Source organism: Neopsephotus bourkii, unplaced genomic scaffold (genome assembly GCF_033783945.1).
Source record: "Neopsephotus bourkii isolate Nb327-2 ecotype Australia unplaced genomic scaffold, CSIRO-AGI_Nbou_v1 NB_1825, whole genome shotgun sequence".
Classification (NCBI taxonomy): domain Eukaryota; kingdom Metazoa; phylum Chordata; class Aves; order Psittaciformes; family Psittacidae; genus Neopsephotus; species Neopsephotus bourkii.
In genome coordinates, this window is record NW_026902298.1 from 6,926,966 (window position 1) to 7,042,023 (window position 115,058).

General features: G+C 44.4%; 3 protein-coding genes across 4 annotated transcripts; 2 read left to right on the top strand and 1 right to left on the bottom strand.

Moving 5' to 3' along the window:
- Positions 1-2,717: 2,717 nt before the first annotated feature.
- On the bottom strand, positions 2,718-18,435 carry LOC133206956 (transmembrane 4 L6 family member 1-like). Of its 2 annotated transcripts, none has more exons than XM_061343314.1 (6): positions 18,280-18,435; positions 15,142-15,321; positions 11,686-11,751; positions 6,229-6,374; positions 5,268-5,454; positions 2,718-4,763 (listed from the first exon to the last, which is right to left on the bottom strand). In XM_061343314.1, the coding sequence occupies exons 2-6, from the start codon at positions 15,310-15,312 to the stop codon at positions 4,743-4,745; spliced, it is 591 nt and encodes a 196-aa protein (XP_061199298.1). In that variant the 5' UTR covers positions 15,313-15,321; positions 18,280-18,435; the 3' UTR covers positions 2,718-4,742. The 2 variants fall into 2 exon arrangements, with proteins under 2 accessions (XP_061199298.1, XP_061199297.1); XM_061343313.1 differs by having other exon boundaries at positions 15,142-15,324.
- Positions 18,436-31,800: 13,365 nt separating this feature from the next.
- HEPHL1 (hephaestin like 1) lies at positions 31,801-65,782 on the top strand. The gene is made up of 20 exons (XM_061343826.1): positions 31,801-31,970; positions 41,991-42,235; positions 43,048-43,260; positions 45,017-45,196; positions 46,360-46,614; positions 47,668-47,836; positions 48,550-48,686; positions 48,851-48,982; positions 51,618-51,829; positions 52,261-52,411; positions 53,759-53,971; positions 55,574-55,787; positions 57,312-57,451; positions 58,313-58,453; positions 61,542-61,648; positions 62,090-62,312; positions 63,095-63,234; positions 63,880-64,039; positions 65,345-65,422; positions 65,502-65,782. Exons 1-20 carry the CDS (start codon positions 31,801-31,803, stop codon positions 65,702-65,704), a joined length of 3,483 nt encoding a protein of 1,160 aa, XP_061199810.1. The 3' UTR covers positions 65,705-65,782.
- A 2,032-nt stretch (positions 65,783-67,814) lies between these two features.
- PANX1 (pannexin 1) lies at positions 67,815-95,288 on the top strand. The gene is made up of 5 exons (XM_061343514.1): positions 67,815-68,277; positions 80,513-80,652; positions 91,145-91,368; positions 92,386-93,056; positions 95,016-95,288. Exons 1-5 carry the CDS (start codon positions 68,097-68,099, stop codon positions 95,099-95,101), a joined length of 1,302 nt encoding a protein of 433 aa, XP_061199498.1. The 5' UTR covers positions 67,815-68,096; the 3' UTR covers positions 95,102-95,288.
- Positions 95,289-115,058: the final 19,770 nt, after the last annotated feature.

Below are 115,058 nucleotides of genomic sequence, written 5' to 3' on the forward strand. Positions count from 1 at the left end.
TAGCAGCTGGGATATTCTGGTGTATCTCCATTGGCTCTGAGTATCTACTTGAGGGATACTCAGACGTGCTCTTACTCTCTCCTTATCACTTGACCTTGATGGAGCAAACTGTGAGAGGTGATTGATAAAAATAGAGGAGTGCCTGGAAGAAAGGAGGAGTGCTGTGTACTAGGGTTGTTTTCTGTCTACGGTAGGAATGATCTACACTGTAGTGAGATCGACACTTACAGCTACTCAGCTTTGAAGCTAACCCACAGGAAGAGATAAAGGTGGACAAAAGAGTGGCATCTGTGCCTAGGATAAAGCTATAGCCCTGCTTTTCTGCGTTAAATGTGCTACATTACTGATGATGAGCTTTAGCCAGTCCTCTGTGCCCCATGGGCATGAGAAGTGCCACAAGGAAGGGTCTTTCTGAAGGGTGGCTGTTTCCTGTCACTCCTCTGGAAAGGGACAAGCCCAAAGATCTGGTGCTCTGTAGGAAATAAAATACTTTGAGAATCTGTGAACTTTTGGGGTTTTATTCATTTCCTTTGCTTCTTAAGTTGTTTGCAAAGAAGTGGTTACCTGAGAGGAGCTCCCTGGGAGGAGAGATGCAGGGCTGAAGCTGGGGCAGTAGAGCAGAGGCCGTGGCACAGGGAGCTGTGTGGGGACCAACCTCTCACTGGTTTGCTTTGCTCTTTGTGCCAAGAAAAACCCAGCACTGGGCCTGAGGCATCTGAGCTATTTGCATCAAAATGATCTGACAGTTCCTCTTGAAATGAGATGGTATGAACAAGTCTGTGGTTTCCAACCCAGCTATTTGAGTCATGTCCTTGATCCTGGAAGCTGAAACACAGGGCAATTGGTCTCCAAACATTTACAGTTTCTCAGATGATGTTCTTGGCCTAAAGTTTTATTCCTATTCCAAGCTAAACCCAGGAACAATTTTTCTCTTCCAACCAACACAAATTTGCAGGTGGCTGAACTACGTGAGCTTCAAATGCGGAAGATAGAGGGATGATTTGGTCAGAAAGTAATATTTTTACTCCTTTTCTGAGAGCCTGTGTGGTGAGGCTGTAATCAGTGTAAAAATTGAACAAATACATTGTCATTATGCCTGTGTGAGTTTATGACAAGTAATTATTTAAGATTGGTAGATATAGAGAAGACAAACTGATAAGTAGATAGAAGGAAAGAGAGAGAGAAAGAGGGAGAGTGAAAGAGAGAAAGAAAGAGAGAAAGGGAAAGAAAGAAAAGAAAAGGATAGAGAAGAAGAAGAGAAGAAGAAGAGAAGAAGAAGAGAAGAGGAGAGGAGAGGAGAGGAGAGGAGAGGAGAGGAGAGGAGAGGAGAGGAGAGGAGAGGAGAGGAGAGAAGAGAAGAGAAGAGAAGAGAAGAGAAGAGAAGAGAAGAGAAGAGAAGAGAAGAGAAGAGAAGAGAAGAGAAGAGAAGAGAAGAGAAGAGAAGAGAAGAGAAGAGAAGAGAAGAGAAGAGAAGAGAAGAGAAGAGAAGAGAAAAGGAAAAAAGAAAAGAAAAGATAAAAGAAAAGATAAAAGAAAAAAGAAAAGAAAAAAGAAAAGAAAAGAAAAAGAAAAGAAAACAAAACAAAAGAAAAGAGAAAGAGAGAGGAAGGAAGGAAGGAAGGAAGGAAGGAAGGAACGGAGGGAGGGAGGGAGGGAGGGAGGGAGAAAGGGAGGGAGGGAGGGAGGGAGGAAGATGATTAGAAATTAAAGATAGATACAGAAGTATATCATGAGTTCTTTAGTTTTACTAAATTCTTCATGTGTACAATACATAAAACATTTCAGAGACAAAATGCCTCTTCCTTTCTCAGATTTCCCTGAAATAATACCATTTTGGAAAAAAATCCAAACCAAACCCAAAACTTACACCAACAACAAAACCCCTTAAAATCTGTAGCAATTGCGATTCTGAAACATGATCTCTTTATTCCACCCAGCTCTGTCCAAATTGAATTTATTAGTAGTAGTATTATGTAGCCATATTCTGAAGCCAAGCCCAGAAAAGATTGGGTTTGCAGGTCTCCCTGCAGTGCTTGATGTGAGCAGCTGCCCCCGTTGCTATGTCCTGACCAGCTCCCAGAGAAGGCTCTTGTGATACTTCTGGGAGGTCAGGCTTTGTCTCATGCAAAATGTGAATAAGGTGATCCAAAAAACCACAAAGATTTCACCAAATTTTAGCCACCTTTATGCATCCTGGCTAAGTGAATATTTAACTTCCAAGAGAGGCATTTGCCTTGGTCACCCACACCCCAGTTCCAGCTGAGATACTTGGGTCTCTAGACATCTGCGAGTGGCTCTCAGGTAGGACAGAGGACATGTACCACATTGCATCTGGAGGATGGGCAGGATGCTTTGCTGCATTTCAAATGGCACTAAATGCTCCTGTCTAGGGTAGACAGCTGGATCTTCATAAAATCATAGAATGGTAAGGGTTGGAAAGGACCTCAAGATCATCTAGTTCCAACCTGCAGAGCCCAGTTCCAATCTTGCCCTGAAAGGCAATGCCTCCCACCTGCCTTAGTCATCTCTTTCACAGCGGGCTGGGGGAAGGATGACTCGTCCATCAGCTACGTAGTTTGATGCCTGTCCCAGAAAAGACTGCTTTTTGGTGGTTCAAGCTAGACACTTTAACTCTGTTTTCTGTGTTGTTCCGTGTCTCTTCCTGCTGGAGCTAGTTTGAAGTCCTTTAGGTCACACAAAACAAGACAGAAAATCACTTCAGAATGACAGTATTTAATATTTACATATAACAGAGAGGCCAGTGATCACACAGTCGGCAGGACAGAGGTGTCCCTGTAAGCATGCAGACATGACACTGAACATCCCCAGGGCAGAAGGCTTGGAGCAAGCAGATGGCAGCAGTACAGTGCATGTACTTTTCCATGCTGGAACTGGTGTGTGCCACTGGGTACAACTCCCTCTCCCCGTGTTAGCACAGCCTAAACTGGCTCTATCATTGAGATGAGGGTCAGGGAGGCAAGACTAAAGGATGAGGGCAGGGCTGGTGTTTAGGGACCATGAAGAGCTCATAGAGCACCTCTGCTGATGAAGGAGTCTGTCTGTGCCTGAGTGCATGATGAATATCCTTGCTTCTAGCTGCCTCCTTGAGTCTTTTCCTGGTTGAATCAGTTGGCTTTATTTTGATGTCTGCTTTATATCGTAGCACTGCCCAGGCTTCACTGCTGACAATGGGCATGAGCCATTTAAGCCACTTGGCAGGTTTGGGTGCTCCTGGCTACGACTGCAAACTTTGACAAGTCTTATGCATCTTTTTCTTTTACAAAAGGTACTTTTAAGTTTTATACGTCAAATTTCCTGCTTTAGGGGTGAAGCGATACTCCAAGGCAGAATACTTGTGCTCCTCATCTAGCGCAGCTGGCGTTTTCTTCCCCATTTTGTGCAAACGGGACACTAATACAAAGCATTTTCTGTGCTGCATTAGAGGACAGCACAGCCACGTGTGTCCACATTAGCTGTGCTCAAATAATTTGCTTCTATGCTACAATGCAGAAATGTGAACAACTTTTGACTGAGAAAAAATCAGTGTTTCTCTGTGAAAAATGGACTCCAAGTGCTTAAAGTATATTCAGATTTTCATAACTGTGTACGTGCATTCAGGATGGATGAAGGTTATCTTACAGTTTGGCTGACTCAGTGGCATGTCCAGGAATCAACCTCTGAGGAAGTCGCTGAAATGATGGGGCTTCTGAAATTTGCCGGTCATGGACTTTAGTGTCAATGCCTTGATCTTGAGTAGTGATGAGGAATTACACAGTTCCCACTTGGGATTACTGTAGCTGTAACACCAAGACTGATGCAATCTGTTGCCTTTCCGATTGTATCTCTTATTTGCTACTAAGCTGCACATAATGACTACCTTTATTGATTTGATGTTTATCTTGACTAGTTAATTGCTTGTCCATGTAATCTATTCTAGAACAGCCCTACAGACCTTTGTGGAAATCAGTGAAATTCCTATGCAGTCTCCAGTGAGCAAAATTGGTGGTGAGGTTCTCGACTGTTTCATGAAACCAGACATTTCTAAACTTTTGCTGCAACCCCTATTGTCTATACAGATTCAAATGCCACATCTCTTAGATGATTCTGAAGAACTGATTTAGAAGTGCACTGGACTTCGTCAAATACTACAGCAAGCCACTGAATGGGCACAAGAGGATTTGCCTCCAGAGTGGCTGAAAACTATGCTTCGGTTGCCTGCCTCTGTGGTGTTACATATGCCTTCAATATATTCCATGCACACCCTAATTTAAATCTGGAAGTGCCCAGTTAGCAAGTTAATAGCAACAGATGGGTGAGCTCATGGGATTTTGGGAGGACAGGAGGTTATTTAAATCCAGCCAGAGAGCTTCTGCTTGGTGAAGCTGATAAATGTGTACATTAACAATGGTTCAGATTCCCATATACACAGGGGGCAAGTGGTGAGATTTATATGGGTACTGTTGTGTTTTATGTGCAAGTATAGCAGTCAGGACCAGACAGATTGGTGGTTTTGCCAATACCTACTGAGATCTAGTAGATATATTTAGAGAGATGAAAAGCTGCAGTCTCAGGTCTAAGTGATCCAGACCTTTTCCACCCTGACTCCTTTATCAAAAATTCATTTCCCTCCATGAAACTCCTGACATTTTAGGTTTTCTTTGTTGTCCCCCTCATAAATACATCACAGTGCACTATCCTTATTGTGTGTGAGTTGGCAGCTCAATGCTTGTCCTGTAGGTCACTCACATTCCAGAAATAGTTGTCTGAAAGGCAATGAATGAAAGATGGTTAATTAATATTCCAGGGGATATTAGACTTCCTGCAAGCATCTTGTATAGTGAAAATAAATAGTGAAAAGAAAGCAATGATGATAAATAAAACTTAAAAGAAGTTTCCTTCCATTTTCTAAAATGACATTTTTACTACTGTTGACCAATTATAAACCCCTCTGCTTCTCATCCCTCTCTCAGATGCCAAAAGCCATTACCCGTCATCAAAAAGGCTTCTTGAATGGGAACATAACCATGCAACCAAGCATGTCAACACATCACGCTGCTCCGCTGTTTTGAAATATCTGAGGACCAGGTTATCCCTGACTGCAGTGTGATGGAGAGACAGTGCGCAAGTGCATCTGTACTGCCTCAGCTCCCTGGAGGAGCTCATTCAGGGGCTGTGCTGATCTCTCTGCTCATGTACCCTTACCAGAGCCTGAAAAAGGAAAATGGTAAGAACGTAAAGTACTCTGAGATCTTTTCCTGCTCACCAACCTTTCTTTTCCTCATGCATGTGCCACATATGAAGCCAGTGAGTCCATTGATGACTTGAATAAAACAAAGAATAGCCTCAATCACACCAATGGCCAGGAGAATAGAGAAAAGGATGATATTCCAAAGGATGATGTTTTCAGGTTCTTTGCAAATGCTCCACGTTGTCTGATTGAACAAATAATTGCCTCTGTGATAGAGAAAAATAACTGGCAATGTATTAGAAAACACAAATTTGAGAATGCTTTCTGTGTTTTCTGGCATTACACTTTCTGAATTTGATTGAACAAAGTGAGTCTCAAATTCTACTATAATTGGTAAAAGCTGGTGATTCTCTTCAGAATTCCCTTTACAGGGGTGCAATTGATGACTAGGGAAGTGAGACACATCTGTACTTTGTTGCATGCACAAGAATCTCCCTTTTGATTCATGGCAGTGTCAGTAACTAAAGGGAAAGGATCATGAGGATTTTAAAACATGTCTCCATATTCTCCATTTCCTGCTCTGCTATCTCAGCCCAGTCTATTCATCACCTCTACTGCTGGCTTGAAGAGCATGGTTGCCAAGGTTAACTGAATGATTCAGAGAAGAGTTTCATTCTGCTATTCAGAAGTTGTTAAAATAGACTCAATTCATGATGATTTAACAGATATCACAGTTATCAAACATTTCCCTTTGACTCCAGTGGGAGTCACAGCTCAGCAGCCTTTTGAAAGCCTGGTGCAACTTGCACAAGGGGCTGATGATGAGCACAACAGAAGAAACTCAGGCAGTTTTCCCAAAGGTGATTCCTTGGTCAAAGAACTGACCAGCTGGAACATGGCACTCAGAGGAATGTGAATTTAGGTGTAGACAGGGGAGACGATCAGTTCATGTTGGGAAAATCCTGATTTTATATAGAAAGATGTAGAGAGATTTAGGGAAGGCAAAGTTGGAGGAATTAAGGTTAGGGAGTCATACTCACTCCAGAGTGTCATTCCTGAAAGGATAGAGGTATTCTCCATCACCTGTGTCACACAGAGGGCCCCCAATCAGCCCCAGTGAGGAGATGACCACACAGTATGCTCCTCCGGCAAATCCCAGCACAGCCAGGACCACTGACAGCAGCATCTGAAAGGGAAAAGACCATCAGCATTGCATGCACAGAGGCTTGAGTAGCATGGAAAGCTTACACCGAACAGGAAGGAATTATCTTTGTCTGTTTCTTATTGTATGCTGAAACCCATAGTAACAGCATGATATCTGTGGGAATAAAAATCAGTTGACTTTATCGGACTGTGCAGCTGTCCTAGATGTGAAAGGATTTCAGACTGTATTTGCTTTGCTCTGAAAAGTGGGTAAGCCCAGAGCTTTACTTGTCCAGAGATCTATATTTGACCCATCAGTTATGAAAAATATGGTGGGACATCTTTCAAAAAGCCAGTAATAAGCCAGTACTGGCTTGATGTCATCCATATCATGTGCCTTGACACTTCCATCTCTTGACCAAGAGCACCTTTCTCATCTCTTGTACCAACAGAAACTGGCAAGCAGCTACTGAACCAGGTATGAAAGCGACAGAAGGTACATTAGTGCTTTGGCTAATTGATGAGGAATGCAAAAAAAAGCCTTTTTTTATTGCTGCTTTTTTAAATTTTGCAACAGCCTGATGTGGCTGCCACTGCTTGTGTTGAGAAACCTGATTTTGCTGCATGTGGCAACCATCAGTGACTTCGAATTACATGTAATGCACTTACACTTTTTACATTGGCCACTCCCAAGGAAATGTTACCTTTACTCAGTTTTGGGGCAGTTTTCTGTTAATGGATAGATTGTACCTCATTGATGTTTGTAATATAGCAACAAGAATATCAGGAGGGTGCTACTGGTGGTGTATCTGGGACAGGCTTCCCACTAGGCTTGTTGAGAGTCACTGCTTGTGGTTGTTCACAACTCTGCCAAGAAGGAAAAAAGAGGGAAAACTCTGGAGGAGACTGACAGAGCCAAAGGAAGGCTTGGACTGGGGTAAGGAGGTGAGACTGCCTCGGAGTCAGGGCAGAGGCACAGCTGAGGAAGCACACTGGAAACACTCCCATCCATGACTTGGGTTTGAAGCCAAATACCGCAGGCCTCATATTTCCCTACTGCCAGCAAATACCAGTGGAATTTAACAGCCCACAAGGAAGATAGAAACCTTCTCCTACTGACAGCAGCCCCACAGAGCTCTGCAATAGAGAGTCAAATGGAAATATCCACCATCCATGTTATACATTTGTGGCACAGTCTTGAATTCACTGCCTAAACACGTTCAAACTAGTGCACGCAGTTTCCAACTTGTGAGCTGATGACTGCTTTCTGTAAAGCTTTGTGTGCTGCTGGTGTGTGAATTGACTCATTTTTGAGTGTTGTTTGTGTGTTGTTTTGCCTTTAAAGCAATGCCTGAGTTAGAAGCTGCTGTGATTTCTCATGAGATTTATTTAATCATTACTGATTAATAACTCAGTCTGTTTTTTTGCAAAGGTGGGTGCTCTTTTTGTCTTTATCAGTATGCTGGCTGGGTTGCCTCTTAGCAAGGCTTCAGTGTCAGCAAATGTAGGTAATTTAGTATGTCTTGGACCAGAGCAGTGCCTGGGTTATAGCTGATGCACTGTCTCTCATAATAAGATCACCAGCCATCCCTTGCAGTGAAGGTGAGTGACTGATACTCTGTCTGAAACTGCTACCTGTGCTGAACCCCTCCTCATCTGTTTTCTTGTTTATTTCAACCATGCATTCTGCATCTTGGTTGAACGATCTTAATTATGCTAAAGCCTAGTTTTAGCACAGCATAGCAGTATGGGGCATCCCAAACGTAATTATGATAGCAAAAGTCAAACGGTCATTTGCTATTACTATGTTTTATGACAGTGATTAGTGCTAGTAGCACTTGTCAGTGTTATCTTTGATGACTGTTCTCTGACACACAATCCTCTCATCTGAAATCTGTTGGCTGTATGACTAACTTCATGTCATCTATTTCCCTTACTGTGCATACAGTCACATAGACAAGGACTCTACTGTCTGAAGCTGCTGCAGCTGTTAGATTGCCTCAGCATTTTCTACATGTGCAGTTGTATTTCCCCATTATATCTACCATTCTGTAGACTTTTCTGAAGGCTTGCCCCATAATCTGTGGAAATACAAGAATTTTGTTAACTGTTTCCTCATCTCACCCTTTCAGCATTTTCCTGGTGAGCTGAGGAAGACTTTTAGCATTTATTCTTTGAGCATTTGCATCAGCTGCATTGGTGAAGTTACCAAGCTCATCCTGTCCCAGCTTAGGCTGCTCTTTATTGCTTATTATATTTCTTGTTTCATGCACATTTCTTCTCTATTTCTTTCTCTCTTCTTGTTTGGGTTTTTTTTTTTTTTTGGTGGAATTAGCATTCTGTCTGGTTATGCAGATATCTTTATTTAAGTTTCTTTGTCTGCAAAGCTGCTATGGCTATCTTGTTCTACCAATAACTCTAAAGGAAGGCTTAAAGTCAAATATCAGAGTATGTTTGCAGATGCAATGGCAGAAGCTGCATTTTGTGGGGCCTTTTTTCCATATTGTGCCAGCGCAGTGGATGCTTTCAGATATGCTCATGCTAAGACATGGACGTTTTGTAAATCTGTTAACTTTCCAAACTCATTACTTCCATTATGCAAGGACAAGAAGCCATCTAGGTATGCTTGAAGGCAACAATTTGAAATGAATTAATGAAAAAACTTACTCAATGCAGCACATAATCACTGGGAACTGTAGAATTCAATAAAGAGAATAAAAAGGATGAGAAATATAACAATTATTACTCCTATTGTTGATACTTCAGCAGAAGGTAAAGGTCTTGATGAAGTCTGAAGCTATTAAGCCAGGAATTGTTCAAAATATAATAGGATTGAGTCCCTACCCTGAGGAAAATGGTAATGTTCTGATTGAATAATAATTCTGACCGGTATTAGTTCTTTAGAGTGTATTTTTTTTGTTGCTCCTACAAAAAAACAATGCTGAGTATTCAGTATAAATAGTCATTTTATACCTAAGGTTCCAAAAGCAGAACAGTGGCCAAACAGACCTTTGGATTACAGAGGCTCCCGGGTAGCTCCAGTATGGGTTAGTTCCCTGACAATAGCTGGAAGCTGATGGACACACCACCAAGAGCCTGGTGACTCACACCGTACAAACCCTGCCTTGGGTATGCAGCCTATAGTCAGGGTATGTGAGCAACCCTGCTGTGGGTGTCTACATTTCTTCCCACTATCCTCAAAGCAACATTTCCTGAGGTTTCTCCTCCTGAAGAAGCACATCCTTGGCCTTCAGATTTCCCTGCAATGCTCACCCCTTTTTGCATGCCTGGAAATCACCCTTCCCCAGGAGCCATGCAGGGGAAACTATTGTTTTTAATACCATTCATAACCACTAGCTCTTTGCTCATGTCCCCATCTCATCTCTACCTTGAGCCACGTTCTGTTTAAAACAGTGTGACTTGTAAAGCTTCACCCCTTTCCACCTCAAAGAAGTGGGCAATTCCCACAGTCCCAGAAGACAGCATTTTCAAAGATACACTGTCCCCCGCTAAGCCTGTTCTCTAGTAGTACTACCCTATTATTGAATAGTAGTAGAGACTTGGCTCTTGAGTATCTTCATCACCTGGCCATCAGCTAACTATCTTTATACAAATATCATAGCACATAGTCATAGAATCACAGAATAATAGAATGATATAATCATAGAATCACAGAATGGTTTGGGTTGGAAAGGACCTTACAGCTCATCTCGTTACGACCCCCCTTCCATGGGTAGGGACACCTTGCACTAGACCAGGTTGCTCAAAGCCCCATCTAATAATCAAACTACCTTCTCAACAATGTCTATTGCATTCCTCTATAACAGCAAACAAAGAAGAGCTAATAAGTAACCCATCAGTGATGAGAAGGTGCAGACACGATCCTTGGTACCTGTGTGCTGCTTCCAGGAATGGCTTAGACAGTCAAAGGCTGGTGGATGTGAATGAGGGAGAGTGGGGGTTCTGTGGATGCGGGCTGCTGGACAGCATGGTGCTACCACCTGCATTAGTAGGCTGGGGGAGTGAACCCAGCCAGTCTGGGGACATTTGACTCTTGGCTCTGTAATATTTAGTGCTAGGATGAAAGACAGAGAAGGGAGAACTGAGATGCCGTACAGACTGAGCCCAGTTCAGCTGGATTCCCCCTCTTGACTTACCACATTCAGCAGTATGGGAACACCCACATTATGGCTGTTTTCACCATAGTATGGCTGTTTTCACCACCACTTTCTACCTCACTCAGAATGAGATGCAGCTGGCTCAGGCACTGGGTTCAGGGTGCCTAGATTCAACCCCAGCTCTGCAACTGCCGACTTGGGCATTGTCAGCATCATTTTTGTGCATGTGACATTGGGTAAAATCAATGCAATGGCATGTCCCTTGGGATGTACTTGTTGACATTAATGAAAGATGTTATTCTGGCATTATGAATAATGAATTACTTAAGTAAAACATCTTGAAGAGGTAAAGGCCTTCTTATGGATGAAACTAAATATTAATTGAAGAGTACAGAAGAGACACGATTTGTCGTCTGGAATCTCTCATTCCAGGCTGCTTCTGGGAAGGATGCAGACTAAAAATGGCATTTCTAAATCAAATTATTTTGCTAATAATGATAACCACACAGAAATCTATGCCCAGGGCATGAGGATTAATGGAGATGCCTGTGTATGTCATGTTGCTTTATAATAATTATCAAGTGGAAAATTCTCTCTGTCTTTTCTCTGGATGGCAAAGAGCCCAAATTGCATTTGCACCTTTCATGTGCATAATGCTTGGAAAGATGTGTGCTACAGGTCAGAGCTGCAGGAAGCAGCGCTGGCTTCTTGGTGCCATCCACAACAGCTCAGGCTTTAAGCATGGGCCTGCAAAGCAGGGGACCTATCTGCCCCTACAGAGGCAAATACGGATGCACCTGTGGAAAAACAAATTGCCATGGAAGGGTACTGTGAAATAGAATCAATTGGAAGGAGAAAGAACAGGCAGCTGTCTCAATCTTTAGGGTTGCCTCAAGCAGGAGGAAGCTGGAGCCAGATTTTACTTGATGTAGGGCGAAGTAGAGAAGCTTTGTACCCCTCTGCCCTCAGCACTGTGCATAAATGCTCCAGGACTTGCCCCAGCTGAGTACGCTACCCTTCCTATCAGTGGCTATCATAACATTCTTGTTGGCTAACTGAGCTCTCAGCCCCAGCCCAGGGACGCTGTAGATCAAGCTCCTCTTCTGCATTTCCCTGACATGGCTGTTGATAGTGGTGCCATGGTTTGTCATTGTACATTTCCACCTGCTGAGCAGCCACTTAAGAGCTGTTGCACAAACCCCATAGTGCCATTTCAACACTTAAATATCCACTTACCCCACATCTGTTAGCGCAACATCCTGCTCCGCCTGCTCCTAGCATCATGAATGCTGGTAAAATAACCTGTGAGAAAAGAACAAGCTGAATCGGCGTGCAGTATTTCTGCTGGGATGCGTTTTAAAGTCTAGGAGCTGGGGCATCATGTTCCTCAAATGCAAACCTCCTTCTGCCTCTTCTCTGTGAGTTACACTTGCTTAGACGTTGGTGCTTGCTGAAGAGAAACTAACTTACATCTAGAGCTGGCTGTCAAGTTTCTGGTACAGTGATTCTGATCGCTGAAGCTATACTTTTTTTCAGCAGGGTTTTGTTGTTTCTTTTTCAGGAATAAATGTGTTAGTTTTGAGAAAATGGAATTTCTGTTCAGAAAAGATGCATCGGTGAAGTAAGAACTATGTCAATTTAAGTCTTCTGAGCACCCTGCTCTGCATTGCCATTGAGAAATCAGTCTTAAACTTCCTAAAACACATCTGGCTTTGGGTCTTTATGCTAAGCTTCTGGAAAACCTACAGAATGGACTTCTCTAAACAGGGAACTCCCAGTTAACATCAGCTTTCTCCATGGTAATTATCAGGTTGAGCTGGACTGATATAATGAAGTCAGTAACCATCTGTGTCTCAGGATATAATGTCACCTTACAGAAGCATTCTGGAGATAGGAAAAGCTGCATTTAGTTTGGTAGCTAGAGGGCAAGAAAGCTTTTGTGGGTTTAGCTGTGCTGTGCAACCAGACCATTCCTGCTGCCTTGCCTCTGCCCACCACTGCTTGTGTAGGCATTTCAAAGAGCAACGCAAGACAAATGTGTATTTGAGAAAGTAGGACACGGTCCCTACAAAATTAATGAAAGAAGAAGCAACCAAACAAATGAACAAATAAGTTAAAAGCTGTACAAGCAGCCTGACTAGATGCTGGACAGATGTTGTTGCATGTAGGGCAGGGAGAGCACAGTGTCCATGGTGAATGAAGCCGAGGGAATTTATACATGTAGTGACTATCACCTTTAGACTGTGTAGGATAGTGCCATGAAATCTGCTTAGATTTGCAGACCCCATGGTATGTTTCAAAGGATGTACTCTCTGTTGCCTTTTATACACACCCCAGGGGCAGCCGCCGGCACCTGCAGTGGCCGCTGGACCACAGATGGAGACCTGCAGATGTAGATCATGGAGGTTAAAAAGACATTCCTCTTCCTGGAAAGAAATGAGCTCCAGAATAACCAGAGGTGGTCCCCAAGGCAGCCTCAGCCCCAGCATGCTGCTGTCTGACATTCAGGAGAGCTAATACCTCTGCTTATCAAACCAACACTCCCTGTCCTCCAGGGCTATCTTTCTTCTTTGGAGGTTTCCCATCTAGGCTGTGAACAGCTTTGTATCATCCGTTAGCCTGGCTCAGGATGAAGGGTTTTCTTAGCAGCCTGATTCTAAATACCCGCCTTTTGACATGGGAATGAGAATTTGCTAGATTTGGCTGGGAGTAAAATGAGGGCTATGCATGAGCTGTTGCTCAGTCAGGCATTTTCCAGTGTTGCGCTTTGGATTCCATTAGGAAAAGTGTTCCTATGACACACAGAGCGAGTCTTTACACCCTAAGCTTTTGAAATAAGGAAACGGAAAGGTTTTCACGTCATACAAAGTTCCATTAGGGAAGCAGCAGAGGAGGAGGAAAGGGTGGGGCTGGCTGCTCAGCCAAAAGTGAGCTGATCATCCAGGCTTTATCTGTCTTGAGATGAACTCCCATGTGGAGGCAGCTTTGCTCACTCATAGAGCAGGTCAGGCTGTTATGAAGTTTCCTCCACAGCCCTGTGTCCTGGTTACAGGGAGATCCTCCAAGGTTGGGCAACCTTTTCATGACTTCCTGAGTTTCCTTTGGGGAGAAGCTGAGTGCATGGGGGAACACACTGCAGCCTGCTCTGTTCAGACTGTGGAGTCAGGATACAGATCAAGCTCCAGTCATGGAGCCTGGCTTAGCTCCCTAGGAGGCCTGAAAGCCAACATTCATTTTCTCATGCTTCCAGCACCTGAAAATGGAGCTGACGGTAATGCTTTCTTTTGCATTCTCTTCACCTGTGGGCATTTGTCATGCTGTTTTCTGGGAAACACGCACACTCAACAGCATTGTTTGTGGATCAATAATTACTCCTCGTGCTGTGTTTTGAAGATCAATGCAAATGCAAATTTTGCCTCCTCCCCTCTCACTTGCTGTTCTCATTTTTGATGTATGCAGTGGTGGCCACAGGCAAGTCTGTGAGAAAGCCTTAAAAGAAGGCATGTTTTCAATGAGCCTGTGATGCTGTCATGCCTAACATCTGCCTTTCCTTTCATTGAACGCCAATGACTCCTGGGCTTGCAGTGATATGAATTTTCCACAGGTCTCTCCTGTAGTTCCACTTGTTGCTTTAGGCTTCCTTCACAAACTGATGCTTACGTTCAAGCTCAGAATGAGTAATAGGCCTAAGTGGTAGCTGGAAGATGAAGTAGGCAAGCTGCTGGTGAAGAAGGATTTATACCATGTTTCTGCTTTGGGAAATAAGACTCTGAACCACAACCACTGTACCTTTTACATAGACTTAAGAGGCAGCTGCATCATAGCCTGGTTGTGAATGAGATTTCCTTTTTTCTAAGCTAATTATTCTGAAACACTCTGTGCAGGTAGCCAGCTCTGTGCTGGTGTACCATCTGCCTGGGTGCGGAACAGCCAGTACTTGTCATAGGCATGTTACTCACTCAGCTTCTTGTCTGACTTGGGTGGGTAATTGGAAGAGCATAAGGGGAGCAGGCTTTCTAATGAACTGGAAAGGTCAGTATTCCCAAACATGTTCCATTCTAGTTATGGATATTCACATAAAAGCCATCTTTCCTAAGCAGTGGGATGGAGAACTGGTTGCAGAAGACCACAAATAAACCAGATCAAACCCAAAAGGAGTTGAGTGGGTGTGTGGGAACATGGGAGGCATTTGGGATTTAGGACATTTGCAGCTCCACATTTGTTGTGTTGACTAGGTCTCTAACAAACACCTACTGAAACATGCTTCAGTTTTGCCCTTAGTGGTTTTCTTGTGATTTAAGTGAGCATAGAATCAGTTAGAGGAGTAATGTGAGGTGCAGGCAACAGTTAACATTCCCCACATCCAGCTGAGTTTAGGACCTCAGTTTTGCTTTGACTCATGGAGGATGAACACCCATGTCACCCTTCTCCACAGTGGGAAGTAAGTCTGATTGCTTCCTCCTGACTTCGAGTCTTCGTATTTATTTCAGGAATACCTCAGATCCCTGTAATTAGAGACTTTTTCAGTCTTGAATGAACTTTATGAGTCCTGTACACAACTTCCCAGTTAAGATGGCCACATGTTTATGCAAAACAGGTTTCTATGACTTTTTTTTTTTGTTATACTTACCCTTGAATTTAAACAAAACCCAACCAAACCCATAAGAAACAGTAGCAACAATTCTCTCTTACCAGTATCCCAGCTCCCAGAATGCCATGGAAAAACCAGACCAGATCAGTTATCTCACTGAGCTGCAGAACTTGTCCATTGGGGAAATACAGGAGGATGTTGCAGACTATGGCACAGGCTGCCAGTGGGAACAGGGTGATCCCAATGCACTTCGAACACTTCCCTGTGCACATGGTAGCTCTCTGCTGAGGAAAGATGCAGAGAGGTTTGGGTTACTGCATCACAGAGAACACGGGGTTTCAGCAGTTTTCTTCTTTCATGAAAGAAGGATCAGTTTTGAAGCAAGAAATGTTCCAGTTAAGGCACAGATAACCCTGTTCTACAGAGCCTGTTCCCTTCAGAGATGTTATTTAAAATGGAATTATTAAAAACTGGAATGTTTAATTGAATTTATTCAAATTTGCCAGGACTAAACACATGTTGGCATGAAATGGAGTTTTGTTTTAATTGTTAATGGACAACTGGGAGACTCAGTAACAAAACCATGGCTGCACAAACTGACACCCTGGCTAGCAGACTTCATGGTGGGGCTAAGAATGGAAGGGGAGGTGGATGCACCAAGTTATCTAGGACCACTGCCTTAGGAACCTGATTTGATATCATCTCTTGCACTGAAGGTCTAGAAAAGCAGGAGATGACTGCCAGGAATGCCATAAAAATGTTCAAACTTGCCTTGCTACTGGAGCAGCATGAGGAGCCTTACCAGGGCCCCACCAGCTGCATTTTCTCTATTTCAGTCAAAAATACACTGTCAGCAAGACCTGGAGAAACTTCCATTACTGTTTCCTATGACATGCTAACTCTGCACATAAGGGTAGATAAGACTGTTGGTTATGTGACTGTTTGGCACCCACCCTCAAATATCTGAAAAACTGGAAACATGTCCAATCCTATTTGCTAAGGGCAGGTCACGAAGCCATCCAAACCCATTTTCAGAGATCTGCCATAATGTATAGAACAGCAGGTTGTTATTTAACAGCAGTAAGGTTCTTTTAAAATCAAGGAATCAACATAAATAATCGATCATTGGAAGAGATCTCCAGTCCTATCTCCTGCTGAAAGCAGGACTACTGCCAACACTAGGTCACTGTGCCAGCCATGGCTTTGCGTAGCTGAGCTTTGAAACCCCCCAAGGATGGAGCTAATAACACCCCTCTGGGTGATCTGTTGCAGAGCCACCTCAGCCTCCTGGTGAAAAAGTCTTTCCTCATGTCCAATCTGAATCTTCCAAGCTGTAAACATGGCTGTTGCTCCCATGCTCTTCCACCACTCCATCACCTCTGTCACTCCCTTACAAGTTTGTTGCAGGCTGCTATTAGAACCCTCTTCACCAAAGTGAGCAACCTCAGCTCATACTGCACCTACACTGTGACCTATAGCCAAAGAGAAAAGGCTGATGTGTACAAAAGTGGATCCACAGCTATTTCTTCATGTCAGGATGGAAACTGCAGACTACTAGGTCAGAGATCATTGAACTTTAGACTGTCACTGACTTTATAGCACAAACTGATCACAACTTCTTCATGATGTTTTATCATAGTAAAAACCTCACTCCAGCTCAAGGCTTTCAAATGCATAAAAATACCAAATATCAATCTGTGCATTTCTGTTCTCATAGAAAGCTGACAGTTTATGACATAGAGGCTTTGCTTTCCTGTGAGCAAGATAGAAAATATAAGAGAAGGAAGATGATCTGGACACACACCATTTCAGAACACACATACACATGCAGCCATGCACGCACAAATACCTACTCTTGCTACATGGAAGCACGTTTTGTAATAACCAAGGCAGTAGAGAGCAAAATGTCCCTCAATTTAGTCATGTGCATTGGCTAATCCTGGAAGTTTTGTGGCAGAAGTTGGTGTTGAAAAGGTATTAAGCAGGCTGGGAGTATAGGAATCAATCAAGGCTGGGTTCCCAAGCAGAATAGCCCAGGTGAAAGACAGCATGAAGACATTTGAGAAAGTCAGAGGCAGGCTGAAACCAGCTTCATTGACAGAACAAAGACAGCAAGAGGTGTGGTAAGTCATGAAGACAGACCATTGTCCTCAGACCTCTGTAACTCAGAGGGAAAGCAGAAGGACTTTATGGGATGCAGTATATTGTTGTAAGGTAGCTGAGACTGCCAAAGACTTCTGAGTTTGCTCTTCTATAGCAAAAAGTTTGCATTGTTCTCTGCTGCTGCAGGTTTAATAACAGCACTGTGCTTAGATGGCTATTTTTTTTTTTCCTGAGCACTTTACAATCACATCATGCTTTTTAATCCAGCTTTAAAGCAAGTTAGCTGGCATGAAACTATTCCAGAAGGGAACATTTTTAACAGAGATGCTTCTTGGTTTATGGTCATTACCTATTGTTTATAGTGCTCAAAACTGGGTAGGGCATTTTGCAAGGCACTGGAAAAAGCCCCAGTTCAAACAGATAATAATCTAAGCAGATCAACAATGTGCAATGGAAAGATGAAGCAGGGAAGGAGTGCAGAAGTGGAAAGAATATTGGATCTTTCACCCATCTTCCTCTCAGGTACCCAATGCATTTGTTAATGTTTTACACTGACTTTTGCCTGTTTGCTTTCCTGTCTCATTCCAGCTTTTGCTTTTCCGTGTGCTTGCCCAATCTCACCTACTTCCCCTCCCCAGAGAGAAGCAAACAAGCACAGGCACAGCCTGGCCTCCTTCTGTAAAAGCTGTCTTGTAGGCGAGTTATAAACTCTCCTCTGCATCTTTCATACATAGCCAGAGGGCTTGGTTCTTGCCTGGTGCAAAGCAACGTGACACAGCTTAGGCTGGAAGAACAGGGGTTTACAGCCCATTCTCTCTGACCTATCTCAATGCCACTTCAAACTGCAAGGAGAACTTAACTAAACATCAATCACCAGACTCAGTGAGAGCCTCGACCAGCACAATCAATGCTGCTTTGCTACCTGTGTACATCAGAGGATCCGACTGTTATTACAACTTAGGAAAACACTCTGGGTTGCCACAAGCACTCAATGCACTTTATTAATTCAGCAAACAAAAGCACCTTGTACAGCTTCGCTAAGCAAGGTGTTCAGAGAAAGCTTCTAACTTTTAACTAGAGTTTTAGAAATATTTGCTTTTTAATGCTTAGGGAAGTATATAAATATCTTTGCTTACCTTCTACACGGGTCTAAGTTGGCCTCGAAGCTCCAGTTCCCAGCAGCTGGCTTCAGGCTTTCCAGCTCTTCTCTCCTGAAGCACAGCAGTCTGAGGGAGGCACAGAGATGTTTTCGAGCGATGGCCTCTTTTAAACAAATAGCTGTTGCTCTTCAGAGAATTAGGAAATACCCCACGTTATCCCTGGTTGGCCAGCGGGAGGTTGGCGTGCCACCCAGTGCTATCGATTACTTTCAGGCAGTGTTCCAGTGGTCAATGCCTCGGCCCCCCAGGACACACAGCTCGGAGCAGTGGAGACCTTTTTACTGCTGCAATCATTTCAGCTGTGCAGCTTGGCAGAAGAGGAAGGGCAGGAGATGGCAGTGGTGCAAGGGGTTGAAACATGAGGTGGTGGCATGGCAAAGCCATTGGTGTGGCATCATCTGCACAATGGGGTTGTGGCTGTTAAAGTTCAAAAAGCATGGGAGCACTGAGTGAGGTGAGTGGGGAGGAAGGGAGGGAAAGAAAATTCTTAGTAAGACAGTGGTAAAAGAGAGAGAAGGGCAGAATGGCTGGAGAGAAGGGAGAGGTGTGACCAAGGGAGGAAGCATGGAAAGAAAAACACAGCTCCAAGGAGGAGAGAGTAGGAAGACGGAAGGGAAATGAAGACTCGCTCTAGCAGAGAAGAAGAGAGATAGAAGAGGCACTAAGGATGGGCCAAGAAATTAAAAATACAATGAAGTGTATGAAGAAACATTAAAATTAAACTGAGAGTTGACTCCTACTGAGGAAAAAGGGACTTTCTTTTGTAGAAAATGTGATAGTAATAACCATAGAAATATGTTCAAACACAAAACCATATAAACGTATCTAGGTTAGATTTGTCCCAAATCATGCTGGGAATATGCTCAGATCCTTGCCAGATCAACTGAAAACTTAACCCCCTCTGGAAGGCTCCTTCTGTTGCCTTGTTCTAAACATCCAGAAGGAAGGATGACTTGACCACAAAAACATTAATGAAAGGGACATGTGAGTGAATGCGAAGATGTAAAATATTCCACTCTCCACCTTGCCATGTCACATTTTCAGTCTTTAATGTCACTACAAAAGATTGGTTGTATAGCCATGGGTACATGACTTCGGATGTCCATGAGGTAGATATAAGCCTAGGTTTCATTTGTTTCTAGTGAGTGAAATGAACAGTTTATTAGTGTTAGTATTAGTGTTAAACACAATTTTCTTAATGCTTCAAGAATATCTTTAGAATTGCTCATTACTGAGTAGGATCTATATCCAGTCTTCGATGAGGTCTGAATTAAAAGCTGCTTATTGTGAGGTACAGAAGGAATGCCAGAAAGAAGAGCAAAATGAAAGTCTGTATTAACACCCCAGGGCCTGACAAACACTTGTTTTCCTGATGTGATAGATAAATCCTAAAGAAATGGGAAAAAAACCCAGAACACCCCAAACCAAAACCAAAAACCTTAGCTCCAAACCACTTAGAAACCCTGAATTTTGTCTGTGAAGTGTTCAGTAGCTAAGCTGAGTTTATGTGATTGTGTACATCTATTTTTCCCTCTGCAATATTGACTTTGAAGGCAATGCAAGCATTTTGTGTTCCACTCGTCAATGCCTCCTGATTATATTGACTTACTGTACATCAGTTCTTGTCCTCCTTTTATCTCTATCCTTGTAGCCATAAACTCTTTATTAATTTTCTAGTTGCACATAGTAGCAGGGGTACTGAGAATAGAAATACAAATATGTGAAAAATCCTGTTCATCGTGCTAGAAATGAAAACTATTCCAGCCCTACAACTTCCCCTGGTAGTGCAATATGTGAGTTAGAGGCTGAAGAATTAGAGCACCGTGCAGGTTTCTGAAGGGCATATCTGACTGCCCACTTACTCTATTAATAGATCTGCCCCATTTGGAGGGCAACTGCAGTGTACTAAGAAGAAAATGCCCTTTTTGCTGTTGATACACTGTGTAAAAGGAGCCAGGCAGCTCTGCTCTCATTTATTCTAGTATAAATCTTACGTTGTTCCTCTGAAGTCAAAACTTTACTCAAATACACAGTGACACTCCATCCAATTTAATGTATTCCATGTTGGCACCATGACACGAATTACCTCTTGCTGCTGTTTCCTGTGACTGTTTGCTATTAATGTTTTCTTCAGCTGAGAGAAAGGGAGGGCAATTCTCTTAAGAAAGAATCATGAAGCAGTCTGCTGTTATGAGCCTTTTTCTGAGATGTGCTGCCTCTGGGAAGGCTCATGAGCTTGGGCATTGCAGACAACCTGCCTTGGAGCCCCAGCTGGCTCTCCCTGCAACAGGTACCCAGGTTAACATGCCTACCTGTATCCAGGAGTGAGCAGATGCCCTGTTAAGGTATAAACATCAAGGTGGAAATGGTAGTATCAGTGTTATTTAGGTTTTCCTTTATCCAGAGTATCGCAGACCCTTACAATGCCAGCCAACAGAAAGCTGGTTGCAAGGCAAGAGCTCCCAGGAAGATGAGGAGCAGATTTAGGCAAATCAGACTTGACTCAGATCAGAGATAGCCATAAAAAGCAACACTGAATAGTTGAGTGGTGCAGGTTATGGTACTTGTATTAAGACCATATATGAGTCTGAAGAGTTGGAATGGAAGTTGTACTGGACTTCATTTGGGAGTATATTCACTGCATGGTACTATCTCATGTGGATGGCCCTAGCACACAGAATATGCTGACATGCACTTCACAGCTTAAATGTCACATACATGGATCTTTCCTTCCTTCAATTTTACCTATTTTCCCAATTATTTTTCCTCTCCCTTTTCCCTTGTCTCTCCTTTTGGTGCATAACCCTCTTTCCTAGATACATAGACTGTCTCCTCTCTGAGATGGCATCCTGCTGAGAACAGGTTTCGCCCTCTATGGCAGCACACACATCATTGTCTCTGGGGACACTAGTGCCACTAACCAGGAGACATCCCTTGGGGGATAACCCCCTTGGTTATCAGTGACTCTGTGAACCTGGGGCATCCTGGTTTAGTGCAAGGTGTCCCTGTCCGTGGCAAGGGGGTTGGAACTAGATGATCTTAGGGCCCTTTCCAACACTAACTATTCTATGATTCTATCCCAAGGCTCACAGCCAATGCTCTGCAGAATCACCTTCTGAGATGAGGGGGAATGGTGCTGAAATAACACCCAGTGAGCTCTGCCCATCCAGCAAAGTATTTTCCATTGCTTGTGTGTATGTACATCCACCTGATGTATTGCAAAGCTCATTTTATTTCATTAACTGAGTGTTTTGTCCAGGGACAGCACTGTGCCAGCCCCACTGTTTTCTAAGATGTCAGTGAACCATGACCTGTGGCCAAAGGTTGTTTGTGTTCCCAACACAGAACACTGTCACTATCCAATATTAAAATAATTAGAGGTTTGTGTTTCATTTTGCTGGTTTCGTGCAACACTTCTGTCTGGTTTTGGCTGAAAGGCATTTCCCATCCCTGTGTTTTGTCACTGGGGTTTGTCCAAGTATGTGCTCGGGGTGCAGGTGAATTAGGAGCTAACAACAATACCCAGTGGAAAATGTCCCTGCTTACCTGACCAAAAGGGAGAACTGTTATTTCTTCTGGTGCTCCTTATTATCCTGTCCTAACCTGCCCTGAACTGCCCTGGGTCTCTCAGGAAGCCAGGAAGAGAGTAATGAAGAACGAATGCTGGAAATATACTGAAAACCAGAGATTTCATAAAAAATGGTTCATTGCATTTTTTAGAGCTGTTTGACACTGCCAGAAGGGAAGGTTTCTGTGGTCCAGGGTGGTGGTTTTGGTCAGACTGGGGGATGTGTGGCTGCGTCAGATACCCTGTGAGAGACTGAAAACTATGCAAGGCTGAGGCACATGGAGCAGCAGCTCCCACTAGAATGAGAGAGGAGGGCAAGAGCTAAGAGGTTAGAAGCAATCACTGTGCTTTGTTATTGCAGAGCACGCTGTCCTTTCATTAACCAGCCCTGGATGGATTTGTGCCAGAAGAAGAACAAAAGGAACATCAATACTGGTTGTATGTGCGTAGCTGTTGTGTTCCAAACATGTACATGAGGCAAGGTTTTTAGTCAGGATTATTGCTTGCTACTAAAAGTACTTCCTCCTTACTTTGCCTGTATCAGAGAAACTGATACATGGGAAAAACTGAATAAGCCTTTGAAAATACATCCAGTCCTCAGGTCCTAAGGTTTATTACCAGCTAATGATGGCTGGTTGAAGAAAGGACAATCCATCCCCTGGCTGACCCCGAAGTTGTTAGTTTGGGCCCACTATGGGACAGAATAGATTTTAAATCTCCATGTGTTATGTAGCAGAAGGACCCAAGGCAATTAGGACAATATTTCCCAGTGTGGGAAGTGCCTTTGGAAATGTTTTAGCACTGCCTGGGTTTCTGAAAAGGATTGTCCATGCAATTTCACTGACAAGCACACAACCAAATTTTCCCAGAAATGAAGCAATCTCCGTCTTCAAACTGCTCATACTTTTCTGATCTTATGTCCACTGGGAGGCACCGTCAAGGCTTTTTTTGAGTGTGAGAGGATGTTGAGGAGGGTGGACTGCAGGAATCTTTGTTTGTTGCCTAAAATAAGATACCAGAAGGTCCTTTCTGAAAAGGTGTGAACTGCCTGTCTCCATCATTGGAGATATAGCATGTCCATTCTTGCAAACACTCAAAAGCTGTAAAGGGAATGGTTCTGGGCAAGTGGCCTTGCTAGAGAAGGGTCATTGGACCAGATGACCTCCAGAAGTTGTGTGGCACTGTGAACTGTGGTCCATTAGAAAGGACAGCAACACAGCACTGATGGGTTCAGACCTTTGCATTGAGCACTGTCATCACATTTGCGGCAGGGTTCCTGTAGCAGAGCTGGCTTGAGTCCACAGCTCCTCCACATCTAGTACGAGGAAGACATCAAGAAACTATACTTAAAAAGACAACAAACAGTCCAGCACACACTGCTGCCATTCCTCGGTGGTGTAATCCATTCTTTATGTCAGGGTGTGGGCATAAACTGAACTAAGGGCATGGCAGGACGTGCATTACCTACAATGACAACAGGTCTCCAGAGGCTGGAAAGGAAAACAAGAACCCAGGGAAGTGTTAGGAGGGAAGATACTGGGTGGAGACAGGATTATAAAAGAGCGAGGTGAGATGAGCCCACACACTTCAAATAAATAACAACCTGGAGGGCCTCCTCTGGTAGGCACATCTCATCCTGTGCAACGCTGGGGCATTGTGCCTGTCTTGTGCCCTGTCGACAGCACACAGAAGCAATGAAACACCATGTCTGTGGCCATTAGAGGGAGCAAGGATGAAAGACTTGTGTCTGGTGACAGCTTGCATCAGGCACCCTCATCCCACGGTAAGCTCACCCACAAAAATACAGTTGATGCTCACTAGATGATATTAAAGGAACTGCATGCTTTTCCTTGGGAAAAAGCAAACAAGCAAGTCAAGGTTTCATACATCAGTCAGAGGAGGTGTCAGTGGTTGCTGGATTCACCCAGGACATTGCAGACCCAGCTACAACTTCCTTCCACTGATGGGCTGAATCTGTCCCTGGAGGAGGTGAGGGATGCAGATGCCTGACTGTTTGCTATCCTGGCACTCCCTGGCCCTGGATCAGCCTCTGTGAAGCTTCACGCTCTGAAGATGTGAGTTGTGGTGAAGATGTGCTCAGGTTGGCACATCTCACCCTGGAGCACCCTAGTCCTGTTACACTGCTGGCCATGGTTATGCTTCCCACCCCTTCCACTGAGCCAGCACCAACCCTTCTGCAGCCACACATGAGACGCTTCAGCATCTGGCTGGGAGCCACTTGGTTTTCTTACTCCTCTATCCATCCGCCTGTCTAGCCATGCACTAGATAAAGGAACAAATTACTGCGGAGCATCTCATCGCTGCATGTAAACTCCTGCGGTGTGCACCCAGCCCCTGGCACCCTGGAGAGAATGAGAACTAATTGTGAGTTGCTCACTGGGTGCCTGGGAGCGAAGAGGGATGAGCTGCCACCAAGCCCATGCTCATCTTCCTGTTGAGCAGCTGATTGACAGCAACCTGTTACTGCTGGGGATTTGCCTCATGTACCCAAACACTTCAACTTGTTCTTTGAGAATTTTGACTTTTTATCAATGAGTGAAATATTTTCAGTCCTTGTGGTCGTAGAGAAAAATCTTGATCTGTTCAAAAATCGGGATAAATAAGGAGAATCAATATTTACTATCTTTGGTAAAAAACTGCTTCTCTTTTTGAGAGCCTGCCTTGTGATTTTTAAACACCCCAGAACAGTGATATTGTGGGTTTTGTCTACCAGGGCGCTTTTAAAAAGCAGCTGATGCAAAAATAAACCCAAACCTGTGTGTGGGAAGTGACTGCATGCTTGGCTTTTCTCTGGGTTTGTGCTCCTTTCCTCACTCTTTGTCTGGTTTATCTGGCTGGAAAGATTAGGATCACTGCAGGGCAGGGTGGGTCCCTGTCTGTGTATTTCACTGTGTCTTGCCACTTGTAAAGGAAGGGAGTAATCATCGCCCTTGCTGCTTTCATGTCTACTTGCACAATAGAAATAATTCAGTAATAGCAATGCTTTGCCTATCTGCGGCTCCTTTCATCTGAAGACGTGGAAGTGCTTGACAAGCATTAGCTAAATGAGCTTCCAAATACCTGGAGAGGGAGTCAGATATAATGATGCCCACTTTGCAGATGAGCACACATGAGGCGAAGCAAGGCTAACTGAGTGCTTACAGTTAGTCAGCTGAAATCATGTTTCTTCCAATGGAGATTGCTCAGCACTTCTGAGGCTCAGGCTGTTTCCCGAGGTGCCCAGGTGATGTCCACTTTTTAATTCCAAAACATGCAGACTGTGGGCCTGTGTGATCTGCCCCAAATCCTGCAAGAGTTGGAGGAAGCATTTCAGGCACTGTGATTCATTTCAAACTACTAACCTGGCCTGGGGAGTTCTGCTGATCCCGTGTTGGCATCACTGTGATGAGGCAAAGTCAGGATGACTGTCCTGGGTTCAGAAATGTAAGTGGGCTCCAGTGCAGGAACACTCCAGCTCAGACCCAAGAGTGGTGCAGCCACATTTGCGTTGCCTTTCACTTCATAACCCTTTTGAGGGGGAATCTGTGTCTGAGTGTTGTTATGATGGTGTGGCTTTACCAAGCTGGATCCCTGCCACAGTGTTCACAAGCCATTACTTGTAAAGAAAGTTGCTAAGAGCCCTGACCCATCCCTGGGGTCTTACAGTTATCTTGTCTCCTGCATGTCCCTGTTAAGCCAAAGATGCTTGTACCTCCCAGGATGGTACCTAGGAGGGGAAAGGAGAGACTGGACAAAAGCTGGGCTAGAGACTAAATGACTCACTACTAACCCAGAATGATAAAACAAAGTCAAATTCTGTTTTGGAAGACCACAGCAAGCTCTTAAAACGATAGATGGGTTGGTAGAAGGGAGAGAGTTTATTCCATAGGCTATGGAATTTCTAACTGTAGAAATTATTTTCCTTCTTAATACCAGACCTGAAACGTTTCCATTCCAGGAATGGCACCCTGGCTATAACATAAGCTTTCTCAACTAGGAAGCAACAGAGTCACTTAAGAGCTGTAGGGCTGCTCTTTATTGCAAAGCTTCATAGACGCAGATGAAAGACACTGGAAGTGTTGGCAGTCATCTGCAGATCCTATAAATCACACCATTTCACTGTAGGCAATCATCCAGGCTCCACAAGGTCATGACATTTTCCCCACTTTCTGCTTTTCAGGCAGAGAAACTGGACAGAAGTGGTCTGGGCAGCAGGTAACTTCTGTTATCTCCTGCGCTGCAAAGAGCACCCATTTAATCAGCAGACCCCAAGCAAAGTGCCACATGCCTGCTGGGAATTTGCAAGTTTATAACTCTCTTGGGGATGGCCTGCCTGGCAGAGGTGACTTTGCAGCGCTCTGAAAGCCACTTGTGGAGATGCAATCACATCACTTCTTTCTTATCTTCCTGCAATGCTCTATACCTTCCCTTCTTTATACAGTCCTGATTAGTTTTCCACTGCTGAGATTTCTTAGCACAACTCCCCTGTTGACCCGTAGAGAAAATGGGGCAATGATCTCATAGGAGGAAAGCAAAAAGGCCACATTTCCTCTAGAGTAAGTAGGTCAGTGCCACAAAACACGAGGGAAGAGGATCCCATTACGTCCATAGGATGGCTGGAGGAGGCTGGGCAGGCAGTGGAGCCGCTCAGAGTAGAGCTGAGGTGGACCTTAACACTGGCCTTCCAGCTAGAAGGCATCAAAAGAGGATGTAAAAGGGTTTTGCCATGCAACAAGGTCACAGCATCCCTCCCACAAAGTGAAAGTCCAATGAGACCCTGGTCTCCACCACCTTCATGCTCAGAAGGGAGGTGGTGGGGTAGGAGGGCTGTCACCTTGCTTCCAGTGCTGGATGAGGAGCCAGGAGACCAGGGCTGCCTTACTGTGAGAGCATTTGGACATTACCTAACCTTCCTCTTTCCTTATTTGCATAATAGGGTTAATGAACACATTCTGCCCCATAGAGATGATGTAATGTTAAGCTCTTTCATGTTTGTTAGGTACTACAATGGGCAGCAACACTGAAACCCACAAATAATGTACCTTGAAGTTCTGTTGAGGTATTAGCCTTGTTTTAACAGTGCACATATTACATGAGTTACCACACGCAAGAAGCTTCTCTTAATTAGGATCAAAACTTCCCTTTTTTTAGCTTTGCTTTAATGGCTTTTGTGGCAGAACACATTTCACTTGCCCAGCCTATTCGGCAATTTAGTATAATCTCTTCAAACTTGCAGCTCCTTTCAGTATGCTGTTAAATGCCTTCCTTCTCATTATTTACAATCTTTGAATTTAAGTGTCTTTATTTTCCAATATATAATTAGTTTCTCTGAAGTCCGAATTCAGCTACAGTATTGTCCTTTGTGTTGGTGTGGCATACAGGATTTTGGCTCAAACCAGTGAAGGAAAAGAAAGGATCTGTGGGCTGCTTCTGTTATAGCAGGACCTCTCTTTTCCATTTCCCACCTTGACTTAAGGCTTGTCCACAACGGGTCATGAATCAAAGTAGCTGTTCTGCAAGGAGAGTGACTGCACAGAGATGTGCAGAGAAAATTATTCTCCTCTAATGATCTCCAGACAACCACTGTGGTAAATGCCCAATTGTGACCCTGAGCTGGGCGCATGTATTGAGCCCAAATGGCTGGAAGGCAGTGGTGGGGAGCCATCTGGGCTCTGACGTGGGAATCTGGAAGGCTGGGTTTGGTCTCCATCCTGCCACAAAGACTTCTGGGCAGATGTGAGTCAGTTCCATACTGGGCAACCTTTAATATGGGCTATAGTTGCCCTTCAGTATCCTCACCGACTGCAGATCCTTGTTATTCTTGGAATTCAGCAGCTTTTTTGTCTTTCCATCTCCAACAGTTTCAGTGCTCAGACTTGGACTGCTCCTGGGAAGTGCTGTGTGTGCCGAGGAAGCCTTTCTCAACAAAGTCCTATCCAGAATTGCAAATAGAAGTGGTGGATGCCTTGGAGAACACCAGTTTTTTGAGATTTCCAACCTACCAGTGTGAACTCAAAAGACCTAAGTAGTTCAGGTACACTTTGTGTGACTGTCCAAGACTGTAACAGGAGGTTTACTTTCTGCTCACTACTGCTGCAACTCAGAAAATTATTAGAAAGTGTAATAGAAATTGTTTTCCACAGATGGACTATGAGGCTTTTGTCTTTAATATGTGTTTGTGGCTGAAGAATGTGGGGAAACTGATGAATGAAGAGCATGGCTTGGTTAAAAGACTGGTGTGAAACTTATGAGGGTGTAACTCAGTTCCAGGTTTACCACACTTTTTGTCACCTTAGGTTGGTCACTACAGACAGAGCTCCATACTGGTGGCAATACCTGCTAAGGGTAACCTTATGCTGGAAACAGACAAACTAATTGCCCAACCTGGATTGCAGTGAACACACAAACCAACATAGCAGAGACCAGGAAGGAGTGTCTATGAATGGGAACACTGCTGCTATCAAGAAGAAGCAGAGGGAACAGTGTAGTCAGTCTCGAACATCAACTCATGGCCTGCTCAATGGAGAACACCAGCTGGGTTTCAGTAGTAGGCAGCCTGAATAAAGTGCTTATCTGTGAACTCATGCGACCTAATTTCAAGGAACTGCAGAAGATCAGCACATCCAACGTCTCTTTTAACTGACCTTATGATCAACACAAGGTTAACTCAGGTATTCTAGTTAACTGACTAACATTAGTTGGCCCAAGCCAGGGTTTAGTGGAGTAATTTAAGATAAGTATTGCCACAATTTCTGATGTGCTTAAAAAGAAAGCTCCACTGGTGATGTTTCAGGGCTCATTCACAAACTGGTACTCAAGATGTTCACCCTTCAGACCTATGAACGTTGCTCCTCATTACACAACTTCAAAACCCAACCATGTACTAATTTTAGCCTTCAGAGGGACAGAAGCCTCAGAGGAGCCAGTATGTAACCTTTTTTCTGACAGGATCCTGAACAAAGTGACAGACTTAATCCCATTACCTCACTGCTGGACGGGAGCTTCCCAGAAATTTTCCTGATGCAAGGGCAAAATAGCTGTTCTTTCATCTTTTTCTGAGTCATGCCCACAGCACCTCTCGGGAATGTAAATGTGCCTAGGTTTAATGATGTGACAAGGTAATTAAGTGTTAATGTGTGGGTGCAAAGGGTATATAAGTTGCCAGATCTAGTAAATGCTGAAGCCAAGCTAAGGCGTTTACCAGACTTACAACACGTTGCTGATATAGGGTGCTAGGGCGCTAATGCCCACACATTATTCCTGTTACACAGATAATTTTTACAGTCATAGACAAAGAAATTAACTTCATATTTGAATCTGGAATTGTTATTCCAGCAGGAAAGCAACCAGGATCCAATCCTGGGCACAAAAGAAGCAATAGAAAAACTGGGACATAACACTATTATTGTTTAAGTGACTATATTGTAGTCAGGTGTCAGCTCAGAACTGGACACTCCTCCTTCCTATTCCCCGTCAGCTTGATGCACTTAAGTTGTATGAGTCCACATATATATCTATTTATATTTAACATATAGCAGAATTCTTTAGTTACAAAAAAGCAAACAGGCAGAAGGTCAAAGAAAAACTGTCTGAATGAAACGGGCCCTGTACCTGGACTTTAAATATAAATAGTGGTATGCAAATGGCTGATTTAAGTAACTGAACTCTATACAATTTCATTCAAAGTGCATTTTACCCTCTAAGTAAGCATATTTCCTATTCAAATGCAAAATCCTTACTACTTTATGACAATGAATATTTGCATAACAGGCACCAAGTTCTGTAAACTCGGGTGTTTGATTGACAGGTGATAGAGTCTGTAGCTCACCTGGGCTCAGGACAGAAGGCTGCAGGAGACTGCAGGGTCCCAGGCCCTGTGCAAAGATCATAGTGAGGTCCTGTTAACCTCCAAGTGTCACCTTGGCCTTTCCACAGCTTCATAGCCCACCAGCTGGTCCATTGGTTCCACCACAGTTTCATGTTCAATAGCTGTGCCAGTGGCTGGCAGAGCCTCTGCCTGTCCTGTAGTCATAGTCTTTCCTTTTGCTTTCTAATTATGCCCTTTAGAATCACAGTATTTTTAGTATTGGCATCGTTTGAGTAACCAAATGGCAAGACAAAGCAATGGAAAAGAAAGATGGTACTGAAATATCAGTATTTTGGAAGAAAGTATAAATAGACATGAGAGGCTGAGATGCTGGGCAGTATGTGGTTTGCAGCAGAAATACGAAGAGATAAGCAAGGTCTTCAAGATTATCGGGAAGTCTGCGGTGCTGATTCTTAGGATCAGGATCTCTGTACATCTGTATTGTCCTATCACTTCTCCTTCTTAATGTTCATCAATTATCTGGCTTGAGATAATGAACAATGGTATGTACAGATAGAAGCTTACAGCTGAGGGACTCTTGCTTTGCAGCTATGTTAAGCTGTTTGCAACTGTCTGACTGTATCCTTACCCATGTGTACTGAGCTTTCAGTCCTCATAGCTAAAGACATGCAAAGCATAGCCTAAAGAAACCAAAAGCTTCTTTGCGTCTGTGTGCCTTGTCCCTTAATTTAGATGAGATCTACCATAGTCCAGGTAACTAGAAGTTGGGCTCCTGTGAACCTCACCTGCTTTCTGAGTTACTTGCTGTGTGACTTCAGAAACACCCGCACACAGTGATGGAAAGAGGCATTCAGCACACCTGATTGTACATACAGTTGTTGCCATCATTTGTTGGAGGTTGAACCTCATGCAACTGCTACATAAAACCACATTCACATCACTGAGGTCTTCACTGACGACATTAAAACCATGGCTACCAAATTCATTTGTGAAGCCTCTTACATCCCTAGCCATGAGTAACTATTAGTTTCAACAGGAAGAGGTCAGACTCTTCTGGAGCTGAAAGGGGAATTTCACAACTGTCGAAGCTCGCAACGAGTCTCAAGAGCAATGCTATATTCCAGAACTGCAACTTCTTATGTCTTCAGTCAGTTAAAAATCAGTAAGAGTGCAGTATGATTTTGCAAAGTGCCTTGCCATCTGGGTGATTTCTTTGGGGATGTTTCCTAAGTGGTTTAGAATACCCTATCAGGTCATACTCTTACAGGTATACACTTAGCTTTGCCAAAATAGTAATAGAGATGTCGCCTTTGAGGCAGTTAAGCCATAAAGGGAGGGACTGATTTTCTAGAGAGCTACGTAGGGACACTAATTACCAAGGTTAATAAAAGGGTGATCTTTGTGTGCCTCAGTTCTTAAGTGTCCAAATGGGAAGACTTTACAAGGGCTCTAATTTCCAGAGATGTTTGTAAAAAGGGGCCTCATTTTGGGCATTTGAAAACTGAATATGTTCAGATCACTTATGATGTTAATAAATGGGTCAGAAAAATCTTCCTTGGAGAGGTACTGGCAAATTCTTTCTCTCTGATAATGCTCGATTATAAGCTAATGTTATGTCATTGAAAAAAGCCCAGTGAAGGCAGCAAGATGCTAGCTTTAGAAATATCAGACATAGTGAAAGTTACATAAAAATTAAAAAAAAAAGGATCTGATATGAATGGCAAAAACACACACAAAAAATCCCCAAACCAAACCCACCCCCTGCCATAGTGTGCCACATCACCTGGTCTGAGGAAAGAATGACAAAAAAGCAACCAAACTTCCAAAAAACACCAACTGGCTCTAGCCTGACAGATGAGTGAGCAATTTATGTATTCACCGAAGGATTGGCAGAGGTCCTGCCATGACAGCAACCTCCTCCCTAGCCCTGCTCTGCATAGCTGGGCTCTCTACCTATCCCAGTCCTAAGCTCCTGAAAAGGAGGAGCTTTGCTCTGTCCATTCCTTATTTATAACTTGTTGAGAGCCGGGAGGGAGGGGTGAGCTCTCTGGTGCATCCTGCTGCTGCCTGCCCGCTGCCAGCCTTGCAATCACAACTACAAATGCCTCCCGCCCAGCGTGGTGGCTGCCTTCGTGCTCTGGGGTTCCTCTGCCTGTTTGCAGTGGTAGAAGCAAAGACCAGAACTTATTACCTTGGGATTGTTGAAGAGTACTGGGACTATGCACCATCCGGGAAAAATCTGATCACTGGAGAAAGCCTCTTACAGGACAAGTAAGTCACTGGGGCTCTGATAAATTGAAGATGCATTGACAGCTCCAAAGAGAATTGATCAATGTGGTTCATGTTGCTGTAAAGGTCTAAATATGGTGTTTCCCTTGGTTTTCTTCAGATGATTTTGTCATAGGTGAGATGTCAGCTTCCAGGCCAGGGTAGACTGGTTGACTTCTCTTCCATCATGGTAGATTAAACAAGGTGATCCTGTATTTGAAAGTGGTGTTAAGGAACGGATATTTGTCAAAAAAGTGTTAGATAGTGGGCTCTGCGTGCTTTATGGAGATGCAGTGGTTTTTGGGACTTGCTGTCCACTGGCAAATTGCAACTTTGCCGTAATCAAGCACAGCTCTTTGCAATAAGGCATAGAAGTCTGTTCAAGTGGCAAAACATTTTAGGTTTTCTCCCTGCAAGATGATACAAGCTGTGGGACTTGGTATTAACATTGTAAAATTCAGATAAGTATGGTACCTGTGAGTGAGATACAAGTAGATGTCCATATACGTATGGAGACCTCCATTTAGGGAATCTGTTTAACTAGGTGCTTAAACGTACAAGGGTAAATGGTCATACCGAAGTCACAGCAATCAGCTGTGCTGAAACTGGAGTCTATAGGTAATCACAGTGATAAATTATGCCTTGGCCAGTGGAAAACAGGCGTCTGTTCTTGTGCTTTCACTGCTGGGGTTGGCAACGTGTCCCTCACACACCAGGAGAGGTGGCCTGGACATTGAATGGGGACGACACAGACCCTTGGTGCTGTTCCACAGCACGGGCTTTAAATGTGCATGGGAGTATTTTTAATTCATTGAAACTTTGACATGCAAGAGATAGTTTGGGGGTCCTTCCTCTGTGCCTAGGCTTCAGGTTGGGGTGGGAGCTGTGAGCAAGTGTGGGGATCCTGGTGTCCATACCAGGTCTGGAGCCACACTGGGAGCTGAATGCTTTGAACCGCGAGTTAGAAGTGGGAATGTCCTTTCTCATTTTCAGGAAATCCCAGGCAATGCCAGACTTTTCCCTAGTTAACAGTAATTACAGAATCCTTCCCAGTTGGACTTCATAAGGGAGATTATTTTGCCACAAGTGGGAGGCAAGAAAGAGTTTTATTTTTCAACACATTTATGCTTATGGTTTTAACAAGTAGATGTCCCAGATAGCATCCAAGTCAATAAGTGCTACATTTATAGGTACAATTCAGTCTAATAATGGTTCCCAGCCTATGAAAACAAGCTGGAAAGGTTGTTCTTCAGTTGTGTTAAACACCTGAATTTATCGCTTCCCTTCTCTTTTTAGCAGAGGACTAATTTTGCTGTTCCCTAAACAGAGAGGGAAGTTTAGGGAAGTTTCTCACTGAACTAGTGAGAGGGAAGACCTCTCACTAGACATAACTCAGCTTTAAGGGAAGAGCAGTAAACTCACCCCAATACCATAGAGAAATTGGAATCTGTTCTGTAAATTGTACTTTAAAGCTTGTTTGCCCTCTGTGCCCCCTGAACATCAAGTGGCACATTTACTTTAAAGTCTGTGACATAAATGTAGTGCCCTTTGCATGGCATGACAGGGAGGGAAGATAGTTTATGTCTTCAGTCATCATTGTAATGTAGTAATTACAGAATGTTAATTCCAAAGGGTTTACCCACAGAGGATTTTAATGTAGACTCTATACCCAAAGCTGGGGAGCTGTTTGCGATGAGCTCCTTAAGTGCTGAACAATAAAGTGATTCTTTTAACTAGTGTAGTCCATTTCCAAAGTGTATCGAGCTGAGCCAGAATAAAGCGCTATATTCTGGTATAATAATGTGTCTGAATAAACATGTGGACTAAATAGTGGACTGGTAATAGCTGTTTTGACTATTTAGCTCTTTAGGATAACCTCTAAAATAAATTTTAAGCATTATACTAATGGGTTACTTTTCAGCAAATTAATTGGTTCCTATGGATATTATATAAAACGTAGTTCCATAAATAAATTGAAGGATCCTAGGGTAGAATCCTGTACCTGGGTATGGACAGAAATGCATTGCGAGCCAGCTATGTTCTGCAAGGAGCCACGCTCATATTCGCTGAACTTAGCACTTCTCACCTTGTGATGCATCCTCACAGCACCCATCTGATGGGGCACTATCCCAGTTTTATTGATAGGGAAGTGAAGATAAAGAGGTTGCAGACAAACTGTTTATCTTTAAAAGAGTCTGTTCATACACATAAAGGAATGCTCCCTTTGATTCCAGCTAGTCCACAGAGATATAATCAAAACCACTTATTCTTCACTACTTAATAAAAATGCTGAATTATCAAGTGTGTAATGGAAAGTGTTACGTTACCTGGATCAGATAGTGAGGTTTAAGAGGTGATTTTCAATGTTGCTGTGCCAAAGTCAATAGTATCTTCCTCAGCTTGTTTGCTGTTAGCAGAAAGGAGATTTCAGTAACTGAGGTAGGGGGTTGGAAATCAGGTGAGCTGATTTTGGTACCAGGCACAGCTACACACTCCCCTGTTCCCGCTGTGCTGGTGCTGAGTGAGCTGCCTCCAGAGCCAGGAGCCCTAGAGCTGCATCAGCACCTCCCTGGGTGTGAGCTGAAAAGGCTTCCTCTCATCAGAGCTGATTAATGCAGCCCTTTGTTAGCACAAGTATTCTGCTTGGATGCTAATTTTTATTAGGCCTGGTGTTGCTGCTGTGCTCAAGGGCCAGCCTATTGCTTGCACAGAGTTAGTATCTTGCTGGGCATCAGTGTCTCTTATGTAAAGAGAGTAATGAGTCTGTTCACCTCTGCCAATTGTCTTGTCTACTGGAAGCCTCAAGCTGTTCCACTACTGCTTGTAATTTGGAGTGTTATGAATGAAACCAGAGCATTTCAGTCTTAGTTCTTCCTTCAAAAATTAAGCCAACATTTTCTGAAGCACACAGGACTTTGGAAATCACAGATCTAAATTATGGCCACTGAGTCGGGGTGAACTGGGAAGGTGCTCAGCATGCCCTCCCACCTGATAGAACTGGTGAAAGAGCTGCCATCATTAAAGCATGGTGGACTGAACACACAGGGTGCAAGGTGCTGTCAATGCTGCTGGACCTGCTGCAGATCCCAGTGAGATTTGGTAGTCTGGGACATGAATATTACTGCAGTAGGAGGGTGAGCTCGGACATTACCTGCTCCCTTTAATGGCCACATAGGCAATGGCCTTTCAAGAGAAAAATACACTTGGGTGTTGTGGTTTGACATATGGCAGTTTTTCCCTCCCTGCTGTGGCTCAGCCCTCAGGATTAGAGTTTGACTGATAATCCCTTTAATCAATTTGGTACTAGCTTATATGACAGATATTTAAATCTTACTCTGCTGGTGGTAGATTTTTACTTGATATAACAGCTCATCCCTTTTCTTTAGGCCACCGATGCTGCATTTATCCAGGCCAAGTCTTGCACCCACCAACAGTAACGGGTGATTTTTGTTATCACAGCATCAAACACACTTTATGCAATTTGCCTACGAGGAGATCCCGCCCAGATAAATGACAGTAAAACTGTCATCACAGGTGCTAAACTAATGGCCAAGTCATCATGCAGCCAAACGACCCAATTGCATCAGCAGAGATGAGCACTGTGGGAAGGGTCAACATCAAAAGGAAATTCAAGGTAAAATCCCTGCTCTAATGAAGCCTGAGTTTTGTTATTGACTTCAGGGGAAGCAGAAGTTTATTCTGGGAGAGAAACCATTATAGCCACACTTAACTGGTGAGACCTCAGAGCTTTGTCTATGGTTTTATGGGTTTGATTGGCATCCTCCATGGTTCATGTTGGTCAGAAAAGGCCTAAAACACCCTTTGAGGATATCGTGTCTCTTTTTTTCAAGGACAGACAACTTTGTTGTTTGATGATCTGTGGTCAGGGCAACATCTACAAATATGAGTTGACACCACCGGTTCCCCTCCACTGGCCATTCCTCTAGCATGGACATTGTCCATCACAGGAGTCATCTTTTGGTGAACAGGTTACCTGAACAGGTTACATGACCCAGGGTTAAAGTGACTGGGGCATCCTGGAGCCATGGGCACTGTCCTGGCTTACTCCAACCACTGGAAAAATGGGGAGATTTCAGGATAAAACCCTGATATAAACTCAGCCATAAAGCATGGTTGGGTGGGAGATGTGCCTGCCCATGGCAGGGGCTTTGGAACTAGATGACCTTAAGGTCCTTTCCAAACCAAATTATGATTCTCTGTGAAGCAGACAGAGAGTAAGGAAGGTTTTGCCACTAGGGAACAAACCCATAAAGATAGTTCTTTATATGGCTGTCTGTGTAAAATCTATGGCACGTTAGTGGAACAATGGTAATAAAAGAGAGTTTGCACCCAGGAGTGTACAGTGACTATTGGGCACGTTAACTGCAGGAGAAAATTTGGGACTCCACATCTGGTAGCTATTTGAAGTACTTTTCATGGTGATACAGAGGCAAACAAATTCAGCAGGCTTCAAAATGATACTAGTGAGAGATCTCGCTCCAGTCTACTGAGGAGTTCGGCCATGCATAACATGTAGCTCTCCATTCCTTACTGCATGCTACTACAGCAGTTACTACAACTACACAGGTAGTTACTACACAGTACTCATGTAAGCACCTCTTGCAAAAGTAACCTCTGTTAGGTTGCAGCTGTGTTTAAGATCAAAAGTAGCATAAACATGCTTAAAATGTTGGCAAAATACTTCTCTTGTGTGATAAAAGAAATACATGTAGAAATTACTCTTAGCTCATGGTCCTACCCCGAGATGGCAGATTATCTGCATGTCCAGTCTTGATGTGAAGTAGAATCTGCATGACACTCTTGTTTTATTCTTTCTCTTATTTGGAAGGGTTGTACGCTCATCGTTGCAGGGACATGAATGTCTGTAATTATTTATTATTTATGTCTGTAATTATTTATTATTTATGTTCATACTTATTTTAAGGAATTAAAGTTAATTCCCTATTAATAAACCTTTGTCCCACTCGTGTATTGCCAGCTTTCCTTGGAGTTTAAGAACTGATGAGAGTGGTCAACTGGAAAAATGAGATCAGGTGCACAAATAAAAGGCAGGATTTGCATGGCTTTCTTAGTCTGAACAAGATTTTTTATGCCCTGATTCACAGCCTGCATAACTCTATATGCAACCTCAATACTGGCTTGACTGGAGGAGATGGACTGAACTTAGGAAGGTTGCATGGGTCCACCTCCAGATGATGGAGTATTCCCTTTTCCTATGAGAAGTACAACTGGCTGACCATTGCAACTTTCTGTACATGAAGTGCAGGCTGACAACTGAGTTGGAGGGAGATAGTCAAGATTTATGAAAGCAGCTCTTACAACTGCACAAGACCAAAAAGATGGAAGAGGTTCAGGCAGAAATATCACAAAGCCACCAGGAGGATGAAGCAGTTTGAAGGGAGCAGGGGAGCATGGAGAAGCAGAGGGAAGGCTTGTCTTCTTGTACAAGACAAGAGAGAAATGACAGATAAAAGATGTTTTGGCAAGGGGTGACCAGTAGGATAGGTGCATTGTGACCACTGGAAGAAAGAGACAAAGGCAGACTCAGAGAACTGGATGTGTTTAACCTTTACAGCACTTTGAGAAACCACTACTGCAGTAACATACTGGGAAATCATTAGTGGGAAAGAATGAAACAAGGGGTGCAGCTGAAGGGGATGTTGAACTCAGTGACTGAGCATGTGAAGTGTTTCCCAGTGAAGCAGACATCATCAAAAGAAGACAGGGAATGGTGCTTGAGAGCTGTTGTCAAAGACAGGAGAGGAAAGGTCAGTAGGACACTATCCTGAAGCCGAGAAAATCTCCAGGGGATTGTGGAGATGGTCTAAGGGATCCATCTCCAGGGTTTGGATGATGCACAGATATGAATAGCACTGGCATCAGAAACTTTATGGAGCAATGAGAAGCTCTTAAAGACAGAAGGATGGGGAGAATAGCTCTGTGATTCACTGATGGAGCAACAGGGACCGTAGCACTGAGCCCGTGCCAGCTCCCTTGAACACATCTCTGGTTGTACTGTGATGCTGGGGAGACATAACATCCCCACAGTGTGGCCCCATGCTCATGATTCAGGCATCTGGGAGTGCAGAGGAGAATTCACTCTTACTCATGCAGCCTTTCAACTGTGCTCTGGTGAGACCCCATCTGGAGTGTTGTGTCCAGCTCGAGTCCTCAACAGAGAAAAGACATGGACCTGTTGGACAGGGTCCAGAGGAGAGTCACAGAGATGACCACGGGGCAGGAGCACCTCTGTTACAAGGAAAGGTGAGACAGTTGGTGTTGTTCAGCCTGAAGAAGAATCTGGGGAGACCTTATTGCAGTCTTTCAGTTCTCAAAGGGGCCTATAAGGAAAATAGGGAGAGACTTTTTATCAGGGTCTGTTGTGACAGGACAAGGGGTCATGGTTTTAAACTGAAAGAGGGGAGACTCAGGTTGGATGTGAGGAAGAAATTCTTTGCAATGAGGGTGATAAAACAGTGGAATAGGTTGCCCAGAGAGGTGGTGGATGTTCCATCCCTGGAGACATTCAAGGCCAGGCTGGACATGGTTCTGGGCAACCTGATCTGTCTGAAGATGTCCTTCCTCATTGCAAGGCATGAGCTTAGAAGGTCCCTTCCAACCCAAACTATTTTATGATTCTAGGGCTGATACCATTAGCTCCAATATGGGGAGTCTTTCTGCAAAGGACTTTAAGCACTGCAATGTGCAGCACAACAACATTTGTAAAGAGACAAAGAATTACCAGCTACTTGCAAGGCTACAGTGGGCACCCAAAAGTCCTCCTGGATGAAACTGGGCAGTCTGGACACCCAGAGTAGGACTCACAACAACCAGTCTGCTCTGTTATTGGGTACTGATGGCAACCAAAAGGACGTGCCGAAAATACATGTCCATATAGATAGAACTGGGGTCCACCCCTCCTAGACAGAAAGAGGAGTGAGACTGAAGTGTCTGCACCCCAAGAAACTACCAAACAGAAGGGCATTTTGAGTAGGAAGCTCTTCTGTCCTTTGGAGAGTGTGGATCTAGAAGGAATGGAATTTATGAAAGATACCAGGTCTGTAATACAACAGAAAAGGCATCAGTGGCATGTATGATTTCTCTCTCAGAGTTCATTGGTTGAATTCTTTCAAACAATGATGAAACAAACCCTATAATTAACCAGGGCCAAGAGGCCAGGTTGCTCCTTTCATGCTGTGACCCATTTCTGGTTCCACGACTCTTGCATTGCTTGATGCCCTGCACAGAAGAGCATCACTTACATTGAGACTGACTGCAGCTGATACCCATTGCTCGGACAGTGGATGCTGCAGCTCTGAGTGGGTGGAGGGTTTGAACAGGCTTCCTTTCAGAAACCTGGCACTCAAAAGACTTCTTTTCCTGGCTCCTAGCTGGCTTTAAGTAGGAGACAGGCACAGATCTAGACAACAAAGACGCTACGGCATGGCTTTAGGCAATGAGAAAGTCCCCAGAGCACTGGAACAGGTTGCCCAGGGGTGTTGTGGAGCCTCCTACGTTGGAGATATTCAAGGTCCGCCTGGACAAGTTCCTGTGTGATGTACTCTGGGTTACCCTGATCTTGCAGGGGGGTTGGACTAGATGATCTCTTGAGGTCCCTTCCAACCCTTGGGATTCTGTGATTCTGTGGTGCCTACAACTACATTTTTTTTCCAGGGTGATTTCTTGAACCTCAAAACCCAACTGGAGTTTGGAATCCCAAATCAATGCCTTTAAAGGCGCTAGGCTCATGTCAAGCATTTGACAAAGCTTGATCAAGAAGTGCATTTTTTTGGGGTACATCTCTCCTGCAGGAGAGGTTGTATCCCAGGGGTGTGAAGTTGTGGGAGAGTATGCAATGTTGTCTGGCCAGAAAGCCAAGGGCATAAGGGCATTGTCATCATGGGGAAAGCATGCCACTGCATGGGGAAAGGTGCCACTGCAGCACCTCATTTACAGTACTTGGTGGCTGATGAAATGGGAAAAATTCTGCTGAAAAATATCTCCTGAAAATCAGTACTTTCTGGGAAAAAAAGTATTCTTTTTTTTTCTAGAGAAAATTTCTTTTAAAACATTTTAAAAATTAACTTCTAATTTGAATTAAGGCATAGCCACGTGAATACATTGCCATGAGGTAAGGAAGCATGTGCATTTACACTGCACTACCACTGACTCCACCTACTACTCTGTGGTAGTACTCTTGTAGCAGCTCTTTCCCCTAGGCATTGGAAGGTATCTTCTCTCGGTGAGCATGGTGTGACTTGCCAGGCCTTGGTATGCGTGCAGACAGTTACCACAAACCTGCTACTTCACTGAAAATCCAGATTTCTTGGTAACATTCTTTAACCACACTTTTCAGGTATATTTATCTGACATACATTATTCTGTGAAGAAGCAGACTGAGAAACTTCTGTTCCTTGCCCTCCATTCTAGCCAACTTATTCTGCCACAGCAGTATCATTGGCAGTGTTTTCATTTGTGCCAAAATGGGTCTTGTTTTGCTACAAAGCACATTTTTCAATGAAAAAACATTCTTTTCTGAGGCTTTTCTATCTGGATCACTACAGGGACTATTTTCAACAGTGATCACAGAGGTGTAGTGACCACAGATGGGGAATGCTGTGAGTTGTGGTGTCACACAGAGATGGCTTGAAAAGAGGGAGTAGTGGATCTTATGGGGAACAAATTACAGTAAATCACACCTTTCAACTCATGTGACATCCAACACCTAGGTTGCTGGCGCTGCACAAAAGCACCTAAATAAAATGGGTTCAAGCAGGTGAATTGGCCAGTCAGAACAAAATTGCTATATTTCTGACAGTGATACTTCAGGAAAATTTAGCTCAGGTTTTTTTATAAGCTTATTTGGAAGCATGAAAGGCCAAACAGCCTTCAGAGGATTTAGAAACTCACAGAGCAGTCAACTATGGTGAAATTTGTCATACAGTCCATGGCTGGCTGTGTATCAAAGGGGTTCATTTCCACGTTCTTTGTGTGCAATATTTAGGGACGAAGAACGTGTATCATACTTGTCAGCTGTTACGTGGAGAGAAGATTTTCTAACGTAACAGAAGGGATGAGCACGGCTTTCCAGTAAGGTGTTATTATAGATAAAAGGGAAAAACTAATTTCCATCTGTGTAAGAAATATTTACTGGGAGCACCTCTGCCTTTAGTTGGAATATTGGCCTATTGTGTGAAGTTCTTGTGTTCAGACTTCAAAAGGTACAGAGAAATAATGGAAGAAACTCAGAAAAGAGCTTCAGGAAAGATTTGTGGCATGAAGAATGTCAGTGTACTTGGTTTGTGCTGAGGAAGGGTAGAAAGCAATTTAGTCAATTAATTGAAACTTATGCAAGTGCCTGCATAGAAAAGAAGTTCCTGATGGTATGTGGTTTCTTTGATCCGAGAGAGGGCTTGGTGGGAACCAGAGGGTGAAGTGTGGAGCTAGATGATATTAGACTACAAATGCAATTCAGGATTTGAAGGGAGCTGGTATTTAGTAGCCATAATATGTCAACCACTGACCTTATGGTGGGTTCTACATCACTTGGAGTTGCTATAAACAGACTCTGGAATGTAGAGATGATGTATTTAATGCAAAATATTTCTTGCCACTCCTCTGGGGTGTCAAACTACTTGATTAGGATTGATCTCATTTGGGTTTCTTCTCCTTCTGAACAGTCATGCTTTCAGATGTGAGGTTTCAAACCTTCAAAAGAGGGAGAATCTGCTAAAACTGTATTGAAAGGCTTGAGTGGCTGGTCCTCAAGTAAGGACTTGTAGTAACCATTCTGAAGACCAGACCTGCAAGTAAGATGACCGTTACTGCACAGAAAGGGGTTTGGACCCTGCTAACACTGTCCAGGTTTATGCCTCCGCTTCTATTCCACCAGCAATGTTATACACCCCAGAGAACTACTTATGTGCACTGCAAGCACCAGTTATTTGATCAGCTCTTAAAGGAGTTTTTTGGTCTTTAAATTATTTTCCCTTCCTACACTAGGTTTGCAAGTGTGTATGCGACAAGAGGAGCCAACCGGATAGGACGTGTGTACAAAAAGGCTATTTTTAGGCAATTCACAGATGACACTTACTCCCAGGAGATCCCCAAAGCAGCATGGCTGGGGTTCCTTGGGCCAGTCCTGAAGGCAGAAGAAGAGGATGTTTTTATCATCCATCTAAAAAACTTTGGCTCCCGCCCATACTCTGTGCATCCGCATGGAGTCTTCTATGACAAGGACTCTGAAGGTAAAAGCTGGTTTGCCTTTTTCTCTCCTTTTCCCCTGGAGTAGCTAATATCACAGCTAAAAGTCTGTCCAAGTGTTTATTGTTCTGCCCATTGACATCAGAGGACTTTAGATCACCCTCTCATAAACACACCAGTAATTGCAGCTGATGACTAAAACCAGGAACAGCCTCGTCCCTTAAAACTTTTTGCCACAAACCCTCAATGCCTGGGATAAACCCAGTACAGAACAGGTTAGGTGGGTCTTTTTTCTTGAATTATAAGTCACCAAACCACCTTTCGTCATTCCTTCTACTTTTAGCCTGTTTGAATAGATGGAGTTCTTGTACGTGAATGTTTTCCTCGGAGTAGGGCTACAACAGGCATGTTTTCATTTTCAGATTCTCAAACCTATGCATGTCTATTTTGGTTAGAGGACTGTATGGATTTGCTTACATTCATTACTCTCATCAGTTTTCTGTGTGTCCAGCCTTGGGGAAGATCCCTTGGTGGTCCTCTCAGATCGTCGTTTAACCTTAGACACTGTGAGAAGATACAGTGTTAGCTGACAAAAGGTGTAGATGACTGATGGGAGTAAAGAACCAAATCAGAAAAAAAGTTTTGTCTACTGATAAATAATAAATTTGAATTCTCATCATTTTTCTAATGGTATTGCCAGAACTTCTGACTTTTTCACAAGTTCTCAGTGTTTCTGTTTGTGTGTGTTGTTATTATTTTATAAATCTGTGATAAAATAGATTAAATTACACATCTATTTAAGGAAAACAGTTAAAGGGGGACCTAAAAGTTTCCTTTTTTCCTTTTAATATATTAGGAGCACTTTACCCTGATGGAACCGGTGGTAAAAGCAAAGAGGACGACTTTGTTGTTCCTGGTGGAAATTACACGTACACATGGCCAGTAAGGAAAGATTATTCCCCAACTTTGGCAGACTCAAACTGCTTGACTTGGATTTACCATTCTCACATTGACACACCAAGAGATATTGCATCTGGTTTAATTGGGCCACTGCTGGTTTGTAAAAAAGGTACTGAGCTAGAAACAGTGACAAAGCAAGCCCCTCTGCCAAGCTTGGCATCTTAACAGTCATTTTTGCTTACAGGTATAAACCTGATGGTCTAGAGTCTATCCCTACATAGCCCATAAAAAGGGGCAAGGAATAGCTGGGCCATTCCAGGAGCATCCCAGGGTAGGTATTGTAGCTCTGGGACAACCCCCTTCCTGCTCCCCTTAGGCTTCACAAGAGGTTTGCCTTGGCTGGTGGAGGGACTGCAGCATTCTCTGTGGCCAGCCAGTCATGGCCAAGACCAAAAATAAATGGTCCCAAACTGAGATCATTTCAGGACAAGCAAAGGACTCATTGCCCAGGAAATGAAAATAGGGCTGGGCAGGTGACTTTGGCATTGGCATTTACATATTTGAAACCCCAATGTTCTTTGTCATTTTTCTCCCCATACAGATTATATATCTATTTTTGCTCACAAGTTGTTTATCATAGCAATACAGGGATGCGCGCTGAACTGCTGAGGTGACAACCTGTCCCATGTACTTTATAGTCTGCTGATTTTGTGCTGGAGCCATCAGGGACCATGTACCAGCTCTCTCCCCTTTATCTCTGCTGCCTTTTTTCAGTACTTCCCGCAGTACAAAATCAGCCCTGATTTTATATACAGAACATATAAGTGAATGTTTTGTACATGAAAAAGAGAAATGCTTCAATGTGGGAAGAATAGGTCTGGTCTTCATCTTAACTCACACAATTAAAGTGTCTCAGACTAACATTCTCCCAGAGAACCTCTGAATTCTACAGAACTGCTTGAATATATGAAACTGAGCCAATAACTACGCAATAATACATGAAACCAGGAGATAGCACATTCAGAACAGTCCTAGCCTGAAAGGCCAGGTTGTCTGCATGTTTGGTCTTGAATTCATCAAGGTGGATATCTGCATGATGCTACTGCTGTAGTCCTCTGTCCAGTGGTGGTGTGTGGCTCCTTTACAGGACTGACAACAAGGCTCTGGGGCTCCCTTCAGTAGGAGACAGGGGAAGCAAAGGTTTCCTTGAGTTCAGAGTTAGACTGGATGAAGTCTAAACCTGTCAACGAGTATTAGTAAACGGCTCAGTATCGCCACTCCTATAGTCTCAGGTTGTTCCCCAAATGATCACTCAGATAATGATATTGAACTTAGCCTGAACAGATTATATTCATTCTGCCTTCAGCCTTCTTAAATTTGACTGTCTACTCCTAGATAATTGTCGAGGCTTTGTTGTTAGTCCATGGAGGGTGAGCCACATTTAAATGACCATTCCGAGGGTATGGTTCAGCAGTCACTTCAGTGCAACAGAACTGCAACAGAACTTGCCTCTCCCCAATTCCTGGTCAAAATAAAAAGTCACTGGTTTCTGGCTCTATCAGGCCCATGACCCAGCTTACTGTGTAGACACAGAGCTGTTAACACTGGACCAAAGAGCAGGGTTGGGTGCAGTGGGCCATAGATGGGGAAAATGGGACCCAGATATTGGCAGGTACTTAAACTTATGTCAAATTAAAATGATCCTGAAATATCAGCTTAACTTAGGCAAGATGAACTGCCTTCTGGAGGCACTCATCTGTCTTTTGTGGGGGGGGAGGGGAAAATTAGGTGAGATTTAAAATCAGGTGCCTGTAGATCATGGGCAGAGCACTGTATTTGCTCAGGTGCTCCAAAGTTATTGTCACTTTTAAATTCAATCCCCTCCAAGGCTTTTTTTATCACTTTCCTTTTCGTTTGCGATTTAGGAACTGCAGATGAGACCTCAATAGAAGGGACTGGTGCTGTTAACGCTTTTGCCCTGATGTTTAGCATTGTAGATGAAAACTTCAGCTGGTACCTTGATGAGAATATAAACACATTCTGCTTAGAGCCAGCCACAGTTGACAAAGAGGATGAAGATTTCCAGACCAGCAACCGAATGCATGGTGAGCAGGACTCTTGAGCAAATGGTGACCTACAGCAGGCTCTTTTCATTTGAGTAGGACTTTCTGCTGCTTGTGATGTCCTTTACCTGTATCAGCAAGGAATGGGGTCAGGATGTGGAAGCAGAGCTAATAAAAAGCTTCTCCATAAATACAGCACAACACACTGGTTTGCAGAAAGGGGATTTGGCTTTCATGCCCGGCTGTGCCATTTGTTTAGCATTTTCTCTTGGGTAACAGATTTAAGCCATTTGGTGACTCTTTGACCAGCTCCGAAAAGAGAAAAGCAAGGTGCAGAGCACTTGGACATGTAGATCTCAGGCACTAGAATGGGTTGCCCAAGAAAGTTGTGAATGCTCCATCCCTGGCGGTGTTCAAGGTCAGGCTGCGCAGAGCCTTGGGTGACATGGTTTAGTGTGAGGTGTCCCTGCCCATGGCAGGGGGGCTGGAACTAGATGATCTCAAGGTCCTTTCCAACCCTAACTGTTCTATGATTCTGTGATTCCATGTTCTCAAATGGCCTTGTTGATGGTGAGCTGGCTGGTGCAACCACTCCTGTGGTCCAGATATCCATTGGCCTATAGTACATTGTGCCATTTGGAGATCTAGTGTAAGAAGTTAAATCCAGGTATTTCTCTGTGTTTTGGTTGTTCCGTGGAGCCTAGGAGCTAAAACATTTTGCAAAATATGAGTCTTATTCTCCTAGTGTCCTGATACACTGTCAGGTGTGGAAGCTGAGCAAGAGACAGCTGACTAGACTGATTTGACTGATATTGTAATTTTCAAATCCAAATTGCTTAAGCCTGGCACATAATGGCACATTTATGACTCAGAATAAGAGGAACTAGATTTCAGACATACTAAATAGCTGCAGAACAAGTTAACTTCATTATCAGGCTTTTTTGGTGATGACTTGGCCTTTGCCAATCTTGATACCACCCAGGAAGCTTTTCAGAGACCCAACCAGAGAATTTGGGCCCTTTGATCAACCAGAGTTGTAAGCTGCATGTTTAAAATGGTACTCTTCATCAAGGAGCCTGTGAAGGCCTTGAGGGTATTCAGACAGTTTCTTTTCTGGGCCAGGAAAGGATCATCCTTAAAATGGAATCAGAGGCACTTGGCACTTCTCTTTCATCTCTCATAAAGTCTCATACTTTTGTTTTTAGCTATTAATGGCTATATTTATGGCAATCTCCCCGTCTTGGAGATGTGCGCTGACACTTCCATGTCCTGGCACTTGTTTGGCATGGGAAGCGAGATAGATATCCACGCTGCGTATTTCTATGGCCACACGTTCACCAGCAGAGACCAGAGGGCAGATGTCATTGGTCTGTTCCCAGCAACGTTCATCACAGCGGAGATGACTCCTGGGAACCCGGGGAGGTGGCTGATAACGTGCCAGGTTAACGAGCACTTACGAGGTATGCTGCTATAGATCTCCCTGATCCTTCCAGAAGTTCCAGCCTTTATTATGCTTGGAAAAGAAAACTGAGAGATGTTTCCAGGCAAAGCAGGATTTCACACCTCTTTTTTTGTGACTAACTGAGCACTTTGGAACTATTTCACCAGATAAACATCACGAATATGAGTTTAGTCACCAGGGGAAATTACACATGTTGGGCCAAATCTTCAGCTAGTATGAATAACTTAGCTGTGTAATTCATATGAGGAAGGCTTGCTAGACCCAGTGCTGATGCCACACTTTCTGTGAGTGATGAGAGGAGCATTCATCACCACTTTTTGTTGTAAATAAGAAAAACATAAACATATAAAAATAAAATAGAAATGACACCACATAAAACCCACATAAACTAAAATCGTGCCAACTGACGCTTCATAGCTTTTTTCTTTACAGAAATCAGACAAAAATGGGCAGGGTTTTCAGGAACCTTCACACGAAGGAATCTGGTGATGATGTGGTATTTGTGCGGTGTGATAGCCCAAAAGCACATATCAAAACCTAGGTCTTATGATAGCAGGCAATGTATAATTATATCAGAGATGAACTGGAAGAATTTTTACATCTAAGAACTTGCACATTGATTTCAGTGGGACTTGCATCAGGCAAAACAGACTTGATTCCGGCAACCAGCAAATCTTTTCAGTCTGGTAATAACCAGCCTCTATTCCAGTGAAAGTCAAGGGGAGATGACGCCATTTTGCACACTTCAGGAGGCACTCTGACCCCCAAAATCATTCCAGCATCCTTACCCAGATTAAAGAATTGAGTAAATAAGCCCACTAATGAGTGTCATTGATGTCAGTGGGTTTACCTGTGGCATAAAATACCACCTTGCAAGAGAAGGGTGATAGCATCTTCCCAGGCAGTGGATCTCTTTAAAAATAGCAATTTTCCCTAGTATTTGTTTCCAATCCATGTAGTTTCTAAAGAGTTTTGAATGTGCATTTGTATCCATGAGATTGCTGACCCTGCAGCTGGCCAAGGACTGTCTCCAGACTCTTTCTTCTCGCAGGTGGCATGGAGGCACTGTACGATGTTCAGATCTGCCAGAAGAACCTGTCTCGGCCCTCACCGCCCAGTCACAAGAGGAGATATTATATCGCTGCTGAAGAAGTGCTCTGGAATTACGGACCTGACGGTTATGATAAATTCACTGGGCAGGGCTTAAATGCCACTGGCAGGTGAGCTTTCTAGTCCTCTCCTGTTGCGCTTTAATTTCAGGAGTCAGGGTGATTCACTAGGGTTAGGTCCTGCACTGTCATTAACTTTAACTGAAAGGGGCAGGGAGGAATGGATTTCAACAACCTTGCCAGGAAGTTATATTCGTAACTGCAGTGCTTGGAGTTGCCTTCTGGAAGCACTTATCTTGATCCATTAAGTCCATGGAGAAAGTGAGCCCTTTGTGCCTTTGTGAGGTACACAAACTTCAACAGAGCTAATGAGCGTACATTGAAACTCCTCAGGCAGCTTTCACACTAACACTCAGTGTACCTCAGAGGTGCCACAATGGCAGATTTCCCCCCCTTTTACTACGATGAAAACGATTTGTATTACATTATCTCCTTTGCTAACAAGGATTAGAGACATGCTGTGCACAGTTAATGGCACAGGTGTTGCACTATGCTGGTTAGAGGTAAGTTGACATAGACGTCTTTCTAAGGAAATGGGGTTAAATACATGAAAGCCTAATGTACAATGAATGTCCATTTGTTAACTAATTTCTAATTGTAATTCAGATCAGTAATATCTCCCCTTGTCTGCTACAGAAGTGTATGCAAACTAGCAACTTGGGGGGGGCAGTTTCTCTTGTGCCTGGAGTTACGACTTCATTTGAAATTAAGTCTTCTGCCTGAATCTCCAACTATTTAACCAATCCAATTTGTTAATTCCACAGTGAATCTGCAACATATTTCACACAAGGGACAGACAGAATAGGAGGTCAGTACTGGAAAGTTCGCTATGTGGAATATACTGATGCAACGTTCAGTAAGAAGATTTGGTCAGAGGACATGAAGCACCTGGGAATACTTGGTACAGTGAATGTTTTCCCTTTCTGTCATTATGTCAGGTTTGAATGCAGATCCACTTGAATCCAGAGGGGAATTTTATGCATACAGCTGCCAGTCAGCTCTCTCTTGTTTAGATGGAAATATATTAGAGGGTAGCTCTACTAACACCCTCTCTCATCTTTTAAGGCCCTGTTATAAAAGCTGAAGTGGGAGATACAGTGCTGGTTACTTTTGCCAACAAAGCCAGAAGAAGCTATAGCATTATGGCCCATGGCGTAAGCTTCAGCAAGCTGTCAGAAGGAGCTCCATACATAGATGGTAAGTTTTGACTGTACAGCTCTATCATCACATCCAGAATACCTGAGTATAAAGATGTTCTGTTGCTCTGCAGGTTTGCCCTTTATGTGGATGCTAGGGCAGAGAAGGGATGACTTGATTAATTTGTGTCTACTGTACATGTCACAACCCATGGGACGCCCCAGTCTGCCAATGTGCTGGTTCTTTCTCCTGGACATGTACCATAAAGGAGTCTAAAACTCGACAAGATCCATGTTAAGCCAAAGTCACAGGCAGAATCCAATTGATATTAACTCTAATCTCTCTCAAGTGCATTCAGTGGATCTCTTCTGGACATGCTCCAGAATTATGAAGCTAAAGATCTGGCACAACGCCCCTGCTGAGTCTTTGAATACAGCCATCCACATGGTCTGGGTTGCTATACTCCTGATTCTCTAATCCAGGCTGGGCATTGCCCTTGCTTCACTGTCAGGATAGTCAGTGTTGGAGGCAGCTTTTATCTGATTGCCCTGGAATATGAAGCAATGATAATCCTTATTAATCCTCATAAATATGTGAACACTCAAATGGAGCATTCACCAAAGGCTTCCTTTCATTTTGTACAAGAACAAGATCTGCATCTAAATGTTAAATGCCACGTTGAATTGGTAGGCACCTTTTCTAGACAGAAACAAACCCTTTAGAGGGGTGAAGTCCCATTTACTTTGCACACGTATGTCACCCTCTGGTGATGCGTTCTGTCTCAATCAACTACAAAAGAAGCCTAAAGTTTGGGTGAGAGACTGAGATAGATGGCTCAAGTCAGGTGAGCTGAATGCCATCCATAGTGCTACAAAGATAATACTGTGGTCTCTGAAAAAGATTTTGTTGCATTCGTAGCACTGAAAAGAAAGGTAGGCCTCTTGTCTAATTGCTTTGTTTCCACTACAACACATCAGAAAGAAACTCATAGGACATAATCCCTCTCTGAGAACTACGCTAAGATAATTAGGTCAACATGTAAAACTCATAACATCATACAATAAAATCAATACAAAAGGCTTTATTAAATTCTGTTGTCTCCACTTGCTGACCTTGCAACACAACAAATTTGCCAGAAGGCCCCAATGCATCATTAAATTGGTTTGAGTTCAGCCTTGAAGTTACCCGCACATGTCCTAATGCCATCTGTGTCAGATGTAGCTCCCTGGTGGAAGTGCAGCTTCCCTCTGCTTGCAGTCCTGTCTTGCTTTCATTTAACACTCCCCAGTAATAGCTCCCATCAGCACTGAACACTTTGGAGTGGAGCAAAATCAAACCAAATCCCACAGTTCAGTAGCAGTGCTCTGCACACCTTTGGTATTGCAGAGAGGAGCCTGACTCCAGATTCATCAACAATCTTCTGCCCCTTCTTCTCCCCTTGTAACCCTCGTGTCTTGTATTTCCATCATATCTATTATATATATGTAGAGATCCTACAAGGGCTGTAGGTTTACACTGAAGGTAAATGATTTTTCAAAGGCTGTGCATTGACTGAGTGCAGCTTATTCATGTGAAATACTGTGTATAAATGTACCTACTGACATCTACAAATGTTTGCAGGGATCTTTTCCTTATAGTGGTCTCAGGAAATACTCTTCCATGTTGCATTTGACACTTGTCCAGTCTCAGAGGGTTTTTAACTCCAAATCAATGCTCTCCTTACGAACACTGTTGCAGGATGAATCCAGTAATATCAGATATGCTCAAAGCAGTACTCTTCTTTGTATTGTGTTTTTCAGCAAATAGTATGTGTTCATATGTAATACTGCTATTTTCATTCCTGTTTACATTTTCAAGAGGATTCTTTTGAGATATTAGAGAGGAATATTAGATTGGTAAATGCTGCTGCTGCCACCATACACATCTGACTGTGTTGGGAAAATCTATTCAATGGATGCCTAAGCATTAAACAAAATTCCCAGCTTGATCTTCCTCATAGCAAAGACCAGAAAGGTGACTTGGCTCTTTTTTTTCTACACAAGGGTGCAGGGCTGACCCTGTTTTCCAGTTCTCCCTTCAAGTCCCTTTTGTAAGTCCTCTCTGAGTGGATGCCGGCACCCTTTTACAGTGACTAAATTACATGCGTGGTGTTAAATCCACCCTGTGCATGGCAGCAGACGATGGCCCAAATCCTTTAACAACAGCTTCCAAAAAAAAGCAATAGCAACAGCCCTGTGAAGAGTCTGACAGAGGTTCCTGTGCATTGCTACAAAATCAGAAAGAAACAATTACCAGGGTCAGATTGGGTTTGAATTTCTAAAAAGCCACAGTTGCAGCTCTGATCAGTGATGTATTTGCTTTGCTGGTGCTTAATGAAAAGCCAGCATCTGTATTTGTGCCACAGATGAACCTCACAACAGGGCAAAGTAAGCTGCAAACATTAGAGGAAGCCAGATAGCATTAGAAGGTGTCTGGGTGAAGCAGCTAAACTGGCTCTATGGGTAAATGGGCTTGGTTGTCCCCATGGCACAGGACAGGGTGAGGTGTCCTCAAGGCATAAATGCCCGGAGCAAGGGATGGTGCCCTAGCTGTGACTGCAGGGGGGAGCTGGTTCACACAAATCAGCAGCTATGTCTGACTCCCAGCTAACACTTGTATGCAGGAAATCAAAACCTTCTCTATTTTCCCTCTGCAGGCTATATGAAGCCAGGAGCCCACGTTAAGCCAGGTGAAACCTTCACATACAAATGGAGGGTGCCTGAAAATGGAGGCCCGACAGAAAGTGACCCCCCATGCCTAACCTATCTGTACTACTCAGCAACTGATGCCGTCAAAGACACCAACTCTGGCCTTGTGGGGCCTTTGCTGGTCTGTCGGAAGAATACACTGAATCCCGATGGGACACAGGTGCCCAACATGGACATCTGCTTGCCCCTAACAGCAGGGTGGTGCACTGGAGTGGGGGGTTCCCATATGGGCCGATTTGCCCAGCTCAGTTTTAAGAGATTAAACAAATGGCATTCCCCAGGGTAAAAGCTGACCTAAGGGGATGGTTAGGAGGAGGAAACCATAGTTTGCCAGTATTCTGGCTCATCCCTAGGTTTTTAGTCTTTTCCATGCACTGATTGGCAATGAATGCATCTTTTCACCCTAAGTAGGTAATGGACACTTTATTTATCCTTTTGGTATATGGAAGAGTGCCACTCCCTGTCTCTACAAGGACATAGTAAGAAAACGGCTGCAATTTTTGGGTGGAAAGAGTGTTGCTAAAAAAAAGAATTGCTTGGGTAATTCTGCACAGATTGATTTTTAATGGCTTGGTTTTCTTCTTCCTACAGAAAGGAATAGACAGAGAATTTTACCTCCTCTTTTCAATCTTCGATGAGAATGACAGCTGGTATCTGCACAAGAATATCGAAACATTTACTGGAGACCCTTCAAAAGTAGATGAAAATGATGAAGATTTCAAGGAATCCAACAAAATGCATGGTATGAAATATCTAATATCTGTTAATGATACCTTTTGTTTAGTTAAGATGAATTGGCAGGTTTTACTATCATTCATAGACAGCTGTGGTGCATTGAGGATGCGATGGAAAGCTGTCAGTCAGCTTATGGCCAGTATCTGATGCTCTTGGAGTGCATCCTGAAACCCCAGTCACATTAGCAATGAATGCAACCACTTACCAGCTATGCCTGGAGAAAGGGAAGAGTGTAGCTTTTAAATACAACACTTGAGTCTATAACAAGGAGTCACGCCAGAGTCAGGCATCAACTGCAGAAGAAGCCAGTGTTCACTGGTGCTTTGAATTTCACTGCTGGCTTTGGCACTGATTTGGACAATGAAGGTCCACCTGCTCTGCTCTGCCAGCTCCCACTTTGGTACTGACCACCTCTGGAAAAGGGTAATGGCCAATAGTATTTTAAAACACCACTTGCGAACGTAAGTTTCCGACTCTAGGATGGACCTCCTCCAAGTTATTCCTGACACAACAGATTTCAGTGAATCATATAACCTCTCTTTGCTTTAGATTTCTGAAGAGCACTGAGAATATATATTGTTAGAGAACCTCTGTGCTTTCCAGACCCATCTATTTTATTCTTCTATTATTAGGTAATATCTTATACTGAAGTTTTGTTCTGCCATAATATCTTTTACTCAATGATCACAGAGAACATTTCAGGATTAGGGAGTTTAGCCTTTCTTGTGAAAGAAAGAGGTACATTTTGGAAGTAAAAGTGGAAATAAAAGGTCAAAATCACATAAAAAGGTTCCATCAGAACTGTATGTATAATGTGGACTCTTTATGGCCTACACCACGGCCTTAATGATCTGGTTATACATTCTCCAGGCTGAAAGGAGGTACCTTATTTCTACACTTCACTCTGTGTGTGTGTGAGGCGTCCTCAAAAGCTTGGGTGAGAAGTGCTACAGCACTGCAAAGGGCTATTACAAGGTTTTACAGGCTAAAAAAAAACCCAGGTAGAAGTTCACAGTTTATAGGAATAGCATTATGAGATTATTTTGGTGTCATCCAGTGCTACCTCTGCTTCACAAAATGCCCCTTTAATTAATACTGTGACTTGCTGAGTCATGAAGTGCATCACCATCTCTGGAAGTGTTCAAAAAAAACATGTAGAGGAGGCCCTCGGTGACATGGTTTAGTGGTGGTCTTGGCAGTACTGGGGTAATGGTTGGACTTGATGATCTTAAAGGTCTTTTCCAACCCAGTTGATTCTATGATTCCCTGAGTTTCTTGCCAGGAAGGTGGTCGGAGGCTCTGTGGTGAGTTTCCATAGACCTGCTGCCAACCAGGTTCTTTCCTTCTTCTCCAGCTGTCAATGGCTACTTGTTTGGTAACCTGCCAGGCCTGACCATGTGCAAGGACGACAAAGTCTCCTGGCACCTCATTGGGCTGGGCAGCCACTACGACATGCACGGGGTTCAGTTTCAAGGAAACACCATTGACCTGAGAGGGACAACGAGGGACGGTCTGGCCTTGTTTCCTCATTTATCATGGACAGCCCTGATGCAGCCGGACCGTGTGGGTACGTTCATGAGCTTATCTTGGTGGTTTGGCACATGCAGAAACCAGGCAGCCAAAATAGCAGTCAGTGAGATGCTCTGCGTTGCACAAGGGAGCCTGAAAGCATGGAGACTGTGGGGACATGGTATAGCTGAGAGTTCAGGCTGGGCTGCTTTTCTGGGAAGGAGCTACAAATCAAATATGTATATGTACCAAAGAGTGGAGGCTTTGATGACCTTGGGATAGGCAGAGCAGCAGGTAGAGAGACAGCTAATGAGATGTTCATAGAATGTCCATAACACTTGAAACGGGCTTTTTTTAGCAGAGATAAAATTCACTGCTGTGTAGATAGGGATTTAAGCCATTTTAGGGCTTCAATAATAGTTTTTTAAGAATACTCTTTAGGGGCTTCTTCAGAGGCATGTACATTAAAGAGACTTGCAATTCTCATGTATAATCCAATGATGCTTTCTTCAAACTCAGGGGGACCATGATCTCATGATAAAGAGTGCAATGTTACTTTTCTTTACGTTAGTGCAACTCTGTTTAAACCAACAGTTATCACTGTTGTGCAAGGCTGTGCCAAGGACCATCCTTGGCCAGAGCACTTGATGGAAATATCTGTATTGTGCACATGCCAGGATAGACATCTGACACTGGTGTCTTTTTCTTGTGCATACCACATATATTTCCCCTATCTCTCAAGTAACTGCACTGCAGAGCTCCCACTAACAACATATCCTAGGAGATTTTTTACATGTTGCCAGGTAGCCTTCTATAAGCTGTAAATTGAGAATTATCACATCTTGACAATCATCAACGTGTGATTTTCTCTAACTGCACGTTATTTTACCTTTTCCATCACTTTTGCCCTAGGGAATAGGGAAGGCCAATGGCACCCTGGCTGGTATCAGAAACAGCAGGGCCAAGGCCAGTGATTGTTCCCCTGTACTGGGCACTGGTGAAGCCGCACCTCAAATCCTGTGTTCAGTTCTGGGCCCCTCACTACAAGAGAGACATTGAGATGCTGGAGCTGGGCCAGCGAAGAGCAGCAAAGCTGGTGAAGGTTCTAGAGCACAACTGCGATGAGTAATGGCTGAAGGAACTTGGGGTGTTTAGTCCTGAGAGGACAAGGCTCAGGGGTACCTTATCGCTAGCTGAAAGGAGGTCATAGGGAGGTGAATGTCAGTCTTTTCTCCCAAGCAACAAGTGATAGGATGAGATGAAACAGCCTCTGATTGCACCAGGAGGGATTTAGGTTGGATATTAGGAACAATTTATTCATCAAAAGGGTCATCAGGGATTGGCAGAGACTGCCCAGAGGAGTGGTTGAGTTGCCATCCCTGGAGGTATTTAAGATGTGTAGATGTGGCACTCAGGGATGTAGTTTAGTGGTGGACGTGACAGCGCTGGGTTAACAGTTGGACATGATGATCATAAAAGTCTTTTCCAACAAACAATTCTATGATTCTATATAAGCATTCCCGTGCTTGACTTTCCATACAGCATCACAGATTAAGTTTGCCTGAGGACAGATAAGAGATGCACAGTCCACAGGAACTGATGCCAAGCTGCTTTTTGAAGTGTTTTAAATCACCTAACTCTCACGTGCTTCCTTTCCCAGGCACATTCAAAGTGGTTTGCAGGACTTTTGATCACTTTGTTGGTGGGATGAAACATCTCTACGAGGTCAGCAGCTGCCGTAACACCACCCGAGCCCGGCAGCAGAGTGGAGCCATAAGGCTCTACTACATTGCTGCGGAGGAGGTGGAGTGGGACTATGCTTCAAACAAGAGCTCGGTACCGAACATTTACAACATCAGCAGCAACGAGGAAAGGTACTCAAAGCAAAAATTGTTTGTGGGCATGGGGTAAACTCCTAATGGAGGGGGAACTTGGAAGCATCCTTTCATGAAGCCAGCTTCGTACCTGTTAGGAGGCAGTCTTCGCTCAACAAAATAAGAGCAAATGTATTGGTAAAGGGCCAAACTCTCAGACCACACCAGTTCATAGGCAGCATTTTCAAATGTTTTCATCTGAGAGTCTTGTAATGCTGTTGGAGCCAAGAAGGCTTCCAAGCACCTAAATCCATGTGTGTGTTCCAGCCCTGGCTCAGCCTTACAGTGATGCCACCCATGTCCCTCCTCTCCCTCATTCTCCCCAGTCTTCCCATCCCAGTGCTCTGGTTTTCACAGGGAAGAAACCCAAGTACACATCCCAGACATGAGCCCCTGCAAGAACTTCAGATGCATTAGGGAGATGCTGAGCCTGCTTCACTGCAGTGTGGTAGCCCCTGGCTTCCCTGGAGAAGTCAGAACACAGTAACTACTGCAAGTGAATCACCTCTACACTGCACTGTGCTAAGGAGTAAAAAGCATGTGCAGAAGATACACATGTGGAGAGGAAGAGTATGGTGAGGGGTAGAAAATACAAGAGTAGCAGGTAATGAAGTATGCTTAAAGAAAACATTAACTCCAGTACTGTCAAAGGCTGTTGTTGCACACACGGTAAATTACTACAGTAAGCACTTAGTACAGTAAGTAGTGTTCCTGGGGCATTTTATGCCTTTATTTAGTAAATTGTGAGCCAACCTCACAGCTCCTTTGCCAGGGGCACCTTGGAGATTAGCTGCCAGGAGACAGAGCTGCTCTCAGAAGCGGGTGAGCGCTCTCCTCCACAGCTGGTGGCGAGTGTCCTCTGCTGGCAGATCAGCCCTTTGGGATCCCATCAGAGCAGCAACAAACTGTGGGTGACTGCTCAGACCTGGGGCCCAAAAAGCACCTCCTGCCAGGTGGGAAAATACCTTTCCCACTCTATCTTCATGCTGGGAAAGCATCCACCCCCGCACACCACATACCAACAGGAGTCAGGGGAAAGCAGCCCCCTCTTAGATGACGACATTTGCTTTTGCAAGGTTAGCCTTCGGTTATCATCTCCCTGTGGCTGACTAATAGCCAAGATAGTGAAAGCAGCCATTGTGATAAGAGGATTCCGGTTTGCAGGGACAGGCAGTATATTTTGTTGGAGCAGAGGATGCAGCTGGAGACAGTTGCAGAACCCACTCTTAGCTTGAAATTCATCTCTGCTCTGAAAGCTCTGGTGAAGGATTCCTGTTCCCAAAGGTTTGTGGTGATTGCAACGTGTTCTCAGCTTTACCTGTTTGAAGAGGGTGTGTATTTAGTAGGGATTATCACTGTTATTATTTGCTGTTTGAAATCTCTTCAGGCGCCCAGGGTTTCACATCAGTCATCACACTGGATCAAGCCATAAATTCTCCTCAAATCTATTGTGAGGAACACAACAATTACCAACCTTTAAATGTAAGGCTTAATGGGTTTAATTTTTGACTTTTAATTTTGCAGCTATGGGCATATTTTCTTGAATCAAGCAGAAGATCAGATTGGTTCAAAATACAAGAAGGTGGTTTACAGGGAGTACACAAATGGCAACTTCACACAGCGTAAAGTGAGGACAGAGGAAGAGGAACACTTGGAAATCCTGGGCAAGTAGCTCTTAGGCTCACAGACTGAGTCTGATACATGAGAGGATTGCTTTGCAAAAACTAGGTTTTTCCAGCTTTGCTAACATGAGAAACAAGGAACACTGATGCCTATCCAGGTTATTGGAGATTTTACAGTCTGTAGGATTGCTGAGTATAAAGATTCTTTCCAAATTAGAGAATTCATTCTTAAACATGAATAGAGTTTCCTAAGGAGCAGTAAGAGGGAGGATGTCAGAATGGCAATTCCAGGATTCACCTTAACTTCAGAACTCTTGTAAGCAGATTAAGTCATTATAAGGAGCTGGATTTGTATCTAAAATTGGGCAAGACAAAAATTTACACATGCCATAAAATAACGATCAGCTCATATGGGGTGCGAAGTGGGCCACAATGGCCATAATGTAACCAACACTCTCTTGGAAAGTATTGGAGATTTCTTTCTGTGGGGTACAAAGGTAAAAACATAACTTTGTTGCGATTTTTTTAATAAAAAAATCTGTTACCAGCTTAAGAAATATAATTTTTGAAAGATACAAAAACCATGCACAAGAGTTTTCCTTAAAAACAAGGTATCCAAAGACCTGTCTCCAGAACAAGCAATTCTCATTAACCAGAAAGAAGAAAAGATTATTTATATATACTTATATATATATGTAAATACATATATTTATATATATTTATATATATGAAGCTTCTCAGCTGGGGCAACAACCAGGTTTTGATGGCTCTGCTGAAAGAACAGAAGAGTCCAAGGGTTTTGGGAAAGACCTTGGCTCTTTTCCTAGGCCAAGCTAGGGATAAGTCAGTTTGTTACATTCAGAAAAGAAGCATTAATCCCTGACATCTTCTGGTTTAATTTAGGGCCGTTACTCCATGCTGAGGTTGGTGACTCTGTACTGGTTGTGTTTAAGAACAAGGCCAGCAGGCCTTATTCGATAACGGCACATGGAATAGAAGAGGTGGGCTGTGAAGAGCAACCTGAGACACCAATTACACTCCCTGGTAAGGCTGATATTTTTTTCCCTTTGAGCTACAAAGGCTGTAGATAAAAGACTTCTAACACATGAATGAAAATCCCTCTTTCATGCTTATGCATACCTGTATGTTCTTCCAGACACTAGCTTTTATTTAGATGTGATTATATGTTGTTATACATGCAGGTCATGTTCAGGCAGAGAAGGTACCTTTGTTCTTATTAGAGTCAGAAGCAGGAATGTAATATCATGGGGCAAGCTCCAAAAGATGGCAGAGGGAGGCCCATAATCATGGCAAGAGAAGTGTAAGCCAGAGCTGCATTTGCCTCCAGACTGACACTCTTAAGTGTTTTGGAAACGGAGAAGCTCAGTGATAGTTACAGTTGGCAATATGAACTCTGCCTCTCTCTTGATCTATGCAGAAGCAGCATTTGCATTCAGAGCTGATGCATAAAATGCAAAATGTAGCTGTCATGTGAATTAAAATTCTTTGAAACAAATTAAAAGTCCAAATATGCCTCAGCTTCTAGTGAGAAAAATAATGGAAAATAGTTCTCACTTCATTGAAATCGTTCATACAGAAAAATTCCTCTTGAAATAGCTGTACTTCAATTTTTATGTTGGGTTTTACATTGTAGTAGGTAGCCAGACTCAAGCCCAGGCATTACAGTCAAGCCAAAATGTACCTTTGCTTTCCATCACTCACACAATATTTTTTGGTAGCATTTGTGAGCTTCAGTGTGAAACTAACTGAAAAGAAGCTCTGATGCCCCAAGCCTCTTCGCAAGCTGAAATTTCTTTCCTGTAACCAGCTGTATCAATAGAGTACAATCACCCAGAAATTAATGAGCCAACATCTGCCAATAGCTGTGGTTAACATATGGGATGGGGGGGAGAGAGGGAAAGAAAGAAAAGGAACTGATTTACATCATTCTCTTGTGTTATTATGTGCCCCTTGATGCTGTTGATGTTCTGTTAACAGATGAGGTATAACGTCGGGAACGCTACTGTCATGTTTCCTATGTCCACATGGGAGCAGGCTTGGGATAAGTTAGTTTGAGGGAAGGTGTCTGTGTTTGACAATAAGCCAAAGGAAAGGGCTCTTCCGCAAGATCTAAGGACAGACTTTTCCTTAGGAGTTTGAAAGCAGCAGTTAACACAGAAATCAAGCCCCACAAAACAAAAGCAATTCCTGAACACTTCTGTCCCCACCACCGTCATCACTGTCCTCACTGTCTCCCTAGGCCAGACTGGACTGCTCACCCCAAGCTTCCCAGAGCCCATCTTGTTCCATTAAATCTTGAAGCAGTCATCAGCCAGATTTATGTCCTGTTAATTTCTGCTCCCAAGATCACTTCCAGCTCCTGGACATATTGTGGGTGGCATGGTAGAGGTGCAGAGAGCAGATCCATAGCAGCCAAAACAGCTCTCAGCTGCCACAGCTTTGTCCTTTCCTCATGCATTCCTCCATTTACTCAGCAGCAAAAAGGGAGAAAAAAATCAATTTTCCTCTTGTTTATCAGTCTTTTCAGGGGTTATGCTTCATTTGAACTTCAAAGACAGGTCTTTGATGCCACCTGAAGTGCCTCAGATTTTAAGCAGAGTGGACAGTTTTCCATCTGCAGTGTCCTAATGTCCTGAAGTCAGGAGTAAAAAGCAAGGAAGTGCTAAAGGACCACAGGCAGGATATCTTCTCACTTCATTCCCTCTCAAAAGGGATGGTGACATGCAGGTTAGATACAGGTGGAGGACAAACTCTTCCCTGGTGTATGTCTCCACTGCATGAATATCTCTGAGACTGAGGGCTTCTTGTTAGTGTTTTCTGTCCTGTCAGTGTAGTGCTGTCTCTTGAAAGCCTTTCTAATCTCCACTGACTGTACAAACCAATGCTGTCATGAACAGAAGGTGCTTGTCCTGTAAGATTAAATGGTATTGCAACATTTCCATGGGACTCACCTCATACAGCACAATAATTGAGAGTCACCATTTCTTTTTTGTAGGTATTGCTGTACAATAAACCCCACTATTGCATGACGCATCAAAACAGTCTCAGTGACACAAAACCAGGCTCACTCACTTCACAACCATTTAAGCTTGAAAATTCTCTTTGACCTGATGCCTACAGCTGTTGGAAGCTGTTGGGTTGTGCCTGTGCTAAAACCATAGCTAAGAGTCCTGTGATTTCTTTGTTTTATCTTGACTCATAGCATATGCCCGTCTGTTCTTGGCTTTTTTCATCCTGGAGGACTTTCTTCACCCTGAAAGACAAGTACCAGAGACTGCCTGGTTCAGCATTTCTGCACCACTTAAAAGGGCAAAGCTCTGACCACATCTTGTTCTCCTTTTCTTCCCTGGAGTACCAGCAAAAAAACAGAGCAGGGAAACACAGCCCAGGCAGTTCATTTGAACATAGGCATGCTCATGTTCAGTGTACACAACTGATCCTGCCCCAAATAGATCATTTCCCCATCAGATTGTTCTGGAGTTTTTTTAATCAGAGGTCAGGGAACATCTGCTCAGGGAGGATGTGGCAGGGGTGATGGCTTTTGGGAAGGGACAGTGGTTCTCTGGTATCTGATGGAGAGCAGGGGATTAGCTGGAAGAGGAAAGGATGTCTCTGTTTCTCCCAGTCAGCAGGCTGGCACGTACACAGCTCTCCTCTCCTGGCCTGAGGCTGATATGATGCTGCAAAATCCCAGTGGCAACTGCCACATCTTTGTGCCCTTTTCAGCTGAGAAGGTCCAACAAACGTTTCCTGGAGCTTGGCTCCAGCATCTTCAGCTGACCTTCAGCACCAGCATCCGGGATCACTGATCTGCTACAAGTTTTGCCCAAAGGGAAAGATAAAGTCTCCTATCTCTAGACTTCCCTCTGTGGGGTGCCACTGTTGACAGAATCATCTCCTTTTCTGGTTCTATCTGACCTCCTTTACACAACTGGAACCTCAGTAACCTCCCGGAAGGCAGCATCACATCCATATCTCATTGCTGCATGCTTCCATAGATAGTTTTGATTCAGATCATGTTTTGTTGGGGCGGGTAGCAGGTCTCAGTTACACACTACTCAAAGCTTCCTACACCCAGCTGCTCTTGGTAAAATTGTTCTCTCTGTTTCAGGGGAAATAAACACCTACAGATGGAATGTCCCAGAACGATCTGGCCCTGGTAAAACAGATCCAAACTGTATTACTTGGGTTTATTATTCAACAGTGAATTTTGTAAAGGTAACCAAGAAATGGTCATTAAAGATTACATTCCTTTGGTTAAAGCATCCTGCCTTGAGTAATGTTTCTGAAAGGTTCCTACTTCACATTTATGCGAGGACCACAGGCTAGAGGAATGATTTACAGAGCTGGATGCTTTGTCCTCTTTGATAGCAGTTGCACACGCCTGGGTAATTTAATCCATGGAAATCTGCAGGCATACACTAATGCAATGTGATTCCCTCTTTAAAGAATGATTGAAGGAATGTTGGGTGAAGGCAAAGCATCGCTATGGTACATTAATTTAGGGACATATAGAGAAAGATATCAGAGTAAGAAAATATGTTTTCTCATCCGATATGAAAATGGGATTTTATCTTTATTTGATTCGTAGTTAATTTGTGTCTACTTCATAACTGGATGAACTGGAAATCTATAATGCATGTCTTTATTTTATTTCAGGACACATACAGTGGTCTGATTGGGCCTCTTGTAGTTTGCAGAAGAGGAGTTCTAGATGAAAGAGGTCAAAGGAAAGACATTGATCGGGAATTTACTCTTCTGTTTATGGTGTTTGATGAAAATGAATCCTGGTATTTGAAAGACAATATTGAAACATACCTTCATAAGAATCCTGATGATTTTAATGCCACTAAGAACTTTGTAGAAGGCAACAGCAAGCATGGTATGTAGGACTCGGGGGCAGCAGCCAAATAACATAGGTTTATTTTTCACAGCCCTTTTAGGCAGACACTTGACTTAGCCTGTACTTGCCCAACCATGTCACAACTTCAGAAACTGCAGCTTTTTGGAAACAAAAAGATTTCATGGGGCCCAGCTAAGATATTTTTCTAACAAGACAATCTTGTTATATATAATAATATATATTGTACATAATAATTTATATATTTATAATAATATATATTATATATAATATACATATAATATGTTAATCTTTTAGGAAGAGGCTGCCCTTCCAATCTTCCCTTGTCACCTGGGAGCTGTGGTCCTTGCAGGCTTGCTCTGTAGGAGCATAAGGATGATATTTTAGAGCTGTGTCTGTAGCAGCAAGCAGCACAGAAGCCAGGCAGGACAGACTGGACAGGGGCAGGAACAGCCCTGGCAAAGCAAATTATCTACAGATGGTAACTATTTCAGGCAAGAGCTCTTCCCTTTTTCCATGTAGATTCTCAGCATAAATCCTGTTTCTTCAGGAGTTTAACCTCAACTAACAAAAAAAAAATACCCAGTACTTTTCAAGACAGAAAATTAGTTGTTGCTGTGCAGTTAGATCTGGAAACTGGAACAAGAACTGTGCCTGTCTCCTTGCCATGGTCACACGTGCCTGTCCCCTCTGCCTGGGTACCCCATCACCCCAGAGAGAAAGTGTAAAGGGTGCTGAAGTGCAGGTTATCATCACCATACCATGGCCAGTTATTAACCAGTCCTATTTTGTCATTCTTCCAGCCATCAATGGGAAGATTTATAACAGTCTTCTGGGTCTAACAATGGACAAAGGTGATAGGACAAACTGGTATTTGATAGGAATGGGAGATGAAGTGGATATCCATACAGTTCACTTCCATGCACAGACCTTCATCTTCAAGGTTGGTAAAATTAATCAAAGTGAAACCTTTAGAGTATGATGGGAAATTTCTGCAAAAGAAGTCCAAGTTCTAGCCTGGTTTTGCAGCTTGGGTGCAGAGCCCTGGGCTGATGCTGAGGTCGGTGGGAGTTTTGCATGTGAAGAAAATACAAGATGAATGAGATCCTTGCAAAGCTTCTGTTGCTGTAAGCCTGATATGAAAGAGTAATAAATGTCATTGCCAGAAGACATAGTTAGATGGTTGAAATAGGTGTTTACCCATTGGTATAAGGAAAGATACAGGGGGAAAATCAGTTATGCCTGCTTAGAATACAGTTTTACGTTGTGACAGCTTGTCACTGTCAGTTCTACCTAAAAACCACTGTTTTTCAAAGAAATACCTGGGCTCAAGCAGCACCCAAAGTCCCCAGGAGGGGTCTCCTGTTAATTATATAAAAGTAACATAATTACAATAATTAATAATAAACATTATTAAAAATAAGAGGTGTCCACAGACCTCAGGTTCCCTGGATCAGGCTCACTAGAAATGTATAGCAAGAAGCATTTGATCTGCCTTGAGGAGCTGAAAGTCTAACTGGAATATTTCAGTGCCTTTGCAAGGTATTTGAGGCACGACTCTCACGATGCTGGGTTTGCCTTGTCACAGACAGATAAGGACCACAGAGGAGACGTATACGACCTTTTTCCTGGGACTTTCCAGACAATTGATCTTGTAGCAGAAAACCCTGGGACGTGGCTTCTGCACTGCCATGTAGCCGATCACATCCACGCTGGCATGGAGACAACCTACACCATCAATCAATCAGGTGCAGTACCAGATACACGTCCCACAACTTAGAGGTGGTATCACAGCAGATCTCATAGAAGGCAGGGAAGAAACAAGAGCTAATGTCACTGCTGCACCCTGCACATTACTGCCGTGGCCAGTTAACATCATCTAGGGACAGGACAAACACCACTAATGACATGGCAAAAATCTTTGCTGCATTCCACGACTTGCTTACAAAGAGCTGGTGCTTCACTTCTAAGTGGAGCACCCCTTCTAAGGCAGTGTCAGCCTGCTTAGTCATCCACAGCTGGTGCAGAAAACAACTGCAAAGCTATTTTTCAGCCCTGCTGACACATGGTGTGAGGGAGGGCCTGCAGGCTGGCATGGGGTGGTTCCTCTCTGCAATAACTCCTTTCTCCCAGGGCTATTTGAGTTCCTTCCTGCAAGGGCAGAGATCAGCTGAGATAAAGATGCTCCAGAACGTGATTTTTCATCCTGTCCAAGAAATAGGAGATCTTTTGACTCAGAGAAGTTAGCAAATCTTTGAGTGGTGCTCGTCCTTTCCACCACTTCTGAGTGAAGCCAAAGGTGCTTTGTGAGCCTCTCTACACCACATAACTTCACTGAACATCTGGATCCAGCATCTTCTGCCTGGGAGTCCACTGTGCCTGCTACACTGCCCTGCAGGGACTGCAACATTGCCGGCTGACACAGCTTGTACCTGTAACCCTATAGCAGCAGGATAACAAATGTAATGCTAAATGTAGCCAAGATATTCCTTCCTTGGATAAGGTGAATTTATTTTATGCCACGTATTCATTCAGGCTGTGAAACTTCAAACTAATAAGCAAATGCAGAAACACTCTGAAACACAGTCACGGAATGGTTTGGGTTGGAAAGGACCTTAAAGCTCATCCAGTTCCAACCCTCTGCCATGGGCAGGGTCACCCCACACTAGACCAGGTTGCTACAGACCTCATCAAACCTGTCCTTGAACACTGACAAGGATGGGGCAGCCACAGCTTCTCTGGGAAACGTGTCCCAGCGCCTCAGCACCCTCACAGGGAAGCGCTTCCTTTAATCTATATCTACCCTCTTTCAGTTTAAAGCCATTTCTCCTTGTCCTATCACTGCAGTAAGTAGTGAAGTAACAGAGATGCTATAGAGAAGGGGGATATTGCCCAAGGAGCTGCCCAGAGCAATAGCTGTGCTGATCTAATCATGATTTCTGTACAGATCACCAATGGAGAAATTACTGAATAAAACCAGCACCGCTTTTACAGATGAGAACAAACTATTTATTAAGGTTTTCAGCTTAACAATGCTTCCTCTCCCTGCACAGAGAGGAAGGCTCCTTCAGCAGAGCTCACAACCAGAGCATACGATGCAACTACTGCAAAAAACAGCACCACTGCCGAAGGTAAGGATTTCTTTAAATGTCATTTCGGACTCTTCAAATTCATGTGTAGGTTTTTTATCAAATGTTTCTCTTTTAGCAGATTATGACAGCAAAGGGGGCAATTTTTTTGGCAAAGCTTTGAGTCCTGGAGAAACCAGCCTGATCCTCGCAGCCTTTTTCTTCATTGGACTTATCCTGCTGTCAGCAGCATTAACTGTCTTCCTCCTCATCAGCCGCCAAGGAAGCAGGATCCATTACACAGCTCTACATGACAAAAGTGCATTTGTAGCAGATTCCCTGTAAATCCCCACTTTTAGCATCACTCACAGAGCCACAATCGATTTCATGACATGCTGCTAATAACACTGGAGCAAGACACATGCTGATAGTCCTACCCCATCACCAGTGCTGTTAAGAGTTCAGCTCCAAGATCCACATACCACCTATCACCGTTCCACTCCTCTGGAGCTCAGCTGAGCTTTGCCCAAGATCAGATTTGACAACCAAGCAGAGCATCACAACTCATGGCATCCACATCAGCTGCACAGGATTTCCACGGGAGTCAGGCTTGGGCAGCACGGGATCCATGTGCTCTGTGCAGAAACACGGGGTTCACACTAGGGAATAAATACCACCAGGGACTGTTTTAAGTGTGCTGGCTTCCGATAGAGCAGGCACAGTGTTAATCCGGAAGGGCCAGCAGATTCCCAAAGTCTGGCTCAATGAATTCACTGAGATTTAAGCGATTTTCCTTTATTTCCCCTCTAAAGAAGGAAACTCTGCACTGCAGACAGGTTTTTAAAGGCATTTAGGGGCCTACCAATATATTTTCGCACCTGATTAAGTTCAGCAGTGTTCCTGTTGTTGGTTTCTAACAGCTTTTGTTAATGCCTTTAAAGATCTAGCCCTAAGAAACCCCTGAGAAAGGAGCTGACTTTGTAATTGCTGCTCATTGTGGTCCTGATTCTGCACCTCTTCTTTGCATTGAGTAGCTCCTCACTCCTACATGCAATGAAGCCATCAGGAGGCTGACCTTCGCGCTCTGTGAGGAAGACAGGCAAAACCAGGCCATGTTTAGTGATACTTGAATGTTTATAGCTCGTTTTTAGTTAAACAGTGCTCATCCTTGCCTGCTACAGCTCTTGCAGAGGAACTTCAGACCAAACACATCTGTGAAGCTGTTTATCCAAATCTGATTCAGAATGGAAGTTCCAGTTGCTGGGTGGGGGTATTTTGTCTTTTCCACTTCAGTCTTTTGAAGTATTGTTCAAATGTAGGTAAACTTCACTGGCCACTACTTTCATTGCAGCTTAATGGTGTCCTGGATTGATGTCCCATTAACCAAAATGTCAGCATCTTATGGATGTTTCTCAGTTATTTCTTGATTCTTTGTTTTCCCTGGTCATTTGAGAGCACACACATGAGGTAGAACTGCAGGACTGAGCCCAGATAGGAGTACACCATAGCAATAGACACTTCCAGACTCCACCTCTAAGTCTTCCCTTTCAGCTGACAAAAACAGGTACTCTAAACCCTTTCACCTTTTTGTTTTGTAAGCATTGAAAACGAGGTCTCCTGTTCTGTGCAAAAGCACTGCCTGTCTGTGCAGAACATTTGTTCTCTGTAGACATACGAAATTAAAGCCTTTCACTTAAACATACACTGTTAATAAAGGAAATTATTTGGTACATTTCTTTTAGAGTAGCTAATGCATCTAACTTCTTAGAAACAGAACCATAAACATCTTTTGACCATAGGTGCCAGCCAGCACAATGATGATAAAACCACTGTCATTTGTATGAGCGTTCTGGCACAACTCATTTCATCTGACATGTTCTCAGCTGGGTGGTGTCTGTGAAAGAAGAATGAAGAGTCCAAAGGTCTTCAGGGCCTTGGGACATCACTGCTGCTTGCCCAGGTGACCCAGCCTGCCACAGAGTCTGAAGTATCAGGAAAGCATAAAGCATTGAGTTCACCATTGCTTGCCTGGCAATGCTGTGTGGCAATGTCGTGCCAGTGCAAGATGGGAACGATTTGTCCCCTCTGGCAGAGGCAGCATGAGCCAGGGAGTGCTAGATTCAAAGCAGAGCACAGGAGGTGGCGCTTTCCGGGATGGGAAGCCAAATCCTGCTGGGAGGGGGATGAGGATGAGCCAAGTCTACAGAGGTTCAGAAAACAACTGGAAAAATATAAAGGGGGCAAATGAATTAAGGGTTATCAAAGGTGAAGACACCCCATAGAAAGGAACTAAAGATGTGGCTGTGGTGAGCGAACACTGTGTGGGGAACATGCGGCAGCACAAGGTGCTAGGTAGGGTGAGGGCTTGGAGCATCTGACAGAGGAGGGGCGCGCAGGGGGTGCCGGAGCCTTGGAGAAGAGGCTGCTCGGGGGGACCTGCCGAGGGGATGCAGCGCAGACGGAGCCTGGCTCTCCCCAGCGGTGCCCATCTGGAGGGCAGGATGCGGTGGGCGCAAAGTGCAGTGCGAGAAGCCCCCATCCGTTGGGACACAGGGGGCACAACGCCCCTCGGCTCCTCCATCCCGCCGCGGTCCAGGCGCTGAGGCCCAGCCCCGTGGTACAGCCCCTCCGCCGGGAGAGGCGGAGCCGAGCCAAGCCGAGCCGCGCCGGGCGGAGCCGAAGCGTGCCGGGCCGTGCATGGCCGTACCGGGCCGATCCGACCCGTGCCGTGCCCGCCATGGCCATCGCGCACATCGCCACCGAGTACGTCTTCTCCGACTTCTTGCTGAAGGAGCCGCCGGAGACGCGGTACAAAGGGCTGCGGCTGGAGCTGGCGCTGGATAAGATCGTCACCTGCATCGCCGTGGGGCTGCCGCTGCTCCTCATCTCCCTCGCCTTCGCCCAGGAGATCTCCATCGGTAACCGGCCTCCGCGACAGCCCCTCCGCGGCGGACAAAGGGCTCGGCGGGGCGGGGAGCGGAGCAGCGCTTCGGGGGTGGGTGGGGGGCTTCCCCTCATGGGTACGGTACAAGGCGGCTCCTTGGCGTACTCCCTCATGGGTACGGTGCAAGGCGGCTTTAGGCCGAGGGGAGTGGGCCATGGGCAGAGCAGCCCTCCTGGAGAGCATCCCTGGGAGCGGTGCCTCAACCTCTCCCCTGTACCTGGGCATCCCGGATGGCTTTTCCCGCCCTTCCCATGCCCGCCTCCTCCTTGGCACATTCCTTTACCGCTGGGATTCCCTCCTGAGTAAAGCTCCCGCGGCGGTGCTATGCGGGGGGAGATGGAGCCGTGCCCCCTTTTGTTCCCAGCGCTGCTCAGCCCGGGCTGTGAGCGGCCTCCCGAGCCGTGCCGAGCCGTGGGTCTGCCCCTGAGCTGCGGTGCTGCAGGATCTCGCTGTCATTCGGCAGCTGTCAGGGACGGGTGCCAAGGAGAAGCGGTCTCGGACCTCGGTGTTTGGAATGCGGGGGAGGGCTCCGCTGTGGACCGAGGCTGCTCCTCGGATCCGGGGCAGGGTGGGCATTGGGAGCGCTCTCCGAGGCTGTCACCTGCTCTGCTGCGCTGTTCCAGCTCAACATCGGCAGATGAAGCTGTGCTCTGCAGGAGAAGGGACAGCTTTCCTCATTCTTTTCCTATCTTTCTCCCATCCCAAGTTACAGAAGCGCTTGTGCAGCAGCCAAGTAGCCAGCCCTTTCCTGAGAGTGATGAGGAGACTTTTAAATCCAAAGGTCAAGCAGAAGTAACATAGAATCATGGAATAGTTTGGGTTGGAAGGGACCTTCGGAGGTCATTTAGTCCAATCCCCCTGCAATGAGCAGGGAAATCTAGATGATCAACTCAATCAGGTTGCTCAGAATCACATTCAGCCTGGCCTTGAATGTCTCCAGGGATGGCACATCCACCACCACTCTGGGCAACCTATTCCAGTGTTTTACCACCCTCATTGTAAAGAATTTCTTCCCACATCCAGCCTGAATCTCCCCTCTTTTAGTTAAAAACCATCACCCCTCCTTCTATCACAACAGGCCCTGATAAAAGTCTCTCCCCATTTTTCTTATAGGACCCTTTTAAGTACTTGAAGGCCACAATAAGGTCTCCCCGGAGTCTTCTTTTGGGTGCTCACTTATAAATCTATTTGTTTATAAGAATAGGTCAGCATTTAAATAGCATTATATGAATGAAGATTTTAAAGGTGGATATGCAGAACTGACCATTTTGATACAGGGTGAATCGTAGGACTTTCACCCTTTCAGAAAGGGTTTGATTTACTGCATGTACCTGTTTATTGGCATTTAGGGTTGTGTATCTGAGGTACGTTATCTATAGGTTTGAGCCAAGCTAATGTCAAGAGAGTAGAAGCTGGAATGGGGCTGTGCATTAATTAGTGGTGAATCTGGGCAAAACCCATCAGGTATAGCATTAATTAGATACCAGGCTGCTTAAGATGCCCCAAACTGCTGTATTTACATTTAGCTACACACCTGTCTCAACAGATGTGGGTATGACCCAAATCACTGTGGCCTGCAATAGCCACACAGAGCAGTCATGTATGGGAATGTCAAGACCAGATTCTAGCCTCTGGTCAGTCAGAGACAGGATAGATAACAGCATTATTTCTGTAATCTAACCTGCTGCTTTTAGTTTTGGATTTGCTACCGATACCTGCACATTTCTTCCTCTTAAAGCATTAAAGTAATTAAAGAGGTTTGCATTTCCTTATACTAGCTTGTGTATGGGCCCCATAGTTCTTCCTCCTGCTTCTCTTCTAAAAGTGCTGGATCCAGGTTAAAGCAGTGCCTGTGTATTCAAGGTCTCTTTTATGAACTCTACAGAAGTATTTATTTCATTTTCCTTCCCCATGTAAAACTCCAAAATGCAGTTGAATTGCAGTTTGGTGAAGTGGGCCTTCCTTTCAGATGAGTAAGGTTCTTATCTTCACTAGTCAAATATTTGGGCCTCAGTGCATGCTATGTATATTTCCATATCCAACTAATTCAAATTGAATCTGTGAACTGCAGTAGATCCATAACGCAAGAACTACAATGTGTGCTACATCTTGCACGCGCTTTATTTTGCTTATAACCCTGGGAACCCTTTAGGAGGGTATAAAACTGAGCTCTTCCATTGGAAAGGTAAATATGAAAATAAGGAAATATGCCAGGCCCATGGCGTGAGTGAAACTGCACCACGTGGTTTCCATACAGAAAGTGATACTATATCAGCTGTGCTGCTACTACGGCTGTCACCTATATCACACACAGGCCTTGCAGGCTGGCTGCTTATGGGAGATCCCAAAGCTGCTTCCACTAAGGCTTTTCTGGGGATAGAGAGGTTCTCGGGGTCAGGATATACCTGGTTATGTGATCACTGGTGTTCAAACAGTGATAAAATAGAAAGCAAGGATTGGTTTCAAATGCTTCCTGATGTAATTGTACTTTGAGAAAGCTCAGGAGTGCCAAACTGAGAGAAAATGGTAGGGTCCATTTTGGGTCGAGAAGAGCAGCTCAGAATCCAAGGGCTTGTGAAAGCGGTGAGTGCATGGATGTATTTTTGCCTCCAGGTGCAATAATTGAACACACATTCCAAAAATGAATGTTCAGAACCTATTTCTGTTGGGATAATTGCATTCTTCCCACCTAAAATTCTCCTGGCACCTCGAGCTGTCACCTTCCCTTCCCACTTGCTTTCCTGTTTTGTTGTGGTGCTGTGTAAGGCAACTGCAATTTTCCTCCTACATGTGGTTGCTGTTTATTGTGAAGAATGGTTAAAATGTTTAAAAAGCCATGGAGGTTTTCCGAAACCACCAAGTAACTTCTAATTTTGACAGAAGTTTGGGGAAATAAATGAGATTCCAGTTGGGTATCACAGAGGATTTCTTTGCTGGAAGCATGGAAATCCCAATCAGCAAGCACTGCCAAAAGTCCTGGGGTGCCAGCACCATAGGATCACAGAATGGTTTAGGTTGGAAAGGATCTTAAAATCATCTAGTTCCAAACCTTACACTAAACCATGTCATACAAGACTCCATCCAGCCTGGCCTTGGACTCTGACAAAGATGGAGCATTCACAACTTCCCTGGGCAACCCATTCCAGTGCCTCACCACCCTAACAGGAAAGAATTTCTTCCTTATATCCAATCTAAACTTCCCCTGTTTAAGTTTTAACCCATTACCCCTTGTACTGTCACTACAGTCCCTAATGAAGAGCCCCTCCCCAGCATCCCTATAGGCCTCCTTCAGATACTGGAAGGCTGCTATGAGGTCTCCATGCAGCCTTCTCCAGGCTGAACAACCCCAACTTTCTCAGCTGATCTTCATACAAGAGGTGCTCCAGTCTCCTGATCATCCTCGTGGCCCTCCTCTGGACTTGCTCCAACAGCTCCATGTCTTTCTCATGTTGAGAACACCAGAACCATGCACAGGACCATGCTTCAGTATCCTTCAGGGGCAGGAGGAGAACTAGCTTTATTTCCGATTATGTTTTAGAAACCCATGGTCAACTGCAGGTCTGTGATGATTTTAAGCTGGTTCTGGCAGTGTTTAGCTGTGATTGAGCTGGTTTCTGTCAGCCCTAGAAAGCTTTGCTGCTTGAAAGCCTGCACCTGCTACCTCTTTACAGCTAGAGCTCTTTTTATACAATTCTATACAATTATGCGTTATTTTATATAATTATATTCTGGGAACTTGAAAATGGGAATAACAATAGTATTGTGAGGGTTGTGTTGTGTATGCTTGTATTCTTTATGTTGTTTATGGCCTTTTTATTTATATGGCATTATTTTGTTATATTTATATATAAGGAATATATGATATATATATAAGGAATATAATATATATATATAAGAAATTTATATAATAGTACCTATTTATATGGCATTATTTCCTTATATTATTTGTCAGTCTTTAGGATGAATATACTACAGATGATCAGTGTCCTGGGTTTAGCAGTAGCAGTCATTTTTCTCCTTCTTGGTATCTGGTGCATTGGCTGTGTTTTGACTTCTGGGCTGGGAACAGAGCTGATAAAAATGATGTTTTGGTTTGGCCAAGGATTGTGAGCCTCATGCTCTGCCAGGGAGGAGGGGAAGCCAGGAGGAAGCAGAGACAGGACACCTGACCCAAACTGACCAAAGAGGTATTCCATACCACAGCACATCATGCCCTGGAGGGAACTGGGAGTTACCTGGAAGGGCTAGGTGGACTGCAGGGTTGGAGGAGGTATTGTTCGGTGCTTGGTCAGGCTGGGGGGGGGAGTTATTGGTCGCCTGGTGCTGAGGTGTTGTATTCTCTTCCCTTGTTATTTCCTTTATCATTACTATTATTGGTGGTAGCAGTAGTGATTTGTGTTATACCTTAGTTACTAAACTGTTCTTATCTCAACCCGTGGGAGTTGCATTCTTTTTGATTCTCCTCTCTGTCCCTCCAGGAGTGGGGGGGGGGGGGGGAGGGAAGAAGGAGGGGGGAGTGGGTGAACAAGCTTTCTGGCTGGGGTTAAACCACGACAATCAGTCTGGTAACAGAAACCATAAAAATGTGGCTAAATCACCAATCCCTCTTATAAAGGAAAAAATAAAAAAGATAAGGGCACCTTCAGTAATGGATGAGCCACAAATTAATATAATTTTGTCTGTGTAATTTTTCTATGACTCTGATTTTCATAGAACCAGAGAATCACAGCATGGTTTGGGTTGGAAGGGACCTTAAAGCTCATTCAGTCCCAACCCTTTGCCACATGCAGGGACACCTTCCACAAGAGCAGGTTGCTCCAAGCCCTGTCCAACCTGGACTTGAACACTGCCAGGGATGGGGCAGCCACAGCTTCCCTGGGTACCCTGTGCCAGCGCCTCAGCACCCTCAAGGGGAAGAACTTATCTCTAGTATCTTGTTCTGTCACTACATGTCCTTCTAGAAATGGTTTTAATAGAGCAGCTTTGAGCCAGGATTGAGATTCCAGTTTTTAAGCTCTGTGTGTGTATATTGTAGATGACAGCTTCCTTACTGTCAACAACTTAGCTGAAAACAGAGATCTTTATTACCAAGGCACTGCCTGTAGCAGGATACTGCAACCCTAAGCAGGTACATTCAGTTGAGCAGAGAGGAAATTGAAACAAGCTGCGTAATTTTGGCAGAGGCTTGTTTCCAAGTTAGTTCGGGGAAAAATATTAGTGGCTGGCTTGGGCTGCAGCCAAAAGAAAAGCAGATGTGAGAGCTGTCCACTTGGCATCAAATATTTGGCTGAGAAAGTTGGGGTTGTTCAGCCTGGAGAAGAGAAGGCTGTGTGGAGACCTCATAGCAGCCTTCCAGGATCTGAAGGGGGCCTATAAGGATGCTGGGGAGGGACTCTTCATTAGGGACTGTAGTGATAGGACAAGGGGTAATGGGTTAAAACTTAAACAGGGGAAGTTTAGATTGGATATAAGGAGGAAATTATTTCCTGTTAGGGTGGTGAGGCACTGGAATGGGTCGCCCAGGGAGGTTGTGAATGCTCCATCCCTGGCAGTGTTCAAGGACAGGTTGGACAGAGCTTTGAGTGACATGGTTTAGTGTGAGGTTTGGAACTAGATGATCTTAAGGTCCTTTCCAACCCTAACTATTCTATGATTCTGTTTGCATCTTTTCTTGTAAGAAAGCAATTGGGAATTGCTCAGATGTGCTTAAGCCCAGCAGCTGCTTGTCACCGAACAGTGTTGTTTGACCTTCTGCATAAGCAGCCTGTGCTGGCTGTGTTCCCTGCAGCTTCACGTGGGAGGGGATGGCTGGGAAGGGAGATGAGGAAGCAAGGAGAGAGCTAGACAGGGGAGAAAAAGGGAATCTTGTTGTGGCCACCACCCGTTCTTACTTACATGTTCAGCTTGGGTTTTGGGTGTGCATGGCTTGTACATAGCTGGTATGAGTAATCCTCTTGGTTTAGCATCTCTCTTTGTTTTAAAATACATGAAAACCCCTTGGAAGCCTTCCCAGGAAACCATCACGTGTTCTGTAAAGACACCGAAGAAACCTGGATATAATCAGCATGAAGGCTTGGGTAATGCTGCTGTCTTGTCAGCTGTGGCAGGATGCTGGGTTAGCAGGTAGCTGGCCGTGGTCCAACCCACAGCATCTGCAGGAATCAAAATGAACATCTGCTGCACCAAAAAGTTTTATTTCCCTCTGATGTTCTCTGATGCATCTTACCATGTTGGAGGGTACTCAAAAGTGGGAGAGTGGAGACTTGCCCTATACACTACACACCATGGGGTTAACATCCCCATCGACCACTTTGGGCTCTCAGTGATGACAATCCCTGCTTGCCCCACTCAATTTCCACCCAGTTTCTGGGAAGCTTTTTTCCCATCATTTGTTTGATTCCGGTCCCATCCCTCCAGTTGGTTGCCTGTAGGGTTTAAGGTGCTTTGGCCAGCAGAAAACACAGGGTGAGGGTTGTTAGTGGGAACTCTGGGTGCTGTATCCCAACAGATTTGGTGGGTGCCACAGGCACAGCAGTACCTATCTGCAGCGTCCCTTATTGCGTGTCCAGCTGAGCCTGTATCACTATACAGGTTAATCAGCTTCCTCAAATAGTCACAAGAATCAAATGTATCAGAAGGAAAAGCCCAAAAGCAACCCAATTGTGAGACTAAATCATAAAAATACACAAAAAAAATAGTCCTAACTGTTGCATTAGGCTCCTTCCCCCTCCTGCTGCCTGCTGGTGTCCCTCTCCCTTCATGTTCACAGGTTGCTGGGGAGGCTTTTGGGTAATAATCCTGTCTTGTGACTCCCATAAGAGCTGGGAGCTAAAGTGAAGTTGGGTGCAATTAGGCCAAAGACTATTGCTGTGGCAGCTGCTGGGTAAGAGCTTGCAAAACATCTCCCAGTGCTGCTGAAGCAGTCTGTATGCTAATAGATGGCATTTGCACCCCTTGCATTTAGTTGGGCAGGATGCTCTGAAGCCTGGGGCATTAATGACAGGACTGAGTCAACAAGTGTGTGAGTAGCATCAGTCTGGAGCTTCCAGACAAATTGAACCCCAAAGCATCTTCCATCAGAGGTGCAGAGAACAGCAGCACATGCTGTGCTGCATTTTGGCATACAAGGAGTGCTCGGTAAAGAGCAGAAGTCACCACCATTAGGGACAGGCCTGCCTGGATGTCAAAACAAGCTTGTGAAAACATTAATGTCAAGTCTGAATTGTCTTTGGGTGAACATGTGCAGCTGTTGGTGAGGAAATCTTTTCTGTTTAACTTCTACAGAGCCAGGATGTATTTCCAATGGAAGCGATGGTAAGCTGCTTTGATGCCTGAATTCATCTGGAAAGCATCATGGCCCTCTGGTATTGCCTGTGATTTGGGGTACCACCAGTGCTGGCAGTGGAGCCAGATGGTCATTGGTGCTGTTTTGAGATGTTTCTCCTTCAGAGGAAGGGAATTTTTTGTTTGTTTTCCTTAAATTTCAGTGGTGGGAATTTCATGCTCAAGTTTTTTTCCCATCAAAAAACCTATCTCTGAGGGCAATGAATCAGAAAACCTATTGCTCTGAAGGCAGTGCTTGACAAACACCCAGCTCTTTCCCCACTACATGACTTTGAGACTTCTCTGAGGGGTAACTTGCAGCCTTATGGAGAGGGGAAGGTACTTGTTGGCTCCTCTGACCCCCTCCACTTAAACACTCTATCAGCTGAGCTTTACATTCTGCTACTGCTCCATTGCCAAAGCAAAGCTCAGGGAACAGGTTCTTTTCCCAAGTGCACCCATTTGTGTCTCTCCATATTTCCTTCTTAAACATAGTGTCTGTTCTCTTCGACCCAACCTGCCCCTTTGGTCCATGAGAAGCATCAATAAATCTAATAAAATCATTCCTTCTGGTCTGCTCTCAATGCTTGTGTGTACCCCACACATACATTTGCTTATTTTTGGCATGTGTTGGTCATCTTCTCTCATGTTTTGAAATGGTTTTGATGTTGGGATGGAGAATGTGTGTTGGATGGTGCCTGGCAGTCTGTGCATTGTGAACGTGTCCCTTGATTTTCTTGTTTGTGGGTTTTACTTTAGTGGCTACTAAGGTGTGTAATTCTTGCTAGGTAGCATCAGGTGTTTGGTTATCATGGCTGGTTCATTTTGCCTTGTGGAAAGCTGTGGTAGTAATTAATGGCTAGGTTTTCATCCAAGCTTATGCAATCCTTTTTGCAGTGATTGCAGTGTATTAGAAATCAGATCATTACTTAGTGAAGGTTTAATGCCGTCAACTACAACAACCTGATCCTGGTTCAGGAAAGGTATTCCAGCGTATGATTAACACTGGTTCTTGGAAGTACTCTCTGTTAGTTGGAGTTTCTTAATTAGATGCTTAGATCAGAAGGGGGTGTTGAGCCACTGAGGAAGAAACCAGTCCGGCTCGCTGGGTTTGCTCTTTTTGGCAAAGGGTGCAGGCAGAAGATGCTGAGCCCTCTGCAGCCCAGCAAAGCAGTCAAGCATTGAATAGGAACTCTCCTTCAGATGTGAGATTTCCCTTGGGATTCTGAGAGTTTCTTTTTGTGGGTATGTTTCTTTTTGGAAATCATCTACATGAACATCAGGAATTACAAAAGTGACTGTATCCTGCTCATTTAGCGTCGATAGCAGAATTTTCCCCTCCATTTAGGCAAAAGGCGCTGGAGTAGGCCCACTGCTTGCATCTCAACTCTGAGAAGTCCCAGCTGGGACTGGGGCATCATCAGACACCTTATGACAGACCCTGCCCAAATGAGCTTGCAAGACTTAGGCAAAGGGAATGAAAAGGTTTTACCAGGGCCCAGACCTCTTCTGTTAACCCAGGCTGGCTTTCACAGTGCTGCAGAGGAGCCATCTGCAGAGGAAAAGGGCTCTCCTGGTGCAGACACGGAGGAAATGGCTGGTTCTTGCTGGCAGAGCACCCATGAAGACATGCCATGGCTGGGTGGGGTGACAGCTCGGCCTTGCTGCCTGCTGGCTGTGGTGACTCAGGCTCGTACTCTGCTCTCTGTTCCATGCCTGCAAGGGATTCCTGGCGTCAGCAACCAGCTCCGTCTGATAATCTCAGCACACTTGTAAAGGTGACATCACACGAGGCTGCACACCTCTTGCTGCCTCAAGTTCCTGGAGCTCTTTTGTGTGGTTTCTCTTTAGGGCCACCATAGAAGTGGCTTTTTTTAATCCTCATTTATTTGCAAAAGTATAAATCAAATCCCATCACAGCCTCTCCAGAGCTAATTTAGTACCAGGGAATGCTTACAAAAAGTGTGTTGCCAAGTGTAATGGTAACTTGGGTGAAGACTGTTGTGGCAACTGCTTAGCGATGTCATTTGTTATCCCTCATCCTTTTCCCTGGGTGTTTTATCTCCCTGTTGCTGTTGTGGGCTTGGCTGCTGCTTTCATTTTCCCTCTTCTATTACTTGTGGGAGGGAAGAACAGGGAATGGTTTCATGTCACCAGGAGGCTGTTCCTTTGATAGCAGAGGGCTATTAAACGCCTTTCATAAACCAGCCCTGTGCATGTGGGTCTATGAATGGTGTTTGGCCCTTTTCCTGATTTCTTCTCTGACACAAACTGCAGATTTTCCCTTCCTCCAGAACAGCCCAACATAAAGTAAATCATCCTTATAGATTTATTGCTATTACTCCTTTGGAGGGGAGAAGGAAGGAAGGAAAAAGATGGGAAATTGTGACGATTTTTGGAGGCATTTAGTGTTCTGTGTTCTGCCTAGATCATGCACAATAAACAAACTCTGCCAACGTTACCACTGTTAATGCAAAGTTGTAATTTACAATGACAAGTGTTTACAATCAGGACTGCAATAAGTTAATTAAAAGCCAGTGCAGTAACCAGAGTGTCCCCAGCTTCTGCTTGGTGTCGAGCTCTATCTGCTTGGCTCCCAAGCCAAGTTGCCAAAGGGTTTCAGTGTTCCTGCTGAAACCCTGGGGATGGGAAGAGAGAGGCTCACTGCTCTGCTGAGCACTGGCATCCCTGTAGCTGTTCTAGTCTGAAGCTGTACACACAGCTCTTTGGAGAAGGAGGCTGGCTGCCTTTTTCCTCACCAGTTTAGACACTCTGTCATTTTCAGTGGTTTCCCACCCGCTAATGCGAATGAACACATGGAATGTGTTTCTTGTTGCAGATACACAGACATGAATAAGATAAAGCATCTTTCTGAACACTCATTGCTCACCCTTTGAAAGGGTCACTTGTTTGCTGCTTCACACCGGGCACAGCCAGCAGCAGGAGGTTGAAGTGGTGAGAACAGGGCATGAATGGTCCCTACCAGTGGCAAACAGACACTCAATTATCATAGACTCATAGAATGGTTTGGGTTGGAAAGGACCTTAAGATCATCTAGTTCCAACTCCCCTGCTTCTCTTTCCCCCCCTTTGTCTGCAGTGTATCATTTCTTGAGCTTCCCCAGCTAATGGAAATCCTCTGGAAAGCAGAAACTCCCAAAGCTTTGGGAGAGGGCAAGTGCTTGTCTGGTGCCAAGTGGGCTAAATCACATGAGCTCTGCTCTGATAAACAGTAACTTGTTTTCCATAAGGGAGGCTTGTGACAGGTCAGGCCATGTCCTTACGATGCTGCAGCCTTAGAAATAATTATAATAGTGACTCATAAGGAAAGGCTTTTATTCATAATGCTCCTTGGCTATACTACATTGTAAAGAGGCTGTACAAGTTACAAGGCGAATGCAGTCAGCTCCTGTTAAGAAGTTCTTACTTCCTAAAAGCTAAACTAACAAAAAGCCTAATGAATGAGACGATCTTACATAAAATTCCCATAAAGCACATAGCAATGCAACCAGCACTAACTTTGATGACTATATTAAGGGGGAAAAAAGGAGCAATACTCCCTCCTGTTGGTCTTTTGATACTGATTGTGTGTTGGAGGAAGTGTTTGAGGTTGGTCTTGGAAGAGGGATGTTCATGGAAGAGCCAGTCCAGTTTGTCTAATCAGTTGGTGAAACGGTTATCCTGTTTCAGCATTTATGAAAGCCTGCTGGAAATGTGTGGAGTGTTTTTGCTTTCACCGTCAAAGCTTCATTAGGAAAATCAGAACCTTCATCCTGTTTTATCAGCTTTATCGTATGAGCCACTGATACTCCAATATCCAATAACCACTCTTCCTCATTGAGATACGGCGTGGGAAGACACAGAGTTTATCCCTGAGGCTGAGGCTGACTAAATAGAGTCACAGAATGGTTATGGTTGGAAAGGACCTTAAGGTCATCAAGTTCCAACCCCCCCGCCATGGGCAGGGACACCTCATACTAAACCATGTCACCCAAGGCTTCTTGCAACCTGGCCTTGAACACTGCCAGGGATGGAGCATTCACAACTTCCTTGGGCAACCCATTCCAGTGCCTCACCACCCTTGCTAGCTGCTCTTGCTGTCGAATTAGTTCCCTGATCTCAATCTGAAGCTGGAGAGGCACTGGGAATGAGTGGGGATAATGATGATGATGATGGTGGTGTGCCTGATCCTGGGCACAGCATGTCACTGTGCTGTGAGGAAGGGTCTGGTGCCCTTTGGAGGTGTCTGGGGCCACTGCTGCTCTGCCAGAAGTTACAAGAAGTTACGAGGGAATCCTTGTTCTTGCATGGATAATCTGAACCCCTCAAAACTCATGCAGAGCCTCAGAGGCAGGAGAAGTGGCAGCAGCCTGAGCCGGACTTGCTCTTGCATCACTGCAGGGGCTCTGAGAGTGGTGCTTGAGGTCTTGTTTCAATAAATGTGTAAGCTGCAGGTTGTGCATTTGGGAAATAGAGCGGCATGATAGCATGTGATGGTTTCCTTGGGAAACCAGCCCTATCTGGTGACACTTTATATCTGCTGGTTCCTCTTTGGTGCACCTGAGTCAAGTGCAAGTGAGCCAGGCCTTGAAGGCCACATCCTGCCCCAAATTTATGAAAACAGATCTAAAAGACAAGTGCTTCTAATATGCAGTCTCAAACCTTGGGAGACATCAGAGAGTCCCTGTGGGTGTTTAACCCATTGGGTGCCATGGGAACTTGGTGAATCTCCCCCCTGCACAGCTGCTGTGTTTCATTCCATCACTTAAGGTAACAGCTTTGCATACCATGAAATCTCCAGTGTGAGCTTTTCTTCCTAAATTTGACTTCTTTTTGGTTATATTTTAACCTTCTGAGGCTGTGATGACTTTTGCTTTGTTTTCGCAGGTGCTCAGATAAGCTGCTTTGCACCCAGCTCCTTCTCCTGGCGACAGGCTGCTTATGTGGACTCCTACTGCTGGGCAGCTGTGCAGCAGAAGCAACCATCCCAGAACAACTTGGAAAACATCCCTCTGTGGCTGCATAAAGTACGTACAGATCTCCTTCTCCTGGAAAAGTTGTCCCTGCTTAGAAACCTGCCTTTGCCTCACTTGCTCCTCTGCTCTGTTATAGTCCTTGGCTTTGACTTGACTCTATTCTTAGAGAGAATGTTTTCTTTCCCTTACTTCCAAAGAGGGTAGTACTAGAGGAGGTGCTTTCTGCCTTTAAATAAAGGGTCACCAGTTCTCTGACACAAAAGCAATGTTAGTGTTGCTCTGCTGCCCTGGAGCTGAGTTCCTCACCTGGCTTTAGCCAGGAACAGTTTTAAAACCAGCAGAAAGGACGAAACAACCGCCCTAATGCTTTATCAAAAGCTTATTTAGGAAAAAGGGGTAGTAAAAACACACTGTATTTTTACTGTGTTATGCTTGGCCAGTTGTTCATTCAGAGAAACTCATAGCAGAGAGAAGTTCTGGGAGAGATGAAATTCCTCACTGGTACTAACAGGCTTAACTCCTGTCTTCAGTGTGCTCTTCTGCACTTCCTCAGGCTGTTCCCTTGCAAACCATGAGCTCTGGCTGCTTTCGCTGTTCCAGGTGAAGCAGCATCATACTGAATGCACAGTAAGAGGCTTATTTTATGGGTAAAAAGTGCAATAGATACCAAGATACTTGAGTGAGCTCAAAGCTGACCTTTGGCAGGAGCTACAAACTGAGTAAGTGCCATGCCAGTGCCTGGAGCTGACTCAGTGTGGGAGGCAGCGTCACCCTGCTTGGGCAGTGCTGATGCCAGAGTAAGAAATGCTGTTGGAGCTCTGCAGATGTGGGGTGTTGTGCCTGCCTTCCCCAGTCCTTTTATTACCTGCTCCTTCTGTCACCTGGGAGCAGAGGAGAAGTTAGAGGGATCTGAAGCCTGGGACCTGCAGCACCTGTAGGGTGCTGGGTTTTGCTGGTGTATCCTGTACCTCAGCTTACATTATCCAGTCAGCTCTGCTGAAAGACTATTCAGGACTGTATCCAATTCATTTCCTGACTCGAATCACTAACAGTAATGATTCACTACTACCTTCTCTGGTTAATTATACTCACAGCCTTGACCCAGCAGTCTTGTGTTTCATGAATGTTAAACAGTCTGTTGGTATCTAGCCTCCTCCACTGCTCAGTTCAGCCAGGTCTTCTACAGAGGCCAGTTGAAGCTGCTGGGACATGGGTGGAAATTCCACTTGCAAACCTGGATACGTTGCTGCCCCTTTCTCTTGAGAGAATGAGTTCTTGTTACCCCATCTCTTTATCTTGATTTTTATGCTGTAGTCACCTGCTGGTAGCTGAAGTCTCCTCATTTGCTGGCCATGACTAATAGTTTAAGCAGTCATACTTTATTATGCAACCCGTGTTAATTTGCTGACTAGCAAATCTCAGGAATTGATGCAGGGCCCTTCTCCCCACAGTTCCTCCATGATAGCTTAATGGTGTGTGAGGTTTCCTTGTAAATATCCTTCAGACTGGCTGCAAGAAGCATGTCTGAACAGCTGAGTCTGAGGCTGGGTGCCTCACCTTAACCTGCTAAATCCATGCTTAGCCACTTTTCCTTCTGAGCTGGGCCCTGGGGGCTGCAGATGGTGTTTGGTGGCCAGTATTAGTTAATATCCTTCTACTGACTGCTCATCAACTTCCATGCAGGAGCAGTGTTACAGCTACTAACACTGATGTTTGGTTCCCACTGTGGTATCTGAAGGTGTTCGGCTGTTGTTTGCCTGCAGGACCAGCAGCAGCCTGCTGTACTGCTGGGAGGCTGCCATGGGGCCGATAACCCCTGCAGGAAGGCAGGACTGGGGTTGTCTCCCCAGCCTTGCACTGTAAGGGATGCACAAGCTCATTGTTCTGCAGATTTCAGCAGAGCACATTTGGGGGAGCACAGTGATGTTGGTGGGAAAAGGAACCTTCCTAAGCTTGGGTGAGAGGAGGCTTGACTCTGCAGTGCAAGGGCAGGGATGCACATATAGGGACAGGGGGATAATTAGGCCCAGTTTTAATTAAAACAGCACCTAAAGCTTTTTTTCTGCTTTCTGGGAAGCAGTGCAAAGCACCTCAGGTTCTTTCCAATACTCTGACTCATTTGCCATCTCACTGCATCAGCATGCTGGAAGACTCCATAAAAAAGCCACTTACAGAGGCACTGTATTACAGTCTGGGGGAGAATGAGGTTGCAGGCCCCAATTTCTGATTGAAATGAATGGATTTCCTTCTGGCACACTCTGTGCTGTCAGAAGTGCTGTCAAAGGTTTTGCCCTAGGACAGTACACAGTATAGTACAGAGAGAAAGTAGGACCCTGAGCTCTTTGGTGAAGAAGCCAACTTGCAGCAACTTGCCCTGCTTTTGTTCTAGGCATGTGGTTGCTTTGAAGGATTATCAAACCCAGGCTGCATTACAGAAAACTTGAAACCTTCCCATTTCCTTCCTGTTTCAGAGTACAAGTTTGCACTGTATTCGTTATCAGTAAAATGTATGCTCCAGTTTTGGGCAGTCCCTGAAGCTTGGGCACCTTTTTCTGCTGTCCCTTCCGTTCTGGGAGATCTCTCCCAGCACTTGAATTTATCAGTTTGGAAGCTTGTTTTGGAGCGGAGAGGAGGAGCACACTACAACATTCTGGCTTACCTGAGTCCAGTGCTCTCCTAGAGGGTGCCCAGCGCCTCTCTCCTTGGAGAACAGGGGTTCTGAAATGTCCAGTGATCCTGGGATAACTTCACACTGGACTATCCTTAGCAGGAAGCAAAATGAGTTGGGTACCCAGTTGCTGAGTACACAATTGCTGAAACAAACGAGTCTGTTTCCTGGGAGAAACAGACTGTCTACAGGTAAGTAAGGGGAAAGAAGAGACTGTGGCATGTCCTTGTCTATATTCTTAGTTTAATGCCAAGGCTTCCTCCTCTTCATCAGTGAAGGAGCCGATATATAATCATTTCTTCTGGGGTTTTCCATTAGGGCTTAATTCCCTCAAGAAGTTTCTTGTGTGTATCTGAAGTGTTAGAACAGAGATACTGATGTCTGAAAACGGGTGGTAAAGAGGAGCAGACAGTGGTGATGTGGCTGGAAGAGCCACGTGTTCGCTCCTGTGCAGATCATTTGCTTTTTGTCTCTAAAGATGAGTGCTCCACCTGACAGCTGGCTTTGATAAAACTTAGCTTGGTCATTAAGTGGAGTGAAACAAGCTTTTTGTCTGGGACAGAGGGCCGTCCCAGTCCTTGCAGTCTAATGGAGGAGGAGACTGCACGGTGCCAACTTTTTAATCCATACACAGTGCACAGAGAGGTTTATACAAACAGAAGCAGAAGAACAGTGAGCATCATCTACTGGCTCTTGATAGCCACCAGACACAACAGCAACCAAGCAAGCTGAGGGGTAGTTGGGGATTGAGTGATGGCCTCGCTCTAGCCCTGAAATCTGGATTGCTAGGGCGGAGCTGCCTCTGATAAGAGATTTCTAGGGATTTTGTTTTAAGCCCTCTATTTTCTAGTCTTATTATTAACTGGTGAGTATGAAGGAGGAAGATAAAGGTAAGAAAGGTAAAAGGAGTAGATGGTTCTGTGGATTCATACCAGTGTGAAATGCAGGGAAATGGTTCATCTGACTGACACAAAGAAGAAAGAAGATGTCTTTGCAAATGGCCCAGCGGGGAGAGGTCAGTTGTCTGGCTCAGACCTTTGTAAAAATGCAGAGCAAGTGCTGCAGGACCTGTTCAAAGCACTGCATACAAAGAGTGGGTCTGAAGTCTTTGTATACATGAAGTGAAACTTACCTTGTTGACAATACTCCGTATTTGTAACAGAAGTAAGATTTAGCATGTGGGTTGTTATTTTAATTGCTTGTCTGTAAATGCACCAACCCCTGCCTTGCCCATGAGGTTCTCCATTATGTTGATGGCATGGCTATAATCATAATTGTTATCTGGTGCTTGTTACTCACTGTTTCTGATTTAAACAGCTTAGTTTGCCGAGTATTCCTCAGGTTTCCCTTCGAAAGCCCATCCTGGAGGGATTAGGGGCTGGCAGATCAAGGAAACCTGAATGCAGATGCATTTGTAAACCATTCTTAGAGTGTAGCGTTAGAGCTACTTCAGTCACATTAGTCTTACTAACTGAAACTGGAGAAATACAGCTTTTGAGCTGCATCAAAACAGCAAGTAAGTAACAGGTGGGGTAAAAATAGTCACGTATGGTTTGAGATCCACTTGGGATTCTGACTGTATCTCAACCAGAATGATGAATCATTTATAGCTCATGATTCTGCCCTGAACACCAATGAAACATCTTCTATTGGCTCAAACAGGAATGAGGTCATATCCAGAGGGAGCTTAATTCCTTTGCTTCTGGAAACCTGTCACTGCTGACATTAGCCTGTTTGGGGGCTGGTACCTTTGCTTAGGCTCTTTCCAGTGGCAAATAGAAATGTGAAAGAGAAGGAGCAGACACCTCACCAGACCTCATATTTTAATGAGAAATATTTTCATCTGAAAAGAGTGAAAACAGTTCAGTGCTTCCTTCTTTGTGCAGTACTGCATGCCAGGGCATTTTCTCAAGGCTGCAATTCAGACCCGTGCAGCTCAACAGCTTTGTGCTGTTGGACTTTAAGTTACTGTTTCACCACTATTAGGTATGGTAGAAACCAGAATGCTTGCAGGCACTTCAATAGTATTTGCCCAGGGGAAGTAAGGACTGAAGGTTACAAAACTGTTGTTTTCTAAATGCTACTAAAGTGATTCTCATCTATCAGCCACCGTTATCCAGACCTTGGCAAGCTGTCTGTAGATGAGGTCCTTGAAAACACCTTTTGCGTCACACCACTTTTAGCAGCTATATGTTCTTTGGGTGAGAAAAGCATATTTGAGTTTATAAATAAGTTTTTTAAATGCCCTCTTAATTTGCTGTGTGTTTACTGTGTCTTAGTGCAGTTGAAGCTGGGGATGTTACATATAGACTGTTTTGTGGTTTATTCTTACTTTTCCTTTCACCTTCAGGAAAGTGTGATGCTAATGCATCTGTAAAAGACAGCTTCATGAGTCCAGTGTCTTACGTGCTTATGCAAACTGATTACTCAAACCCTTCTTCTACATACATGCATATGTTCTGGTTGAACAGATAGCTGAATTCTAACAAACTAAATGGACTGAGGTCTTCAAAGCTTATTTCCCTGGCTTCCCAATCAAAGGTGAAAACAATCATGTCATGGGAATATTAGAAATTCACTTGTAGTATTTGTAGTGTTAGCATTGTACGTGCCTTTATCTGTGAAAGGCTGTGAGTGTGTACTGAAATGTAGTGAAGATGGTTCGTGTCTTCCTGAATATTTATCTGAATGTAGATAACTCTGGGAAGACAGAGTTGTTTGGGAAAATATACACTGAGTTTGTGTAGATGATCTTCATGAGAGGAGCTGGTGCAGGTGCTTGAATGGTCATGACTTTAGAAGAGTTCAGTGTGTTAGATAGGTAAGAGATTTCTAGGGTTCAGACTGCAGGTTATTTTTCTTCTCCATTCATAGTATTTGTTGATTTAAATTTGCTCAGCCTGTTTATGGTCAGTGATGTGAGGGAACAGCACACATCCATGAAGTTTAAGCGTTTTGATGTGCATAAATTATTTGCTTTGATGATAACCTTTATAGCTGCTTTTGCAAGTGCAGAAAACATGACTGGAAAAAATGTGCTGTGCTGAGATGGGGGATCAGGGCTCTGCATCATAACACTACTGGAGATCCTATTTCCTGAGCTATCACTGTCCAGAAAGATCATGCTTTCTCTATTGCAGGGCTTGGTGGAGTGCTGTGGCACAGGCTACCCAGCAGCCAGCATCAGATCTGGTCCTCTTTTTGTCTTTGACTGCCGTGTGGGATGTGTTACTCTCATTGTACAGCTGTGAGATAGAGAGGCACTAATTCTGCAGCTCCTGTTTCGGTTTCTTGCTGAAAAGCAGTGACACAGAGCACAAACATCTTTAGCCTGGAGGGAGGAATCCTCTGCACAGATTTCTGCTCAGATAAGGGTTGAATTTCAGTGCCTCACCAGTAAACTGGTTTAACACAACTTTTGGGTGTTTCTGGTGTTATCAGATGTATCTTGCTGAGGTATGAGATACTCTTGGCTTTCAGGAGGAGTGAGGTCATAGCCTGTAATGCATGCAGAGCTCAAAGGTTTGTCAAGTGAAATGAACTGCAGCAGTATAGAATGAGGGGCAGTTGATCTCTTGGCTTCCTATTGCTCTGCTTCCTCAGGAGCTTGCTGTCCCACCCAGTGTGCCATCACACAAAGGGACAAGCAGATCAGGTGAACCTGTTCCCATCACCTTTAGCTTTAAGGAGCTCAGCAGTTCTTAGCAGGAAACATACAGGGGACTCTATTTTGAGTCCCTGGTGCATGTGCTACTCGTTTTGTCTGTCTCATGCTCAATATTAATCACAGACTGCCCGTGCCTAGTACCTTCCAGGAACTTGGATTAGCCTGGCTGAAACTCTGCTGCTCTGTGTTCGAGTGCCAAATTCAATGGGCTTCTGCCTGTCCCTATCTCCTTGCAGCTGAGAGGAAAGGAAGAGTCAGGGCAGGTTGGAGCACAGTGTTGTAGCCCTCAGTGCACTTTCACTAATGAAGTTCAGAAAGGAGAAATTTTGAATTACAGGATATTGTATCTATTATAATGTTCTTGTTCTAATCTCTTTCAGAGGATCTTTCCTCAGCTGCACAATCTCGTGCTGTCTTACATCCAACATTGTGAGCTTGCCATTGAAAAGGAACTTGATACCTGGATAGTAAAGGAAAAACTGAGTTTTACTTTTAAGCAAATATCTTTCTATGGCATATGTTTGACCATACAGTTCTTGAGGCCAGTGACACTTCCTATTCAACTTAAATACTACAGACAATCCAAAACTGAAGTAGTATTTCCTCCTTGCGTATCTGGTGCCTTGGATGTAAATGCATAAACCATGAAAGACATATGGCACGTGCTCATCTGTGTGTGAATATCAGAGAGTCCTCTTCTTAAAAGTGGAAGTCACTATGTGTGACTGTAAAATGTAGTCAGATGAGTTGGATAATCCAGATCTGTTGGTCTGAAGCCTAGGACTCATGCCAGATGACTCTGCATTTTCAGTTCTGCCTGTCAGTCCAAGGCCTTACATTTTGATGGTTCAAAGCAATTTGCTAGCGATCTAAGCCTGCTGTTAACAAATAGAACAGGCATATCTTTCATTTTTAAACCAGCCAGAATCCAATAAGGATGCAGCGAGTGCTGTGGAAGGGCTAACAAACAGGGGCTTTTGTTTCCAAACAAAGTGAGCTGGTCTAATGGTCACGCTGCTGCTCTGGTTTTGAGACCATTCAGAAAAGAGCTGCATGGTGTTTTCTCATGCTGCCATAAGCTACAGCTGTGGGAGTGATGAGAGCCCAGTAAACATGTGGCAAATCTGCCTTTGTCCCAGTGGTGTGGTGCTACTAGGAGAAGAGGCAGTGGTGAAGGAGCTGGTGAGAGGAGGAACGGCAAGGGAAGAAGGCATTACACACAACAGTCTGTAACGAGGCAGGGGAGATGGGCGGCATTGGAGGAGGTCTGGGCCAGAGCAATGGGGCTGATGCCAGTGCACTGCACAAGTGCAGTATGTGCCCACAGAGTCTTTTTCTAGGTATAAAGGAAGAGGTAAGGACTGGGACAATGGAGGTTTTGGGCTGTGACTTCAGTGTGTCAACTGTCTTGTCTCTTGCTGCACATCTTGAAGGCCTCAGGGTAAAGAGATCATAAGGATTAATCAGATACTGCTGGTTGCTTTTCCAGTTTTGGGGGTCAGAAAGGGAATTCATAAATCCCTTGATGCCTGTAAAATTCCAATAGAGGGAGTAACAAATCCAAGTGGTACCAAGCAACATAAGAAGCTTTGGTCTTTCCTTACTAAATCAGACGTTTCTTTATTTATTCTTTCTCCAGCTGGCACCAGGTGCTGAAAGGTGTGTGACACAGATGTAAGTAAAGACAAACAGGCTTTGCAGCTATCTTATACAAGCTGGCATTTGTTAAGGGTATGGAAGAGGTGTTCCAGCAGCTTAGAGAAGCTTAGATACGTTTAAGCTGTGTTTGTAGATGGATTATTTCTATTTCTACTTATACATAATATGGAATTCAGAGGACTGAAAGAGCTTGGACATGAAACTATAAAGCTTTGGGTAGACCAAGACATCCAGGGCTTAGACCTGTGAGACCTTTATCCACCATATGCCCTTCCATGTGAAGGGCACAATCTTGAGCTGTTTGTTGGGTTTGAGTTGACAAGATGCCTACAAAAACAAATTGGACATGCCAGAGCTTTACCTCTCATTTGGGAAGGCTAGACCTGGGAGAAAGCAGATGGTCTGAGGTTATCTGCTGTGTGCAAAGAGGGAAGAGAGGCGTTAGTGAGGTCAGAGCTCCGGAGGGAAGAAATTCCTGGTGGTGACCACCGGTAATCCGTTTGCGAGCATGGTTTAGTGGTGCAGATGATAGTGTGGGTTCAGTGGGAGTGCTGGGCAGATCAGCAGTCCCCTGCAGTTCCAGATGTCAGAAGGAATCCCCTGAGTCCCTCTAGCATGTGAGGTGAGAGGGGACAGACCACAGCCTATGATACAGCTGTACAGGATTCATGCTTGCTTCCTTGCTGGTGAGGAATAGCTACCTCTAGTGGAACGTATGGCATAATTACAGTCAGCACTGCTCAAAGGAACCTTGTTGGTGGGTTACCCCATCCTCGCAGCATTTCTTCTTCAGTTTTAGAGGTGAGCCTTTCCCGAAGTGTTCTTTCTCGAGGGCTTACCTAGAGACTGAAGTCGCATTTGTTTTCTCCAAGTTCAGTTATGTTGCTACTGAGCAGAAACAGATAAAGTACGAATTTATAGGGGTTGCAAGGGAAAACTGACCTTTAAATACAGCATCCTCCGTTTTCTGTGGCTGTTTTGAGCTTTTCATGGCTTTGTCTTACCATGTGTCACAAATTTCCAGTCTGACTCCTATGGAGAGAACGCACATATCCAGAATGATGGTTCATATTATAAATACAGTCGCTGATGCAGTACCTTTAAGAATCAGGTTTTATTTAGGTGCTGATATGTCTTATGCATTCCTAGTATTAATAGTAACATAGGATTTTGCTTTAATAGTAAATGATATTCAAAGTAGTTTTCCTTGATAACATAATAATATCAAATATTCAATAACATCAATATTATATAGAATATATATATATGATGTTCAATAACATCAAATTCTTTTATGCATACAGAACTTTCAAGTTACCTATTAATGGGAGGTCCAGATTCTCACCTTGTTAGATATTTACATATGTAAGCGGGGCTGCTCCACTTCAGTCCAAGTTTCCTCTAGAATTCTCCACTGGCTTTTCCAATGTATGTGCATGTGTGCATGGCTGTAACACTTAAGATGCCTTAAATCTGTCTCAAGTTTGTTCACCATAGCTGATTTAAAATTCCTTAGGAACTGATGCTGGATTTGACTTAAATCTGCTTATTGAAAGTTGAATGGAATAAATCAGAGGTTAGCCAAGTTTGCAGTATAGTTTGTTAAGTAACTGCTTGTCTAACTAAATCTTACATCACGTCTCTGTAAGGGCAATGTTATGTATGAATGTACTCCTCGAATATAACATCACAGCAGATAGAAAATAAAACACCATCTGTCCAGCAGCTGGAGGGAATTAGAGTTCAAATCCCATGGTGAAAAGCTCCTACTTGTTGATGATTAGAAGAAAGATGGAAAGACTTCAAGTTTTCTTTTATACCTGCTTCAAGTCCTTCCCTAAGCAACGGGGACTGTGTAAGGGCTGACTTCTCAGCGCTGCATTAGCAGCAGACCATTCTGATGTTGCGTGTTGGTTTCCACTTCAGAGTTACCTAGAAATATTTAAATACCCTTAAATATTGCAACAGCATTTGCATCCTTTACAGTCACTGTCTGTCCTGCACTCTGAACAGACAAACATCTGTGTCTGCAGGCAGATGCAGCACTATAAAGGGCCTGTTCATTAACCTGCTGGCAGCTAATGCAGAGCAGGAGAGATGCTGCTGGTGTCTGGAGCATTTCAATTGCTATGGACAGTGGTGATGTGCCTGGGGGGAAGAGTTTGTGACACTGTCCTCTTCTTTCCATCAGCTTCTCTGGCAGCTGCCTTTGCTGTTTGTTGTTCCTTAGGTTAATGCTGCCTCTCAATTTCAGGCTCCAGCAGCGCTGTTCTCAATATACAAAGAAAACGTTATCAGGACCATGGTAACTTTATTCTGCCTTTTTCAGTTTCTGGCAAAGCTCTAAGAGGCAGCAAGGTTACTGGAGCTCTCTGAAAATCTTGATTTTGCTTCCCTGCATGTCCCAAATAACCACATAAGTGGGTTTTAATAAAAGCATTTAAATAAAATTATAGGGAATTTAATAGACTTACAGGGAATGATGGTGACTGGCTGACTTCTTTTACATCCAGATTGAGCCTAATCTGATGGTTTTTTCCTCCCTTCAGTTCTTCCCATACATCCTTCTGCTCGTTGCTATCCTGCTGTATCTCCCATGTTTGTTCTGGCGCTTCACTGCAGCACCTCACCTGTCTTCAGACCTCAAATTCATTATGGAAGAACTTGACAAAGCCTATAACAGGGCAATCAAAGCTGCTAATAGCATCCGCAGCGGAGACCCCAGGGACCCCGCTGACTTGGTTCCAGCTGTTAATGAGAACTTAACACAGAGGTAAGGTGCTGGGGCTTGGCTTGTTTGCTCTTTTCCTTAAGCTTTTAACAGATGTGACACTTGCACTAGCTTAGAAATTTATTGGAGAGGTCTGAATGGTGACCTGACACCCTTTGAATCTTGGTTATAAAAAGGAAGACATCTGAAATCACTGTTTGCTTTGAGCTGGAACTTACAACTTTCTGTTTTCAAAGACGGTATTTGATGAGCTCTTCAGATCATGTCCTGGTTTCTTCAGCTGTAGTAGGTGTTAATTAGTTTTACCCACCACAGCAGAAGAAAATGGGGATGGCTGCAGTCCTCAGTTCTCAGTGATCCTGGCAGTTGCTTGCATGCTGTGAGCAAAGCCTATTATTGCCAGCTCCTGTCCTTTCTGAACTAGGTCTGCAAGGCTTCACATATAAAGCCCCCAAACCAAACCCAACAAAAGCAAACCCCCTCTCTGGTCAGACTGGTGCACAGTTCTAACCAGATTCAACTGCTGCTTCATCCTAGGTCAGGGTACCCGTTTCTCTTTGCATGTGCAAAGCAGTACAAAGCAGAGGCCCAACCAGTGCAAGGGGGACTTAGGTCTGTTCTTTAAAATGTGGAGTTATATCATGACAATTAGTAAGCCTTCCATCATGCTATTATCAAGCAAGTGCCTGGGAATTCTGCTTTGCCTCATGGCTTTGCTTTTATACCTGTTTTGTACTGGAAAAGAACAAAAATATTTTTTGCTTCAAAGCAGTATTTTTCCTTTTTCCAGTGTTTGAGCTCTTTTGTCTCTTAGTTTCCCTTTCTTTGAGTGTTGTTTTTCTGTATTACAGTGCTACTTTTCTGTAGTTAGCGTCATTTATCTGCTCTTATGTTGTTTTTCTATTCACTTCAGTAAAATTACCCTTAATGTACCCCAGTAAGACGTATTCCAATCATGTGTCTGTTTCAGAGTACCAGGTTTCTTGGAAATTTGAGGTAGGTGAATGCTGCAGTGTCTGATCTATGTGATTTGGGGTTTTTCCTTCCTCTCTTTTGCAGTCTGTGGGAAATATCTGAAAGCCACTTTAAATACCCCATTGTGGAGCAGTACCTGAAAACAAAGAAGAATTCCAAATGCTTAATAACTAAATACATTATCTGCCGTTTACTCACGCTAGTAATTATCTTCGTTGCCTGCCTCTACCTGGGCTATTACATTAGCCTGTCCTCTTTGAGTGATGAGTTCCTCTGCACTATCAAAACTGGGATCTTAAAGAATGACACAGCTGTTCCGGACGTGGTTCAGTGCAAGCTTATTGCTGTCGGTGTCTTCAAGGTACTCAGCTATATTAACCTGATAATCTACCTTCTAGTGATGCCACTGGTAGTGTATGCGATGTTTGTTCCGTGGAGGTGGAATTCAGGCATTCTCAAAGTGTATGAAATCCTGCCAACTTTCGATGTTCTGAAGCTGAAGTCAAAGTGTTTCGATGACTTAAGCCTTTACCTCCTCTTTCTTGAGGAGAACGTGAGTGAGCTTAAATCATTTAAATGCCTCAAAGTGCTGGAGAACATTGCAGTTTCGGAGAAGTTTGATGTCATGCAACTTTTGGTAAACCTCGGCACTATTAAGACAGACACCATAGATGGGAAGGCAGGGACAGCCGTGTTGGAGAAGCCTGAAGAAACAGCTACAGAAGAGCTGGAAAAGAATGCAACAGAGCTACAAGGTAAGGTGCCCTGCTATTCCTTGAAAAAGAAATACCAAGGCAAGAAACACCACAAAAGCACCACATCCAAACCTGCTGGATAAGGAATCCAGTAAACCAAATATTCAATCATGCAAAACAAAGCAGGTTTCATCTAGATGGATATTCCTACCAAAACCAATGTAATATATTCTGTGAGAAAATGGACCAGCTTAGACCTTACTATGTTGTTTGCAGTATAACTGCTACAACTTCGTGCGTGTGCCAGAAGATTGGGGTGTTGCAGGTCAGTGACACAGGCTAGATGCTGAAGTGTCTGTTAAGTTGGTGGTCCTTGCTGCAATCTCTCCTCTAGCAGTAAAAGCTTTCAGCTGTCTGAACTCGAACTCGTTGAGATCACCTGCACAGTAGAAGAGCTCTACATTGGTCACAGTAGGTTGCACTTGAAGAAGCTCTAGTGGTAAAACTGGTAGTTTCAGGACATTTGTTTTTCAGAGATTAGCCCAAAAGAGCAGTAACTGCTGCTTCTGCTTCTCATTCAGGCTTTGGCAGAAACCTCAGCTGGATGTAAAATAAGGCTGATGCTCAGAAATGCCGCTGGGGGACGAACAGAAAATGGCAAAGGAAAGGAAGTGGGGCTGTGGCCGATGAACATACTCTTGTTCCTTCTTGCAAAGATTGACTGTGAACTGGATTTTGCCACAATGGTCTGAGTCAGTCTGGGTTGGTGTTCTCTGAACATTCCCACCAGTTCCCAGACATGATCAGCTCTGAGCAGTCTCTATATGAGATGTAGTCTTAGATACCCTGCTAAAAATGTGGCATACCTTAAATGTGACTCCAGCTCCCCCAAGTGCAGAATTAGAGAAGTCAGATATCCAGGGAGAGGCATAAGGGGATGGTAGAGCCTTCTTCCCATATGATGTGAGCAGGATACCAGTGCTACATCCCCTGAATGAAGTAGCTTTGACTCTGTGGGCTGCCTCTTCACAACGTCTGTCACTCACTGAAGATCATGGAATCACAGAATGGTTTGGGTTGGAAAGGACCTTAAGATCATCCAGTTCCAACCCCCCTGCCATGGGCAGGGACACCTCACACTAAACCATGCCACCCAAAAGATGCTTTAAAGCACCTAGCAGCTGATCTGAGTAAGTGAGCAGAGTGCTGAGGGCAAGTTAAGGAGCTGCTTCAAAGACAAGAAACAAATGTACTTTCTCTTCAGAAAGCTATGCCCTGTGCTTTATAAAAGGAAGCAGCAGCAGCACCCAGGGGGCTACTGTTCCTCCACACTTTGCAGCTCCATACGAGCAGCTCTGGTAGGTGTTTGGAGGAGAAGGCAATTTATAAAACAGGGGAATTCAGGACAAGTTAGAATTATGTTCAAGCCAGAAGAAGCACTTCTGGCGACAAGCTTTAGTACAGCAATTTGGAGAAACTGACAGAAAGTGGTTCTCATTCTGAATATGACCCTTTTTGAAACGGCGTATGGGTGGGTTTTGGTAGGAGGTTTTAAGAGCTTGAAGTGGACAAGGAGCTGAAAAAGCTCACAGAAAATCTGACTCACTTTTACCTGAAAGCAGAACTTCTGAGTTTTCATCTCACAAAAGCACTTCAGAAACTTGTTTTCCTTCAGAGCAGGACAAACTCATATCTGAAGCTCTTCTAAAATGGATTGCAGAAAGAAGCTGCTATTTCATGACCAGCTCTGGCTGGTCAGCCCTCTGTTCCTGCCTGGGTACAGCTGCAGACTTCATCACCTATCAGCATACCTTTGCCTGTGGCTCATTGTCTTTTCTTCTGTCATTAGTGGCATCAGCATGGTTTAATTAGTAACTGTGTTAACAAACCAGTGCTCTACAGCTCCAGCGCGGTGCAGGACAGCTCACAACACTGTCCTGGTGATAGTTCCTTTGTAAATGAGGGTATGTTGAGTGGTTTGATGGCCCTTTCCCTTCTAAAGGTTCACTTTCTCTCTAGTTTTGACAGACCATGATGCAAGTGCAAACACCAGCCCCAGAGAAGGTAAAAAGCTTCGCCAAAGACTCTTAGACTCTTCATGCTGACGCTTCCCCGCCGCAGCAGGCAGGAGCTCTGTGCTGCAGGAGGGCTTCTCCTCCACCTCCGCTGTGCTGAACACAAGGTGCTGCTCTTTGGATGCAGCCGTCTCCATGGCCTCGCAGTTCCACAGAGGCCAGAGTGGTTTACAGACTGCTTGTGTAATAATCACCGATCACGCACCTGAACAAGCATGGTGTGTCTTCCACTGCTTATTGAAAGGAACCAGCCACAAAACACACAACAAGAACAAGAAGCGTCTATCATGAGAAACAAGTCATATGCATTGAATGCAATCGAAGCTGGCAGCAGGAAAGAGCTAGCACTATAGTGTAAGGGAACAGGGAAACATAACCCTGTAGGTAACAACATGAGATGGCCACTTTGCCTTCTGGGAGCGGCCGTCTCAGTTCTGGGGTGTAAGTGAAGCAAGCATCTTGGGGCTCCCTGCCCCAACCTGGAAATGGGTTTCTTTGTTGGTTTTTAATGACTATGGTTAGCCGGTACCAGGTGGTGGCTGGCCTCTGATACTGGCTCTGTCCTCACAGGAGAAATAGGCATAGCTCAGTTCAGTCAGATGCCTTGGTTAGCTCAACTGATGTGTGGGACTAATTACTTGGCTCTGATAGGGAAGAAACTACAACCAAGCTTTGTATAAGGGAGCACTGTAAATGTTGGTGATTTTGAATTTTTTATGGATTTGTAAATTAACGATGTCTTAACACTTTAATTTTCATAAAATGTAATGATACTTAAGCTAAGTGTTTAATTTCTATTTCTCAGTTATTTTGGTCTTAGTGGCTAAAATAATCCACCTTGGAGTTGAAACTGAAGATCAGTGAAGTTGGTTCCATTTTGTGATGGTTTTCACAAGTTTTGTAGCATTTGTACCTGTGGAATTTGTTTCCATGTGTTTTTAGTATCAAATGCAATATTAGTTGTGCTGTTCTCCAACCCCCACTCAAGAAGACGGTCATTTGTATTACAGTAGCACCCGAATGCCTCAGCGAAGCCAAAATGAGGTAGATGTAAATATGACAAAAGGTTGTTCTCCCCACACATCCTGTGACTTGATTTTAATTAAGATGCTGAAGCTTCCAATGAAGACATTGGAAAACTGCCCTGGTTTGCTGTTGGACAGTTTTGGGAGAGCAACGTTCAGTTTTAATGTCTTCCCCCTGCCCAAGATCTCTGCCTTCAATGAACATTAAAATGACCTTTATCTTGAATTTTGGACACAAAGGTGGGGATGGGGGTTCTGTATTGCCCATGTAATGTTTTGCCTGCCACCTCTTCAGAGTTGTCTGTTTAGACACAGTAGCCCCTCTTTTATAGCTAGGTAGGAGTTCCATTTTGTGGTTCATCTGTGTCACCCACTGTTGTGTTCTCAACTGTCAGCATCCTCCATATGGCTGAGGATGAGGGGGGAAAAGAAGTAATTGGTGCTACCATCTCTGCACAGAAGTGTTTATGTGCTGCAGCAGATTTCAGAGAGGTAGTGTACCTACTTGGATTTGGCAGCTACTGTTAAAGTGGATCCCAAAGTGCTGTCATACCATAGCTTCAGTGAGTATTACAAGAACTCTTCAGTTATTATATGGCTTTCAGCTAAGACAAGCCTTACTTAAAAGAGAGCCTTAAAAGCCATAGTATTATGCTACCTCCGCACAGGACAGTAGCAGAGCTGCAGTCCTGACGTCTGTTGCATTACCAGCAAGAAACAGGGCTTGTGTTGGATGCTGGTGGTCCAAAGGGCTCAATTTTACTGCCACATTTCTCCCAGCAAAGCTTCAACCCCTCTGACCTTCACTAGGTTGTTTCTGCCTGGCTGTGCTGATGCTGATGGTCCTGTATATGTGGGTAATGCAGATGCGTGTTGTGCACTGTGTGTTCTGATGGTCCTGTATATGTGGGTAATGCAGATGCATGTTGTGCACTGTGTGTTTTGAACGAGGAGCTATAGTGCAATACTAGGGGTTTGTGATGTGGATGTGTTAGAAGGGTTTGATGTAAGTAGAGTTCTCAGTCTCTAAACCTTGAAATCCCTGAAAGCAACGTGTTCATCTTTCCTGTTGGATATGAACCTAACTTTTTACTAATTCCCCTTTTGTATTTAAAGATATGACTCGCTGCAGTGAATCTCCTGTGGTCTTGTAAAGCGCTCAATAAAATATGTGTCCATTCTTCTTGGTTATTTAAATAAAGTCAATTTTGTGAACTACAGCAGCGTGACTGAAGGTTATAAGAACAGTTGCAAGTTGCCATCCAGAAACCCATAGTGCCATACTTGTGGTCTAATGGTAAACCCTGAGCAAGCTTTTTGGACAGTTATCACGTTTTAGTTTTTGCTCTCATAAAACTGTCAGAGCACCATTAATTGGTTCAAAATCTATTCAGCCTTTAAAAACTGTTGAGAAAACATCAGCATGTGGTAAATAGCCTACCCAGTGTGTGAGTTACTGTCTATAAATAGGCCACAGTCTCAGCATGTTTGAGCTTTTCATCTGTATCTTGGTAGTTTAAGATGTGGTTTTGCACCTGCCCAGCTCAGTTCTACTTAGATTTTAGTGACACTGCTCCCAAACCTAGAGCCCCATTTAATGACCCTGCAAGCAAAGGATGTCCTGGCTGCTCTTTGAGAACATGAAGATCGAGATCAGGTCAGGAGTGGTTTCCTGGAGGTGGGTGTGTGTCATGTTAAAAGGGGGGTTCCTCAAACCCTTTATATTTGATCAGCATGTCAGTGTCCCAGGGAAGACCCTTGTGTCCGACCAGCCTCTATGTGTCCCATTGTGCGGACCCTACTGCACAGCCCACTGTAGCAGAGAGTGATTTGACTAACCCATTCAGCCTGGGGAACCAAGGTGTAGTAGCTTCCATGCATGGAGGTACCAACTGTATTTCACACTGAAAAGGTTTCCTTAGTGCTATGACTTCTGTTAGACTCCAGTTTTCTCTGATTTCCCCTTCATCCCCAGTGATCTTCCCACAGAGGTGGGAAAACTTCCACACTTATGATACGATTCCTTCCCTGCCCAACTTAGACTCCTCAGGCTTCGAAACCTGAATTGTGTAAATCCTTGTAAGGGATCCAAAGGAGCCATATATCACATATTCTAATGATGCTAAAGAAAACTTTGCACTGTGCATAAAAAGCAGACGTCTCCATGGAATGGCTTCTGCTATATGGAATGCACTATCTGCTAAGGTACTGAAGGAAATTAGGAATAGCTTGGACTTTACAGTTTTCCTGCACCAAGGCTTGTACTGTAGACTTGCTTTCAGAGGCTCACAGGAGCAGCCTTGTTTCTAACCTATGGATCAAAGCAGTTACTGTATTTAAAAAGGTAGGTGGAATATTCTGTCTTAAGGAGGTTTGCAGTTCTGCTTTAATGAAGTTTTGACTATCTTCACCTCAAGTAAGTGGCTGTCATCACTACACAGGAGTTTTCATGCTGCTGTGACATTGCCCCAAGAGCTGGATCAGTACAAACAGGACAAGAGCAGATGAAACAACTAGAAGTAACTACTTCCAATGTCAGTGTTGTGCTTAATGCCTCCAGTAAGGCTCTTACTGATGTGCCTGATGTTTACTCCTGGCATAAGATTTAAACAGCATGCTAGGAGTGCAAGGTAACCCTCACATCGACTGTGAAGTGCGCCAAAGAATCAGGCTCTGATTCAGGAGTACTCTTTGTTCTCAAGAGGTTTGAAAGACTCTAAGGTTTGTGGGTGTTTTATTGGTGGTATCAAGGAGATGAGGAAACAAAGCACAGCTTCCTGCTCAGTACCAAGAAACACTACAGAGGGGACCTGCCAGATGAACACGCCAAAACCAGTTCTTGGCTTGTATAAAGATTGTAAAGAATGATCTGTCGGGAGACCTTATGCAGCCTGTTTGGTCAATGGCCCCCTCAGGAGACTTCTTGCCTCAGAGGGTGATGGGGTAGGGTCACCTAAGTGATGAATAAAGCAAAATCCTGATGGAAATCAGTATGGTGATGGCTGAGCAGCAGAAGTGCCCTGGAAAGGACAACACTGGGGCAGAGAAGACAGAGGTTTCGTGGTGACAGAATGTCCTACATGTGTGCAATTAGCAAAAGCACTGGTCTAACAAATGGCCTAATGTAGAATAAAACATGAAGACACTGTTGTTCAGAAGTGCAGCCAGCACAAAGTAAATATCTGCATTAAAAACAAGGCAAACAACACCTCCACGGTGCTTTTCACTCACCACTAAAGACCCTTTTGTCCACAAGCCCCATACAGTCTTGCAGAACAACATGCCCTTAACTGAGCCATTTCCAGATGCAATAGGACCTCAGACAGAAACTACTTCCAGAGGAGTCTCACATGAGTACTTTTACCAACCACAGTTCTTACAGCCCATGTTCCAGCAAACAGGACTTCCAGAAGATATCCTAAGGACAGCCAGGTTGAAAATCCATCTGTCCTGGTATCTTCTCTTTCAGAGCGGCCAACAGTAGCTACCTAGGGGACAAGAGTAGGTATAGGTAAAGCAGTAGTAGCTAATGGCCAAGCATATAGCCGTGCTTTCCCAGAATACTGCCACCATTACTATTAAAGCTTTATGTATGATAATTGCTGGTAGGTTTTACTTCCAGAAATTTCTCCACTTGCTTTGGGAAACCATGAAAACTTTCAAGACCCATAATTCCTAAAAGCAAGGAACTCCACAGCTTGATTAAATGTCATGCAAAGAACTATTTCCTTGGGTGTTTTCAGACCAGTTAACACCTCACTGGCCTGAACTAAACTCCATTTCTACCAAGGTGACCCTTTCCCCATGCTTTATTGTCCTAGAACACGCTATTCAGATACTGCGGGTACTTTCCACCAATGAGAGTCTCTTACACCTTTACTGAGCCCACCCAACACCCACCTGCTAGCTCAGATGTTCCCAGCTGAGAAACGGGTTCTTTCTTTGTGGAGGTTTAATTAAAACTCACTGGAACGCCCTCAGCAGGAATTTCTAATAATTCAAAGTCAACATTTCTGCAGCACTGTTACTGAATATGTCAATGTAATTTTATGGAGGATCCACCTGTTTCCAAAGGCTGTTAAATTAAAGATGAAATTAAAAAGATTGTTTGTACTTCATTCTAGCCAGCAGGGAAATAGAGTCAGAAATCAGAGCCTTGCAGTGCTCTTTTAGCTTGAAGCTCACACTGAAGTGCCAGCCTTCTCTGAAAACAATGAGGATTTCATCACTACTTGGAGAGGAGCTCTGCTTCACTGGTACTCTTGTTTTCATTTATTAACTCTTCAGGGCTCCTCAGAACAACTGCCACAGTCATAGTGGTCTGTCAGAGCCACAAAGAACGGGACAAGCTCTGCTCAGACTGAAGTTCCTCTTCCATACACAGCATCCTCCAGACACAACTTCCTGAAGAGAGAGATTTCCCTCCTTCCACTGGAGGAAAAGCCTTTTTCTAGGGGAGAGAGAATAAACCCCTGCTCTCATACCCTGGGACTGAGCTGCATCTCAGCATGAATTTCCAGGCCCTGCCTTGGCTCATAGGAGTGATGGAAGCTGGAATCCAGGCACATGAACACCCTCAGGGTTTTGATACCCCCATAGCAGCAGCAACAGTTTTCCAGCTTTAGCTGCTTCCTTAGACCAACCACTTCCTGCTGTTACTACATACAAAGACAGATGAACTCCTGACATCTCAGAGCTGCTGCCCACATCAGCAGTACTCACCTCTTCCCCTTCACACATCAGACAGTGAACTGCCACAAAAATGGGCTTCTCCCATTCAAGGGAAGGAGCGCTGCTCCTGTATTCTGAATGAAATATCTGTGTCTTTAGAACTGCAACAAAAGGTGGGGAGAAAGGAAACGTAAAAGGTGTGTACCAGGGGGACTATCCAGCATTACAGCCAAGGTAGCTGTCCTGAGCTACAGCACTATGCTCCTTAGGGTTTAAGCACAGATCAGTTTAAAATTCAAGGGTAAGGTATAGATGTCCTGAAATACCTTCATTGAAATGTCAAGCTGTTTCGTTCCTCCTCCTCTTCCTCCCCATCACACCTTCTGTCTCCCAAAGCTTGTTACAGGAGGCTGAGTGGTAGACGGCCACTGATGTCCTCCCAGACCACAGCGGCTTCCCAAGCTTCAGTGGTCATCTCTGTGCTTTCAAGACTGCTCAGAGAAGCCAACAGTAAGGCAGCCATGATCTGACAGCACTTGGATTCAGCACTGAGCCCCTCAGAGGGTAGGGAAGAGTGCCTTCTCCTGGTTCTCAGATAGTGTAACAGCAAAGCAAGAGCTGGAGGTTGCTGGAGCATTGCTGGTAGCAAGTTTGCTGAAGATAGTGAATACAAACTCCTCAGAGTTTTCTTCTGGGGGCTTCATATGGCCTTGCAGCTCACAAATGACATATTAGAAGTGACAGCAGGCCAGAGACAGCAGGATGCCACTAGAAACTCAATTATTCCACTACAACTTAAAAAGAGCCATGAACTAACACAATGAGACAGCCTGAGTCAGCAGTGACCATCAGTGACTGCTTGACTTCAGCTCTTCTTGTCTGAGTGAGAACAACCTCACTTAGGTTGACTGAGAGGTTGGCTGGGACATCGGGTGCAGCAGGGGAGGGACTGACAGCTTACAGACAGGTAAATGCCCCAGGGAACATAGTGCAATTGTTTGTCATTTAGGAGCAGCTGAACATAAAAAGGACATGGAGCTGTTGGAGCAAGTCCAGAGGAGAGCCACGAGAATGATCAGGGACTGGAGCACCTCCTGTATGAAGATAGGCTGAGAAAGTTTGGACTGTTCAGCCTGGAGACGAGAAGGCTGCATGGAGACCTCATAGCAGCCTTCCAGTATCTGAAGGGGGCCTATAGGGATGCTGGGGAGGGACTCTTCATTAGGGACTGTAGTGATAGGACAAGGGGTAATGGGTTAAAACCTAAAGAGGGGAAGTTTAGATTGGATATAAGGAGGAAATTCCTCCTGTTAGGGTGGTGAGGCACTGGAATGGGTTGCCCAGGGAGGTTGTGAATGCTCCATCCCTGGCAGTGTTCAAGGCCAGGTTGGACGAGGCCTTGGGTGATATGGTTTAGAAAGAGGCGTCCCTGCCCATGGCAGGGGGGTTGGAACTTGATGATCTTAAGGTCTTTTCCAACCCTAGCTATTCTATGATTCTATTAAGTTTCTTCCCCCTACATGGACCTCAAATGACCTTCAAGAAGGACTTGCTCACTGCAGAAATCTTGAGCCTGCTTGGCCTTGTTGCAGAAAAATCCCTAGGCACATCCTGCAAAAGAGCTGAGCAGGACATGGTCTTTTGTACAGGGAGGAAGCTCCACTGAGGAGGAGTTACAGCAGGATATGGGAGCCACCATCAGCTCTTAATACTAGAGGGAAACCTCTGAAGACAGTTTGTATCTTGCAAAAAAAACCCATCCCAAACCAGGGCTTTCTTAATTCAAAATTCACCTGGACTGTTCTCATGCTCCTTGAGGTTAATGCTGTTAAGCTACTGATATATATATACTGATAGATATATACTGATATAAGCAACCTCTGCAGGGAGATGAAAACCATTTGGAGAACAATAAAGGAGGAGGCCTGGGAGGTATTCCAGCACATTTCCTTTTGAAAAGCTCAAATTGTTCTCCCCGTTACACTGAAGATGAGATTTGAGGCTCAGTAAAGGGCTTTGTGCAAGGGCTGGGGTTTAAGCCTTTCAAAAAGATTGCACTTCTTTTGTGGGCAGGATGGTTGGGGAAGCAATGCTAAAACTTTTCAGGGGAAAAACATCCTTGTCTGGGTTAGGGCAACATGGCTGGAGTGAGGAGTCAGAGGAATAGAGAACAGGCTTAGAATAAGAAGCTAAACTATGGAAAGAGAAAATGTTCGCAGAGGAAGAAGATGGAAAAGGTGTGACCCACTCCAAGTACTGCGACAGTCCTAAGTCTCATCATTCAACTCCATAGGCAAAACTTGCCATCTTGCTCTGGTTTTTAAGTATATGCGAGGGTCATCATCCTACCGATGTCAGATCAATGGATTCTTCATTGGACTCTTCATCAGGGACTGCAGTGATAGGACAAGGGTTAATGGGTTCAAACTTAAACAGGGGAAGTTTAGATTGGATATAAGGAAGAAGTTCTTTACTGTAAGGGTGGTGAGGCACTGGAATGGGTTGCCCAGGGAGGTTGTGAATGCTCCATCCCTGGCAGTGTTCAAGGCCAGGTTGGACAGGGCCTTGGGTGACATGGTTTAGTGTGAGGTGTCCCTGCCCATAGCAGGGGAGCTGGAACTTGATGATCTTAAGGTCCTTTCCAACCCTAGCTCTTCTATGATTCTATTCTATGATTAGAAGAGAGGATTATAATGAATCAATGATTCCAGCCTTTCTCAGCATATATCCAGGCATCAATAAAATGACAAAGAAAAGAATTGTTACTTGTTTGTGTGCCTGGTTTTGACCCATGTTGCTCTCATATTCTCAATTCCAGGCATCCTAAATACAAGATGCTCTTCTTTCTGTCTCAGTTCCTTTTTTATACAATAGGGGTGATAACACCACTTCATCAAATGGAGCATCCTGAGTAAATGTGAGGTGCCAGAACATGCAAATGTCTCCTCAGTGTCAGTAAGTGCTACAAAAACTACTCTGAATAATGTGCTCTGAAGAAATTAATTCCTTGTTCAGAGCAGGGTTTGAGGGAGATACATACCCATGGTCAATAAGAGAAAGAAAATAATGAATAAGCGGGTTTGATCACTGTTCTTCTGTAAACCAGATGAGGCAGAGCATCATGGAAAACTAACATGTGATTCCATACCTGAAAGTTGTTGCATCATTCATGTGCACAATAGGAAGCAAATTCAGGAGTGAAATGGTAGTTTCACTCTGCAATATGACTGTTCTTTTAAAAGCTGTGTTCATGATGTTACACAGTGAGGCTCACCAGCCAGCGTGGGCTATGCAGTGCTGCAGACACAGAAAAGCAAACAATGAGGTTATGAAGTCATTACAGACAGTATTTTAGTGATTCTATTCCCACTGTGCTTTATGCTACACACACCTTTCTCCAGCCTGTCAGTTTGGAGGCACCAAGCTGCATTGGTACCAGCCGCACAAGGCAAGGTTGTGGGTTTGGAGGGGGCAAACACTGTGTATGCACTAGTGGTGACAAACAGACCCCTTCCCATGCAGTCTGGCTCTCCTGCAGGACAGTTGTCTTGGAAGTCATGGTGCTGAGGCTTTCCGAAGTGAAGGGAAGAAAAGGGCTGGGTGCAGACCATTCAGAACAGTACCTCAGCCCTCCAGATGTGCTTTCCTTCCTGCATCTGGGTGCTTCTGGGGAGCACTGGTCTGCTCTAAGCTGCTTAAAATAATATAGTGAAGCACAAAACTCAGTCTGCTTCCTCCAGGAACATCTGCAGCATCATGGTTTTCACATGGCAAGTAAAATCCTGGCATTTGTTTAACTATTATTTCCTCAGGGATTTCTTGATGTGTTGTGAGGATTGTTATCCTTGCACACAAATCATTTCCTTATTGTTTTATCGTTGCCCTGTGAAGTGACTAGCACTTGGTCACCTCTTGGGAGATTAACTGGTTTGGCAAGTGTGCAGCCCATAGGGTTATTTGATCCAGCTAGGACAATGAGGAAGTACCAAGACTATAGCATCTGGATTTGCAATTGATGGTTATAAAGCTGTCCAAAGGGTAATGATTTGTCTCAAATTTCCTCTAAAGGGAGGTGCTCTTTGGGAAAGAACTGAGCAGGTCTGGGGGTGAAGAAGAATTTGGGAAACAAAATGCACTCTTTAGAGAAATATACAGTGAATATGGTACTACATAGCTTGAGGAAGCAGATATTTGTTGGACATCATTGCAATTGAAAGGAGGTCACATCACAGTCACCTGGGTGGCTGTGAGACAAGATTGGAATGTGGGTGTTTTTTCCTCATATTTGAATATTGATTATTATTATATTATTACACTAAATTACTAAGTTATTATACTAAATTACTATATTATAATATTAGATTACTAGTATCATTTCTAAAAGTAACAACTCTACTAAACATTAAAAACATGTATTTCTGAAGTGACGCAATGTAATGAAAATAATAAATCTATTATAGCTTTGGATCATCCAATATTCACACATCCACTTGCTTCAAAACATTTTCATGTTATCAGCCCTCCCCTGAAGGGCTGTGACACAGAACTCACATTATAGCACTTGCTATAAAACTCTTGTTTCTTCAGATTCCTGGATGTGCATTGCCTCACCTGTTTACAGGCTCTTTATATCATTGAGATTAACCAAACACCTTCATGCAAACAGAATTCCTTGCCTATGGATGAATTCCCACCCAACACAGGTCCCTGCTGGATTACTCCTCTGAAGTCAGAGCCTTGCTCCCCCACGTAGTCCAGAGAAAGCGGTAGGTGCTTTTGGAGGCATTTAAATGGGTCGTCAGTCCAGGGTTGAAAATCGCCTGAGCTCATCGTGTTCATGCTACATTTTTTATGGCTTTGGCTCTTGCACACTTAAAAATTGAAACTCTCTCAACCAGCAACAAAAGAACAGGTTTCTTTGTGTTTGCTTTTCCTTTCTTACTTGTGCTAAAGTGGGATGAGAGGATTACGCGATGCCGCACAGTTCATAGCAACGCCTCTGTGCTGGGAATCTGAGATACAGGATGAGAAACAGACCCGAAGGATGCTTGTCTGTTTGGCACCTAGGAATGTGCTTCCACTGCCAAACAGGAGTGCCAGGGACCCCGCTGAAGGGTTCAGTCCCTGCTCTCCAATTTGTTCAAATGTTAGCTCATTCCTGAGCCCTGTCTTGGACTTCTTCCAAGACAAATTCCAGGCAAGCCTCTGGGAATGGGTGACTTCAAGAGCACTTCCAAAAGGCAGAAGGGATGAGACCATACTGATCTGGTTCCCACCACCCTAGAAGTCTCTCCAACATATCCCATCCAGTTTGGTACCTTCAGAGACCCTAATGGCTTTAGGACATCCAATACATGTCACACAGTATCACAGTATCACAGTAGGTTAGAGATTGGAAGGGACCTCAAAAGATCATCTAGTCCAATCCCCCTGCCGGAGCAGGAACACCTAGATAAGGTTACACAGGAACGTGTCCAGGCGGGTCTTGAATGTCTCCAAAGAAGGAGATTCCACAACCCCCCTGGGCAGCCTGTTCCAGTGTTCCGTCACCCTCACTGAGAAGAAGTTTCTTCTCAGGTTTAAGTGGAACCTCTTGTGCTCCAATTTGTACCCATTACCCCTTGTCCTTTCATTGTTTGCCAGCTTTGTGTTATTAAAAACTATTCTGGTGGCTCCAGCAAACCCATCACATTTGAGTGCTTTCAACTGAAAAACATCTCCAAAAATGTAATTATGTCTAAATATCCCCATATCCCTGTGACCCTAGGAGCTGCATACAGTGACATAGCTGGTCTGCTGTAGATAGTGCTACAGACTATGGAAACAAGTGAGTTGACACCTTAGACCCAGGAATCACTTGTAGACCTTCAGTTATTTAGTTGTATGGGATCACCTGCCTCCTCCTAAAAAGCCGTACTTGCTCTATAAGATGTGACTCAGAGACTGATCAGAAGGAGGTGGAGATCTCCATGCAGTTGTTTTGGAGATAAAGTCAGTTTTATTTCTGGTCAGGATATTGCAGTGATGACTGGATTCATCCCTTTCTAAGTATCATTGAAAGGCTTTGAGTGTAAAGGGTGGGAGGTCTGACCCCACTGTGACTCATGGTGGCTCACAGAAATCCCTGCAAGCCAGGCTGCTGGAGACATGGTTCCCAGAAGTAGAAAGGACAGGCCAAAGAATTCCCCTCTTTCTATTTCCCTAATGACAGCCAAAATCTGCTCCCCAGCCTACAGTGCTGACCTGGGGAAGGAGCAGACGTTGCCCTTCTGCTGGGCTGTGCAATGGGGAAAGCAGGGGAGAATCCCATCCTCATCCCTTTTGGTGGTATAAGGAAGATGAGGAATAAGAAGCACAAACCACCCGGCCATATACCAGACCCAGAGGCTGCAGAAGGCATGTGCATCCTCACCCAAGCCCCTCAGAGCTGCATCATGCAGGAGCCTCCATGGGCAGACAGTCACAACGTGGTGGCTTCAACCCAGGGCTATCAGACTGCAGCAGCAGCAACACAGGCTGTGCTCTCCCACCAGCATCCAAGAGATCTCCCACCAGATCCAAGAGAACAAGGCTGCCATGAATAATAGTTTTTCTCAGTCTCTGGGAAGCTGCAATGTTACAGCTCTGCCTCTGGATCCACACCCAGTTTCTAGGTCAGGGATGTCAAGACATCCCTGAAGCTCCTGAAACACTTTTCTGCTACCTGACACTTTACAATAGCTGATCTTTGCTTCTTTTGACGTCCTTGAAAGTCTAATTTGAGTGGGAAAACCTGGCCCATGGCCCTGTGATGGCTGTGCCTGCAGCACACAACTACAGACAGCAGAGCTGAGACTCAGCTCTAAGTCTACACAGCTCAGTACTGTATGAATGAACTTACTCATGTTCAAAAGCTGTGCAGCTTTATCCAAGTGCTGTTGAGCTCAGCATGAGCTCCCAGATCAGTAGCTTCACTGCACAAATGTAGCCTGCACCCTGGGAATTCTCTGATTTCACAGAGCAGGTAAGTCTCTAGCTGCCAAAGATGTTAGGGTACCGCTCTGCGGTCCACTGATGACTTCTATGCAGCACATAGCCAGGCTGTTTTGATTATGGTCTACCCAAAACGCACCAAAAACCACCTTGAAGTTTCACATTCAATATGCAAATGTTGAAGACTCAGTAACTGAATGATGCGGTGAGTAACTGCTCTCTCTTTGTGGCACCAAAATGTGTACAATGGTACCAAACTTTGTTAAGCACTTTGAGCTCCAGAGAAAACAAAATCACATTTGTATTAGCTCGTATTTAACCAGTAGTGTTCAGTTAAATACATTAATGAAGGAAATTAGGAGGACATTTACACTCATATCAGAGAACTGTGATTTTGAAATCTCTGGAACCTCACAGTATTTTCGCCATGAGAAGTGGAAGTGAAGTTAGTTTGAAGACGGTGCCTGGTACACTTGGAAAATGCCTGTGAGAGAATGGCATTCAAGTTCCTGAAATTGCTTTACTTTTAATATCCCTCTTCTCGGCCCCACCAACTAAGAGGAGAATGTATTCACCTCCTGCTGACAGGAGAAGGGGTAGGCTTCCCTGTAGTCAGAGACAATACCAACCAAATCTGAGGTTTATTTCTTCTGTGCAGGAGAAATCTGTCATCTTTTCCTTGGGTCATGATCTCAGCATGCTTCAAGGAGTCTTGGCTTACTTTTACCTATTGTATAGCAGGAGGCTTTGACTGTGCTATGTGCCATCAGTTTATGAAATATCCCTCTGATGGATGCAGGCACAATGCTTCAGCTGGGAGTTGCTTTCCATTGGAGGAGGCAGTCTCTGACTTGGTTTATTGCTACCTATGGCAGGCATAGCAAAGCACATGTGAAGAGAACACCTCCATCCCAACGCTCCCAGTCAGTTGCCAGCACCTTTAATAAATGCTCGGAGCAATGCAGAGATGTTCCGGCTGCTCCAGCCAATGAGTCGGCTTCATTTGGAGCTCGGCTCAGATGCCTCTATACAAATGCCTGTAGCATGGGGAACAAACAAGAGGAATTAGAGATGTGTGCATGTCTATGGGGGTATGATATAATAGGCATCGCAGAAACAGGGTGGGATGGCTCCTATGACTGGAGTGTTGGAATGGAAGGTTACAGACTCTTTAGAAAAGACAGGCCTGGCAGGCACGGAGGGGGAGTTGCCCTTTATGTTAGGGATAGGCTGGAGAGTATGGATCTCTGTCTGGGGACAGGTGAGCAGTTAACAGAGAGCTTGTGGGTCAGGGTCAAAGGGAAAACAGCGATGGGAGACATCACTGTGGGGATATGTTATAGACCACCTGATCAAGAGGAATCTGCAGATGAAGCACTCCATAGGCAGATAGGAAAAGCCTCACGCTCACAGGCCCTCGTTCTCATGGGTGACTTCAACCACCCTGACATCTGTTGGAATGACGGTACGGCCCGGCACAAGCAATCCAGGAGGTTCCTCGATTGTGTGGAAGACAACTTCCTTCTGCAAGTAATAGAGGAACCGACAAGGAGAGGTGCCATGCTTGACCTTGTGCTCACCAACAGGGAAGGGCTCGTTGGAAATGTGGCACTGCAGGGCAGCCTTGGATGCAGCGACCACGAGATGGTTGAATTTGAGATCCTTAGGACAGTGAGAAGAGCGTGCAGCAAGCTCACTGCCCTAGACTTCAAGAGAGCAGACTTTGGCCTCTTCAGGAACCTGCTTAGTAAGGTTCCATGGGATATAGCCCTAGAGGGCAGGGGGGCTCAAGACTCTTGGTTGGTCTTCAAGGATCACCTGCTACAAGCTCAGGAGTGTTGCATCCCAACCAGAAGGAAGTGCAGCAGGAGGGCCAGGAGACCTCCTTGGATGGATAAGGAGCTGCTGAGGAAAATTCAAATGAAAAAAGAGTCTTATAGAAAGTGGAAGCAAGGACAGGCGGCCTGGGAAGAGTACAGGGATGTTGTCCGGGAAGCTAGGGACCAGGTTAGGAAAGCTAAGGCCCAGTTAGAATTAAACTTGGCTAGGGATGTTAAGGATAACAGGAAGGGATTCTACAGGTACATAGCAAATAAAAAACAGATTAGGGAGAACGTAGGCCCCCTCAGGAAGCTCTCAGGTGAACTAGCTACACAGGATTTGGAGAAGGCTGAGGTTCTGAATGACTTCTTTGCCTCGGTCTTCTCTAGCAAAGGCTCTGACCGCACCACCCAAGTCTTGGAAGGCAGACGCAGGGACTGTGAGAATGAAGACCTTGGGCCCACTGTAGGAGAGGAACTGGTTCGAGACCATCTTAAAAATCTGAACGTGCACAAGTCCATGGGTCCTGATGAAATCCATCTGTGGGTCCTGAAGGAGCTGGCAAATGAAGTTGCTAAGCCACTGGCCATCATATTTGAAAAATCATGGCAGTCAGGTGAAGTTCCCGACGACTGGAAAAAGGGAAATATAACCCCCATTTTCAAGAAGGGGAAAATGGATGACCCAGGGAATTACAGACCAGTCAGTCTCACCTCTGTGCCTGGCAAAATCTTGGAGCAGATTCTCCTGGAAGGCATGCTAAGGCACATGAAAATCAACAAGGTGCTTGGTGACAGCCAGCATGGCTTCACTAAGGGGAAATCCTGCCTGACCAATTTGGTGGCCTTCTATGATGGGGCTACAGAACTGATGGACAGCGGTAGAGCAGTTGATGTCATCTACCTGGATTTGTGTAAAGCGTTCGACACTGTCCCACACGACATCCTTGTCTCTAAATTGGAGAGACATCAATTTGATGAATGGACCACTCGGTGGATAAAGAACTGGCTGGATGGCCGCACACAAAGAGTTGTGGTCAATGGCTCAATGTCCAGCTGGAGACCAGTAACGAGTGGTGTCCCTCAGGGATCGGTGTTGGGACCGGTCTTGTTCAACATCTTTGTCGCTGACATGGACAGTGGGATTGAGTGCGCCCTCAGCAAGTTTGCCGATGACACCAAGCTGTGTGGTTCGGTTGATACGCTGGAGGGAAGGAATGCCATCCAGAGGGACCTTGACACGCTTGTGAGGTGGGCTGATGCCAACCTCATGAAGTTTAACCATGCCAAGTGCAAGGTCCTACACCTGGGTCGGAGCAATCCCAGGCACAGCTACAGGCTGGGCAGAGAAGAGATTCAGAGCAGCCCTGTGGAGAAGGACCTGGGGGTGTTGGTCGATGAGAAAATGAACATGAGCCGGCAGTGTGCGCTTGCAGCCCAGAAAGCCAACCGTATCCTGGGCTGCATCAAAAGGAGTGTGACCAGCAGGTCGAAGGAGGTGATCCTGCCCCTCTACTCTGCTCTTGTGAGACCTCACTTGGAGTATTGTGTGCAGTTCTGGTGTCCTCAACATAAAAAGGACATGGATCTGTTGGAACAAGTCCAGAGGAGGCCACGAGGATGATCAGGGGACTGGAGCACCTCCCATATGAAGATAGGCTGAGAAAGTTGGGGCTGTTCAGCCTGGAGAAGAGAAGGCTGCGTGGAGACCTCATAGCAGCCTTCCAGTATCTGAAGGGGGCATATAGGGATGCTGGGGAGGGACTCTTCATTAGGGACTGTAGTGATAGGACAAGGGGTAATGGGTTAAAACTTAAACAGGGGAAGTTTAGATTGGATATAAGGAGGAAATTCTTTCCTGTTAGGGTGGTGAGGCACTGGAATGGGTTGCCCAGGGAGGTTGTGAATGCTCCATCTGTGTCAGGGTTCAAGGCCAGGTTGGACGAGGCCTTGGGTGATACGGTTTAGAGCGAGGTGTCCCTGCCCATGGCAGGGGGGTTGGAACTTGATGATCTTAAGGTCTTTTCCAACCCTAACTATTCTATGATTCTATGATTCTATTTATATCCACTAAGGAGCTGGCCCTGGCCCTTTTTCCGGTCTGCAGCATAAATTCCTCTGTCATGAAAACCCCCATGTAGTGGAATAAAGAAAGTTGTGGAGTTTTCTTGCTGAGCACAACTATGTCTGATGGCAGTGGCAGCTTGCGCTTTACTGCTAAAGACTGAGAGTGACACAGAACTGGCCTGTTTCCCATGCGGCTATTACTAGTTAAATACTATGATGTTAAGTATTATCATTAACTAATAGTTAACTATTGCATGTTAAATACTATGATGAAGAGTCCGGAGAAGGTTTGAATGGAAGGGTTTAATTGGGAAGACACTGTGAGTGGGGCCTTTCAGGCTTGCCTCTGCTCAGTACTGAACTGGTGGCCTATGAAGCACAAGTCATTTGAGAGATGGCCTGAACTCAAATAAGTGAAATTATATGAAGACAAATGTAAAATAACATCTACACTTAGGAGAGAGAAACTAAATGGTGAATAGTCAGCTGGGCATTAGGAGGAGATTTAAACTCAACAAGTTATCTGTGATACTTTAGCAGCTCCCAACTCCCATATCTAAATCCCCCTATCTCTCTGGACTACTCCAGGAGGAATACCAGGTGTAAGGCACAGGAGATGGCCCTCCTGTTCCACTTGAGGTGGGGTAGGAATTACCTAAAATGTTCTGTTTTCAGCATCACTTTTCAGGAAAAATGAGTGCAGAAAGCAGAATCACAGTATCACGGAACGGTCTGGTTTGGAATGGACCTTAAAGCTCAACTAGATTATTTGCAAAAGTGATGATTGAACTTAAATGCTTAGAAAAGGTTTTACTTGCAAAGCTGCAAAGTCCTGGGCTAAGATTACATTTTACCTTCACAGCAGTGGTCTAGAAGGTTTCACAATGCCAGTAGTGATGCCATGGACAACAGGCCTAAGGGCAAGAGCCTGGAAGGAAAGAGGGAGTGAATGAAAGGTGGAAGTTAAAAACCTCACTTGACATCAACAAGTGCAAGAAAGGCTTCAAGGATTTGTTCTCCCCTGAATGCTATTCAGAATAGCACAAGCTGCTGACTACAATGTGGCATAGTCTTTGTTCCCTTCAAGGTCTGCTTAATTCTATATGGAGAAAATAAATAAGCCACTAGGAACATTGTTAGAAACACCAAACATTCATTATTTTCTAGAACTTGGACGTTCATTTTCATAGATCTGTTACAGTATTTTCCAAGGAACCAAAAAATAAGGAACCAGTATTTTCAATACAAATATTTTCACTTTTTAAACAGAAAAACCAGTACTCTTCAAATCATGAAAGCTGCAGAGCCAAACACTCAAAGTTCTGGAGATGCCAGTGTTAACTTCAGCTATGTGACCTTGCTTGAGTTCCCTTATTCATATGCCAGATGATGCATTTCTGCGTGCAATTCATTGTTCCACCAAGCTCCTGAGCTCAGGCTTTGTATTCTATCCTGCAAGCAGCACTTGCTCAGTGCCTGCACACTCTTTGCTATCCAGTAGACACTGCTGTGCTGTGTTCTGCTGCAGGGGCACGTGTGTGAATCCTCCAGAGGAAACAACCAAGCCAGGTTTAAAGGAATGACCTGCACTCATAACAAGAATGCGACTGGTAGCAGTCATACTGGTGAACACTGGGGAATGCACTACCCCAGGGTAAAGATGTAAGCAGACCTGTGGTGTGATGACAGGAGGATGGCCACAAGGTCATAGCACATCATCTGCACCGTTGCTCTTTCTTCACCCCAACAGGAGGACAGTATGCGTCTATAAAGACACTGAAAAGGTAAGGTAAAAAAACCAGCAGGCCTTGGCTGAGATTTATGGAAGCAGAAGCAGGCAAGATTTTGAGGGAAAATACAACAATAATAACTGTTGACTCTAACATATAACATATGTAACACCCATCCAAAATCCAGCTCATTGTTGCCAACAAAAAGGAGCCCAAGAGGCATAAGGAGGAGTCAGTAGCCAGAATTCCTTGGGCTCCTTGTCACATAGGAGTCAGCCTAGCTGGACACACACACATGGGTCTTGGTGCTTCTGAGGATGTGAATATGAGGTTGGGAGTGGGGAGAGTCAGATAAAACAAAATAACCCTTTTGTAGAACCATAGAATAGTTAGGGTTGGAAAGGACCTTAAGATCATCCAGTTCCAACCCCCCTGCCATGGGCAGGGACACCTCACACTAAACCATGTCACCCAAGGCTCTGTCCAACCTGGCCTTGAGCACAGCCAGGGATGGAGCATTCACAGCCTCCCTGGGCAACCCATTCCAGTGCCTCACCACCCTAACAGGAAAGAATTTCCTCCTTATATCCAATCTAAACTTCCCCTGTTAAGTTTCCATAATGCTTCACATTTACAGTCATTATATTGCCAGAAGGGAAATAAAAGCCTCCCAACAGCATGATCCTTACCATGCTCCAGAGCAACCAGTGCCTTCTCACACCAAAGCCCCCCCCTCCCCAGGTTTGTTCTTGCAGATCTGTGCTTCTAAGGCTAGCTACTAAACCGACTGTTCCAAAGCACTGCACAAGATCAGAACTCCAAAGGTAGCAAAAAGCCCAGCTGCATCACGTAAGGGAAAATGAAAGAAGATGTTCTCCACAGGGCACATGTGTCTCATTTTGTCATCACTCAGACCATCCCTTCACGCTCTCAGTGGTGGCCTCTCATTGCAGTTTATGCTCCATTGCCTGTATTCACATTTTAAAAGGACTCCCTGGTCTGCAACAGAGCTGCAGTATAGCATAGAACGTACCCGTGGTGCCTGGATGCCCAGTTTAAACTGCCCAGGGTGTGAATTTGTGACATACTGCTCAGTGTGTGCTCAGAGCACACCCCTCACTGATTGCAGCAAATGCAAAACGGTTCTTTAGAATCCCAAATCACATCTGCAGAAAATGAAAAATAGCTAATAAGGAAATGCTCATCAGACACTGCCCTGTGCCATGGCACGTACTACGTAGCACACTGTATTTCATACAGATTTCAAGGACACCGTTTCTAGTGCTTTAACCATGCCCTTCTCCTGCACGCTTCTGTCCTGTTGTCTCTAAAACTTGTACTTCTGATGGGCACTGGCCACGAGTTCGACCCTGGACAGGCTGTTAAGGCTCACTGTCCAACCTGCCTCTTCTTTTCTTTGTACCAGGTTCACCTCCCCTGTTCTCTATAATTGAATTACAGGCTTCAGTACTTTTTACACCCCCTCTGTGCCTAGGGTCAGGGAGAGCCTGCAGGAGGATGGCTTTCCACCCAGTGCAGGGGTGCAGGATCCAGAGCTGTAACTGCAGGACCCCTGCTCAGACTCACCTGGAACATTTGATCAGGCATTTGAGGCTTTGGGGGCACTAGTGTTACAGCAAGGTTCTACATACGTAGCTGTTCTAAGGATAGTAACTGTGCTTAAAGATGGAGAATCTTAAGA

Excerpts from the sequence above, each read along its gene's own strand:
- LOC133206956 (XM_061343314.1), bottom strand. The coding sequence starts at position 15,312 with ATGTGCACAGGGAAGTGTTCGAAGTGCATTGGGATCACCCTGTTCCCA. Across the intron at positions 11,752-15,141 it reads TTCTGGGAGCTGGGATACTG|GTTATTTTACCAGCATTCAT; the intron begins GTAAGAGAGAAT and ends CTTTTCTCACAG. Across the intron at positions 6,375-11,685 it reads GTTGCGCTAACAGATGTGGG|ATGCTGCTGTCAGTGGTCCT; the intron begins GTAAGTGGATAT and ends TTTCCCTTTCAG.
- HEPHL1 (XM_061343826.1), top strand. The coding sequence starts at position 31,801 with ATGCCTCCCGCCCAGCGTGGTGGCTGCCTTCGTGCTCTGGGGTTCCTC. Across the intron at positions 52,412-53,758 it reads GGAATCCAACAAAATGCATG|CTGTCAATGGCTACTTGTTT; the intron begins GTATGAAATATC and ends CTTCTTCTCCAG. Across the intron at positions 63,235-63,879 it reads CACAGACCTTCATCTTCAAG|ACAGATAAGGACCACAGAGG; the intron begins GTTGGTAAAATT and ends GCCTTGTCACAG.
- PANX1 (XM_061343514.1), top strand. The coding sequence starts at position 68,097 with ATGGCCATCGCGCACATCGCCACCGAGTACGTCTTCTCCGACTTCTTG. Across the intron at positions 68,278-80,512 it reads CGCCCAGGAGATCTCCATCG|GTGCTCAGATAAGCTGCTTT; the intron begins GTAACCGGCCTC and ends TTGTTTTCGCAG. Across the intron at positions 91,369-92,385 it reads AATGAGAACTTAACACAGAG|TCTGTGGGAAATATCTGAAA; the intron begins GTAAGGTGCTGG and ends TCTCTTTTGCAG.